Source organism: Colossoma macropomum, unplaced genomic scaffold (genome assembly GCF_904425465.1).
Source record: "Colossoma macropomum unplaced genomic scaffold, Colossoma_macropomum, whole genome shotgun sequence".
Taxonomy (NCBI): Eukaryota; Metazoa; Chordata; class Actinopteri; order Characiformes; family Serrasalmidae; genus Colossoma; species Colossoma macropomum.
Window position 1 is genome coordinate 385,582 of NW_023494796.1, and position 144,179 is coordinate 529,760.

Here is a 144,179-nt window from a genome sequence, read left to right on the forward strand (position 1 = left end):
TGAGCTGTCTTAACTGTCATATAAAACTGAGGCTGACCAATATGAAACCCAAGAGAGAGAGGAGAAAGAGACACTGAGGAGAGAGAGAGAGAGAGAGAGAGAGAGGATCCTAAAGTGAACTCTGCAGAGTGATGCTCTAACCCACATTTTAATCTGATGTGTGATCAGAGGGATGTGAGAGTTTAGAGCTTAAAGGAGAAACAGCAGGAACATCTCAGACACGTGACCCACACACTGACCGTCACACTGACCCCAAATAGAGCGCAGACGGGACGAAATACCAACAATCTGACATTATGTTCAGAGATGTAAACGTTTTCTGAAAAAATATGTTGCGAAAAATGAATAATAAAATATGGAGATGAATAACCTGCACTTATTGACTGTTTTGACTGGAAAACAAAGACATTACGGGGGTCCCTGACTTTTGCACAGTTCTATATTTAGAGACTGTAGAATCACACGGACGTGCTGCTCCACATGAGAAAGAAAAAATTCAGCAAGCCTTGCACATGGTGCCCCCCGGCAAGGGACTCACACACACACACACACACACACACACACACACACACACACACACACACACACACAAATACACACACTCACAAATGCACGCAGCTGTTTGTATTAAACAATAGTGAAGCGTCTGCCTGACTCTTTCACACACACACTGAGTGGCAGTGAGTAAGGAGGATGAAAAGAAGAGGGAAAAGAATGGAGGGGTGAAGAGGGGCCCACAGGGAGGGAGGGAGAGAGAGAGAGAGAGAGAGAGAGAGAGAGAGAGAGAGAGAGAGAGAGAGATTGCTATGATGATTAAATTCAATTTCATTATATTGTTTCAGTTCAGTTTATTATGATTTGATTCTTGTGCTATAATTCTGTTCAAATTGACTCTTTTGGTACAGTTCAATTCAATTTGATTCTTTTAGTATAGTTCAGTTTGATTTGATTCTTTTTGTACAGTTCAGTTGGATTTGATTCTCTTAATACAGTTCAGTACAATTTGATTCTGTTGGTACAAGTAAATTCAATTAGATTTTATTGTACAGTTCATTTCATATGAGTCTTTTAGTACAGCTTGTTTCATTTCGATTCTTTTGGTAGAGTTCAATTTGATTTGATTCTTTTGGCACAGATCAGTTCTATTTGATTCATTTGGTACAGATCAGTTTGATTTGATTCTTTTAGTACAGTTCAGTTCAATTTGAGTCTTTTGGTACAGTTCAGTTCAATTTGAGTCTTTTGGTACAGTTCAGTTCAATTTGAGTCTTTTGGTACAGTTCAGTTCAATTTGAGTCTTTTGGCACAGTTCAGTTCAATTTGATTCATTTGGTACAGATCAGTTTGATTAGATTCTTTTAGTACAATTGATTTCTATTTGATTCATTTGGTACAGTTCAGTTTGATTAGATTCTTTTAGTGCAGTTCATTTCTATTTGATTCATTTGGTACAGTTCAGTTTGATTAGATTCTTTTAGTGCAGTTCATTTCTATTTGATTCATTTGGTCCAGTTGAATCCAGTCTTATTCTTTTATTTATTTCGAGATGCATACTTTACTGAATATAACTGAATATTACTACCATCATAATTTTAAAAAATGATTCAAATGATTAAAATTGCAAAAATGCAGTTGAACCATCAACAGATCAATGTGTCAAAATACTAATACTGCATTATATGTTGTGATACGCCTCCTGAGACATCACTCTGCAGGCCAGTATCGCAATAACTGTCAACAAACGATATATTGTGCAGCCCTGACCACGACTAAATATGGTGATGCCAATAAAGCAGACTGAACTGAATTAAAATTGAGAGAGAGACTGGAACTGAGAAGAGAGAAAGAGAGAAGAGAGAGAGAGAGAGAGAGAGAGAGAGAGAGAGAGGGTCTCCAACCTGAATGAAAAACCACAGTGGTCTTCTTGCAGGCTGCCGGCAGCTGTAGGTTCCGAAAAAGCCCCTTAGCCGTGAGCTTAACATGGAAGTTGGACAGCGAGAGCCGAGGAGACCACAGCATGGTCCAAAACAACACACACACACACACACTCAGAGACGACCGGCGGAACAGAGCACAATCCAGCTAGAGCTGCTCCTCCATCAGAGCTCACAGCTCCATTCGTCTCAAAGAGCCGTCAGATCCGCGTTTACAATCAAGTCTGTGACGGATGAGAGAGAAAAACAGCACGGCATTCGGTCGAGGAGGAAAAAAAAGAGGGGGAAACAAGCCGGATAAGCCCCTCCCCCCCGCCTCAGACGTCAGGTGGATGGAGACGGAATCGCCACGGCAACCACAGGAGCTGTCCAGGGAGCAGAAGTGTTGAATGGAAATACTACTATGTACTGAATCACTCTGTAATATATGCAATGTACTGCTTACATACTAAATACTGTATACTAAATACTGTATACTAAATACTAAAGCCCACACGCTCGTCCGCGACTAAACATTCTGTCAGCATCCCTCTGAAGCTGAAACATACACATACACACACGGGGGGAGGGGAGCAGTGTGTGCAGGAATGGGTGGGGCGATGAATAATTATAATCTCTCGCCCTCTCTCTCTCTCTCTATCTCTATCTCTCTCTCTCTCTCCATTTCGAGATAACAGTGAAAGCCGGCGCATGTGAAGGTTACAGAAGGTGAAGTACAACATAAACAAAATCAAATGAAAGCAGTCCAGGGTTCAATATTAGTTCAATATGAATTGAATTCCACAAACCAAAGGAATTGCAAAAAGCAAAATAAAAAGAATCCCAAAAAGCAAAAGAATGGAATCCCAAAGGCAAAAAAATGGAATTCCAAAAAGGGAAAGGAACAGAATTCCAAAAAAGCAAAAGGAGTGGGATATCAAAAAGCAAAAGGAATTGAATTCCAAAAAGGAAAAGCAACGGAATTCCAAAAAAGGGAAAGGAACACAATTCCAAAAAGCAAAAGGAGTGGGATTTCAAAAGGCAAAAGGAATTGAATTCCAAAAAGGAAAAGCAATGGAATTCCAAAAAGGGAAAGAAATGGAATTCTAAAAAGCAAAAGAAGCAGAATTCCAAAAGGCAAAAAGAATGGAATTCCAAAAGCAAAAACAAATGGAATTCCAAAAAGCAAAATGAACAGAATTCCAAGAAGGGAAAAGAACAAAATTCCAAAAAGCAAATAACAGAAAGGGATGGTTTTTAACAAAAAGCAGAAAATGATCAACCAACTTCTAAGACTGAACTTTGGAGGTGTGTCTGCAGATTTACTTAAGGAGCTGAAAGTGAGTCTCCTGAGAAGAATGGAAGCTGGAATAAAGATAAAGAGTGAAACACTGAAAACTCAAACATCTGATATTAGATTTAGTTACTGAGTCTAAATACGGTAGAGAGGGAGAGAGAGAGAGAGAGAGAGAGAGAGAGGGACAGGGAGAGAGAGAGAGCGAGAGAGGAGAGAGAGAGAGAGAGAGTGAGAGAGAGAGAGAGAGAGAGAGGAGAGAGAGAGAGAGATGGAGAGGGAGAGAGAGAGAGAGAGGGAGAGAGAGAGGGAGTGAGATAAATAGAGAGAGGGACAGGGAGGGAGAGAGAGCGAAAGAGAGAGAGAGGAGAGAGAGTGAGAGAGAGAGAGAGAGAGAGAGAGAGAGAGGAGAGAGAGAGAGAGAGAGATGGAGAGGGAGAGAGAGAGAGAGGGAGAGAGAGAGGGAGTGAGATAAAGAGAGAGAGGGACAGGGAGGGAGAGAGAGAGAGAGAGAGGTAGAGAGAGAGAGAGCGAAAGAGAGAGAGCGAGAGAGGGAGAGGAATACTGATGAGACTCTTTTGTGGATACAGGCTCTGAGCAGTGAGTGTGAAAGCTGTGCTTTTATGCCATTGTGTTTCTCAGACAGACAGACAGACAGAGCAGCTGCTTTACTCTGAATGCAGCCAATCAGACGTGTTCGGTTTGCTTCTTTAGTTTTGCACTGGAGCTACGAGGCTAATGCAGCACGTAATGGAGGCGAATAATCCACCAATTAGCACAGAGCTGCAGGACTAAATCAGCACATGCTCATGTAGCTTCTGAAACTGTTTGATACACTAAAAATGAATTTTTGTCGATGTTTCTAGCAGCAGCTGCTGTTTCTGGGGAATAAAGCTACATTTTCCTTTATGTTGGATTCAAGCTCAAAAAATGATCCAAAGAATTCAGCCCGAGGCTGCAAATGAAGATACATCATAAAAGTATCAGCTTAAATTTCTGGGAAAATTTCTAATATTCCTAATTCCAAAAATTAATGAAAATCCCCAAAATAAAATGCCTGTAATTCCAAAAAGACAAAAGGAATGGAATTCCATAAAGGGAAAGGAACAGAATTCTGAAAAGCAAAAGGACTGTAATTGCCCAAAATGAAAGGAACAGAATTCCAAAAGCAAAATGGAATGGAATTCCAAAAATGGAAAAGAACAGAATTCCAAAAAGGAATTTCTTGACAAATCAAATGTTTTAACTAGCAGCATCAGATACATCACAATTAAACACAGTCAGTTTTTTAAACCCCACCCTGCACACTTTCCAAACCAGAGCTCAGACCTGAGGACAGACGCTCTACAGACAGACACAGTAAAGCTCTCTCTCTCTCTCTCTCTCTCTCTCTCTCTCTCTCTCTGTCTCTCTCTCTTTCCCTCTCTCTCTCTCTGACTCTCTCTCCCTCTCTGACTCTGCCTCTCTCTTTCGTAAACACGCTCTCTGACACGTATCTCTGACTATGTGAGCGTTTTGCCTCAAATGCCTTCAGTTTGACTCAGCAAGACCCATGTGTGTTGTGTGTGTGTGTGTGTGTGTGTGTGAAGGAGAGATGTTCTTAATTAAAATACTACTCTAAAATGTCAGAGAACACACCCACACACCCACACACACACACACACACACACACATACACACACTCACACACACACACACACTCACAGACCACAGCTGCTTTGAACCCTGTGGAGTCACACACTGTGGTTTGAAGTGAGTGTTTGAATGTTGTGTCAGAGTCATTCTAGTAGACACAGAGCTTCCTTTCTCTGTCTTACCCCCACACACACCCATACACACACACACACACACACACACACACACACACACACAAAGCTCTATACTCCAGCAGCACTGCTGCATCTGATCCACTCGCACCAGCACAACACACACTAACACAGCACCACCACGTCAGTGTCACTGCAGTAAGGACAATGATCCACCGCCCAAATAATACCTGCTCTGTGAGGGTCCTGTGGGGGTCCTGACCACTGAAGAACAGGGTAACAAAGTATGCAGATAAACAGATCAGCTACAGTCTGTAACTGTAGAACTACAAAGTGCCCCCATGTGGTCAGTGGTAAAATGTACGTAATGCATGTTAATGTCAATCATTTCCAAACCTGGAAGAGTCTAACCAATCTTTATGGCCTGGTAGCCTATTGCGTAACACCAATGCTGGGATTCAACAATCAAACACGCCATACCTGTAGTTCCAGTGGGCCGGTTGGGTCTTGCAGATCCACTGCGCTGCAGGGCATTCTGGGTCGGCTTCGCTGCGGCGTTATTGAGCAGAGCTGGAGCCTTCTGGCCTAAAAACACCGTGCAGAAAAAATCAAACTTCATTTTAGCAGAAAAGCTCCAGAGCAGCAGCTACACGACTGCTCCTCAGAAAGGCTCAGAGGGTTTGAGTGGTGAACGGGGGAAGAACCCATTTTAATCTTAAGGTCTCTGGGTGGGGCTCCTACGTGTTGATTGGTAAATAAATTGGTGGGTTGGGGGTTAAGTCTTTGATCCATGCTACGGTGACCCAACCGATCTGTCAATCATTTCATCAACACTTTGATGGTCCAATGTAGATGACCCGTAAATGCCTGCCTTATCTTACATTCAACCACATATCTATTGTAATTCTACCTAACTGTTCCCTAAACCTAAACCCAATGCTCTGTCTATGACCACTCGACTCATCTAAACCCTAATCCTAGTCTTAAACCCAACACTGTTCATAATCAACTGAGGTTCAAAGAGTCAATCTTTTTAATAATATAATCATCTTTGGATGTATAAATGTATAAAATATGATGTATAAAATGTATAAAATTGTAGTTTTGCTCCTGCACAACTTTAAAGGTTTAATAATCTTTGAGAATATTTTTAAAAATTAAGAAATGAGAAGGTTTTATCCCAGCTAGACATTTTATTGTGCTATAAACATTTTGCGAACACCACACAGATGTTCTATTAAAGTTTTGTCAAAGTTTTTCTTTTTGGTTCCCAGAATATTCTTTGGGAACGTTCTCTATAAACATCATCGTGTAACATAAACTGTGGCTCTGACAACATCCTCAAAACATCCTCTGAACGCTGCAGTTAAAACGTTATGACAAAGTTAACATGTAACCTCAGAGGAATAGTATTTGAAATGCTAAACATCTTTAAAACATTCTTTGAACATTCGATTAAAAGTTTATTTTTTTAAATATTTTTAGAACACGTTGGTAGGAACATTCCCTGCTAGCTGGGATAACATTCAGAATAAAGTTCTGAAAAATGAATGTCCAAAAAGAACATTTAAAATGAAACATTTTAACGCAGAATTAAGTTCTAACTAAATCAATATTCAGAATGAAGTTCTGAATAATTAATATCCAGAATGGAATGTTGGCAAAATTAATGTCCATAATGGATTCTAATAATATTGATATCAAGAAAGAAGTTCTAATGAACTCAATATCCAGAACTGAGTCCTAATAAAAACAATATCCAGAATGAGGCTCCAATAAAATCAAAATCCGAAATTAAATTCTAAAAGAAAATGATATATGAGCTCTAAAAAATCAACATCCAGATTTGAATTTAAGTAAAATGAATGTCCATAATGGAGCTCTAATAAAACTGATAATAAAACTGATTGTTCTGATACAATTAATATCCACTAAAAAGTTCTAATAAATTAATTTCCAGAAAAACACTACTACAAATGTAATATTTAGAGTGCCTCAGATTTCAAAATCATGAGACATTTTTTTTTATAATCACAGTAAATTATTTGTCCATTAATAATATCTTCCCCAAATCTCAAAATAATTATTGTAATATCTGATCTTTGGTGTGTATTTTAGTATAATTGAAGCTACATTGTATAATATAGTTTATACAAAAGTTAGTTCCAGCCCGCAAGCCGATTGGATGAGAAGTGTTCTAACTGTGCTGTTATTTCGCCATAACATCACGTTTTTTTCACAAACACTGTATCACTCCGCTGAGATGCGTTGCTAAGCAACAACTTTGACAGCTGTAGGAGACGCTCAAGCCATTTGAACGTTTTTACTTCTTACTTTGCTGCAAACGGAAAATGTGACAGAAGAACAGCTGAACAACCTGGAATCAGCCAGAAATGAACCCAACACCATTCGCCAAACTAAATGGGCTGTAAGATGCTTTACAGACTGGCTGGAACAAAACAACATTAATACTGATCTGGCAAAAAGTGACAAAACTGAGCTGAACCTGATATTGTGGCAGTTTTATGGCTCAGTCCGATTTGGTCAGACTCTGAAGATCAGACTACATTTTTGGCGAATGATATTGGGTTCATTTCTGGCTGATTCCAGGTTGTTTAGCTGTTCTTCTGTCACAGCTGCCGACTGAAAAGCTGCTCAGTGGTGATGACAGTTTGGGAATTTAGTGTAAGGAACTGGAGAACGAACTGCCAGCTGTGCAGCGAGTGGGCGGAGTTCGCAACAAGCTGCTTGTTAAGGAACTATAATTTGGTGAAGGAACTGCGAACATTAAAACATATTAAACGCCGCGTTCACGGCCCAGTTTATTAATTTCTTACTTCATTTATTTAACTGATGTATAAAAGTGATAGAACACTCGAGGAGTGTGTTATCGCGAATAACATCATGGCTGTGATGATCTACGGCGACCAAATCACAGCCATGATGTTATTTCTTAATAACACACTTCCTCTCATGTTCTATTGCTTAAATATAACGTAAATTATCACCCTAGTAAAATAGCAGGATCATGAAAACAATTTATAATACTGAAAATGATTCATTCCTGTTCTTATTTCATCTAGTTATCAATAAATTTTTCATATTATAAACATTTCACTCAACGCAGCTCCTTCAAAAAAAGCTTGAGACAGTTTAGATCATGTGCTCTCCTGGAAAAAAGGGATCAATCAATGATTCAAGTCATCAACCTTTGAAGAACAAAAGCTAAGTTACGTAAAAATCCTTTAATGGTGAGTTTGTTTGGTTGTGGTCAGGTTTGGTCCGCGCACTACAAACACAGCAATCATCAAAAACCGCTGCTTAGCGCCTCATTAGCTTGATCGATCAGCGAGGCACCAAGCGCAATTAAGCTGATTAATGACCTGGAACCTGTTGATTAATTGGTTTGAGTTTTAAACAGAACGAGGAACAGCTGTGTCGCCTGAACGTGCCTCAATTCTGGGGAGTAATGTGGTAAAATGTAACATAGTTTTCCTTTAGTTTAAATTTTGTTATATAACAGATTCAAATACATCATTCAGTTCAATTAAAGGTTCTATTGAAGGTTCAAGACTCTGACTCGCACCTCAGAGACTCAAGACTGGACTTGCTTTCCAGAGACTGGACACTCAACTGGACACCCAACTCACAACCCAGCGACTCGAGACTCGACTCGGACTCACGCTTGCACTCCAGAGACTTGAGACTCGACTTGGACCTCAGCGACGCATTACTTGACTTGGATTCGATACCCAGAGACAAGAGATTCGACTCAGACTCAAACCCCAGTGACTTAAGACTCAACTTGGACCTGGACCCCAGAGACTCAATACTTGACTCAGAGTCGAACCCCAGTGACTTGGGACTCGGCTTGGACTCGAACCCCAGTAACTCAGACTTGAACTCCAGTGACTCGGGACTCGACTCGAACTTGAACCCCAGTGAGTTGAGACCCAATTCAGACTTAAACCCCAGTGACTTGAGACTCGACTAGACTAGAGCTTCGACATGGACGCAAACCCCAATTACTCAAGACTTGACTCGGATTCGAACCCCAGTGACTCAAGACTCAATCTGGCCTTAAAACCCAGAAACTCAAGACTCAATTTGGACTCACATCCCAGAGACTCAATACTTGACGCCGAGTCAAACCTCAGTGATTCAATACTCAACTCTGGCTCAAACCCCAGTGACTCAAGACTTGACTCGGACTCGAACCCTGGTGATTCAAGACTCGACTCGGACTCAAACCTCAGTGACTTGAGACTGGACCCTGATTCAAATCCCAGTGATTCAATACTCAACTCTGGCTCACACCCCAGTGATTTGAGACTTGACTCGGACTCGAACCCCGGTGATTCAAGACTCAACTCAGACTCGAACCCGAGTGACTGAAGACCAACTTGGACTTACATTCCAAAGACTCAAGACATGACTCGCACTTGAAACTTAGAGACTCAACTTGGACTTGCATCCCAGTCACTCAGTACTCGACTTGGACTCGCATCCTAGAGATTCAACACTTGATTGGGACTCAAACCCCAGTGACTTAAGACTTGACTCAGACTCGAACCACTGTGATACAAGACTCAACTTAGACTCAAACCCCAGTGACTTGAGACTCGACTTGGACATGAACCCCAGAAACTCAAAACTTAATTTGGACTCACATCTTAGAGACTCAAGACTCGACTCTGACTCAAACCTCATTGAATCAAGACTTGACCCCGACTCAAACCTCCGTGATTCAATACTCAATTCAGACTCAAACCCCAGTGACTTGAGACTTGAATGGGACTCGAACCCCAGTGATTCAAAACTTAACTCGAACTCGAACTCTAGTGACTGAAGACTCAACTTGGACTTGCATCCCATTGACTCAAGACTCAAATTGAACTCGCGTCCCAGAGACTCAAGACCCGACTTAGCCTCGAAACCCAATGACTGAAGACTCGGCTTGGCCTTGTATCCCATGCACTCAAGACTCAACTTGAACTCGCGTCCCGGAGACTCAAGATTCGACTCAGCATCAAACCCCATGACTCGGTACTCAACTCAGACTTGCATCCAAAAGCCTCAAGGCTCAACTCACACCACAGTGCCTCAAGAATTGACTCAGACTCGCACCCCAATGACAAGAGACTCACATGACACGTCTCGCGAGATTGTTTTAAGAAAGTGATAACATAACAGTAGACTGCTAACAGAAGCTGCCAGCAGGGGGAGTTTTTACATGGTATCTGTGTGTGTTCTTACCTGCAGTGGTGGGTTTCGCAGGTGTAGAGTTGGCTCTGTTGCGGAGACCCACTGCTGGTTTGTTATTAGCAGGTTTTCCCTGCGATGTCGAGGAGGATCTAACAGCTTTCTCTTCGCTCCTCACCACCTGGGCAACACCTGAGAGTAGAGAAGTCACCATCATTACCATCTTCACCAGAATCAGAAAAAACATTATATGATCATAACATGTAAAGTGCACATCTTGGTGCTTTGATTGGTTTTGGAGTAGCCTCGGACGGCGTGATGTGGACAAAAGTGTAGTAATGTGAATATATAGCGATTTCAGATTTCATTCAAATAAAAACCTTCATCACTTTTAAAAGTAGTTCATATGAAAATATATTATTACAAGTAATTTTAGACAATAGCTGTGTCCCAATTCAGGTGCTGCATCCACGCCTTCATAGGCCGCGTCCTTCGAAGGCTGTGTAGACCCACTAAGTCTGAATCAAAATAAGGCCGTCTGCTCCACGGCAGATTTCCTGTCAGCATCACAGCACCACTGATCCCGTTGGATCCTTCATTGCCATGGAAAAGAAGCACACATTTCGAAGGAGCCTTCGAAATGGAACAGCCTAGTCGCACCGCTGTGGCGCAATCGGCCTTCAAATGCAGCCTCAGAAGGACACAGCCCTTGAATTGGACGCAGCTCATATCTGGCAGGGACCGGTTTGGTGGCCTACCAGGTCTTGCATGGTTGCCTTTTAATCATTTTTTGACCTCCAGTTTTGGAAACATCTATTGTTTTTTTTAAAACCTCACACACTTGTAAAATATTAATGCTCAGCATTTTAATCAAATCAATCTGTTTATAGAATTAATGGTCCAAATTAGCGAAGCACCAAAGCTGATTACAGCACAGTGAATGATGATGCTGCTGAACATCCTGAGTGATTGCGGTTGTCGTGGAAACCCTGATTAGTCCTAAAGTAAATATAAAATAAGTGCGTTCCTATAGAAACCGCATCTCTGTGCTCTGAGTCGCCATGACAACCTGCATTTTGAGAGGAACGCTGATCATGGCTGGGACTGATGGGCTGATATGCAGTGTGAGAAATCTGTCAATATTAGAAAATATAAACATGCAAATGTAAATAAAGGACGCATCAGATAAAATATGTTGCATTTTTCAATTCTATTTTGTTGTGTTGATATGATTTTGCTTGATAAAGTAAATATTAATATGGTTCTACCCCAATTATTGAGTTTTACCGTTCCATGTAAAAAACATTAAAATAATAAATATGTTATTATTATACTACAGTGACGGCACAATCTGATTGGTTCTACTGTTTTTTTCACAACAGCTGTATCATTCAGCTGAGCACCGGTTGCTAAGTAACGGCTCGCTTTAAGCAACATCATGGTTCTGATGATCTACAGCAACTGAATCATGTTTTATTGCTAAATTATAAATTTATATCTAGAATATGAATCTTCTTTGCTTCAGACATTAGCTTATAAATATTTAAATAAAACTCATTAGTTATGTAAGAAAGATGAAATGATGAAAGTAAAAGATAAGATTTAAATTTAAAATTTTATAGCCCAAAAAAGTCATTGCCTGCTATTGTGTAATAATTATAATACTTATTAATGAATAATTATTTAAATGATTAATGATTACAAAATGATTATTTTTATAGTTATATTGAATTAAATACTAATTATTGACACTTTCATTGCTGTTACTATTGTTGTTGTTACTGTTGTACTAATGGCAGTCTATCTTAGATAAAGTTGTATGCAAAAGTTTGTGCACCCCTGGTCAAATTCTATGTTTTGTTGATTTTGCAAGCGAAAATAAAACACGTAAATATGGCACTTTTCAAGTTTTAGTGCACAAACTTGCACTAAATTTGAATTTAACATACTGGAAAAAAAAATGTAAAATAGTAAATTTTGCATTCAAATATAAAATGCAACGTGCCATGACTTTTGCACAGGCCACGTTTGACATTTTATTGTTTCAATATGTTGACCAATTCAGTAAACGAAAAGTAATCGTGCATTAAAATGTGCAGAAGGGGTGCCAAAACCTCTGCACATGACTGTAGATATTGTTTTGGTTTATCCATAAATATTGACAGTGTTGTGTGGTCAACACCTGTGCTCGTTGTGATGATAGAGAGAGATGTATATATAGAGAGAGAGGTAGAGAGAGATGTATATATAGAGAGAGATGTATATATAGAGAGAGAGGTAGAGAGAGATGTATATATAGAGAGAGATGTATATATAGAGAGAGAGGTAGAGAGAGATGTAAATATAGAGAGAGATGTATATATAGAGAGAGATGTATATATATATAGAGAGAGAGGCAGAGAGAGATGTATATATAGAGAGAGAGGTAGAGAGAGATGTATATATAGAGAGAGATGTATATATAGAGAGAGATGTATATATAGAGAGAGAGGTAGAGAGAGATGTATATATCGAGAGAGATGTATATATAGAGAGAGAGGTAGAGAGAGATGTATATATAGAGAGAGATGTATATATAGAGAGAGAGGTAGAGAGAGATGTATATATAGAGAGAGAGGTAGAGAGAGATGTATATATAGAGAGAGATGTACATATAGAGAGAGAGGTAGAGAGAGATGTATATATAGAGAGAGATGTATATATAGAGAGAGATGTATATATAGAGAGAGAGGTAGAGAGAGATGTAAATATAGAGAGAGATGTATATATAGAGAGAGAGGTAGAGAGACATGTATATATAGAGAGAGATGTATATATAGAGAGAGAGGTAGAGAGAGATGTATATATAGAGAGAGATGTATATATATAGAGAGAGAGAGGCAGAGAGAGATGTATATATAGAGAGAGAGGTAGAGAGAGATGTATATATAGAGAGAGATGTATATATAGAGAGAGAGGTAGAGAGAGATGTATATATAGAGAGATGTATATATAGAGAGAGGTAGAGAGAGATGTATATATAGAGAGAGATGTATATATCTAGAGAGAGAGGTAGAGAGAGAGGTAGAGAGAGATGTATATATAGAGAGAGAGGTAGAGAGAGATGTATATATAGAGAGAGATGTATATATAGAGAGAGAGGTAGAGAGAGATGTATATATAGAGAGAGATGTATATATAGAGAGAGAGGTAGAGAGAGATGTATATATAGAGAGAGATGTATATATATAGAGAGAGGTAGAGAGAGATGTATATATAGAGAGAGATGTATATATAGAGAGAGAGGTAGAGAGAGATGTAAATATAGAGAGAGATGTATATATAGAGAGAGAGGTAGAGAGAGATGTATATATAGAGAGAGATGTATATATAGAGAGAGAGGTAGAGAGAGATGTATATATAGAGAGAGATGTATATATATAGAGAGAGAGAGGCAGAGAGAGATGTATATATAGAGAGAGAGGTAGAGAGAGATGTATATATAGAGAGAGAGGTAGAGAGAGATGTAAATATAGAGAGAGATGTATATATAGGGACAGATGTATATAGAGAGAGATGTATATATAGTAAATATAGAGAGAGATGTATATATAGAGAGAGATGTATATACAGAGAGAGGTAGAGAGAGATGTAAATATAGAGTAAATATAGTAAATATATAGATGTATATATAGTAAATATAGAGAGAGATGTATATATAGAGAGAGATGTATATATAGAGAGAGGTAGAGAGAGATGTAAATATAGAGAGAGATGTATATATAGAGAGAGATGTATATATATAGAGAGAGGTAGAGAGAGATGTATATATAGAGAGAGATGTATATATAGAGAGAGAGGTAGAGAGAGAAGTATATATAGAGAGATATGTATATATAGAGAGAGATGTATATATATAGAGAGAGAGAGGTAGAGAGAGATGTATATATAGAGAGAGATGTATGTATATAGAGAGAGAGGTAGAGAGAGATGTATGTATAGAGAGAGAGGTAGAGAGAGATGTATATATAGAGAGAGATGTATATATATAGAGAGAGAGGTAGAGAGAGATGTATATATAGAGAGAGATGTATATATAGAGAGAGGTGTATATATATAGAGAGATGTATATATAGAGAGAGATGTATATATATATAGAGAGAGGTAGAGAGAGATGTATATATAGAGAGAGATGTATATATAGAGAGAGGTAGAGAGAGATGTATATATAGAGAGAGATGTATATATAGAGAGAGAGGTAGAGAGAGATGTAAATATAGAGAGATATGTATATATAGAAAGAGAGGTAGAGAGAGATGTATATATAGAGAGATGTATATATAGAGAGATGTATATATAGAGAGAGAGGTAGCGAGAGATGTATATATAGAGAGAGATGTATATATATAGAGAGAGATGTATATATAGAGAGATGTATATATAGAGAGAGAGGTAGAGAGAGATGTATATATAGAGAGAGATGTATATATATAGAGAGAGATGTATATATAGAGAGAGAGGTAGAGAGAGATGTATATATATAGAGAGAGATGTATATATAGAGAGATGTATATATAGAGAGAGAGGTAGAGAGAGATGTATATATAGAGAGAGATGTATATATAGAGAGAGAGGTAGAGAGAGATGTATATATAGAGAGAGATGTATATATATAGAGAGATGTATATATATAGAGAGAGGTAGAGAGAGATGTATATATAGAGAGAGATGTATGTATATAGAGAGAGAGGTAGAGAGAGATGTATGTATAGAGAGAGAGGTAGAGAGAGATGTATATATAGAGAGAGATATATATATAGAGAGAGAGAGGTAGAGAGAGATGTATATATAGAGAGAGATGTATGTATATAGAGAGAGAGGTAGAGAGAGATGTAAATATAGAGAGAGAGAGGTAGAGAGAGATGTATATATAGAGAGAGATGTATGTATAGAGAGAGATGTATATATAGAGAGAGATGTATATATAGAGAGAGAGAGGTAGAGAGAGATGTATATATAGAGAGAGATGTATGTATAGAGAGAGAGAGGTAGAGAGAGATGTATATATAGAGAGAGATGCATGTATAGAGAGAGAGAGGTAGAGAGAGATGTATATATGGAGAGAGATGTATGTATAGAGAGAGAGAGGTAGAGAGAGATGTATATATAGAGAGAGATGTATGTATAGAGAGAGAGAGGTAGAGAGAGATGTATATATGGAGAGAGATGTATGTATAGAGAGAGAGAGGTAGAGAGAGATGTATATATGGAGAGAGATGTATGTATAGAGAGAGAGAGGTAGAGAGAGATGTATATATAGAGAGAGATGTATGTATAGAGAGAGAGAGGTAGAGAGAGATGTATATATATAGAGAGAGAGGTAGAGAGATGTATATATATATATAGAGAGAGCGGTAGAGAGAGATGTATATATAGAGAGAGATGTATATATAGAGAGAGAGGTAGAGAGATGTATATATAGAGAGAGATGTATATATCGAGAGAGATGTATATATAGAGAGAGAGGTAGAGAGAGATGTATATATATAGAGAGAGATGTATATATAGAGAGAGATGTATGTACAGAGAGAGAGAGGCAGAGAGAGATGTATGTACAGAGAGAGATGTATATATAGAGAGAGATGTATGTATATAGAGAGAGAGGAAGAGAGAGGTGTATATATAGAGAGAGATGTATGTATAGAGAGAGAGAGGTAGAGAGAGATGTATATATAGAGAGAGATGTATGTATAGAGAGAGAGAGGTAGAGAGAGATGTATATACAGAGAGAGAGAGGTAGAGAGAGATGTAGCAGAAACAGTAGCTGATTGGGTTTGTGTTATCAGTGCTGCAGTTACTGGGTTTTCAGTTCTCTTCAGTGCAGAGAGACGTATTAAAACTACAGTCTATGATAATCGAGTGTACAGACTCAGCAGATACAGATGAGGCTGATGAACGATAAGTGCTCTTTAATGTTCCTCTGAACGTTCCCTCTTTTATTTCTTACAGGTATTAAATGTGTTTAAGTGGTATTAAAGTGTTCGTACTCTGGTCAGAGCTGCTGTTGAGTCCTTGTGTTTAAACACACTCACCTCTGCCGGCCGACGTGTTGCTCTCGCTGGCCGCGCTGCCCAGTGAGGAGGAGCTCAGGCTCGCGGTGAGGCCTCCGCTTTTGATTGGCAGTTTGGAGGAGGCGGGTTTCTGGGGAGCTCTACAGGAGGAGGCGGGGCTACACGTCTTAGGTACACCTGCATCACCAGAAACACAGACATCACACCAACGTCATCATCATCCTCACTGTCGCTGTTGTTGTTGCCGTGGTCACTAATCACCACCTGTCTGCACCGTGAGGTCATACAGGCCGTTCTAACGACACAGTCAGAGCAGTTAGACTGGACAGGAGCTGACCAACACCGCAACACCACCACACCACCGCATCACAACATCACCGCACCACTGCATCACAACATCACCGCACCACTGCATCACTGTATCACAACACCACCACATCACAACACTCACACAACACCTCTCACACACCAACAGACCATTAGACACATACAGAGATGAGGACTGACGACTGACCAACTCAGGTGTACAGCAGATTATCTCTTTCTCTCTCTCTCTCTCTTGCTCTTCTTCTTTCTACCTCTCTTTTTCTTTTCTTTCTTTCTCTCTCTTGCCCCTCCCCCCTCTTCTCTTCTCTCTCTGTCCCTGTCTCTCTCCCCTTCTCTTTCTCTCCCCTTTTCTTTCTCTCTTTCCCCTTATTTTTTCTTTCTTTCTTTCTTCATTTCTTTCTTTCTTTCTTTCTTTCTTTCTGACTTTTATTTTTTCTTTCTTTATCCCTTTATGACTGTCTGTCTATCTCTCTCTATTCATCTCTCTTTTTCATTCCCTCTCCATCTTTCTTTTTTTCTTTCTTTCTTTCTTTCATTGTTTCTTTCTCTCTCATTAGTCCACTTCCTGTTCTCTGCACGGTTTCCTGCCTGGATACACACACACACACACACCACACACACACACACACACATTTTTACACATACCAGTCTATTCAGCCACCAGCAGTTCAGCTCCGCCCATTCACACTGAACGAGGCACACCACAGGACAGCCAATCAGAACAGGGCTCATTTACATATTGTAAATTATACCTCATATCTCCAAAAATGTAACAACTGAAGAAAAAAAACATGCTTAACTTTAAATACAAATTAATGTAAAACTATTTTATTCCAAGCCATTTTCGACCATTTCTATTGGTCCATTCTTCATGAAGTTTTGACACAGTGTACAGCAGCTAGCTTTTTAAAATTATGCAACAAAAAAAAATTCAAAAATGGTTTGTTCCGACTGTAACGAGGTATCAGTCTTACAGACACAGTAAAAAAGATGGACTGTTGTTGGTACAAATGTTATAAGTGGAAAAAAATAAAATACGACGAATATGAGCTCTTTAATAACTGATCTAGGATCAGTTCCTAAACCTTTTTCTGTATTCCTACCATTACAGGCCAAATGCTGCAACTGTATCAGAATCAGCTGGGAATGAATAGTGTAGAAAGCTGCCACCTGCTGGCAAGAGCTGTTACTGCAGCTCATTTTAAAGGGCCCATATTCTCAAGTCAAGTCAGCTTTATTGTCAATACTACAATATGTACAGGACATACAGAGTATTGAAACTGCGTTACTCTCAGACCCCATGGTGTAGATTGGGTGAACATTAAATAGACAGTAAACAGGAAATGTGTGAATTAAATAGACACTAAATAAACACTAAACACTAATTGTAAAATAAACACTAATTGTAGAAAAATAGAATAATAAAAAATAATATAAATATAAGAAGGTCCCTGAATTTAACAATAAAGTGACATGACATAATTCTACATTTCTTATGCACCCTCCCCCCGTTTTCCCTTCCACTTTGAGTGGTTTTATGCGCCCAGAACACTGATTATTTTTACATGATCATTTTCCAACCTCTCTTTATCTCTTATAAATAAATAAGCTGTTTTTTGCTTCTGTGCCTTTAAGACTGATTTATATAAATAAGCTCAAGCTGAAACACTCCTTATAATTTAAGTGTGAGGGGCGGAGCTAAACTGCCGTAGGCTGAATACACAGCCTATATCAGGGGTTGGCCACCCAAATGTTAAGAAGAGCCATTTTGTCCTTTCAATAAAGTCAAACCACCTTGGGAGCCACAACAATTTATGTCCATTTTACCGTCTTGGCTGTAAATATGTCTCAGTATGTGCTGATGTGCTAGTATAGTCTAAAAATATATAATATAAACGAAAAAACACCGATGTACTTTGCTCTGTTTTAAGCTTTAGCTAAACTATAGCCACTTTTCTCACATCTCCAGCAGGAAACTTTTCTGCAAGAGTAGAACAGTTTCTTGTAAAATGTCTCTCAACGTTCTATTTTTTACAAGGCATTCACCTTGTATATATATATATATATATATATATATATATATATATAATATATATATATATATATATATATATATATATATATATATATAATTCTGCATATATTTCAAATCAAATTAAACTAAATATTTTACAAAGTTCATTTACTACGTTAGTGCTTTAATTTGATCCAGTTGTCTATGATGGAGGCCCTTAACAACTGACAAGTAACTCTCTTAAACTTCATATCTGTCAGTATTAAAAAATTAGCCTTTAATAAAGAGAGAAAAAGAGACTTAGTAGAACTTCAGCTTTGACTGGAGACTACAAACGTTTAGGAAATGAATCACTGTGAATCACACACACAAAGGCTTGGCTGTTGTCCGGTTTCGGGGTCAAAGTGGAGACTCCAGGGCCTGGACATATGGAACAAACCAGCAATTGTCCAGAAGGAATCTGACCTTTCCACAAAATTCAATTCAGCTTTTTTCAATGAAAGATGACAAATGCTAATAAATTTGACCCTGTATGCACACATATATCTATATCATGGTGTGCAAAAGTCAGAGACCACCCTTCATTTCTTTAATTTCCAGCCTAAATAGCCATTAAGCACACATTATTCATTTATCCGCATCAGGAAAAACTCAGAAAACAAAGATTTAACAGAAAATGAACACATTCTTCAGTACTTAGTGTGTCCTTTTACCTTTATTACAGGTTCCATTCTTTTCAGGAGACTCACTTTCAGTTTCTCAAAGAAATCTGCAGACACACCTCCAAAGCTGTGTTACAAACTCAATTTCAAAAAGTTGGGACCGTGTGTAAAACGTAAATAAATCCAGAAAGCAGTAATTTGTAAATCCATTTTTACGTCTTTAAACAAAAGCAGTACAAAGACAAAATATGTAATGTTTTATCTCATCAACTTCATTGTTTTTTGTAAATTCTATTCTAAATCATCCTAAATTTGATGCCAACATTACAAAAAAGTTTAAGATTAGAAACATTGTTAAATGTTCAGTAAACATTTTGAAAGAGGTGATGTTATCATGTTTGGGTATGAAAGGAGCAGTCAGGAAAGGCTGGAGAGTCCTTTATGAGTGAGGATGGGTCAAGACTCGCCACTAAAATGCAGCAGCAGATAGTCCAACTGTTTAGGAGCAAAGTTTTGCTAGGACTTTATGAATTTCACCATCTACAGTGCATGATAGTATAGAAAACTATTCTGGGAATCTGGAAAAATCTCTGCAAGGCCAAAAACCACAATGGAATGCCAATAGCTTTCGACCTTTCAGACAACACTGCGCTAAAAATCAGCATGCCTCTGTGATGGTATCACCACATGGGCTCGGGAATACTTTGACAAACTATTGTCAATAAACCCTGTTAATCACTGCATCCACAAATGCAAGTTAAGACTGTACATACATCAACAACACACTGAAACACCGCCGACTTCTCTGGGCTCTAGCTCATCTGAAAGGCACTGATGCACAGTGGAAATATGTATTGTGGTCTGATGATTCAAACTTTCAGATTGTTTATGATAATAGATGTTGTGTTCTCTGTGCCAAAGAAGGAAAGAATCATCCAGATTGTCACCAGCGTAAAGTTTAAAAGCCTGGATCTGTTGTGGTATTTTAAGTGACATATGCTGCCTTTGAGATGCCCTGTTTTTCAGGAACATCCATGCGTATTTCAACATGACAACAACAAGCCACATTCTGCACATGTTACGACAGCATGGCTGCATAATTAGAGTGTGCAGGTGTTAGACTGGCCTACTTGTCCCCTTGTGGAAACATGTGCCGCATTATGAAGTGCGAAATACAACAATGAAGGCCCCAGACAGTTACACAGCTAAAGACTTTTACAAGAGAAGAATGGCAAAATGTTGTGCTTTCAAAACTGGATCAGTTTGTGTCTGAACAATCATTAAGTCCTGTTAAAAGGAAAGATGACACACACACAGTGATAAACATGCACCTAACTGTTTTGGAAAACACTGAAGGCATCATTTTTGGAATGAGCTTTCTGTTTTATTGGTATTGTCTATAATGTCCCAACTGGGTTTGAAGAATTGGGTTTGTAGAAGTTGGTTGCATTTCTCGTTTCTCATAAACCACATTCAGTGGTGTTGAGGTCTGGACTCTGGGGTGGCCAGTCCATTGTTCAGCTTCTTTGTTTGATGTGTCCGTCTCCTTTTCTCAGTGAGGTTCTTCTTGACAGCTACACATCCTTTCATATATATATGCTGCATGGCCAAAAGTATGTGGACACCTCTCCTATTTAGTGAGTTCAGGCGTTTTTGACACATCCATTGCTATATAAAACCAAGCACCCTGACTATATATATATATATATATAAAGATATATATATATATAAAGAGAGAGAGATTCTTAACTTTAATTGCACCTTAAAGTTACCACTGGAGATACAAGATTTTCTCTTTACAGTGAGAATACGTTTTCCTTCTTCTCTGTCATTTTTTTTTGTCCTTCTGTCTGTGTTCTTCTCTGTCAGGTGTTTCTGTCCATCTCAAAGCATAGCCATCAATGAAAAGAGGAAGAAAGAAAGAGAGAGAGAGAGAGAGAGAGAGAGAGAGAGAGAGAGAGAGAGGAAAGACACTTCCTCACACAAGTCAGTCCTTTGTGTGGGCAGATAATGGGGGGGGTTCTCAAGCAAGAAACAAAGAAAAAGAAAGAGAGAGAGTAAGAAAGAAAGAAAGAAAGAAAGAAAGGAGTATTACATAACACAGACGTGTGTAGTGCTGTTAACACCAGCTGCTTATCCAGTTACAGAAGAGGAAACTCTATCAGCTTGATTTTAACACAGTGTGGTGTGTGTGTGTGTGTGTGTGTGTGTGTGTGTGTGTGTGTGTGTGGCGTGAGTGATTTCAGAGGTATTTTAAAATCACAGCCCTGAAGACGCCAAACCCTCCACACATAACTGACATACTTGTCACAAAACACATACACACACGTCTGTGTAGAACACTATACAAAAGTATACAAGTATCTATATGTAACATAATATGTCCCCTTATCTATTATGTCTACATGCACTATTACATACAGTTTATGTAATGTTTAACAATGTTTAACTATCCGGTGTCGACCAGAGGAGGATGGGTCCCCCTTCTGAGTCTTGGTTCCTCTCAAGGTTTCTTCCTGTTTCTCTTAGGGAGTTTTTCCTTGCCACTGTCGCCTCTGGCGACGCTCATGGGGCCTCGGACCCGGACTTCTTTCTGTAATGCTGATTTCCTTGTAAAGCTGCTTTGTGACAACACCTGTTGTAAAAAGCGCTGTATAAACAAACTTTACTTACTTACTTACTTACTACTAATGTTTTATATATATATATTGCTGCTGTCAGAACAAAACCTTGTATCTCCAACATGGTAACTTTACAGGAGAAGGAAAAAACACACTTTACTTTTAATGTAAATCAATGGAACCAGACATTTTTGCAAGTAGTTTAGGGCTGTTTCTTTTGGTCCATTCACCATGAAATTTACACACAATGTAAATCACAAAAGGTATTTTCAAATTATGTCAAAAACTGAAAAACGACAAAAACACACATTATATATATATATATATATATATATATATATATATATATTATATATATATATATATATATATATATATATATATTATATATATATAAAAAGAGTATAAAAGAGGCATCAAGTTCTTCATTTCTCAATGATCCACAGTTTCCAAAACTAGAGCTCACAAACTGACAGAGAAAATGTGCCTCCTAACAACCACCTGGAAGACCTGGTGGACACCAAAACTGTCCCCATCAGATAAACAGCACTTAAAGCTTTCATCTTTGAGAGAGAGGAGAAAATCAAGCTGCTTCAGATCTGAAAACATCCACAGGTGTTTCTGTCCATCCTTCCACTGTGAGAAGACGACTCAGCGCTGTGGGTCTGAAAGGATGTGTAGCTGATCAAGAAGAACCTCACTGAGAAAAGGAGACGGACACATCAAACAAAGAAGCTGAACAATGGACTGACCACCCCAGAGTCCAGACCTCAACACCACTGAATGTGTTTGATTACTTCAGAAAATGATCAACCAGCTTCTGAGACTGAACTTTGGAGGTGTGTTAAAACATCCCTGCAGAGTCTTTTTCAAAACTGAGATGTTGTATTGAGCTGTTGAGGCTCCTGTGTCGTTTTCTGTGCTGTTTTTTTTTTTCTGACACTGTAAATACACACGTTCCTCAGCAGCCATAAATCACAGCAGACTCACACCCTCATGTCTGAGAGTGTAAACGAGTGTGTGGAGAGTGTGTACACGTGGAACACAGCGTGTGTGTGTGTGTGAGAGAGTGTGAGAGTGTGTGAGAGAGAGCGAGAGACTCACCGGTTGACGCAGGAGCTTGTACCCCGGTGGGCACGGACACAGCTTTGGGGGTCTTCAGTTTGGACCCCGTCTGCAGAAAAACGGGCGGATTAGAGAGAGAGTTCCAGGAGAGAGAGGAAAAATCACGACCACACAGAGTCAGCATGGTGTTAGCCATAACAGAGCAGAGGGGAAATGAGAGGGAAAGAGAAGAGAGAGAGAGAGAGAGAGAGAGAGAGGGAGAGGGAGGAGCAGAAAAGGAGGAGGGGAAAAGGATGGCAAAAAAGGAAAAAAAAAGCTGTGAGGAGAAGTTGTTGAGAGCTGTTTCCCCTGAAGTTCTACTACATTCTAACAAACAAAAGCAGAGCCTAGAGACAGAGAGAGAGAGAGAGAGACAGAGAGAGAGAGAGAGAGAGAGAGAGAGAGAGAGAGGAAAGAGAAATAGAGAGACAGAGAGAAAAGAGAGAAAGAGAATAAGAGAGAGAGAAAGAACTAGAGAGAATGAAAAAGAGAAAAAAGAGGTAGAGAACTAGAACGGAAGAAAAAGAGAGAACATGGAAAAGGGACTGAGATAGAGAGAGAGAGAGAGAGAAAAGAGTGTGAGAGAGAGAGACAGAGAGACAGAAAGAGAGAGAAAAAGAGAGAAATAGAGAGAGAGAGAAAGGGAGAAAGTAAGAGAGAGAGAGAAAATGACGGAGTGAGTAAAAGAAAGAAAGAATAAATAAACACTCTCTGGCATGTGCAGCTGTTTTGAAGCCTGCAGTAGAACCTGAGTGAAAACAGCAGCATGTGAAAACACTTATGTAGAACTGCCCAATCACTGACTCCACTAATGAGGCTCTAGGAAATTTACAGAAACAGGAAAAACAAACTCTGTGTTGACAAAAGGCCGTTTGTGCCGTTTGTGCCTGTCGGCATCACCTGGAACGTACGCACTCGGCGCTTTGATGCTGCGCTTTCTTCAGGCTCATTATAACAACACTGGGAAATGAGGTTTAATGGCAACTCATGGAAGCAGTTCTCAACTCACAGTGAGAGCTACCCAGCCTAAAGTACGGCCTCCCCACGGCGGGGTTAGCTTTAGCACATTGTTATGACTTCCCAAGTAAACAATGAGTGTCTTTAGACATACTTAATAATCCGATAACTGCAGAAAATCAGATTTTGTCCGTAATCTGATCAACGTGTTAACATGCGCTTGAGTAATTAGACAATGGGAAACTCTGGGTCTACATGAGTCAGACAGTAATCAGATTTCTGCTTTGCAACCAGCCAATAAACTCACAGAAGAAGACGTGACGTAAATGTAATATAAAATGAAAGAATATTTAAACCCCTCATTTCATCAAGCATGTAGTTGGTTTCGTCGTCGCCCCAAAAGCGTTTTGCTGCGTCTCACGGCGATGCTTATTTCTGGTCTGTTTTCGCACATGCGCAGACTGAGAAATCCGAAAGAAATCAGAGTAAGAGTTTACGTGCACTGAGAAATCTGATTACTGAGCTAAAATCCAGCTCCCTTTATCAGATTTCTTAAGCAGATTTCTAGACCTTACTCCATTCTAAGAAATCAGAGTATGCAGTTTACATGACCATTTGAATAATCATATAACTGCAGAAATCTGATTATGATCAGATTACTGAGTGCATGTAAACTCACTGAGAGTCCATGTGCCCTCATAAAAACTCAAGAAAGTTTTCAACACAGTTTATTCAGCTACTTAAAAGGTGCACCCATTGCACCCATAGAACAGCACTGACACTCCAGAGCAGCTACACATGAGCCTAAGGTTACCATGTTCAATGCTAATCATCAGCTAGAGGGGTATAAAACCCCCCAGCATTGGACTGCAGAGCAGTGGAACTGCGTTCTCTGTAGTGATGGAGCTCCATCCAGTACCTTTGGGATGAGTTGGAGTGCCAGAACTGATCATCCAACATCAGTACCTGACCTCACTAATGCTCTTGCACTGTAACAAATGAGAAGTCTGCTCAACTTAAAATGATATAGCAACCGATGGCTTTTCTGGAGTTGACTCAACTGTCTAATAATTCATCCCAATATCAGGAGATTGTGAATTTGAATCCTTGCAATACCACAGCTGTCCATATCCATAAGTGTGTACCCAAAAGGGAAGTACCCTTTCCTCTTGGGTACCCTAGCAGGACTGTGTGACGGAAAGAGTCCTGGCTAGTGGGGAAGTTGAGTATAAACAAACAGGTTCATTTTATTTACCTAACTGAGATGTAGAACTAAAAAATTGAGAGAACTTTTGACTCAACTAAGAAGTTTGAGTTGGGTGTCCTCAAGTCGAGTCAACTCAAAAAGCCCTGAAATCGGTTACTATATCATTTTGAGTTGAGCTGATCTTTCATTGTTAACAGTGTGTTAAACAGCAATCATGTTCTCACAGCAATGTTCCAAGATCTACTGTAAAGCAATCCCAGAAGAACAGAAGCTGTTAATGCAGCAAAGTGGGGGACAAACTCTCTTTACCCTTGATTTACAAAGGTACATTGTACCAAGAGCTTGCTGTTGTCTACAAACTCTTGGACACACGGGGTGCATTTAAAATTTGCTAAATTAAGTATTTCAACAAAAATATGGATGTTTACTATTGTTTCTCGATAAGTTTAAATGATTTTTGGCAGCGTTCTGTAAAGTCAGTCCAACTTAGCAACATCAGCTACTAAAGAACACTTTGATGGGCAAGCATGGATAGAGGAATCGAGACCTGGAAAAGTGGAGAGTCAATCAAATCACAGATGTACCAATGACATCAGAGTTTAGAAGTCAATAAAGTGATTCTTGAATGGACAGGTGAGGCAGGCCAAGTTTGAAGAAAAGGTAACTCACCTGGTCTAAATCTTCAGGAATCTCCTTGGCTGACTGTGTCTCTAGTGGGACCTCCTCTTTGTCACATTCCCTCTCCTCATTTACTACGTCCATGACCTCTGCACCTTCGTTCTGCTCCTGGTCGCCATTGACAACAATCTCTGGCCTCACGTTTGCATCACTGACACACAGGGGCGTTTTCTCTATTTGCAGGTGTACGGCTTTAGGTTTGGGGTCTGTAATTGGTGCTGGCATCGTCACTCTTGCCTGGTTGGAGGACGACCTCCTCTTCTTGATGACACCATCAGCATCTTGGTCTTTGCTGTTGGCTGTTCGCCCCCTAGAAGGTGGAGGCTTCTTCTCTGTGCCGGCTGCTGATTGGCTGGGATTAGCTGGTCTTGGTGCAGAGGCAGCCCTAGAATTGACCTTTGGTTTGACGTTCTTTAAGTCAGGCCTGGGAAACCGTTTCATTTCTGTTTTGGTGGATTTGGTCATGGAAGGCTTTGTGGTAGGTCTGGTGTGACCTTGACCTGGACGATCTTTGGTGTTTTGCAAGGTCAGTTTTGTTTTTTCATTTTTGTTGCGGGTGGTGGAGGAGACAGTCTTTTTGGGCTCCTGGCTGGGTGCAGATGGCGGAGAAACCACAAAATTATCCTCAGAAACTGGAGGCAGCACTGTATCACTAAGAGTGACTTCTGAGGGTAGATGAGATGGACTTATCTCAAGATGAGGCCCAACAAAGTCCTGATGGACCTCACTATCAGGACCCATATCAGGCCCTTTAGATGAGCTCTGCATCTGGCCCTCCTCAGTGTGAAGTTGTGTTGATTCCTGAAGGGCCTCTTGATGGAGCTCATTCACAGGGCCCACATCAGGCCTCCTGGATGAGCTCAGCATCTGACCCTCCTCTGTATGAAACTGCGTTGATTCCTGAAGAGCCTCCTGATGGAGCTCATTCACATGACCCATGTCAGGCATCCTAGTTGAGCTATGCATTTGGAATTCCTCAGTGTGAATCTCCATTGATTCCTGAAGATCCGTCTTATCGAGCTCACTCACATGGCCCATGTGGGGCCTCCTGGTTGAGTGATGCACTTCACACTCCACAGTGTCAACCTCCATTGATTCATGAAGAGTCTTCTGATGAAGCTCACTCACAAGGCCTACATCTGGTCTCCTGGATGAGTTCTGCATCTGGCTTTCCCCAGTGTGAGGCTCCATCGACTCCTGAAGGCCTTCTTGATGAAACTCACTCAGAGGGTCCACATTAGACCTCCTGGATAAGCTCTGCATCTGGTCCTGCTCCACTGATTCCTGAAGGGCCTCCTTATGCAGCTCACTCACAGGGCCTACATTAGGCCCCATAGAAGAGATCTGTATCTGGCCTTCCTCATTCTGGCACCTCATCACCACATCAGCAGAACTCAGAGATAGAAAAGAGTCCTCCTCTTCATCCTCCTCCTCCTCATATCCTGAACAGCATAGCACCGCTTCTGTTGCTGAAGAGTCATCTGAGCTCCGCCTCCCGTGGTCACCATTGCTATGACCATCAATGCAGTCATCGCGTTGGCCTTGTTTCAGGGTCAAAACCAAAGTGACATTATCTTGGTCATCATGGATTTCACACCAGCCTTCTTCATTGGCATCTAAGTAGACAGACACCGAGTTGTCGTTGTCATTTTCAGCTCCACAGTCTGGGCTTTGAATCCCAGAGTCATCCTCACCCGTGGTCACTTTCCTTCTCATTATCCCCTCTGGCATTTCCACGTCCAGTGGGCTGTCCGTTCGGGTGCCACTCAGACTGCTCAGACTGCGCATGGAGTCTGGAGATGCTGATGACGATGATGAAGATTCTGCAAAGGCACTGGCATCTACAGCACCGCTGTGTAATGGTAGACACATGCCATGGTGGACCCCTTCCGAGGGTTTCATGGTTAGCGCAGATGGCTGAAGTTCACTCATATCTCTACTCATACGCTGAACACAGTGATTCCAGCCAGAGATTAGCCAGCTAGCACTGCTTCATGGCCCATAGCTGCCACTGTATGCTTGGATAAAAGTAGAGGATTAATGGATGTATTACCCAGTTGAAGGAAGGTCATGGTATTTGGGCACCAAGGTGAAGTCCACAATGTCCTAGCAAGAGAAAAAACATGTTAACACCAGACAGACAATATTCAATCTCATAATAAACTTAACTAAAACACTGATTCATAACTAGGATCAACATTTTAGTGAGGTCAATTTTGCAGAAAACTGACCTACATCACATACATCATGTTTGTCCCAAATCATTGCTCCTTTTTTCCTGTTGCTATGTGCCTTTTTCTTTCATTTGTTCTGTTGCTTTCAGGATTTGATGGACCGAATGAGGTCAGTATTAATGATATTCATAAAATAAGGAGATTAATAAGTAAATCAAATACCTATATGACAATGTTGCTCAAGATTTAGATATTTTACCTCTTGTTTCAACAGCTTCTCTGAGCTAGCGGCTAAAGTCCGAGCAGTCTAGACTGTTTGGCCTAAAACTATATATTCAAACTAATTATAATGTTTTAGAAAACCAATGCTAGTTCTATATTTATGAATCAATCCATACAAACTATCACTTGCTGACATGGCTAAACCTTACAGGCATGCTCACTGTTCATCAGGGCAAATACTGTTGCGCATGAGTCCACAAACCCATTTCTACGCTATTCAACAGAGTTTGAAAGGAGAAACATGGACGCTACATGAAGTTAGAGATTATATGTGTTGTTAGACAGAACAAGAGAGACAGAGAGAGAGCACTGCTGCCCTCTGCTGGTCATAGGCTACAGAGTCCAACCATGCTGAAGCATGAAACTGGTTAACCACTGACAGGAACAAAGTGTTCATGATCTGAAGTGCATCAGAGTTTTGGCCTCATAATCACACAAAATGAGTCATTCCCTCCTCAGATTTGCTACCCATAAATACTTTCTCCTCAGGCTCTGAATAAAGTCTCTGTTGGGGAAGTGTTTCTTTACGAAACTGACTGGAAGTGCAAATATATTTCCTGCAAAGCCATGTTTACAACATCCACCCTCAACGCACAAGCAGTCTGCTAATTGTCTCAGCATGAGCGGGTTAACCTTCATACCAAGCGAGGCCAGCATGCTCCATCACAGCTGCCCATCAAACTGCTCCTGCTAATGTGGGTCAGAGAGAAGCTATTAAAAGGTGCAATGGTTTTATTTTAATATTCAGGACACAGTTTCTCTGGCAACGTGGGAAGACGATGAAGACAATGAAGCCTTGTGTCTTCACACAAAAAAGCGCAGGGTGACAGGTTTCACCAAATGGCTCGACTGTTCTGACTTCCCAAATCGGCCTTTCGAACAAAGAACCACTCCCTGCTAAAGGTCACTTGCACAGTTTTGCCCCTTATCCCAAATGTAGTCGATCAGCCAAAACACGTTTTCTTCCAAAACACGTTTCAGTTCCTTCTGAAGTTTTTTCTTATTTAGCTCTTTCTGAAGTTTTCATCTTTGTACTGGAGCTATGAGGCTAATTTAGCTAAATAATGGAAGCTTATGCCTCCCCTGCTAGAAGAACAGAATAGACCAGCATGTTGTGTTTTGGATGCTGGTCTGACCATGCTGGGTGACCAGCTAAACCAGCATCAGACCAGCATAGACCAGCTCAGAATGTTATGCTGCTTCTTTCAGCAGGGTCATCATTTAGCACCCTGCTAACTACAAGCCTAAATCATCAAACACCTGTCACAAACCATGCCGAGATGTCCAGTGGAGACCGAATTACACACTGTTATCTGTAAACATACATAAAAGCACAGGCACTATTCAGGTTTCAGGATGACCGCTACTGTTTTTAGCTTAGCTTTGGCACTTTAGTCAATGTTTTTAGATAACAGTGTGTCAAACAGGGTCAGAAACCACATAATAAAGTCTGTTATAGATCACTGAACATCTCCACATGGTTTGAGGCAAGCGCTGATGATTTAGTCATGCAGTTAGCAACATGCTAATTAGCTTCCATTGCTTGATAGCTGTATTAGCTTTGTAGCTGCAGTGCAAAACTAAAGAACCAAAACTTCAGATATCAAACATGTTTTGGTTTATCGACTATATTTGTGGTAACTATATACATTTTTTTTCACAGAGGAATCAATGTTACCGCTGGTGGTACGTTAGCTAGGGCCTGGCAATGCTATACAGATATGCATATACAGATATGGGACAGCTCAGTTAAACAAGATGGAAAAAAAAACAAGAAAAAAATTTGTTGCTGCAATTTTAAAGCTGAAATTTTTACTTTTTCTGCTAAATGTTGTTAAAAAACAGTCTGAATAGATTAGACACAATTCCATTGTGCCATACTAATCACAAATACACTCACTGTTCAGGTTATTATTGCACTCTATGACCACTTCATGAGCTCCACCTACCCACCAGCAAGGTGGAGCTACAAAGGAGGAGATTCTCATAATTGTTAACATTTTAAGGCACATAAAAATTTGTCTGTCCACAAATACTAACCTGGACCTTTCTCTAAAGGTCACGCCATCTAAACACAACATCTCACAGTAGTAAACAAAAGCACTGAGCCATGTTGTGCTTCAGAGAAGAGCTAAGAGACAATGACAAATAAGGGCAAAAAGGCAGCTAGACAGGCAGGCAGTAAGACACCGAGGCTGTGATACTCAGAGTCAGCAAAGCAGTCATACAGTGAGACACTAAAATGATAAGATCCTAATTCATCAAGGCAGCGAGTCAATGCTAAGCTAAAGCTAAAGAGACAGAGAGACAGCATGTATATCTTCAAACGGTAATTTGATGAAAAACCTAATTTAGACACTTTCTCTCTCACACCAACTGTGGTCAGTCAGCCAAGACACGTTTGGTGTGTGAACTTTGCTTCTTTCGTTTTTCCACTAGAGCTACGAGGCTAATGAAGCTAACAAGCAATGAAAGTGGAAACATACCTATATTCCCAAGGCCCTGTGTTCCCAGGGTCCTGTATTCCTTCGGCCTGTTATATGATACCTCAGTATGATAGATTAAGGAAACCGATAAGAGGGTTCCTAAGGTCACAGTTGAGGTCTTGGGGTCAAAAACGTGATACAGGGAACAACAAAGAGGCCATTTTACAACAGGAATAAGCTTGTCCTTTGCTAGGCTAGCCCAAATGAGCTAATTGGCTGGCTAAGCAAACCATTTTTTCAGAAGTGTCGAGTTTAAGTGTGTTACATTACCTTTTTGTTATTGCTAGTTTAGTAGCACTTAGCTGGCTAGCTAGCAAGTTAGCAGAGTGAAGTCACTTACATAAAATAATAGACTAAATCAATGATGAGGAACTGGGAGCTGGAGTCCAGCACAGTTTGGTATTTTCCCTGCTCTAGCACACCAATTAAACCTGGTAATCAGCTGCTGAGTTAAATCAGGTGTGTTTGAATGGAAAATAACCAAACTGTGCAGGAATCTGGCCCCCCAGGACTGGAGGTCCCCACCCCTGACTGAATGAATGTTCCTTTAGATCACAGTCATATTTGGGCAGGTTTTGGAGAACCAGAGAAAACATGATCGGACTGAAACATGGAGCAATGGGAACAAAAAGTGTGCTTCACATAAAATGGGAATATAGAAGCCTGGGAATGTAGGACTAATTCTGCAATGGAAACTTGTAACTCACCAATTAGCATTATGCTAACTGTTGTCTCAATAAACATGCTCGTCTCAGACCATGAGAAGGTGCACTGTAAGACATATTTTATAAAAATGGGCAAAAGTACAATCCAGGCTTAACATGCTACTTCCCAGACGGCGAACATATATCAGTCCGCTGGCTTTATAACGTCAGCACCCCGCTAACTGCTGGTCCACCCTCGGACCACCCAGATTGCTGCCCTGCATACATGCTCTAACTATAGTTTTTTATCTCCCCAAACAAATTTTTAACGCACACAGTCTTCTATTTTAGAGAATAAACTTGATTCAATTAAGACTAAATTTACTAACTAAACTACTATTTTACAAAGTATAAAGTAAATTGGACTTTAAGTGGAAAATGAGTGATGATAAGCGGAATTTTGTCTAATACTCTGCTTAACCACTAGTGGACCGCCCAGAAAACACTGAGCAAAACGCCATTGGACCGCCAGCTTTGCCATCAGTGGGCCGACTGTGGTCCACTATCCTCTTGCTATCAGGGTTCTTTTTAGCTAGGTGACATACTTTTGTACATGTTTTCTAGATAACAGTATGTCGTATTGTGTCAGTCAGTCTATTTGAGGTATCTTATCAACTTGACACACTTTGAGGTGAGCATGTGATGATTTCGCTATGTGGTTATCACAATACTAATAGATGTTGTTTGAGCTTCCATGGAATCAGCCCAATTCCCAGGGCCCTGTGTTCCCCTATAGAAATGTTCTAGGAAGCTTCTGAGTTGCCTCAGTAATGTCTCCACAAGTTCTTCAGAAGTTGCCCAGATATCACTGAGTGCCTTTACATGCACTTAATAATCTGATAACTGCAGAAAATCAGATTTTGTCAGTAATCTGATCAACACGTTTAAGTGCACTTGAGTAATCAGATAATGGGGAAACTCTAGGTCTACATGACGTAAACATAATGTAAAACTCAAACTTTATGCTGCAGCTTTTTTTTAAACATCACACCACTTTACCTGAAAATATGAACATACATCATCTAGAAGATGAAGAATGTTTAAATCCTTTATTTCGTCAAGCATTTTCGCACATGCACAGACTGAGAAATCCGAAAGAAATCAGAGTAAGAGTTCACATGCACTGAGAAATCTGATTACTGAGCTAAAATCCAGCCTCTTTATCGAATTTCTTAATCAGATCTCTAGACTTTACTCCAATCTAAGAAATCAGAGTTTACACGACCATTTGAATGATCAGATAACTGCAGAAATCTAATTATGCTTGGATTACTGAGTGCACGTCAATGTACTTATTGTGATTTAACACAACATTTGTCTATTACTCAATATTTCAAGACTATGACAATTAATTTGCCACTTTAAACTGGGCTGTATGTAGTAAACTACTATTCTACTATACATTCCTGCTAACATGCTATTTATACAACTAAAGGTTTCTCAGCTAGCAACAACAAAATAGAAGAGCAATGCACCACATTTCAAATAGACTTATCTTAGCTAATTAGCTCACTGAGACTAGCCTAGCCAATAGCAAGTGCTTTCCTATTGAAAAAAACAGCGCCATGTTGATCCCCGTATCTTGTTTTTGACCCCAAGACCCCAACCTTGCCCTTAGGACATCTTATAGGTTTCCTTGATGCTGCAATATATAAAGTTTTTTGTTGTTAAAATTAAAAGAAGTAGCTTTACTTTACACCATACTAACAAATGGTGTGTGTGCGCAGCTGCTGTACAGCCTGAAATACAAATTTAAAAGTCAGAGCTGTCAGATTGGGAGTTTTTCGGACCACATTCTACATATATATGTGTTAACATCACACACATGGACTCAAAAAGAAGGTCCAGCTCGATGTTTAGGTCTCAAATGCAAAAACAATATTATACTGATGAAGATATGATGACAATAGTAGACTATATGATTCCCTCACGTCCACTGAAGACACATCCTTCACCAAGTGTTGACTAAGTTCTCTTTGAATTCCCTTTCAGTCATCACATTCATCTGCTCGGGGAAGGGGATTGGACCATAACCCACACTATTATACACATTGCATGCAATGACACATTTCCACCAAAGAGGTCCCCTAATCCCCAAAAGTTACATAGTGTAGCTTTAGTGTATCAACTGAGGTACGATATATCATATACAGAGCTGAGGGAACATTGACTAGGGAACATTAGCACCTTAGCTATGTTAGCCTCACCTCACACAGCTAAAAACAGTAGTAGCTGCTATGTTAAAGGCTGGATGATGTCCATTTTGTCAGTTTTTTGAGATAACAGTATGTTACAGTGTAACATTGTGTAAAATATCTTTTTTTTTTTTTTGCTGGATTATACCTCAGTGTGTGACTCTGTAACACAAACCATGTCGCAGGTCAAAGTTTAATCTGGGGAAGATTGATCACTGTGTTCAAGTGACGTCTCTGCTGCAGATTATCTTCTACTGGGTGGTACAAAGCTATAGAGGGAGTTAGTCAGTGAGAGTAAGTGGGATCAATTCCTATAATCTCACATAGTTACACTGTATGTGTAGAGAGCAGGGGGGTTAAGGGACACGCATAGCGCACCCTACGTCGCTCCACTGCACACGTGTCACTCCGGATAATCTCTGATCCGCACCCACACACGGACAGAAAGCTCTATAGTGATGGCCAGCCATGAGCGTTTACTATCAATCCCTATTTAACATATCAGTGGATATTTATATAATAAATGGATCTACTTTTTATTTACTAATATAGCTAGCAACTAACAGCAAATGCAGGTAACACAGCAAGTAACATTTTGGTCGTTTTTCAGTTTTTGACATAATCTGTTACCCTTTATATTGTGTTTAAATTTCATGATGAATGGACCGAAAGAAATGGCCCAAAATGACTTGGAAAATGTCTGGTTCCATTGACTTACATTTAAAGTAAAGTAGGTTTTTTTCCTTCTCCTGTAAAGTTATTATTTTGGAGATATGAGGTTTTCTTCCGACAACAGCGATATGCATATTCTATTAACATGGGTAATTTTTAGACAATTTGAAATCTGACGCCTTAAAATTGTACTTATGTTGCAAATATAATGAGATTTACATATATTGAGATTGTTTAGAGAAGTTGCACTCACAATAAGAATATTGTAAGAAAGCTTAGCTTCTCACTTTTCAAGGCAATTTTCAAAAGAATTCTTCATGATGGGTGATTTCCCGTCGCATTTTTCCTGAGTGAATAAATTTTACACGTGAAACTTCACATCAAGTTCAACTTTAGTAAATGTTGGCAAAAATTGCATCCTCTAAAAATAGCACAACTGCTTTGCCTGCACTGAGCTATTAAGGGGTGGGGCTTCCTTCCTGAATGTCCAAAAGAAGGGAAATGCTAATTTTAGCAGTGTCTAAGCACAAATCTTTTTACATTTCATCCCCTCTGGGCTATAAATATACATAAAAGAAAGACTGCATGGTATAAATTCAGACAGGAGACTGTATTAGATAGTAGAACTACCTTTACTTTTGTATTTTTACTGTTTATAGTAGGCAAGTTAGCCAACTTGTTAGCTGCTATGTTAGCTTCTTGGCTAAATGCTCCTGCACTCACTAATCATGCCACTGCTGTCAGCCACGCCAGACATCTACACTTTTTTTTGCTTTGTGTGCAGCAGTTGACGAGTATATCGCTAACTGCTATAATTATGTTTACTTTTGCATTTGTACTGTTTATGGTTAGCGAGTTAGCTAGCTTGCTAACAACACCAATTTTTTTTTGCTGTCAAACTTCCAGCCCAGGCTTAGTTACACCCATTTCGCCATGAACTGCAAAATTCTGCTTTGGCTATGGCTTAATGCGGAATGGGTGGTCCTATGTAAATGTGTTCATGGTTGTGACATCATAACCATGATGAATTCAGAAATTTCATATAATTTTCATATATGAACTGTATGTACTGGGGAGTGAATGGTATGTTTAGAAACTATGCTTACATACTACATCAAAAACTCTTTTATTTCTATTTGGTTTTTCTATTATATCATTCAGCCCAAATGTGGGCATCTACACAAGGAATAACCTGAAGGAAAACATAGTAGCTCTTTTATGATGATGATGCTAACGGTGTGCGCTGCAGTTGCTTTAATGGCAGAGAAAGAGATAGACAGAGGGATGGAGGGAGGGAGAGAACATTCTGGAACTAAAGAGAGTGCAGTTCTAGAACACTCCTCGGTTGCCGGGGGCAGAAGGCGGCCAGCGAGCCGAAAGTGATCAAGGAGTCACGTGAGGTCACAGTAGCTCAGACAGACTCAAGCACACAACAGCATTGACTTCTCATAGAACAAACAGTGTTTGTGTTTCAGTGAATGACCTTCTAGATACAAACCTACTGCTCAGGCGGATCAATGAGTTTCCAGCAAAAGTAATGTGATACATGTCAATGAGCCCTACAAAGAAAGCTCTATAAGGAGACAGTTAGCAATAAACACTCACTGGACACTTTCTTAGAAACCCCTCCCTTATAGCTCTATCTTGCTGGTGTAAAGTTGATCCATGTTTTGGGCTGCCATCCTCCAGCCCACAGGTGTTCAACTCTGGTGTTCAAGTTTTTAAAGGTGTTTGGTGGTGCTTCTTCACTCCAACTCATCCCAAAAAAGCTCAACCAGCCTTCATCACTTAAACTCATCCCAAAGAGGTTCAGTAGAGCTTCAACATGCCAACTCATCCCAAAGGCATTCAGTAGAGCTTCATCACTCCAACTCATCCCAAAGGAGCTCAACTGGTCTTCATCACTTCAACTCGTCTCAAAGGAGCTCAACCGGCCTTCATCACTTCAACTCATCCCAAATGAGCTCAGCTGGCCTTCATCACTCCAACTCATCTCAAAGGAGCTCAACTGGCCTTCATCACTTCAATTCATCCCAAAGGGGTTCAGTAGAGCTTCATCACTCTGACTTTTCTCAAAGAAGTTCAACTGGCCTCCATCACTCCAACTCATCCCAAAGGCATTCAGTAGAGCTTCATCACTCCAACTCATCCCAAAAGAGGTCAACTCACATTCATTACTCAAACTCACCCCAAAGTGGTTCAGTAGAGTTTCATCATGGTAACTCATCCCAAAGGGCCGCAACTGGCCTTCATAACTCCAACTCATCCCAAATGAGCTCAACTGGCCTTCATCACTCCAGCTTATCCCAAAGGGGTTCAGTAGAGCTTCTTCACCCCACCTTATACCAAAGGAGCTCAACTGGCCTTCACTGCTCCAACTCATTCCAAAGGTGTTGAGTGAAGTTTCATCACTTCCACTCATTCCACAGGAGTTCAGTGGAGCTTCATCACTCCAACTCATCCCAAAAAAGTTCAATGGACCGTTATCACTCAGACCCATCCCAAAGGTTTTCTGTGGAACTTCATCATTTATATTCATCCCACATTTGGTTGATGGAGCTTCATCACTTCAACTCATCCCAAAGGAGTTTGATGGAGCTTCATCTCAACTCATCCCAGAGGCGTTCACTGAAGCTTCCTCACTCCAAGTCGTCTCAAAGGTGCTCAGTAAAGCCTTATCACTCCAGCTTTTCACAAATACAGTCAATAATGGACCTTCATTCCTTTAGATGATCCCAAAGGTGTTCAGTGAAGTTTCATCACTCCAGCTTATCCCAATGGCATTTAATGAAGTTTCACCAGTTCAATAAATTCCAAAGGTGTTCAGTAGAGCTCCATCACTCTAACTCATTCCAAAGGTGTTTAATGGAACCTAATTACTTCAGAGAACATATTTCAACTGATTTGCACTATTGGTAAAGATTTACTATGTAGACTACATGGCTGTACACACACATTCCAACACTATCAGCAATGGGTGTGACTTAAAGTAGATGCTAAATATGCTCCAAACACTCCAAACATGCTCCAAACATCTGGAAGGGCAGTTTGGGGGAGATCCAGTATATCAGAGCCAGGTTTGGTCCCTTTTTGGAAAACTCAGTAATTTGCTTCTGAAATATGATACGTACACCAATCAGGCATAACATGATGACCACCTCCTTGTTTCTTCACTCACTGTCCATTTTATCAGCTCCACTTACTATATAGGTGCACTTTGTAGTTCTACAGTTACAGACTGTAGTCCATCTGTTTCTCTGATACTTTGTTAGCCCCCTTTTACCCTGTTCTTCAGTGGTCAGGACCCCCATGGACCCTCACAGAGCAGGTACTATTTGGGTGGGGGATCATTCTCAGCACTGCAGTAACACTGACGTGGTGGTGGTGTGTTAGTGTGTGTTGCGCTGGTCTGAGTGGATCAGACACAGCAGTGCTGCTGGAGTTTTTAAACACTGTGTCCACTCACTGTCCACTCTATTAGACACTCCTATCTTGTCAGTCCACCTTGTAGATGTAAAGTCAGAGACGATAGCTCATCTGCTGCTGCACAGTTTGTGTTGGTCATCCTCTAGTCCTTCATCAGTGGTCACAGGACGCTGCCCACAGGACGCTGTTGGCTGGATATTTTTGGTTGGTGGACTATTCTCAGTCCAGCAGCGACACTGAGGTGTTTAAAAACTCCAGCAGCACTGCTGTGTCTGATCCACTCAGACCAGCACAACACACACCTACACACCACCACATAGTACCTGCTCTGTGAGGGTCCATGGGGGTCCTGAGCACTGAAGAACAGGGTAAAAGGGGGCTAACAAAGTATCAGAGAAACAGATGGACTACAGTCTGTAACTGTAGAACTACAAAGTGCACCTATATAGTAAGTGGAGCTGATAAAATGGACAATGAGTGTAGAAATGAAGAGGTGGTCATAACGTTATGGTGTGTAACAAAAACATACATAGAAAAGCAACATGAAAGATTTTGCAATGTCTAGTTTACTATCAGACCTGGCTCTATCTCTCTCAGCCTGTTCTCTCTCTCTCTCGCTCTCTATTTCTCTCTCCCTCCCACCTACCTCCTGTCTCCTTAGAGACAGCTCCTCTTGCGTAACACAGTGTCATTGTAAAACGGAAAAAGGGACAATAATTCCATTCACAAACTGACAAAGCGAATGCAGATTTGGGGGAATTTTTTAAAGGCAACCCCAGCTGACCACAACTTCTCTTTTGCTCCACTTTTCAAGACTCTTTTCCCTCCAAATTCTCTCCACATTAACCTAAAAGCAGCCGTCCCTCGGGGACAGAAGTGCACTTTGTGTCCCGGTTGCAGGCGTGTTTGTAAACACACCTGTTCCAGCACTCAGACAGAAACCTCTGGAGTTTGAACATGGCTTGATTATGGTTGCTGAAAACTATGTAGGCCAACTGCAGTATCACATCATTAGGTTCGTACTGGAGCTCTAAGATTAATGTTGCTAACAAGTAATGGAAGGTGATACCCAAATTAACATAGTAGGCCTGAAAGTGGAATAGGTGTTTTATTTTTTATGATATTTCTTGAAATATTCTTTATATCCCGATAGCATTTAGTAAATCAAATGCTTTGACGATAGAATCGTTGTCTGTGGAGGCCACACGACTGTAAAAACGACTGCTCCTTCAGACCTGTCCAGTCATTTCAGTAGGTCCGAGTGAAATGACTGGACAGGTCTGAAGGAGCAGTCTCTACCACTCAGAGCCTCCTCAACATGCGGTGTTAGCATCCAGCGGCTAAAAGATTTCTGTTTATTTAATGTTAGCATTTTTTCCACACTTTTTTGCTTTGAACTGCCTTCAAACTGGCTTATGTTCATATTTTCCCATTGTCAGATAAATATCAGAACTGAAAATTGTGTAAATCCAGTTTAATTTTGACAAAAAATTACATTGTTTTGCCGTGTGCTCCTCTTCGTGCTACTTTCTGTTAGCACAACTGCTATGGATGCTACGGTTTCCATTCTCTCCCACACATTTCACATATTTTAATACCCAAAAACCCAAACTTAACACCCAAACTTGACCACCAGCCGCCACTGGTCAGCTAGAAAAATTGGAGAAAAAAGAACGAAGCAGCCGCAACATCTCTGAGGTGAAGTGAAACGCTTTAGCTTGTTGACACACATTAGCCTAAAGGTTGGCTAGCTAACAAGTGTAACCTTCAAATTTAACCTGAAGTCCTTCTGGATTGTACTAATTGATTCTGTTTTAAGGTTTTTTGTCAACATTTGTTGAGCTACACCACCAACAGAGCAGTAAGACAAGCATAGCATGACCAGTGAAATGGCTGCTGGAATCAGGCTAACTAGCCCAACTTTCTCTCTACCCCAAGTCCCCTGGTTGGGTTCCATGTGCTCTACCGTAAAGCGCCAGAGCTTTTTAGCCCAGTGGCGTGTAAAGGAATTCAAAAATCCCACTTAATGCTCTTGTTTTATGCTTGAAGTTAACTGAAAAAATGCAGTTCAGCTCAGTAATCCTATCACTTTTTTACAATAGCAGGCTAACAGTAATTATCTTAATCGCACGGGATCTACAGCTTAGCTGCCTTTTGGCTCAGTCGAAGTGAGAGTGTGAATTGACTTTGAGTTCTTCGCTGCTAAGCAGGGAGTGGAACGGCTGAAGAATGGGTGGCCCGAGGGCACAGTCCACGAAACTGAACATACTCACATTCCTGTGCCAGCAATTCAATCCATTGCCAACTTGAAGACAAATAATTTCATATGACAAGACAAAAACTCCACTTAACATGATATATTAACACAGATTTGTCCGCCTAGTTACTCTTTCCAGGGTGACAAGCTTCAATTTGTATTCAATTCGTTTATGGCACATTCAGTAAAAACTGAGGTGAACAGGCTAAATGATGTTATATGGGTGTTATATATACAGTTAAAAGACATTCCAGGCTGTAAACCCATGCACAAATCTGATATATGGCCATATATGCACTTATAACATAAAGAGTCAGGCCTGTATTTCAATGTATATGTATTTCAATGTAAGTATTAAATATTGCAATATATATGCATAAAATGTACATAATACATAGATTTGGCATTTTTCGGTTTTTGACATAATTTGAAAACATTTGTTATATTGTGTGTAAATTTCATGATGAATGGACTAAAAGAAATGAACTAAAATGACTTGGAAAAAAGTCTGGTTCCACTGACTGCCATTAAAAGTAAAGTAGGTTTTTTCCTTCTCCTGTAAAGTTACCATTTTGGAGGTATGAAGTTGTCTTCTGACAACAGCGATATATATATATATATATATATATATATATATATATATATGTGTCTGATACAAACACCAAAGACAAACATACAAAGACTTTTTCAAATCAAGAAAATCTAAATGAGAAGCACCAGCAAGACACATGCAATAAAAAATATTGTATTATATAACATAAATCTAGCATACATGAGTAATATATGCCATCCATATATGTTTAATGCTTACTATCATGTATTGTTAAATATATGTCCAAACCAGCAAAGACCAGCCTTGGTCACCAGCAATGCAAGTTATTATGTTGATCACCAGCAAAACCAGTATATGTTGTGTTTTGGATGTATGACCATAATGGGTGACCAGCCAAACCAGGACTGGATCAGCACTAGACCAGCACAAACCAGTATAAACCAGCTTAGACCATGTAATCGACAGGGTGTTGCACATATATGTTTATATATCGCTGCTGTCGGAAGAAAACCTTGTATCTCCATGTGTCCAGTTTTTGACATAATTTGAAAGTACCTGTTACTCTTTACATTGTCTTTAAATTTCTTGAATAATGGACCAAAAGAAAAGGCCAAAAATTACTTGGAAACAAATCTGGTTCCATTGACTTACATTAAAAGTAAAGTAGGTTTTTTCCTTCTCCTGTAAAGTTACCATTTTGGAGATATAAGGTTTTCTTCCGACAACAGCGATATGTTGATGCATTACTGAATGTTGAAATATGTCCCACATATTTCAAATAAGTTGTCATATATATGTCTATATGTGACTGATAGAAGTTGGATATAAGTGAAATCCATGTATGCTAATATATGTCCTATATTTGAAATCCATACACTGCCATATATCTGATACCCACACGGAAACCACAGTCAACAAATGAATCAGTGCTGTTAGCACAAAGCTAATAGCTGTGAATTTAAGGGGGCAGAGTTCACACTGACTCTACAGCTGTCAGTCATGCTCCCTGTGGTTCAAGTAGTGCTGCAAAGGCCAACTCATTACATATTAACCCTCGAAAGCCACTAGATAACAAAAACCTGTTATTGGATTTAGGAATTTTATTGGAATTATTTCTGTCTTGTTGCTCTTTGAAATAAAAACGTTTTGGAAAGTGCAGATTCTAAATATCCACATCACGTTTGTGTTTGTAAGCAGACGAGACATTTTATTATGATTTGAACTAGGTGGAAATGTATTGTGGGAAAAAGCAATCTTTTACATTTTTACCATGTTTTTATCATTTCATTTATCATAAGAAAGTCAGAAGATCTGTCCTTGCAGAATGTAAAAGTACGTAACGGTTACATAACTTGATGTTTTCACACATGCGGGCACTTTTAGCTCCCAGCTGTGGATTTTTGGATACACATTTTTTGGCGCCAAGCATAAAAAATAGTTTATTAGTACCATAACACAACATTTCTGCCAACTGTAATGAACTAAGTGATTTATGAAGCATATGGTTTCGTAAAAATGTTCCACACCCATAATTTTAATCTTCCAACTCATGAAAAGTTACGGAATTACAAAATTGCATTGTATAAATGTCAAAACATATTGAAATAAAAGCTTCTTTCATGTTTTTTTTTTTCTTTTCTGTAAATATATCTGTCCCACGTTTATGTGTCCTTACCGCAACACTGACCAAATGACTGAAAATAAAGCTAAACAAACCTACTTTTGATGGAAACATCAGGCAAGGATGTGTTGCAATGACACGGTAACTTATTTTCACTCAGAAAATCAACAAAACGTTATTTGACCTGGGGATGTTCAAACATCTGCATGCGACTGTATTAGAAGTTGTTTACCAAAGCTATAATACACCATGTCATTTGGTTTATACTCAAAAAACAGTACCAGTGTCATTACTGTAACACTGTGTTGTGGAAAGGACAAGACATTTTTACTGCGTTTATGAAAGTCTGGACAGTCAAAACAGCCCATAGTTGCAGAAACACTCAACACCCTGCAGCCACAGCTCTGGGCGTCTAAGGGTTAAATGTATTGGTATAAGTTTTGTCTGTTTCACACGTCGTGTTTCAGGGAGCTCACGCCACTCCTGCTATTTTTCTCCCGGATCCGAGCGGTTGCCATAGAGATGGACGATCTGCTTAGTCATTATCTGCCTGGGTGATGCCACAGCACAGCAAAAAGAGCCTCAGAAATCAAATCCTAGAAATGCGTTTCTGCGCCAAATCATTCTAATCCCACCACACACAGTCCACCAGATCACCAGCAGCCCTGCCTAACCACGAAGCTCTGTTATATCTCTTAAAGCTACAGGAGGGAATGATGGATGCTTCCATTTTCACAGCATTGCTAAAAATATGCCTCGAGCCTTTTGAAAAGCCACTTTTTCAACAAGCAGTGGCCACTAAGTGACCGTGACTGACTTTGTAGAGTTATTTAAAAAAAAATCTAATAACTCTGATTACAGAAGCAAAAATAAATGAATAAATATGGACAGATGCTGCCAGAGATGGACAGTGGTCTGTGTATGACCACAATGGTCATATATCGTAATGACATAGTGTCATAATGGTCAGATACTTAATAATTTGGCAGGGGTTGATATACATGCAGTGACTTACATGTATATAGGACCATGACTGTTCACATTCGCAATACAAATGACAGTAAATATGACGCTTATATTCAGTTTAATTATAGATTCAATGATTGAGGTTCATGCCTGAGTACATGTACGTTTGATACAAATGACCGTATGTTGTTTGATCGTAATCGTTTATTGATTTGAGCTTAGAATTCTACAGAGGCCTTCTGTGGTAATATACAAACACTTATTATATTTTTAATTTTACTAAAAGAAAAAAACATTTTCTGGAAGAAAAATACTTTATAATATATACACTGATAAATATGTATACAACCCTGATTCCCAAAAATCTGGGACATTGTGTGAAATGCTAATAAAAACAGAAAACACTGATTAGTCAATTCTGTTTGGCCTGTATTCAATTTAACACAGTACAAAAAATAAATAAATAATATTGTATGTTTTACCTTATTGAGCTTCATTGTTCTTTACAGGAGAAGGAAAAAATGTATGTTACTTTTAATGTAAGTGAATGGAACCAGACTTTTTTCCAAGTAATTTTGGGCCATATCTCTTGGTCCATTCACCATGAAATATACATAAAATGTAAAGTACAACAGGTATTTTCAAATTATGTAATAAAACGAAAAACAAAACGGAGATACAAGGTTTTGTTCTGACAGCAGTGATATGTTCATTCCAAATTTGACGTCTGCAACATGTTTCCTACTGTGTTACATTGCTATCCCTTCCTGCCTTGCTGCTGTAACTCATGCAGAATATTTCTTGGTGTTTTGTTGAAATAAGCATGGACGTCCCTGAAAAAGACGGCGCCTAGAAGGCAGCACATGTTGCTCCATAATGTGTTCAGTGTTTATGCTGCAAATGTGCAGGTTAACCAATAAAACCCCCTCATACCATGACAGACCCTGGATTTTGAACTTTACACTGGTAACAGTCTGGATGGTCCTTTTTTTTCTTTGCTTGGAAAACACATTTTTTTCCATAAACAATCTGAAATGACATATGACTTCTGCTGTGTATAGTACAGTCTTAACCTGTATTTGTGGATGCAGTGAAGGACAGTGTTTACTGACGACAATTTGTCAAAATATTCCTGAGCCCGTGCAGTGATCCAGTGCCTTTTTTGGTAATCCTCGTTCCATCCTTGCTCAAAAAGGACTCAGCCTTGTCTGGATGTTCCTTTCATATACAATCATAATTGCATCACCTGTTTATGTATTTACAGTGTTCCTAGTTTTAAATCACCCCTGTCTCAACTTTTTTAGAACGTGATACAGGCTTCAAATTAGGAATGAGTGTATATTTTATTAAAAAAGCAATAAAGCTTAAGTAAAATGTGACATATCTTGTCTTTGTACCCATTTTTAAATGTTACCCTGCCATTTATATCCCAATGTCTATACCATCCAAGCCAGGCAGCATGTAAGATAGGCTGAGCAGGCCATCTGGCTATTTAGTGGTAGATTTTTAAATAAAATAACCTATTATTGTAATATACACTTAAAACAGAAGCCAGTTGGAAAGTGTTTCAGTATGTGCACATTGAATTCATGCATGTTTTTAAGTCATTGATTTCCATTTTTTTTACTGATTACATGAGAACTTGCCAAAATAACTGCCCATGGTATCCGATTATATGCTTTGGAAGCACCAGGTAAAGACTAGGTTAAGCAACAGTGGGGTATTCCTTTAAGATAATTCCCATTAACGCACTTATTTAGCATATAAGGAGGACTAATATATTCTTACATATCACTTTTTCTTATCAGTAACATTCTGTACTGGCAATGTACCAACATATGAGCCAGCAGTTGTAACTGTCCTTGTGAAAAGACACATCAGCATGGGGGGGGTATGGCGCACACATACACACATGCCATCTATCGCTGCTATGGTGACGTGCGAGAGTGTGTAAACTCACACAGAATGTTCAATAGATTCCTCCGGTAACGTCACGGAAGCCCTGGCATGCGGCCAACCGCAGGACGTGCTCCGTGCAGTTGATATATGGATCCCTCCTTGTTACACAACTTACTGGTGGTCAGTGAATCTGACCGTAGTATGCATGGCACAAATTCAAAGCCTAAAACACCTACACAGCCTAATTATGAACCCATAAACAGCATGTTTTTACTTGTCTAGTTATACAGTGTGTATATAATAGTACAGACACTAATTATGTACACATGAAGTGCAAAGTATAAGGTCAGCACTAAGATTTATGTTGTAATATTGATACCCATAATACTCAATACTGACACAAAACCATAAGGAGGTTTAGTAGTGCGCCCGCATGGATGCTATTATACTCACTCAATTAGCCCTCATAATACTAATAAGCAGAATAATCCTAACAAAAAACAACAGGATGCATTGGTGCATTTGGTGCTTGGACCCCTAATATTGCCGACACATTTTCCTTAAGCATCAGTGATATTAAGCACAGTGTAGAGGGCAGAACTGAAACACATACAGCCATATGAGGTGCCAGTAAGTCAACACAAAAGATATGCGCATATGAAAGACCCATTTTCATCAGGTTCATTTGCATACTGTATATGGAAAAGTTTGCTAGCATGCAGCCCACACTGAGTTAGCAACAGCTACTCACCTAATGGTCCAAACGCTGGAAAATGGGAAAGTGAGAAGTCCGCAATTGGCAAGGAGATGAGAGGAGACACGTCACACGAGCGCATGCACGCTCAGGACAGCCCTGGACGAGCCTGTCTCATACGATCCTGTCAGCATTCTAACAGCTAACGAGGAGGCAGAGCAGTCCAGCCTGAGAGAGAGAGAGGCTGAGACTGAGAGAGAGACAGAGAGAGAGAGAGAGAGAGAGAGAGAGAGCCCTCCCCCCTGGACTTTAGCTGCAGCCAAATCGTGCCGCAGTAACACCGACCGACCGGTGTGTGTGTGTGTGTGAGTGACTTCTCTGAGGCAGCCCTGGAATGTGTTTTTCCCCCCATTACCAAGAACACTTCATGCCAGCACACCCACACGTACAGTACTGTGCAAAAGTCAGAGACCACCCCTCATTCAATTTCCAGTCAAAACAGCCACTGAATACAACAAGTTATTCATTTTCTCAGTGTCTGGAAAAAAAACATATTTAACAGAAAAGTCCACAGAAGCCTCAACAACTAAATATTAGACCAGGTTGTTCAGTGTTCAGTGAGTCGCTCTTCGCCTTTATTCCAGCTTCCGTTCTTTTCAGGAGACTCACTTTCAGTCCCTCAAAGAATCTGCAGACACACCTCCAAAGTTCAGTCTCAGAAGCTGGTTGATCATTTTCTGAAGTAATCAAACACATTCAGTGGTGTTGAGGTCTGGACTCTGGGGTGGTCAGTCCATTGTTCAGCTTCTTTGTTTGATGTGTCCGTCTCCTTTTCTCAGTGAGGTTCTTCTTGAACAGCTACACATCCTTTCAGACCCACAGCGCTGAGTCGTCTTCTCACAGTGGAAGGATGGACAGAAACACCTGTGGATGTTTTCAGATCTGAAGCAGCTTGATTTTCTCCTCTCTCTCAGAGACGAAAGCTTTAAGTGCTGTTTATCTGACGGTGGTAGTTTTGGTGCTTTTTTGAACTCCAGGTTTGGAAGATCTATGTGTGCCCAGCGGTTCTTTACATCACGTACATGCAACGTGCACAAATATGCACAAAGTTCAAGGTCTGAAAGCTAACGAGCTTGAAAGTACCGACGGGCAGTAGTGCTAAGTTCACGGAGCACAGACAAGTGTGTGTGTGTGTGTGTGTGTGTGCAGGGAGATCTGGTTAGCTCCCCTGGGCCAAAACCCCTGAAGCAATAAGGGGCCTGCCTCGTTTCGTCGCTAAGCAGCCAAGGCACCTCACTATAAGATAATAGGAGGCTATGCTAACTCTATGCTAAACCCAATGAGGAAGAGGAGGTAACCTTGTGTGGTGTGTGTAGTTTGTGTGTCCCAAATAAGGCATAGAAAGACAAAAAAAAGGTAAAAAATATTAAATTTGACTGAAGCCAATAGCAGAAGCAGCTAGTAGCGAAATGCTAGCAGTGGACTAAAAATCCAGATCTATCTGATTAGATTCTGAGTAAATCATACATTTCCTCCTGTACCCAAATCCAATCACCCAAGGCATGTCTGGCATCTAAATTTGCTTATTTAGCTTTGCACTGGAGCTACGAGGCTAATGTAGCTAACAAATAACATCAATTAGCTGTGACTATTGGAGCCAGGCCTTAAAGGTTTAGGCCATTATATTTACAGTGACTCTTTCAGTGACGAGTTCTGGCTTAGAGCTGCCGCCGCTGTTTTCCCTTCCTAACAACTACCTGAAACCTGCTGTGCATATTCACAGTCAGCGTAGTATCTAGGTAGACACAGCCAAGCGAGCTCTCCCATTGGTTAGGACTTCAGGAGCTGAACTGAAGGCCTTACACTTTAGATTAGCTACTAACATAATTAGAAAGTGGAGAGCAGTTAGCAAAAATAACTGAGAACCGCCGATGTTGCCACATTTTTAGGTTGTTTTGCTGTCCCTTGATGTGACGCTAAGACAAACTGACACAGTTTTCCACTTACCACAAATATAGTCAGTTGGCAAAGGCATTTTAAAGTCTACTGCTTGGACAGAAGTACAGACAAACTCAAGATGGCTGCTATGGTTTTCAGCTACTCGTCCAACTTCTTCTGGAAGTTCTAGATACATCATTGACTGTGAATACCCGCCGCTGTTTGCCGTTCACAACAACTACCTGAAACCTGTTTAGACTACAACTCACAGTCAGTAACGTATCTAGAACTTCCAGAAGAAGTTTTGTCACAAAATTGGTCCGTCAGATTGTAAACCAAAACGTGATTGGTTGATTCCACTGTCACTTTCTAATCATGTTGGTAGCTAATCTAAAGTGTAAGGCCTTCAGTTCGGCTCCTGAAGTCCTAACCACTGGGAGAGCTCGCTTGGTTATGTTTACCTAGATAACAGTCCTGATTGGACATTGGCAAACAATGACATAAGAGAATGAGTACAACACTTGTCGTTAGGCCTTCTCTGAAGACCTAGAAGGTCCTGAGGTTTTCCCGTTGCAAATTAGCATTGTGCTAACTGCATGGCTTAATATTCACACCCTTTCCTTCCGTGCTGAGCTGTTCAAATAAGCAAATGTCAAGAAGTGAACTTCAAAAATGCCTTTGCTAACTGTCTATATTTGTGGTAAGTGGAAAACTGTGTCAGTTCGTCTTAGTGTCACATCAAGGAACAGCAAAACAACCTAAAAATGTGGCAACATCAACAGTTCTGACCTATTTTTGCTAACTGCTCAGGCACTCTGGGCTTGATATGACACAATGGCGATATGGGCTGAAGGTTAGGTTTAATAGATAAGACAAAAAGGCCATCAATATTCATTCAGCCTAATGAGAAACTGTAGAACAGACTCAGTTTATATCACAATACCTACATTTAGAGTCGGTTATTCATTCAACCTAATGAGAAACTGTAGAACAGACTCAGTTTATATCACAATACCTACATTTAGAGTGAGTTATTCATTCAACCTAATGAGAAACTGTAGAACAGACTCGGTTTATATCACAATACCTACATTTAGAGTCAGTTATTCATTCAACCTAATGAGAAACTGTAGAACAGACTCAGTTTATATCACAATACCTACATTTAGAGTCAGTTATTCATTCAACCTAATGAGAAACTGTAGAACAGACTCAGTTTATATCACAATACCTACATTTAGAGTCAGTTATTCATTCAACCTAATGAGAAACTGTAGAACAGACTCAGTTTATATCACAATACCTACATTTAGAGTCGGTTATTCATTCAGTCTGGATCCATTAAATATCATTGTGTTTATATATTGTCTAACATAATTAAGTTTGCTGTTGTAATAGTAATTAACTGTTATTCGTTAAATACCTTCGTTAAATAACAGCTAGTGCTCCTGAAATATGCAATAGATAAAAAATATAGCAGACAGCTGACAAAAAGACAATAACAGTGTCACAAGCAAAAGAGGCTCTATCTGCGTTTTAATTATAGACTCTCATATCAGTAGAAAATGCAGCTGCTTTACTCTGATAGAAAAACCAAACAACAGCTTCATACGGAAGCTTATCACACTCAGATGCCGATGCAAAGTGGCCTGTTATGCATCCAGACAGGATGTGGCAGTTAAAGGGACTGTTAGCTTTACTGACAGGTCTAACTACTGCCCACATGACCAGTTATTACATAAACACGCACACAAATACACACAGGCATCTTCACTCTGGTGCAAAATGTGAAGAAAAGATCAGTGTTTCATTTACTAAAATCAGGACATGCAAGAATTATTTTTACATATTAATTTGTACATGTATTTAATACTTATGAAGCACATTATACTCATATATGTGTACTTACATATTATGATGTACATATTATTATTATTACAAAGACACACATACATATGGGACATATTGTTCTTACACAGACATTTAAATGTGTATAACACACACGAGACATATTATTACATATAGCTTCTTACACATGTATAATACATATTGAACTTATTACATATAGGAACATATATAGATATATGTAAGGGACACACTGATTGCATGTGTGTGTATATGTATGTATATATACTATTATTATAGCCCAGTATATTACAATATATTACTAATATCCTACACTAAAAGGCCTTTGTCCACTAGCTTGGTGACCACTCACAGTAGTTCATAGTTTCACGGTCACCCTATTTAGAAATGACACAAGAGGCAGTCATGGAAAGCTAAGAAGTACCTTACGTAATATTGTTTAAAAGAATGCTACTGAAGCACATCTCTCTGTGTCTCTCTGTCTCTCTCTCTCTCTCCCTCTCTCTCTCTCTCTCTCTCTCTCTCAATAAAGTCAGCTGTAAATATTGGTTGCACATTAATAAAATGTATTATACAGTTATAACATCATATATTACATATATATTAGATCAACAGTTATTATACATTTATTACATACATATATCATGTCAACACCGTTATTACATTAAATATTACACACATCACATCAACACCGTTATTACATAATATATTACACACATCACATCAACACCGTTATTACATTAAATATTACACACATCAACACCATTATTACATCATGTATTACATACATTTCACATTAACACCATTATTACATCATACATTACACACATATATCACAGTAACACCGTTAGTACATCATATATTATGCAAATATATCACATCAACACTGTTATTGCATCATATATTGCACACATTTCACATCAACACCATTATTACATAATATATTAGGCAAATATATCACATCAACAGTTACACTGAATCACATATTCCATAGATGTAGATTTATGCCACTACTCTACAACTGTCCACTCACACTCACTCAGACACACAAACACATCACACTAACAGTGAGCTACTGATAAAGCAGAGTTAGCGTCACTCATCACTGCCCAAGGTCAAACGGTCAACAGATCAAAGTCTGTTCGCGTAGCAAAGCAAGTGTGTAAGCTAATCTCAGATCAGCTCCTGAACAGTCATACACAGCAGAGTATGGCAGGTAAAAGGGGATGCTAGTTCAGCAGTTAGAGTAAAACAGAAGAGGGTTGAGGGTGAATTCCACTGACTTCACATTTCTGTACAAGATCACGTTATTCTGACTGGTGTGACATGAAATGCTCTGTTTCAACTCAGATCACAGTGTGTTCACAGTGGCAGTAACGGAACCAGACGTCTGAAGAGTTGAACACCCCTAAAACCTCTCTCACAGAAAGTAACTACATACGGTATTTTCATACGGTACTTTCTCAAATGGTTATGAATACAGAGCGCGATGCCTGAGACACGGTTTTACAATAGCTTTGAAAGGGCATTGGCCTAAAATTCATTCATAGTGGAGGGATACATGCAAGACGTTCAAAATAGTCCCCAAGAAAACGAGGTTTTCCAGATTTTCCTCTATTTTACTATCATCGAAATTACATACAAACTCAGAAGACTCGTGTAGGTTCACTGGTGGTTTTGGATAGTAAATAAAATGTCTATATTTGTGTTGTAGTCATGGCGACCCCTGGTTCCTATCACCACCACTTTTAAGGAATCTGAGGGCCTGATGTACTAAGCCTTTCGTGCCAGTTTCAGACACAATACGGACACATTCTGCCCACGTGTTACATACGGAACTGGTGCACAAACCTAAATGTGCAGTTTGCACATGAAAAACTGCAGGATGCGTTCGAGGGGATCCTCATGCGAAATGTGGGAGGATCGCTCAATAAGATCAGTTACATATAAAAGAAAGAAAGAAAGAAAAGCACTGGACTCATGACTGGTCAATACAGGAGGCTTAAGGAGTACATAGCCTATTGAAAACTCAAACTCTTACTAGACTCTTACTAATTAGTTTACATTTTAAGCAACAGGCCCATTGTGTGATTTTGATTATTTTCGACTTACGGCTTGTAGTCGAATCAACACATACTTTCAACAAGCCATGTTGGAGACAGGTGAGATCAGTTCAGGTGGAGCTTTACAAGAAAAACGCATTTGGTTTGGTACAGTTCTTATATTTCTCTAATATGTGTATGAGAACGTTTCTGCCTTTGGAGGCTTTAATGTTTTAAGAGTGGACAGAGAGAGAGAGAGAGAGAGAGAGAGAGAGAGAGAGAGAGAGAGCTACATAGGTTTTCTTTTCGGTCTTTTATCTGTTTCAAGCTCTTTACATCCAAAAAAATGTCATTGTCTAAACTTAAAGGGCCTATATCCTACATTCTTCTTGTATTCTGTTATTTTCCATAGGACATACTGCACCTTTAAGACTGATATATGTAAATGAGCTCTGTTCAGACTGGCTACCCCGTATCGCACCCTATTAAAAAAGCAGTCCAGTCCAAAAACTGCTTATTACTCCAGAGTAGGTGGGTGGGGCTGAACTGCTGTTGGCTGAATACGTACAAGTGTGTTGGGTGTTTGTGACATCACAAAAACCAGTAATTTAAAGCAGGCTGTTTCTGCAGCTCAGCTTTCATACATTGACTGGGGATGTTATGTTTTGAAACTTAAGGTTTATAAACTGAAACCTCAAAAAAAGTTGGGACAGTGTGTGAAAATAGTAATAAAACTGAAATATTTGAGGATTTGAGGTTTTATCGTATTTACTTTTTTTTTGTAAAGCATGGATTCAAAACTTGGTGCCTGCAACGCATTCCAAAAAAGTAGGGGCACGAGCATGTTCACTACTGTGTTACATCATTTTTCCCTTTAACAGCACTCAAATGTTTTTTAGTGAATGAAGACACCAATTGATCCATATATTTTGCCAAACATTTTCAATAACAGACAGGCAGGTCAGTCCAGCACATGCAGAATGTTTCTTGGTGCCGTCATGTTAAAACAATCGTGGACGTCCCTGAAAAAGGCAGTGCATGTTGCTCCAAAATGTGTTTAGCGTTAATGGTGCTTTGATTTGCAAGATACCCGCTAATACCCCCCCAAACTACAACAGACCCTGGATTTTAAACTTTACGCCGGTAACAATCTGGATGGTAATTTTTTTCTTTGGCCACAAGAATACCATGTCCATTATTTACATAAACAATTTGTTTATGGAAATAGAAAGTGGACTCGTCACACCACAATTCATGTGTCCACTGAGCATCAGTCCATTTCAGAGGAGCTTGAGCCCAGAGAAGTCGGCGGCGTTTCTGTACATTGTTGATATTTGACTTCCGCTGTGCATAGTACCGTCTGAACCTGCATTTGTGGATGCAGTGGCGAAAGGTGTTTAATGACAACGGGTTGTCAGAGTATTCTCGAGCTCGTGGTGATCTCCATCACAGAGGTGCGCTGGTTTTTAATGCAGTGCTGCCCGGGGGGGTTGAAGGTCACGGGCATTCAGTTGAGGGTTTTTTTTCAGCCTTGCCCTTTATGCACATAGATTTCTACAGTGTCTCTGAAACTTTTGATGATATTATGCACGGTAAAGGGTGAAACACCTAGATCCTTCTGGTTGTTAAGAAATATTGTTTTTTAACTGTTGTATTTTTTTAAACCGTTGGATTATTAATTTTTCGGGCCTTTCCAGAGATGCTCCTTTTATACCTAATTGTGATTGCATCACCTGTTTATGATGGTAATGCCTAGTCTTAAATTACCCCGGTCAAACCTGGGGTTTATTTTTATTTATTAATGCCACACATTCCAATTGAATTAAATAGTAGAAGTAGAAATGAAGTAAAGCAGAACCAGTATAAATTGATATATATATATATATATATATATATAATTGCAATTGATGTTGATATATTTTCAGTTTGGAAGTCAAACAATCCCCCTATTTCTAAGGTGCACATACACACACATACATACACACAATGTCTGTGGCTTCCTTTGTGTGTGTGTGTGTGTGTGTGTGTGTGTGTGTGGTATAAATAACTTGTTGGATAGTGAAAGGCCATACAAGGACAGACCTCTCTCAGAGCTGACCCTGTCTGTGTAGTGTGTAGGGGTTTAAACACAGTGTATGGTCTGACAGGAACGCAGAAGTACGAACACCCCTGTGTTCGGACCACCCATTGGCAGGTTTTAGAGCCCTGTAGGGTGGTGTAAGACCCAGGCACTGAAACAGTGTGTGTGTGTTAGAGAAACTTTAAGACCGTAGGGTCACCATACATCCCCCTTTTTCCTGGATTTGTCTTCTTTTTGGGGCCTAAAACTGACTCCTGAATTGCCGAAAAATCGCTTCTGCCGGAACAAAACCTCGTATCTCCATTTTTTGACGTTTTTCAGTTTTTGTCATAATTTGAAAATGCCTGTTCCTCTTAACATTGTGTGTAAATTTCGTGATGATTGGACCAAAAGAGATGAGCCAAAATTACTTGGAAAAAACTCTGGTTCCATTGATTTACATTAAAAGTAAAGCAAGTTTTTTGCTTCTCCTGTAAAGTTACCATTTCAGAGATACGAGGTTTTGTTCCGACAGCAGCGATATGTAGTTTGATGTTCGTATGAATTTTAACTATATAACACATAAACGCACTTAAACGAATCTTAGTCTATGCTCGTTAGCAGTTCTTCTGTCACCACAAACCACAAAAACCATTAATTCTACTGCTAGTACTACTAATACTATCACTACTATAACTACTACTAATAATACTAATACTACTAATAATATGAGAAGTATACAAAGAATTCATCCATAATTGATTCGGAATCGACATTGATTCATATTTTAGCGTTCAATGAAATTATGTAAACTTAATAGGACGTAACAATGCAATAACACGGTTACTGTAGTAGCTTTGATGTTCCTGCTGAACATGAGTGAAGTTACTGTGAGTGAAGTTGGCAAAACAGGACAGATAATCTAGATTGTTTTTACAATGGATTTGTTTGATTTGTTTGACATGGTAATAATGAGGCAGGCTGCATGAAGTCAGTGGTTTGAGACCCCTGGTCCTGACATGTATCATGTTCCAATAAACCTATAAACCTTTCCATAAACAGTGTCAGTGTTTGTTTTTTGTTTTTTTGTTTTTGTTTTTTGTTTGTTTGTTTGTTTTTTGAGCCTGTGTGCTTTACTGAGTTCAGCCCAGCTCAGTTCAGCTAACTTTGCTAGCTAATATCTCTGAAGAACACACAAAATCCAACTTATCAGATTCACACCTCATTTTGAGGTGGTTTGAAATGCGATTCCAATCGGATTTTTACAGACGGGTCTCAGTCTGGCTGCTCAAATCGGATTTCAAAGTATCTCACAACATGACAAACAACAACAACGTGCTGGGATTCAAGAGGAGCACCAAAGATTTGTGTTTATGCCAGAGAATCATGAAGGGTTTGGAGGGCAAGACGATGCTCCTCCATCTCTCCTGCATCCGTGTTTGAAGTCCATGCCACCAGCATAGCTACGTAGTTACTGACGCCTATGTCATTACCACGGCAACCCATGCAGTTAGGCTGGTGGTGTCTGGACACACAGCTCCAATCTGATCACTTGCAAATAACAGTGTGTACAGTCGCCTAAACAACGGCTGCTGAGTTGGAAGGTCTATAGGTCAGTGGTCTGTGCAATTTGAAAAGAGAAGAGGTTTTTTTGGTCAGTGTAAGTGTCCTGAGCTCAATCAAAAAGTGGTGGGGCATTGCCCCAATAATTCAAACAGTGGTGGGTCAAATGCCCGGACTGCACACACTATATTACACAGTAGTCTGTGTGTGTGTTAACAGTCCTCAGGGACATTCAGGTTGCCAGAAGCATTACCATGTCTTTCAGCAAACGACTCTTTGCTTGGACTCAACAAATACACAAACAATCACTCTGCAGACCATTAAGGACATTAATGTTAGGGACCTGGCCAGCTGCACCCGTCCTAACGGCTAGCTGAACATAACGTTTTTAGACCAGGTCAGGAGCTTCTCGATGATTTAACCCCATCTTCATCTTAAATATGGGCCTAAACTGCACTGCTAGATACATCTAATGTCAGATGCTTTGTCACTCGAAGGGCGAGATCAGCATTCATACAGTATTACACGGTACATACTGCTCAAGCTGTGCTTAGCTTTTTTTTCTATATATAGCAGAAATCAGACACTGTAGATCTTCACGAGTCTATAATTTTATGTTTTATTTAACTGTTTTTTAATTTTATGTTACACATGCAAACCCTTCAAAAGTTTGGAATTGCTGGTCAAAAGCTTTAAAGATAAGTTTTCACTGAAAAAAATGTACTTTTTACTAGAGGTTTGGCTGGTCAGTGTCCAGATTTACACCCTATAGAGAAGATTTCGTCTCACATTAAACTCGAATTCGCTCGGCAGTGTTTTCCAGCTGTTTGAAGCCGTCAGTGCTGAGTGGAACAACATTGACTCTTCTTGCTGTAAAAGGCTGCCTGCAGGTTTATCCACATTTCAAGAAATAGAAGGGAAAAGCTACTCTGTACTCTCCAATACTATGTGAACTGTTTATATAGTGACAAGCTATTGTTTTACATCTTTTATCTTTTAGGTATTTTTCATTTTTTATTTTATTATTTTTTCTTTATTTTATTAATCATATTTTTATTTTTCCTTATTTTATCTTATTAAGTCACTATATTGTTGTAATTTTCAATGGTTTATTTTTTTTATTTTTTTTATTTACTACTATGATTATTATTGCTTTTTAGCATTTATGTTTATTATTATTATTATGTACTAAACTTCATACAAATAAGCATCCTAACAGCCATGAACAGCACAGTATTTAAACTTTTTTCCCACATCTTAAGATTTAATTACTCGGCTACAGACTGTCTGCAGGAACAACACTCCGCATCACTTTAACGGTAATGGGCGGGGCTAAACCCGTTGGCTGAACAGACAGTTGTATGGAAACAGGCTCACGGCTGTGACAGTAATATGATGGTTTCCGAACAGGTAGCTTAATTTCCATATATGAACTGTTTGGTCTGGATATGTTTTGAAAATGTAACAATGTTTACATCTTACATGAAACTCTTACACCAAAGAAAACCTGTTCATAATATGGACCTTTTAGGTTATGATGATGAGGGTTGTTGTCAACTCTCTATGTTTTCCAAGTTACTGATTCCATCAACGGTAAACATTTGGAGAGTAGCTCAGTCTTAGAACTTGGCTGCATTTTCTGCTCCTCAAATTCCGAGTAATCTCCCCAAGATGGAAGCATTGAGTGCTGTTCATTTGATGGTGGTAGTTTTAGTGTCTGCCAGGTCTTCCAGGTGGTTGTTAGGAGTCTCATTTTCTCTGTATCTTTTAATCGGTTTTTGAACTCCAGTTTTGGAAACTCATGTTTTTTCACTCATTTTCCTTTGACTATCTTCTTCCTTATACAAGTGGATTTAAATTAAATCTAATCTCCTCAGAAAAATCTCCTGAAAATCAAAGTACTCAGTGTCCGCTCTGACTAGAAACTAAGCAAAAGAAAAATGGAACAAAGGGTGACTTTTGCACAGTACTGTACATCATATACTGTAACATCCTAACTGGAATCGAGTGTAACAAGACCTCCACGTTCCTCTCATTCCTGTAAATTTGCCGTATTGCCTTTCCTCCTGTGTGCTTAGGTGTAAAATAAAACCCTACCTAGCTATGAAAGGTGATATCATCCAGTGTCCGATGGCAGCCTAACAGGCTGGAGCTCTTATGTAATCAAAGAGCAGAAAGTGCACAGGAGAGAAAATGTGGCGTTCAAAATTGTCCTGAAAGCTAAGAGAGCTGAGTTTTGTGTAACATGAGATGCACACTGAGCAAGCTAACTTGTCAACATTTGCTACAATCAATCTGATCAAGCAAGTTCTCGTTCATACAGTCACGGTAAAAGGCCTGTCTACACACTGGGCCTCCATCCAGACCATAATTGCTGATCTAGATGCACACAGGCCTCATTCAACAGGACTTTACTGCATGTAGCATTCAAATCGAGCTACAGACTTCAGATGCAAGTATTACTCATTTTATTAATGGAACAGTCTGGCAAAAAAATGAAGCTTAAACCTAAATTAACCCTTTTTATTCTCACTTTAAATGTAGTTAATCAGCCAAAGCAGTAGCTAACAAGTAGTGGAAGCTTATTAGTATTGGCATCAGAGTTGTTAAAGAGGCATTCTGACCAGAAAGGCCTGAAAAAGCCAGTTAGAACCATTCATTTTCACTTCTTAATGGGGATTGGCCCAATAGTTACTATTACAGACCACCAGTTTCCTGTAGGACACCTTTAGATCCCAGTAAGAAACCATCAAATGCATCTGGAATCAGTCCCAGAACTCCTGCGAAACCACTATCGGGAAAGCACTACATAGCATTACTGAGTATTGTGCACCATTAGGAAACAGACACATTTAAGAATTTGTATGAAATTTTTAACAGGGTAACATCAAATATCTGTCTCACTACAATACCCAGCATCGACCAATCCTGACTGCTAGTCGTTGAGCTAGAGGCTGAAAAACGCAACCAAGCTAGCATTAGCATGACTCTTACCTCTGTCGTCAAACATCGCTGTGAAGAAAACAATGATTCTGTCTTTATTAAACAGAAAATGGACGCCAGAAATGAGTCTCTTCAGGCAGAGAAAAGAGGCCAAACTGAGGAAAGGGATCTAGATAGCCAGATTGCTGCCATGGTAACTTTAGCATTTAGCTTGTTGTGTTCCTCATCTGATGATGCATTTTTGTTAAATCTGTTCTTTCCACTGTAACGATGATTTGAAGACGGTTACTACAGTCGTACGATGGCTATCTGGCTTCCTTCTGCATTCACCAGCTAACCAAATAAACAAACAAATAAGGGTCATTCTACAGAAATGTCCATTTTTGTGTCCCTAGCGTTTACAGATATATTACACTTTGAAAACATGTCAGGGTTACAATTTATTTATATTTTAAAATAAAACAGTTATTTTAACAATTACACCTTCTTGAGCCTCAATTTGGCAATATTGGTTTAAATCAATTATCTAGAATTCCAAGCACCACAGAAGAGCTCGTCCTCACAGTCATGTGTGAAGGCTGAGGCCATATTTTGCAAAAAAAAAAAACGTTTTTCTGCAATTTTAACTACAATAATCTATACATGACTATGGAATATATGATTTAAATGACATAAAGAAAATAAATGCCAAATAAATATTATAAAATATATAATGAAAGTTGTCGCCAGGAGTCGTGTCACTGGTGTTACTGCATAACAAACAATCTCCTATTTTGAAATAAAGTCACACTGATGACATCACTCGACTTCCTTTTACCTGTTTTCTGAGGATCTATGAAGAAAAGCACATAGTGAGTCCACTGTGTCTTTCAGTTATCAGAGAATTTCTCGTTTCTGTAGAATGACCCACAAACATTTCAAACAGCCCCCACAACAAATCCACCCCAACACAGCTGCAGTTTTTAAAAGTTCCTCACAAATTACAGATCCAATTTTTACTTTACTTGAAGTTTTCGACACTCTATGATAGTGTGATCTATAAACATGGATGAAAGTCACAACAGTAGTGGCCAACTTGAGCCCTGAAATTGGTCACTACTCCATTCTGTTGCAGTTGTATGCCAAAAATGTGGCCACCTCTGGTCAAATGACAAGCTCTGACGATTTTCTAGGTAAAATAAGCGAACACATCCACTACAGAAGCTCAGTAATAATACGTTTGTTCTCTGTAGAGAATGTGTTTCTAACTTTCACTTAGAAAATCAACAACACGTCATTTGACAGGGGACATTCAAACTTTTGCATTCCACTGTAAACGTCTGTCTGTTCGTGCCAGGCCGTATCTCCCTGCTGAGCCTTGGTGGCATTATGAGATTATGGCTTCTGCTCAGCTCTCACGCTTAGCTGCTGACATCTCTGACACTCGGAGTGTTTATCAGGGGGATAGCTGAAGGCTACAGTGCCAAGGCCGGTCCCAGCGGCGTTTGAAGAGTTTTAAAAACAAGACATCATCACTCGCTCATGTCAAAGTGACAACTTAACTAGCAGTTAAGAAAAGCCAGGAGCATTTGCATTTGAAATTGTGCACTCCGAGTCATGCAAAGGGCTTGACTGCACATGACCGCAATGTACTTTTGTCCATTTTTATAGATTACAGTATGACTGAGAGCAATAAGGATTGGGATTTTGTTGCGGTTAGTTGACCTAGACTATAAATTACTGACAGTTTTCTTGAAGACTTCCTAGAATGTAAGTTAACGCTAGCTAGTCAACAGATGTTAGCTAAAAACAACAGCGCATTAACTACCCTGCTAGAAAAACCAGCATAGACTAGCATAGCTGGTCACCATATGCTGGTATGCTGGTCAACGAGCATGAACGTGCTTCTGAGTGGCGCAACCATCTAAACGTTGGTCCTGTCATCAGGAGATCGCACGTACGATCCCTGGTGATGCTACAGACGTCTGTGGCCGGGAGTCCAAGAGAGCACAAATGGCCTCGCTCTCTCTGGGTGGGGGAGGAACATGCCTGAAACCCCTCCTCCTTCCAATCTAACACCCTATATATTCCCATCCTTACCTTCCATTCCTTATGATGAAGATTTCACCACCCCATCTCCTCCCTGTTGCTCATTCCCTACATCAGTCCTACCACAGTTATGGGGGGCTTGGCCCTCTAGCTACAAGCAGAAGCCGCCCAGAACTCCAGCCCAGGTACTCTGAGTTCTCTCCCCTCATCATATGTTGGTCAAAACTCACAAACCTGTTGTAATCACTTACCCATCATCTTTAGAGTGAACTCAGGAGTCGAGTCTCCTTAATGACCTCAATTCAGATGATCCAGTTGTATGTACACAAGACAAAATTGGGTTTGGAGCATTTTTGTTCACCACAGGACGGGACAGCGGATATTAATTTTTGCCACAGAGAAAATCTGGACCTGAAGCTCCTATGACTTCACAGGTCAGTGTAGCTTGAGGCAGAGAAATACCATTTATCTTTCTCTGTGTCGGAGGGCGCTGTTGCCAAAGCAGCTGCCAAACAAACACACTCACTTTGCAGAGGGAGAAATCTCTCCTTGGCTCTAAGGACTCAAACTTGGCGTACTGACTGTTTAAAGTGGGTGGATGTGTGGAAGACCCTCATAATCCTCCCAGCTGTGATGAGTTACATCATCCTGGGTGAAAAGCAGCAGAGATTGGAGCTTTACTCTTGTAGCATTTTAGCAGAGAAAAAGAATAATGAGGAGAAGAAGACCAAGACCTTTGGTGCTTGGACCCCTAATCAATAAGTAAACATATACATCTGAATGTAAAAGTCAGTTAAGGCTGAATAACATGGTGGATGCTACACTTGTATGCACTGACAGAATAATCACTGATGTAAGCACTTCTGAGTCTGAAAGGTCGCTTAATGTCCCCAGAACCGGCCTGGCAAGTCATGACCACAGCGTGACGGCTTAACGCCTTATCAAAACAAACAGAGATTAAACTAATCTGAACATTTTGCTCACTAGAATGTAAATGACAGCTGCACACTTGTCTGTACAGATTACTGTATAGATAACTTCACATTACAGGTTGAGGCCTGGATGTAAACAGCCCATCAAAAATTTAGGGACACCCTCCCTTCCTCTGTGACTTTCTGAATAATGTTTGATTTTTCACTGTTACCGTTCAATTAAAGGGGCATACTGGCCTAAAACCAGCATTTAAAATGGTGTTTCTCGTGTTATTTCATATTCCATAGTGCAGCAATGCATTTCGATAGAGCTCATGACTGAAAATGATGTACATACAGCTATTGGGAATCCCCCCACTGCGCTAAAGAAATCCCCTGACGTACCACTGATGTGAAGGCTAATAAGTACAGATATGTGGCTTCCTAGCAGCAACTTACTGTAATTAACTCAGACCAACCCCCAAAATCCAGCCCAAAGCAGTTTTCAAAACGTCCTCCCACCTTCAAGATACATCATCAGAAGGGGGTTTTCCCAGCCTTTAAACTCTAAAATCACACTGTACTACTGTGGCACCATTTTACAATGCAAGTAGGCATGTTTACAGCAGATGTAGGAGATGGTTAGATTATTCATTGTGGCCAGAGTTAAGTAAAAACAAAACAAAAACAAATAAAAAAAAACATTTAAATAATTATTAGACAAGCACATATTGAACTTCTTTTAGTGCAAAGGTGGTTGAAACACCTGAAAGATTAAGAGACCCTTATTAGTCCCACAATGGGGAAATTTCACCTCTGCATTTAACCCATCCATGCAGCGAAACACCACATACACACTAGTGAACACACACACTAGGGGGCAGTGTGCACACTTGCCCGAGGCGGTGGGCAGCCCTATCCAGGAGCAGTTGGGGGTTAGGTGTCTTGCTCAAGGGCACTTCAGTCAGGTACTGTAGGCTCAGGGGATCGAGCCGGCGACCTTCCGGTCGCAGGGCTGGTTCCCCCACCTCCAGCCCATGACTGCCCCCCCAGGCAACAAGGGGATTAAATGCTTGGCTTTTGTTTTTATTCTACTGGCTAATAATTTCACAACTACCAAATACAGACCTGTAAACTTGCAAGCAGTGAAAAATGGGACAAGTTCAGAAACCAACCCCTTGCACGGAGCCAGAGGCTTGGAACATTTGGCTTAGATAATTTAGCGATTTCAAACGAAAATGAAGCATTACGGTGCATTCATATAGTGAAACAGGTGTAGACCAATTGCTGTAGACCAATCCTGGTCCTGGAGATCCACCATCCTGGAGAGCTCAGATCCAGCACCCCTGTCCTCTGAAGGCATCTATTAATTGGATCAGGTGTGTTTTATAAGGGCTTAGAAAATCTTTCTACAATCCAGATCTAGATCTAGAGCTCCAGGACCAGGATTGGGTACTGAAAGATGAAGAGTGTAGAAAGATTCAGTTTGTTGAGTTCAACAGCTATGGCAATTCAAGTCATGTCAAAAATGTATGCTGCTTTCCAGATATTTTCAAATATTTGTTAAAAATAACCTATTGCTTACCATACCAATGTCAGTGTTTACCAAATTTGGCTAATATCTCTTTTTAAGAACCCCTGTCAAAAGTTACTATAAATAGAGGCCATTCTAAAATCTCACTGTCATTGTGTTATCTCTGAAAGTGCTTGGACCCCTATGATCACCACTTACAATGTAATTTTTTACAAGCAATGTAATTATGTTTTGGTTGTATTGGCTAAAATATCTCAACAGCTTCAATTAGGATTGAATTTAGGACAGAAACTGTTATGGAACATGAAAAATGAGAAGACTGAATTGAACATGTGTCTGTTTATTAGGAGGAATAACATTAGCACAGTCAGCTAATATTCAATATTCATAAGCTCCAGTTTATTGTACTTAATTTTGTTTTGACATCAGTAACATTAGCTGTCCAGCTAATTGCCTTACATTTTAACATTATTTTGATTACATGTTTACGTTTCACCTGTGCGCGTATCATCGGTTCCTTGGAAACAGGCATAACAGTCGATATCATCCTCAATCGAGCAGTTTAGGATTTTCCAATTTAAAATAAGATTCTGTAATATGAATTTGTGGAGACACAAATTCACAACTAAAGACAGGAAATGTCTGTACTTCAGCCCCGGGTTCTGTTGTTTGTGGACATTTTCATGACATATTCAAGAAAAACCCAACACAGATTATTGTAAAAAAATGACTAGTTACTATCAACACATTAGCAATGCGATGTCTTTAAACCTAAGGCAATGGAAGCCAATTAACCACTAAACACAAGCTTTGCACTTGAGCTACAAGATTAATGTAGCTAACATGTAGCAATAGCATCATGCTAATTGCATGGCTAACACGCTTCAAAAAAGTGGGAACAGTAATTTGAAGTAGGCTTGTTGAAGTGGACACTGTTACCTATAAACATGGACAAAATTACAGATACATTTCAAGATTCAAGATGTATGCTGGTGTTTTTTAGCTACGCTATGTACTTTAGTCAATGCTTATAGATAACAATGTGGGTAACACTTTCTATGAATGTCGCCTTTGTAAGCATCTATAAACACATTCATAACATGTTATAATGCATTCATAAGGCATTATAAACATGGCTATAAATATTTATAAAAATGCATTACAAGTTATAGCCATGCTTATTATGCATTATGAATGGTTAACATAATACATTATAAGTACTGTTAATAACAAATTATAAGAGGTCATAAGTCGTATTTGTCCGCTCTAAGTAAAGTGAAGCGTACTGTACTAAAGCCTCCTCCAGTGTTCAGAGTGAGGCCTCAAGTTGAAGTATTTACTGAAGGATTTACTGAAACACTAAAACATTCACAATAAAGCTCATTACAGGCTTCAAATGTCAGAGTTTAAACTAGAGCTGCCATCAGTGTTTTATCCAATGTGGGAAAGGTAATGTTCACCACCGTTAGCTTGGTATTTGTCTTTACTTTGCAGTCTCCAAGCTGGGACTGACTTCTTTGGCACTGACATTATAACATGTTATCAACACTACTTATAATGCATTATATTAACAATTCATAATGTATAATAAACATGGCAATAAAGGGGAATTCATTTTTATAAATGTTTATAATCATGTTTATAATGCTGTATGAAGGCATTATAACATGTTATAAATGTGTTTATAGATGCTTACAAACGTGACATTCATAGAAAGTGTTACCACAATGTGTTCTACAATGTCAGGAACCAGAAAATCAAGTCTATTAGAGTTACTGAACAGCCTCGAGGCAAGTGTGTGATTTGGACGTGCAGTTTGCACAATTCTTGGTGCGGTAAAAGCCAGAGATTGTGTCTTGAGCCAGCATTTGACTCATGATTCAACTCAGACTGGAGACCTAAGACTCATGAAATTTCATAAGTTTCAAGTTTCAAGTTTATTCGTCATTTGCACAACATGTCAGGACATTCATGCATTGAAATGCTTGTGGTGAGGCTCAGATAATCATTCTACAGAAAGTAAACAAGTAAAACTAAAAACACAAAGAAGATACTGAATAATAAAAATATGATTTTAGTTTAAGTATCTCGGGGTCTTGTTCATGAGTGATGGGAAGAGGGATGGTGAGATCGGCCGCAGGCTGGGACAGGCGACAGTAGTAATGTGGTCACTGTACCAGACTGTAGTGGTGAAGAGGGAGCTGAGCCATAAGGCGAAGCTCTCTGTTTACCAGTCAGTCAACATCCCGACCCTCACCTGTGGTCATGAGCTTTGGGTAATGACCAAAAGAATGAGATCACGAATACAAGCAGCAGAAATGAGCTTTCTTCACAGGGTGGTTGCTACACTCTCCTTAATAAGGTGAGGAGGTCGGTCATCTGGGAGGAGCTCAGAGTCGAGCCGCTACTCCTCCACTCTGAGAGGAGCCAGTTGAGGTGGTTCGGGCATCTGATCAGGATGTCCCCTGGACAATTCCCTGGGGGTTTATCAGGCACGGCCTATCCTGGAGGGATTATATCTCCAAGTTGTGCCGGTACGAATGGATCAGACACAGCAGTGCTGCTGGAGTTTTTAAACACTGTGTCCACTCACTGTCCACTCTATTAGACACTCCTACCTTGTCAGTCCACCTTGTAGATGTAAAGTCAGAGACGATAGCTCATCTGCTGCTGCACAGTTTGCGTTGGTCATCCTCTAGTCCTTCATCAGTGGTCACAGGACGCTGCCCACAGGACGCTGTTGGCTGGATGTTTTTGGTTGGTGGACTATTCTCAGTCCAGCAGCGACACTGAGGTGTTTAAAAACTCCAGCAGCTCTGCTGTGTCTGATCCACTCAGACCAGCGCAACACACACTAACACACCACCACCACGTCAGTGTTACTGCAGTGCTGAGAATGATCCACCACCCAAATAGTACCTGCTCTGTGAGGGTCCATGGGGGTCCTGAGCACTGAAGAACAGGGTAAAAGGGGGCTAACAAAGTATGCAGAGAAACAGATGGACTACAGTCTGTAACTGTAGAACTACAAAGTGCCCCTATATAGTAAGTGGAGCTGATAAAATGGACAATGAGTGTAGAAACAAGGAGATGGTCATCATGTTATGCCTGATCTGGGTATATATAGGACCTTTGTGTCGGAGCCGAAGTGCATTTTTGCCCTTCATCATGCAAGATTCTCTTTTTCATCCAAACCAGATTTTCCAGTTTAAGGCCTTTTCATGCCACCATGGTGGTTCTGCAGAACTACTGCCCTGCAGGTCTTAGAGTTCCTCCGGCTCCAGTTGGTTTATTTTCAGTATCACAGAAACTTCCTATGTTTTTGTCTTAAGTTAAGATCTGACAGGTCAAGATAAGATCTTTCACAAATTCGTAGAAGCAAATCTGATCTTAAATTAGAACTTTATCTTATCTCACAGCCTCTTATCTCAAGTTAGGAAACCCTAAACCACTCAATCAACTGTGATGTCTGTAACTGGCCATTCACCCGAAACGTAAACACAATCAAATGTTAAAAAATGTTAAAAATGTATGCTAGTTAGCTAGAAAGCTACTGCTGACAATGTAAAAAAGGTCAAAACAAAACTTTGTCTGATAAACTGGGAGTTACAAATACTGTGAGAGTGCCCCCTGCTGTTTATCAGAGCGTCGGCGCTCCCCAGTTTCAGTTTCCATTTCCCAAACGCTTTAGCTGAGAGCGCTAACGTTATTCCTGCTAATTAACAGCCACACATTCAGGTCTGTCTCCTTATTATTCACCACCATCAGTGTAATATTTTATCTGACGAGTTTTTATCAAACATTAACAGAAGAAGTTAATAAGAGGGGATGGTGAGAATCGTGTCTGCAGTGTCTGAGATTTTTTGCAATATAAATAAATGTAGCATCATTATGCTAGTAGTGAACTATGCTGCCTGTCGCTGCCTAAAAACGATAGAAACGGACAGTTTAAACAGAAGTTAGGACTCTATTGAGGTTTATCCTAAAGTTAGAACAGTACTTAGGAGATTCGGTCTAGTTAGGATGTTTGTGTAACACTGTTTTCTTATCTGAGGTTAATAAGATCATGAAGTTAAGACCTGTTGTTCTGTAGCTTCTTTCCTAAATTCAGTCCAAACTGAAGTTGTCATGGTGACTAAACAGATAAAATTAGAGTTAGGATGTTTCTGTAAGGAGTTTTGAGAGAAGAGAAACTGAGTGGTGCAGCAAGTCCAGGACTGAGAACCACAAGACGATGCTGCCCTCTGCAGGTCACCACCTGCTAGTTACACTGTGTTGTATTGCTCATTTAGAAACAGGTGTGTTTGTGGTTTTCACAAAGCCTCTCAGAGTGCTGATCTAGGATCTGTTCCTTTTCATGAAGTCATAGTAAACAACAGAGGAATCTGGTCCCAGATCTACTCTGAGAAGCTCATATGCAAAAGTCTGGACGTTTTGCTTATTTGAGAGTGAAAATAAATGAACACACCCTCTACAGAGAGCACACTTCTGCTATTTTAATGCACAATTGCTGTTTATTTGCTGAATTTAACATATTGGGAAATAATAAAGAATAAAATGTGGCCTGTGCAAAAGTCACATTTCATATTTTATGTTTTATTATTACTTTTTAAATGTTAAACTCAGTAAATAAATAGAAATTGTGCATTAAAAGGAGACACCCGTAGAGGACATGTTCACCTATTTTTACTTAGAAAACTAACAAAACATGTTAATAGTTACAGAAGAGGGCAGAAACATTACTTCCAATGTAAGTTAATGTAATGAGATTTTATTCCAAGCAATTTTAGAGCATTTCTATTTGTCAACATCTCTGAAAGTAACTTCAGTCATGCTGCAATAGCTAACATTGCCAAATCCCTTAGAGTAGGAGCTAACAGTAAAGGCCATAGATATACTAGATGCCGTGTTGGGTCCAGCCAGGCATGTCAATGGCGCCGCCATTTTAGGGCGGTCAACGTCGCTGCTGGACTGCATTCAGTACCATTACAGAGCGGCAGTTTAAGAAAGATTCTGTCCAAAATTACACTATTTCAGGAATATTACTCTCAGAAAGTGTGATAGGATTATATAACGGAGGGAACACAGCGATCCACACTCATGTCTGTGTGATGTGTATTGTCTGTGTGATATTTATGTAGATACGGTCGTGTGGTTGGTGAAGCACAGAGACCCTGTTGATGTGATCGTTTTTCCTCTGGTTTTATATGAAGCTTATTTCATTTAATAGTCTATTCAGGATCTTAACTTGATGTAGTAGTTATTTATTTACAGTGATGGTTAAAGCTTTGTAGTGGTAAATTATAGCATTCCTTAATCTGTGTAGATATTCATAATAGATTATCGTTGGCACCTTCTTACACGAACATGAAGTCAGCTTCTTATTCACCAACTTCTTGTTCGAGTTTTCCCATTCCACCTTAAATGGTGCAGCTTCCGGCACCAGAAAGTGACGGCTGCACCATTTAAAGTGGAATAGGAAAACTCGAACAAGAAGCTGGCGAATAGGAAGGCAACTTTAGCTTCATCCTTCTTACTGTGTTTTGTGGGTTTATTTTATTGTTGTGTGTATTAAGATTAGAAGTGATTCACTCATTGATGGATTTGCTGATGTGTGTGAGATTGTGTTTTTAACGTCGGGTGCAGACTGAATACTTTCCTGCTGGTCTGGATGGCTAATTATCACGATCAGTTATTAAAGTAATAAAAGCTACCGAGAGCAGATCCGTGCAGGCTAGATTCATCTGATTCGTCTGAGGATGGTAACAAAACAAATCTGGTGAAAATCAGTTGAGAAATAAGGAAGTTGTGGCCGATTTAATCCTCAGACTCATCGCCTCTCAATACAAGTGAATTTGTTCACAAGCGGATCTTGACCTCTGCAACATGCCGGACGTGCAGACGTATCGCCTCACATAGAGAACAACAGACAAAGAGGCATCTAGGTATGTATATCTAAGGTAAAGGCTATGATATTATCTTTGCTAGCTAGCAACATTAGCAAATTCCTTAGAGTACTCCCCAGTAGCGAGCATACCTCGGTCCGCTGGCTTGATAAGGTCAGCACCCCGCTGACTGTTTGCCACTGCTGGTCCACCCTCGGACAACCCAGATTACTGTCCTGCATACAAACTTTAACTAGTTTTTAATCTCCTCAAAAAGATTTTAAATGAACAGAGACTTTTATTTTAGAAAATAAACTTAGACAAACATTACAAACAACTGAGACCAGAAAAAATAATGAGTAGAAATTTGTCTAATACTCCGCTTAACCGCCGGTGGGCCGCCTGGAAAACGCTGAGCAAAACGCCATCGGACCGCCAGCTTTGCCATCAGCGGGCCGACAGTGGTCCACTATCCTCTTGCTATCAGGGATGTTAACCATTTAAGTTTTGGTCAGATTTACCAGTGATTTTGAATCTGTGTTAGAAACAGTAATTTGACCCTCAGTTTCAAGTATTTTTGTCTCTCTTCATTCGGAGAGAGGGGAGTCTAGTCTACAATGACTGGAAATAACTGCCCGGTGGCGTTGCAAAGATGGGGACAGACTTTCCTATAAGGGCTTTGGCGGAAACCTTCAGCAGTTAAAGAGAGGAAAAACGAAAATACGAAAAAACAATGAAAATATTCTAAAATACAAGAAAAAATGTAGGACGGGCTGTTTAAATGAACTAAATACATTTCAGATTTTGTATTTCATTGAATTCTTTTTCCTGTTTTTTCCCCTTGTTTTATTGTTTATCTTTGTTTATTATTGTCTTATAAATCTATTTCTTCATCTCTTATCAGTTTTGTTGTTTTTTTGTTCTCCTTACACTCAGCTGTACTGTAAATGTGGATTAACCTCAAAGTAAACCGGAGCTCAAATTATGAATATGATGATATAATAAAATGTCAGTGTGTCCAGTTAAACGTGGTCTATCATTAATACCTCACAGTGAGTCATATGGTAACATTTCCCTTTATGTTTAGATCTACTGTCAGTCAGTGGTCTGACTACATCAGTGCACATCAGTATAATCCACTTTAACAGGCCGATGAGCTCGCGCGCATGCGCACAGAGACGCAACTACGCATACGATCCTGAGTGCGCTGCTGTTTTGTTTCCCACCCGCATTACGTCAAGCCCCGCCCTCCCTCGCTCGGATTGGCCAGAACTCCACACTCGCAGGTATGACTGTGCGGTCCTCGTGAGTGCGAGTTACAAGCCCACGGTAAGGCAGGAGGGCGGGGCTTCTACTAGCCAATAGTAGCGGTGGAGGGCGGGGCTGGTCGGAATAAAGGTGGGAAACAAAAAAGCCCAACACGCTCCGCAGCTCACAGCGGCTCGAGGTACACAAACGAAGAGCCATGGCGCGAGCTCTGCGCGAGCCAACCGGGTATCGAAGTGCACGCGTTTAGTGGTGGTCGGCGGGGTGTAGAGGGGGGCGTTCAGGGTCCGTCCGCCCACGGAACAGCGAACAAACGGACGGACAGACAGACCGGAGGATGGAGCACATCAGGACCCCGAAGGTAACACACACACACACACACACACACGGCCTGTCCGGGCTCGAGCCGTCCGTCCGCCATGCTATTTCTCAAAGAAACGATGCTCGTGTCTCATCATCACCCGCAGCGCGAGCTCTGGGCCTCGTGAGACGCGGAGACCGGCTGGATAACATTAGCGTTGTAAGACAATGGAGGGGGCGCGCGGCCCCCCGTCACGGTCACAGTGAGAGCCGGAGAGCGGCTGATGAGTTCAGACCGTGTTCGTGCTGGTGTGTGTGTGTGTGTGTGCGCGCGTGCGTGTGTGTCTTTGTCACGGTTGTGTTTGGCTGAAGGCCTTCTGGCCCAGCTGATAGGGGAGGGGGAGGGGGGGGAGAAAGGGGGGGGGGTAGATAATGGGGGGGGGGCACTGATGACATACAGGCTGCTTTAGGAAGGGTTAACCGTGTCTCAGGCAGCAGCGTCAGAATGAGGATCACGGCATCATAATGTGGGTTTATAGAAAAAAGAGATGCATGATTTTTACATTTTATTAAAAAGATGATGTATTTTTGTTGATTTACTCAATAATTTAGATTAAAACAACTCTATGTGCCATTGTCTTTATATGTGTGTGTGTGTATATATATATATATGTAATGTATATGTGTGTGTTGCTATTGTTGGAACAAAACCTCGTATCTCCAAAATGTTTACTGGAGAAGGAAAAAAAACTACTTTACTTTTAATGTAAGTCAATGGACAGCATGCATTTTCAAATTTATGTCAAAAACTGAAAGATACACTTTTTCAGCCCTTGCTGTCCTTGTGAGGACTACTTGTCCTCACAATGATAGGACAGCATGACATTTTTGCTCAAGTGAGGACATTTTGCTGGTCATCGTTTTCAGCATTTTCACCACATATGATATTTTTCTGAAAAAAAAGAGGTTGAAATTGCTTTTGGGATACTGGGGCTAGAGTTGGGGTGGGGTTAAGTGCAAGATGATTTGGCTATAAGAATGCAGTAATCAATAGAAACTAATGGAAGTCCTCACAAGCAATGCAAAACAAGTGTGTGTTTTTATATATATATATATATATATATATATATATATATATATATATATATATATATATATATATATTACAATTTATGTATTACATTATATACATTTAATATTATATCAGATATAGGAAACTAATTATTTAACATTTTTATTTTTACTATACCTTTTTTTATCATTTTAATGTAAGATATTTATTTATTATATAAAATCATAAAATAGCATTTTACAGAGTTTTTGTTATTTACAAGCTAATAAGTTAAGATCAGTTAACATAATTGAATGTTTATATTAGCATTTTTGTATCATTTCAACATAAGATGTTTATACTTTAAACTAAAAATATCAAAAACATATCTTTTTTTTTAAGAAAACAGCCAAATAATTAGAGTTAAAAAGCTGCTCATTCATGCTGAACGATGATTAACTTAAACGCTCTTTTTATTGGATATTGATTCGTATTGTATCATTGTGTTGTGGTTAGCATGTTAGCCTGTGCTCACTGCGTTAGCTCAGGGCTAACGTTAGCTCTTGGCTAGTTCAGTAGCTCTGTAAGCACTGCGAAGCGCCGCTGTGCTCAGTGTTTATGTTCTGCCGGGAAACCAGTCTGAGTGGATCAGGCTGAACTGAACTGTCACTCTACAGCATTGAACACTGGACCTTTATGAAGATGTAAGTCTGTTTACGTCTTTCTGTTCTCGCAGGTGGAAAACGTGCGTTTGATTGACCGACTGACGCCCAGGAAGTGTTTTGTTGGGACGCTGTATCTCTCGTCTACCCACACCATCTTTGTGGAGAACTCGGACGCACGCAGGGAAACATGGGTAGGAACTGAAACCTGTGTGACGTTGTGTCGGTCATGTGTGTCTTTCAGAAAGAGCCGCGTTACACAGCTGACATTGTAAAGGACTCAGGATTCGCTTTCATTACTTTGCTTTGGCTTTATTTTTGTACAGTGTAATGCAGGGGTGTCAAACTCAGCCACCAAAAGGGCCACATTTAAATAATCTCAACAACTCTGTTGGCCTGATGTTTTCATTTTATTTAATTTTTTTTGCTTAACATTATGTGGTGAGCAGGGGTGGGAGTCTCTAGGAACCTCATGGCACTATTCGATTGCGATTTAGGGGGCTGCGATGCGATTATAAAACAATTATCGATGCATTTTTTTCTATACAGGATTTCTTTTTCTTTTCTCACTGTGTGACGACTTTGTACTTCTAAAGCAGAGGTCACTAATAGGCGGACCGCGGTCTGAGTCCGGACCCAGATGCTGTCCTATGCGGACCTGGACCTATAACCTATAAACTATGGAGAATTCTTTCATTTCGATGGAGTGGTCCTATTTTAATCGGCGTAGCTTTTCTAGCCTTTACGGTAGCTTTAGAGTCCCAGGAGACTCACAGACCAATCGCATGCGTTGTAAATATCACGTGTGATGCTACTCAGCCAATCAGATCTGTGCATTACGATGAGCACTGAGACTCGAGTGAGTGACGCACACACAGGGGAGGGACGAGGCGAGAAACAGCAGTCGGAGAAGAAAGTGAGTCAGAGGGAGGTTATTTCACATGCCGCGCTCTAAAAAGAGAAAACTGACAATAAATGTTGAAATATGACTGAATTGTACTTTATTTGATTTGACATTCAGTTGTTGACTGTATAAGATGTTGATATACCTACTAGGCTACTTCAGTAAACAGTATATGGCACTGAATCATGATGCAAGTTAGACATTATGATGTTCTGGACCTTTGCTTGAGGACATTTTCTCTAACTGGACCTTATTGAGTTTTAATTAAAGACCCCTGTTCTAAAGCAAAGTATTTGTAATGATCCATGATGAATTTACTTCCGGCGGCTTTTCCTAGTAAAACAAACGCAAGCGATGTGTCGAATCTGGAAGGCTCTCATTCACTGCTCTTGTTTGGAGCACAGGAGATGCCAGCTGACACTCATCTGTGATAAAATGCGCCGCTACGGTGAAATAAGATGCTGTGGCGATGGATGTCCACGCAGCACGTTATCCTCCCTGTTTTCTTCAGTGATTCCAAAGTGTCCAACGTAGCGCGAAAGCCCTGGTTCTCAACGACTGAGTTCGGACGCAAATCCTTGGCAATAGAAGTTAGAAGTATAGAATAGAAGTCCTCTGGTTGGTACAACCGTTAGGAAAACGGGTGGAAACGGGCAAACTCATGTTTGTCGTTTCCATAATATTTTAGTTTAGTGTGACACAACTTGCGTATAGTATGGCTCTTATTCAGGTCCCTTTTCCCCCTTCAACTCCATAGAGGCCAAAGTGCTTCCATACGCCAGCTCAGGGGTCGGCAACAAACGGCTCTTTTACTCTTTTAAAATGGACTCAGTGTTGTTGCTCACAGGGTGGTTTGATTTTGGTTAAAAGGACAAATTGACTCTTATTAACATTTGGGTTGCCAACCCCTGCACTAGCTTTTAAAGCAGTGCGCACACCACAGACTGTCCGGGCGATGCACTTCCGCACTTCCAAGTTCCACCTTTTGCGTTCCGTCAGCATTACGTTATAAATTGAATATTTAGAAAATTTTTTTACATTTGTGAATCGATTCAGCATCGTCCACGTCCGCATCGTGATGCATCTAAGAATCTATATTGAAAATAATTAAAAATGTATCTTATTTAAGGGCAACAACCCAATCATTAGAAACAAAAAAATCCTGAATTATTTTTATCATTTTTAAACATTATTTTTTACACACATGTACTATTCCATCTGCCAAATTAATAAACTAATAAATGTAAATGTAGTAGTGGGCAGATGTATGGCCAAAAATGTATATTATAATTTAAATTCCTGATGGTGTCAAGAATTTACCACATATTGTTTACATAAAATCATTGTAGATGCTTCAACCTTTTTTTAACAGTGGCTTATTATTCTAGGATGTCCCTTCAATTTTTATTAACAACCATGTATAACAACCAAAGTAAGTCTGAAATATATTTATTGTGCACAACAGTAAAAACAAAACTGAAAAATATACAAAAAAACCTATAACCATATTCCAACACTAGCCCTGCAGGCCCAGCAGAACTGGGTACTAAGTGGCTGAAGTTGGCTCCTCATCCAGCATTTTTTTTGTTTGAACTTTCCATTCCACCTTAAATGGTGCAACATTCTGGCAACTGTACAGGAGCCTGACTGTCCCTGCTGCACCATTTAAGGTGGAACAGGAAATTCAAATAAGAAGCCAAATACAGCTTGCAGTGTCTTGTCTTATGTCATTTGTCTCAAACTCACATCCCTGACCGTCGGACGCTGCTGGAAGTTGGGAAATATTATGGTCATTCATGCTGTCAGTACCAGCTGCTCCACTGTGGCTTTGTCTGATGCAGCTGGTCGAGTCAGGTGGCTCCTTTTAGGCGGTACGAGAGGAAGAGCTCTGGTGTCCATCACACCAACCAGTGGGTTGTGTCCACATAGTGGACTCCTTCAGATGAAATGGACCAGACAGCGGGAGGTGATCGAGGCTCAGCTGTGCTCTCAGTTTCATTGGAAACGTGACGGAAACATCCCTGACTCGGACGCTTAGCTAAAAGGGATGACACTAAAGCGGTTTGGCATATTTGAATATCCCGTTATCTGCACTTATTTGTGGTTTTGACAAAACTACTTGAAGAATTTCGACCCTCGTACTGCCCACTACTACCAGCCGATACTGACCGTAAGGATCGTGTTTCTCCAGAATGTCTTCTGTTTGGGTTTTCAGGCGTCTTAATTGCTGGTTCGTGATTTCTCTGATTGTATCCATCCATCTTGTCGCTGGTTGTCTTCCTCTGTTACCTTCATCTGTTCCAAGCAGATTGGTCTTCTCCAATGAACTGATTCACCATGAAGGTCACCATGTCCAGTGCCAAGCATAGCCTAGAGGGGTATGAAGCCCCCCAGCATTGGTCTGTGGAGCAGTGGAGCTGTGTTCTCTGGAGTGATAGAGCTCCAACCAATACCTTTGGGATGAGTTAGAGTTGCGTTTATAATCCAAAACTGATCACCCAACAATAACACTTGACCTTACTAGTGCTCCTGCTGCTGAATGCAATCAAATCCTCACAGCAGTGTTCTCCAACATTTCGTGTAAAGCCTTCCCTGAAGAGTCGAGACAGTTACTGCAGCAGAGGAGGACAAAATCCTTTTAATACTCTCGATTTTGCAAGAAACCTTGGGTGTCCACAAACTTTTGGCCGTATTGTGCATGTCCAAAATAGGACTTTGGGTTTATCTGGCCTTCGACTGAGAGGTGTTTGTTTGTTATCTTTGCTGTCCAAGGTTCTCTCAAAAGTCTTCAGCAGCAAAGGTCAAAGGCATCAGTAGTTTTCTTGTCTTGCTTTTTTCCTGTTCAGCCTTCACGTCTAGAAAGAACCACAGAGAGAAGACCACAGCCTGGACAGTTCTGACCTTTATTTGTAGAGACAATTCATTCCATTTGAAGCTCCTTGATATTTGTTACAAGCCCACTATAACAGTAGTTTTATGTGGTATGGAAAACAGTGCCACAGTTTCAAGATGTACCATGCAATATATATTTATTTACTGAGTTTATCATATTGAAAAAAATTGTGCATTAAAATATGTAGAAGTGTTATTTTGTAGAGGACGTGTTCACTTATTTTCACAAAACATGGAATTTGACCAGGGGTGCACAAACTTTTGCACATGACTGCAAATGTGCCTATTCAGCCTAAAGCAGTTTAGCGCCACCAATTGAGGCTATATGAAGTTATAAGGAGCGTTTCAGCAGAGCTTGCCTTTTAAATGAGGCAAAGCCAATCAGAACAGGCCTCATTTGCATATCAATCCTATTCATTCAACCTAATGAGAAACTGTAGAACAGACTCGGTTTATATCACAATACCTACATTTAGAGTCAGTTATTCATTCAGCCTAATGAGAAACTGTAGAACAGACTCAGTTTATATCACAATACCTACATTTAGAGTCAGTTATTCATTCAGCCTAATGAGAAACTGTAGAACAGACTCAGTTTATATCACAATACCTACATTTAGAGTCAGTTATTCATTCAACCTAATGAGGAACTGTAGAACAGACTCAGTTTATATCACAATACCTACATTTAGAGTCAGTTATTCATTCAGCCTAATGAGAAACTGTAGAACAGACTCAGTTTATATCACAATACCTACATTTAGAGTCAGTTATTCATTCAGCCTAATGAGAAACTGTAGAACAGACTCAGTTTATATCACAATACCTACATTTAGAGTCAGTTATTCATTCAGCCTAATGAGAAACTGTAGAACAGACTCAGTTTATGTCACATTTAGGGCGAGTACTCGTGAGGCTGAATGGGGATTTTTACCAACCTTCCGTAAAGCTTGTCCAGCCAAGCAACAGTTCCTATGAAAGAATGCATTTGTGGGCGGAGCCTGGACAGGCCAGTTGCTGATCGTATCTTGTGGTCTCATATTTAGGTCCTACACAGCCTGGTGGGCAGTATTGAGCGACCCCCCACCACCCCCTCGGGCAGTCCGCTCATCATCCGCTGCAAGAACTTCCAGGTGTACCAGCTGCTGCTCCCACAGGAGAAGGACTGTGCGGACATTCAGGCTTCACTCATACGCCTCTCACGACCAGGTGGACAACACCAGAGTGGCAGTCCAATGAGATACATCTATATGTGCCTCTGCTCCATTATGAAAATTGGGGGGAAAAAAAAGGGAAAATCAATACATGAAAAACATGTAAAGGGGAATTCCACCCAAATTTCAAAATTTCTGCATAATTCAGTCTTTAGTATACAACTTTTTTTTTTTTTCCAAAAAGTTGGGACGCTGTGCAAAATGTAAATAAAAACTAAATGCAATGATGTGCAAATCATTTAAACCCTATATTTCATTGAAAATAGTACAAAGACAACAAATCAAATGTTGAAACTGAGAAATTGTGTTGTTTTTTGAAAAATATTTGCCCATTTTGAATTTGATGCCAACAACATGTTGTTGGGACGGGGGCAACAAAAGGCTGGTGACGTTGTGTAATGCTAAAAAAACTCCTGGTGGTTGATTGACAACAGGTCAGTAACATGATTGGGTATAAAAAGAGAATCTCAGAGAGTCTTTCAGAAGTAAAGATGAGGAGGAGTTCACCACTCTGTGAAAGACTGCATGAGCAAATAGTGCAACAATTCAAGAAAAACATTTCTCAATGTAAAATAACAAAGAACTTTTGCTTTTCATCATCTACGGTACATAATATCATTAAAAGATTCAGAGAATCTGGAGAAATCTCTGCATGTAGGGGCCTTCAGGCAGCACTGCATTAAAAACAGACATGATTCTGAAGTGGAAATTACTGCACGGGCTCAGAAACACTTCTCATAACCACTGTCTGTGAAAACAGTTCGGCGCTGCATCCACAAATGCAAGTAAAATCTCTAAAACGTAAAGAAGAAACTGTACCTAAACAGGATCCAGAAACACTGCCACCTTCTCTGGGCCTGAGCTCATTTAAAATGGACTGAGGGGAAGTGGAAAAGTGTCCTGTGGTCCAACAAATCAACATTTGAAATTCTTTTTGGAAATCATGGACACTGTGTCCTCCGGGCTAAAGACCACTCAGCTTGTTATCAGTGCACAGTTCAAAAGCCAGTATTCATGATGGTATAGCGGTGCATTAGTGCACATGGCATGGGTGATGTGCACATCTGTGAAGGCACCATTAATGCTGAATGATATATACAGGTTTTGGCAACATATGCTGCCATCTAGGCAACGTCTTTTTCAGCAAGACAGTGTCAAACCACATTCTACATGTATTACAACAGCATTGCTCCGTATTAAGAGTCTGGCCTGCCTCCAGGCCAGACCGGTTACATATTGAAAACATTTGGCACATCATGAAATGGAAAATACAACAAAGGAGACCCTGAACTGTTGAGCAACTGAAATCCTATGTTAAGCAAGAATGGGATAAACATTTCACTTTCAAAACTACAGCAGTGTCTCCTCAGTTCCCAAACACTTACAGAGTGTTGTTAAAAGAAGAGGTGATGAAACACAGTGGTAAACAGGCCCCCGTCCCAACTTTTTTGGAATGTGTTGTTGGCATCAAATTCAAAATGAGCATATATTTTTCAAAAAACAATAAAATTTCTCAGTTTCAACATTTGACATGTTGTCTTTGTAGTATTTTCCTTTAAAAATATGGTTTACTTGATTTGCACATCATTGCATTCTATTTTTATTTACATTCTGCACAGCCTCCCAACTTTTTTGGAAATGGGGTTGTATTAACAAAACGATTTAGATGTGAAATGCTCCGTTTTAGAGAAACCAAGTCGGAACTGTTCACAGTGGTGGTGAACTTCTGCTTTTAGTCAGCTATTGTTGTCTGTGTTTGTACACTTTCAGTTTTCTTTCCTTCTTTCTCATGTTCCCTCTCTTCCCCCAGACCGCTATGGAGAGCTCTTCTGCTTCTCCTTCCAACCCAACGTGGATAAGGAGGAGCGGGAGAAGGCCTGGGGTTTTCTGGACCTGCGTGCCGAATTCAGCCGCATGGGCATTCCTAGCAACCTCTGGCACGTCACCCCCGCCAATCACGAGTACAGGGTCAGTGCTGTACCTTTATGTCTTTTACAGTCACTTCAGTGTGAAATGAAGCAGTGGTTCGGTCAGAATGACATCACATAGCTAGAAACAGAACCAGCAGCCAAACTGAAGCCTTCATTTTGTGTGTCTTCGTCCTTTTTTATAAACAATAGTATGTAATACAGAAAACACATGAGCAGGTCTAATAACTCTAATAGCTCAACATGGGTTGATGTGATGATTCAGACATGCAGTTAGCATGTTTGTAATTGGTGGGGTATTAGCTTCCATTACTTGTTAGCTACATTAGACTCGTAGTGCAAAAACTAAAGAAGGAAACTTGAGACACTGAACGTCTTCAGTTACTTTTGGACTGAGGGGGTAAAACATGTACGTAAAACTAGGACTGTTGCTGTAATGTGTCAGTCTTCCTGTCAGTGTCAGGGTTGGTTGGTTTGTTTATTTGTTTGTTTGTGCTGAAGGTGTGTGACACGTACCCGTCTGAACTGTTTGTGCCGAAGTCAGCGTCCCCCGCCGTCATTGTCGGCAGCGCGAAGTTCAGGAGCCGTGGACGCCTCCCGGTTCTGTCCTACTTCCACAGAGACACCAGCGTATGTACTGTTACCTTACTACCTACTCCCTACTACCTACTCTCAACTTCCATTTTTGCTTCTTCCTAGTCCCTACTCTCTACTCCCTAATTGCTAATCCCTACACTGTACTCCCAACTCTACTCCCTAATCGCTGATCCCTACTCTCCCTACTCCCTTTGCCCTTCTTTCAACTCCCAACTCTCTACTCTTTTTTCCCGACTCTCCACTCTCTACTCTGTACACCCTGCTCCTTTTTGCTACTCCCTACTCCTTTTTCCAGACTCTCTACTCCCAACTCCCTTTCCCCGTACTCTCTGTACTCTACTGCCTACTCCCTTTTCCTTACTTTCTACTCCCTACTCTCTACTCCCAATTCCCTTTTCCCTACTCCCTAGTCTCTTTTCCCTACTCCTTACTCCCTTTTCCCTCCTCCCTACTCGTTAGTTCCTACTCTCTTTTCTCTACTCTCTACTCCCTACTTTCTATTCCCTACTCCCTACTCTCTACTCTCTAGTCGCTTTTCCTTATTCCTTACTCCCTTTTCCCTACTCTCTACTTCCTACTTCCTACTCCTTACTCTACTCTTTACTCCCCACTCCCTACTCCCATTTCCCCAATCTCTATTCCCTACTCCCTTTTCCCTACTCCCTATTCTTTTCCCTGACTCTACTCCATACCCCCTTTTTTCTCCCTCCTCCCTCATGTCAAATGTCTACTGCTCACTCACTACCTAAATCAATAGATGCATTTGGGACTGCTCCCCATTAGAGAATTCTTCTTTCTTTCTTTTCTTTCTTTCTTTCTTTCATTTCCTGTCTTCTTTCTCTCCTCATCCCCTTTCATCCTTTTGGAATCATTCTCTGTCCTTGTTTCTTTCTCTTGTCTATCATTCATCACCTCTCTCTCTCTCTCTCTCTCTCTCTCTCTCTCTCTCTCTCTCTCTCTCTCTCTCTCTCTCTCTCTCTCTCTCTAGGCCGCAGTGTGTCGCAGCAGTCAGCCGCTCTCAGGGTTCAGCGCTCGTTCTTTGGAGGATGAACAGATGCTGCAGGCTATCATGAAGTCCAACCCGGCCAGCGAGTACATGTACGTGGTGGACACCCGGCCAAAGGTGAGGAGCGGCGTAAACATCAATAGAAGGTCAAAAGATAAAGTTGTCGTATGATAATCACAGACAGCGGCTTTTGGGGTAGCACTGGGGTCAACCGCATTCCTTTTAGACTGTAATGTAGCTCTGTTACCTCCGCACTGTAAGACATGAGCTACTCGCTGCTGCTCACTGTATGGAACAGCAGGTAGTGATGCTGCATGAGCGGCAGTTTGAAAAGATGCGGTGGCGATTCACAGGTCTCAGAGGAAGCCTGTACTAACCTTCACCCTCCTAGGGCTGGTGGTATCGTGCGATTGGGGGAGTCCTAACTAGTGGGTGGAATTGAATACGACTGAATTGAGGAGAAATTGGAAAGAAAAACTCTTCTGGAAAGAAAATGTTGGTTATAGAGATCTAAATTGATATTACACGTATCTAAAGAGGGAGGATGGTTGTTTTACAAGGGGGGTGGTTTTTGTTTATGACCGGGGGGAATGGCATCCCATCGCGCCCCCCCTTAAATGGATCCTGGATTGTAATGCATGTGCTGGTCTGAAGTTCTCGTCCGCTGTGCTGGTGTTCGCAGCTGAACGCCATGGCGAACCGCGCGGCAGGGAAAGGCTACGAGAACGAAGATCACTACACCAACATCAGGCTGCACTTCATCGGCATCGAGAACATCCACGTGATGAGGAACAGCCAGCAGAAGCTCACAGACGGTGCGTGATTACATCATCTCTCGAGCTGGTGGGGTGTGTGTGTGTGTGTGTGTGTGTGTGTGTGTGTGTGTGTGTGTGTGTACGTACGTGTCGCTGCCATGCTGATGTGGACGTTATTATTGATGTGTTGTGTGTGTGTGTGTGTGTGTGTGTGCGCGCATGTGAGAGACTGTGTGTGTGTGTGTGTGTGTGTGTGTGTGTGTGTGTGTGTGTGTGTGTGCTATTAATTTTAATACAATTCCATTCTGGATATTCATTTTATTATAACTCCATTCTGGATATTATTAATATTTTATATAAATATAAATTATAAAAAATATATATTTATTATAATTTCATTCTCAATATAACTTTTATTGCAACTTTAATCAGGATGGTCTGTGGGGCTTAGAATTCTATTCTGTATATTATTTTTATGAGTACTTAATTCTGATATTTATTTTAATATAACTCCTTTCTGGATATTCATTTTAGTAGAACTTCATTCTGAATATTAATTTCTCTACAGATTTCTACAAATTCAAAAACCAGTTTATATATTTAAATAGAACCAGATTGGTTTATATTGTATAATATTATCAATCTTGAAAACTGTGATTCCAAAGTTTTGAATGGTAGTAGATGAAGTTGTGGTCAGTGGTCAGGTGGTCACCACTGTGGTTCCTTTGTCTGCATTCAGTAGTTGTGAATGTCATTGCTTCCTATACTATTCAGTTTGTGGTTGTTCTACAGTAGGAGGCCTCAATGGGCGATTTCCTTTATTATTATTATTATTATTATTATTATTATTATCATTATTATTATTATTATTATCATATGTTTGTGTTCTACAGTGGGGGACCTGAGGTCTCCATCTATGGGGGACTTCCTGTGGGGGCTGGAGAACTCCGGCTGGCTCAAACACATCAAAGCAGTGCTGGACGCGGGCGTCTTCATCGCTAAGGTGCGCAATGCTTAGCGTGTCTTTTGAATCGAGGTCCAAATGACCATCAAATGACCATCAGTGATGGTCCAGCAGGTGGAGCCATTGAGTATGGAGACTAAGAGCCAATCAGCTTGCGTATTCTGATCAAGGTGAAATCTCACCAATGATTATCCAGTACATACACAGTCGTGTGCAAAAGTTTGGGCGCCCCTGGTCAAATGATGTGTTTTGTTGATTTTCTAAGTGAAAATAACAAATTTCTGCACATTTTAATGCACAGTTACTGTTTATTTGCTGAAATTAACATATGGGAGAAAAATAAAACATGAATGTGGTCTGTGCAAAAGTTATGGCACGCTTTATATGTTGTACAGCAGTGACATCATAACTTATTTTCACTTAGAAACTCAGCAAAGCATGTCATTTGATTGGGGTGTTCAAACCTTGGCATATGACTGTAAATGCACGGTTGAAGATTTCACTGACAGAGATGAAGATGCAGGATACCGAAGCACGAACCACGGAATGGTGCGAGGGGGCACCCAATCTGAGGCCTGCCCCTTTTTTCAGCTTTCAGTAGCCTGTTATTGTTTAAGATCCATATCTATTCTACACATACAGTACTGTGCTGAAGTCAGAGACCCTTCATTTAGTTAATCTCCAGCCAAAACAGAGATCAGGTGCTGTTTATTCATTTTTCAGTGTCAGGAAAATAATTACATATATTTACACTAAATATAATTTTTCGGTATTTAGTGTTTGCACTCTTTACTTTTATTCCAGCCTCCATTCTTTTCAGGAGACTCACTTTCAGTTTCTCAAAGAATCTGCAGACACACCTCCAAAGTTCAGTCTTAGAAGCTGGTTGATCATTTTCTGAAGTAATCAAACACATTCAGTGGTGTTGAGGTCTGGACTCTGGGGTGGTCAGTCCATCGTTCAGCTTCTTTGTTTGATGTGTCCGTCTCCTTTTCTCAGTGAGGTTCTTCTTGACAGCTACACATCCTTTCAGACCCACAGCGCTGAGTCGTCTTCTCACAGTGGAAGGATGGACAGAAACACCTGTGGATGTTTTCAGATCTGAAGCAGCTTGATTTTCTCCTCTCTCTCAGAGATGAAAGCTTTAAGTGCTGTTTATCTGATGAGGGCAGTTTGGGTGTCGACCAGGTCTTCCAGGTGGTTGTTAGGAGCCCATCTTTTTAATCATTTTTTTGAACATCAGGTTTGGAAACTCCAGTTTTTTCCACTTATGTTCTTTGACACTCCCTTTTTAGTTATGCAAGTGGATTATCTTCTAATATCATAAAGATCATCTAAAATGAATGGCTGTTTTGACGAAGTGAAATACATGAAAGGTGGTCTCTGACTTTTGCACAGCAGTGTGTATTAGTGAATTTGTTATATTATCCATTGTGTTGAAAGTAGGGATGCTTTAAGGTCCGATGCTGTTTTTTGAAGTCATTTTTGTATATTGTTTCTATTGGCACTCTAAAGCGGATGTGTTTGTGTTTAGGCCGTGGCGGAGGAGGGCGTGAGCGTCCTGGTGCACTGCTCGGATGGCTGGGATCGTACAGCTCAGGCTTGCTCTGTGGCCAGTGTGCTTTTAGACCCGTTCTACAGAACCATCAAAGGACTCATGGTAATACAGCACGACATGTGATGATTATGATAATCGTTGGCTGAATGATTTGGGAAAGCATCTACAGTCGTATGTAAAAGTTTGGACCCCCCCAGTCAGGCTGATTTGTGGATTTTCTACGTGAAAATAAGTCAATTCTCTACCGAGACCAAAGTTTAGAGCATAATTTCTATGTATTAATATATCATGAAAAATTTAAATATAAAATGTGCCATAACTTTTGCACAGGCCACTTTATTATGCTACATTATACAGATTTTTGCATGTGACTATAAATGTGAATTTTCTGACCAATATGGCTCAAAACTTGCACACAGACTGTAGCGTGCCAAAAGGCCAGTTTTCGTTATTAGGTTAAATTTACCCAATTAAAACTTAAGACAGTGTTGAATGATGTATGATGGAACTTTTCTGGCACATTTCTATAGAAAAAATATTAACAAAGAAAGAACCATGACATGACTTGGGTAGTGATACTAAGAAGTCCACCAGTGTGTCCCAATTTAGGGGCCGCATCCTTCAAAGGCTGCATTTGGGGTCCGATTGCGTCACAGCGGCGCGACTAGGCTGTCCCATTTCAAAGCCTCCTTCATACACAGCTGAGAAATGTGTCCTTCTTTTCTATGGCAACGAAGGATCCAACAGGTGGATCCTTCACCAGCCAACATAGCCTGTGGTTCACTGCGTGCCGGCAAGGATTCGAGAACATGGCGTAGTCAGCAGAGGAGCGAACGGCGGCTAAAGAGACACTTTTAAATATAAGTTAAATATATATAAATATACGTCTTGGGTTTAAACTGAGGCTAGTAGCCTCAGGAAATCCGCCGTAGGGCAGGCCGTCTCATTTCGGTTGAGCCTTCGCAGGTCTAAGAAGCCTTCGAAGGACACGCCTTTGAAGGATGCAGCCCCTGAATTGGGACACACTGCACGTATGTTTTTGTGGTTTTATTTGCTTAATTCTTTCTTTACATTTTTACATGACCATTTTCTAACCTCTCTTTACTTATGACTTTTATTCTGTTTTTTTGCCAAAATTTTACAAAAATATGAAAAACTTTCTGCAAGACAGCAGTAACTTTTCATCAAATCTAAACCAGAATAAAATATCTCCTCTTCTGCTTACAAACACAAATGTGGAATGGGTTGAAAGTTTATGTTTCAATGAAGAGTGAATCAGAAATAGTTCCGATAAAATTACATTTTTTAAATAACTGCAGCCTCCAAGAGTTAATAATGCATTAATGAAACACATCTCGCTCTCTTTTTAGGTGCTGATAGAGAAAGACTGGGTATCGTTTGGACACAAGTTCTCACACAGGTCTGTTCTTTGAAACAATCGGTTGTTTTTCTCCCAGAAACTGGCGCAGTACTGTAATCAAACATCCACACCTTTCAACATTTACATACGATGCTGTGATGTTTTATAGAATTAATTATTCTCTTAATTAGTTTAGTTAATTGACAGTATTACCATGTCCTTTGGTGTAACCCACACTTCTCCACTAGCATAATTGAGCAATACGGATCAGCTCTAACAGTGAAGTTGTTCCCTGGTGTTACCGTGTCCTTTGGTGTAACCCACTCTTCTCCACTGAAATAATTTAGCAATACAAATCAGCTCCACCTAATTAGAACAGTGATGGTTTTCCCTGGTGTTACCATGTCCTTTGGTGTAACCCACTCTTCTCCACTGAAATGATTTAGCAATACAAATCAGCTCTACATAATTAGAACAGTGATGTTTTTCCCCTCATGTTACTATGTCCTTTGTGTAACCCAGTCTTCTTCACTGAGATAATTTAGCAATACATATCAGCTGTAACAGTGATGTTGTTCCCTGGTGTTACCATGTCTTTTGGTGTAACCCACTCTTCTCCTCAATTCAGCAATATGGATCAGCTCTACCTAATTAGAACATTACTGTAACTCCCCCCACCCCCTCACTTGGTGTTACTGGGTCCTTTGTTGTAACCCGCTCTTCTCCACTGACAAAATTCAATTATACATGATTAGAACAGTGATCATCCCTTTGGTGTTGCCGTGTCCTTTGGTGTAACCCACACTGGTCCACCTTTGGCCCCCAGGTATTCTCACCTAGACGGAGATCCCAAGGAGGTTTCACCTGTGATTGATCAGTTCCTGGAGTGTGTGTGGCAGCTGATGGAGCAGTTTCCCTGCGCCTTCGAGTTCAACGAGCGATTCCTCTTACAGCTGCACACACACATCCACTCCTGCCAGTATGGCAACTTCATCGGCAACAGCCAGAAAGAGAGAAGGGATCTAAGGTGAGATGGAAACAAAGTTTTTATCTGTATTTATATTTATTTATCTATTAAAAAAACTACAAACAAATGACACATTCTAATTCCACTTGTTTAATCAGTTGCTTTCAGTCTTCGGACACTTGGTTAGTTATATCAGGTGCTCCAGCTTGGTTGGAATGAAAACCTGCAGACTCACCGGCCCTTTGAGGATGAGGATCGGTGACCTCTGCGTTAGAGATTTTATTAAAGCACAGTCGGTGAGTCAGCAGCAGGCACTTTTGAGGCTTTTCTGATGTTCCTATATGTGTGTTTTTAGGATCCATGAGCGAACTCACTCTGTCTGGCCTCAACTGTGGGAGAACAGGGTAGAATACATCAACCCCCTGTACAGGGCTGACCACAGCCAGAGCAAAGGCGTCCTGAGACCCGTCACCACTCCGTACTGCTTCAAGTGAGTATTTACTACAACATAGCAACTCATACCAACGCGACACTCACATAGAATGTATTCTAAATGGATGCGACCCTCAAAACTACATTTAACTATGGATATCATTGCTGTCTGAACAAAACCTCGTATCTCCAAAACGGTAACTTTACAGGAGAAGGAAAAAACATGCTTTACTTTTAATGTAAGTCAATGGAACCAGACTTTTTACCAAGTAATTTTGGGCTGTTTCTTTTGGTCCATTCATCATGAAATTTACACACAATGTAAAGGGCGAAAGGCATTTTCAAATCATGCCAAAAGCTGAAAAACGACAAAAAAGTGAGTCTCCTGAAAGGAATGGAAGCTGGAATAAAGGCAGAGTGTGGACACACTGAATACTGAAAAATGAGATATTAAGTCGATGAGGTTTCTGTTTGGTTTTGAAAAGTCTGAAAAGCTCTTCTCTGGATATCATGATAAGATCTGCAAGTTCTCCAGCTGCACCTTTTCACGATATTGCATGAAATATTTCTACCTTATTTGCACAATGAAAAACATACACCTGGTATTGCGACTCATACAAAATAAATTTTAAATTATGAACTCGCTCCAACTTTATTAGACTTACATTAGGTTGAAGTCATCACATTTTTGCCAACATTCTGTAAAGCCTGTCCATCCTAGCAACAGTAGGTACAACAGCACACAATAGTGGGTGGAGCATGGACAGGTCAGTTGTGTTGTAATGGACCTCAAACTGGTATGGAATGTAATGAAATGAAACTTCTCCCTGACTCCAGGTTCTGGAAGGGCATGTACAGTCCAGCAGAAAGGGGCGTGTCCTTGCGCCAGTCACCGTCTGACTGCCTGAACGCCGTGAGGGAGGAGTCACAGCAGCTGGAGGAGGAGCTTAGCGCTCACCAGGAGGTACCGCGGGAGACGGACGCTGGACAAGGCATACACGCTCACACAAGACACACGCCCACTTAGTTAGACATGAAAACCTGCCCTCCCACCTGCACACATTGGGAAGCCCCTAAGTGACCCCCAGCCCCTTCTCAAGTGTACTGTCACTGTCAGAACAAAGCCTCTTTTACATCATTTGAAAATGCCAACGCTTCATGATGAACGGACCAATAGAAATGGTCCAAAATTTACTGCAGGGGGTCGCAACTCAATTGTTAAAAACAGCGATTTTGTCCTTTCAACAAAAATCAACGTTTTGAGTCTATTTTACCATCTTGGCTGTAAATACATCTCAGTATGTGCTGATGTCTTAGTATAGGCTAAAAAATCTAATTGCTGTAATCACTTTTCTCGCATCTCCGGCAGGAAACTTTTCAGCAAAAGTGGAATATTTTCTCGTAAAATGTGTCTCAACGTTCGTTTTTTTTTTATGAGGTTTTTTTAAAGTCGCTTCTCATTTGCCAGCTTCTCATTTGAATTTTCCCGTTCCACCATAAATGGTGCCTGAGGCACCAGAATGTAACTGCTGCACCATTTAAGGTGGAACAGGAAAATCTGAACACGAAGCTGACTTCATCTTTGCAACATTTTAGTGTTTGGCAGTTTCTCATTGCAGACTAAATGTGTCAGGAAACCAGCTGGAGTGATTATAATCGCAAATAAGTCCATTCGTCTCCAGATTATCGATGTTCCTCTTAAATTTTTCTCTTTGCCTTTTTGTTAGGTACTAGCTAGATGAGATTGTTATGTGCGTTGCTATGTGACCAGCAGTCTGCACGCCAATCTTCAGGGTTACAAGGTGAATTAGCTGATACAGGCTACATTAACTCCAGCGTTACAGGAACTGTGTAAAACTGTGTTAGAACGATCAGCAGATCTTGATTTTTTTGTAAAAGCAGGATTATTGTATTTTTACCTAAAACTCGAATTCTGCTGTTGAGCCACAACAGGGCAATAAAAGAGCCGCGTATTGCCGATTCCGTGTATTGAATCCAACCATTCTTACTTCACAAAAAAACTGAATCGGATTGAAAACTAGTTCATCATGAATTAATTCGCTGTCAGCTCAAAGATTTACACCTCTGATTAGAAGCTAAAACCTTTGCCCCTATTCTGGAAAGTTACCATTTTAGAGATGCGATGTTTTGTACAGACAGTGATGATGTATCAGCAATCTTCTCTAGAGTCCCCGAACTTCACACTCGTCTGGCTGAGAATGTGTTACTCATTAGAGCTTGTGTGCTCTAATGAACTTTTCCGAAGAGTAAAGAACATATTTGCCTTTACAAATAGAGATTATAAGTTGATTAATACATGTATAAAAAGTAGATGCATAAAGGCAAGAGCAAGTCCTTACCTGAGGTCAGTCGCCAAAGAAGGCCTAGGACTAGTTTGACAAAATGATGGAAACCGTTTCCCCTTTACCCTAAATATAATCAGGAGATGTTTGATATCTGAACTTTACCCCTTTAGTTTGTAGCCATGTTTATAGATCAGTGTGTTACACGGTGTCAGAAAACATGTAAGCAAGCAAATTCAAGATTTACTTAAAAGGGAGTCAGAGGTTATTCAGAATTGTTAAAAGTGGTGGTGATAGGAACCAGACGTCCACCTCTAACAGCTCCCTCACAGAAACTTATTACATGAAATGGTTATGAATTCACTGCCTGATGAGTCAGACACTGTTTTATGATAGTTTTGAGAAGATTTTGGTCTGAAACATCTTTTTAAAACCCATTCATGTTGGAGGGATACATGCAGGATGTTGTGAGGCAAAAATAGTCCCCAAAAAGACTTGTGTAGGTTTACTGGTGGTTACTGGTGGTTTAGGATAGTAAATAAAATGGCTATATTTGTGTTGTAGTCATGGCAACACCTGTTAGCACCACTGTAAAGAAATCTGAGTCTCTACAATCAACCATTTCACACCAATCCACTCTGAATGACCTTCGTTACATTTCGACCACTGAATTACACAAATATTTTGAAAAATCAGGAGAACAGCTCGACACGGTTTGAGGGGAGTGCTTGCACACGTTAGCATCCACTACTAGTTAGCTACTTTAGCATCAAATCTCCAATGCAAAAGTATATTCTCATTCTTAGGCGCAGTACTAGCTACCTAAAAAAATAAAAACCAACAGTCTGAACATAAAGAAATGACCTTAATCTTAACCTTCAATAAAGTATGAAATATTCCTTCACTTCTCCTCCGTCGCTGCAGAGACTCGCTCAGCTGGTGGGGAGGAAGACGAGCGGGGAAACAAGGAAGAGGAACGGAGTGACTGAGCGCTCACACCGACTGATTCCGAAAGACAGCGAGGTCAGCAGCCCTCAGGATTACTTCACCGGCATAAGCCACGCCCCCTCCTTCACACTACCCCTGAAGTCGCCAACGACACCCAAGAGCAGCGACCCCGATGACCTTTCGGCCTGCAGCGACCTCGAGTCGGGCGTGGCCGACCTCAGCAGCCACGCCTCCAGCGCCTGCGACGACGCAAAGGACCCAGATTCCGATGAGGCGGCTTACGCGAATGCGTAGACGTGCCCATAAGGAATCGTGGGCAGCTGGTGGTATTTTGACTGTCTACACTGGAAACCACTGTTTTTATTTTTATTTATATCATTTTAAAGACTGGTTTTAATGTGTGATGTAAATATTTATGAGCACAAAAACACTCACAAAGCAGGATTTTTCTGCAAAGCTGGATAACAAGCACAAATAGAGGGCTGCCTAATAGGAACATTCCTTACCTCTTTTTCTATAGACCTCTGCATTCTGTAGTCCGTCATGCCCATATTAGGTAGTCTGGATCTAAGCTGCTTTGCTCTATGGGGAAAAATGAAAGGCGTTTGGGTAAACAAACGTGATGTGTTTTGTCCTGTGTGCGGTTTTCCTCTGAACGCCACTGGATTCTCTGATTTAGGAGGTTGTTTCGCAGTCAAAACATGAGTATTGCTCCAAACATGCTACAAGCAAGCTAACAGCGAGCGCTGAAATTACGTCGACCATTAGACTTTAACACTCATTTACCATCACCACACTGAAACTACCAAAGCAACTACCATATTTAACAGAGCTTGGTGTTTAGCCTAGGGCTGAACGATTTGGGGAAAATATCTAATTGCAATTTTTCCAACTAATATTGCGACTGTGATTTAAATTGCAATTCTTCTTCTATAAACTGAGGTTCAGGCCTGATTCCTTTGGGCCAATGAGACCAGAATATCCACCTTTTCTAGTTTGAGGCTTGACCCCTGAATGCAGTGAGCCAAACTGCCAGTAAGTCGTGGTTGTGATGTCACAACGCATGGAGGTTTGGTTGCCTCTGATTGGTCTAAATCATCTACACGCCCACTTAAAACTTAGAGACGTTAATGTAAACTTAAAAAAAAGATGGTTCTTCAAGGGTTCTTTAGTAAAGACAGTAGTTCAATATAGAACAATGAACAATCAAAGACCCAAAGGGTTCTTTGTGTGAAGAAATGGTTCTTGCAGCTCTTGCGATTTGAAAATTGCACTCACCTAAATTGCGATTTCGATATAAAGACGATTAATCTTTTAGCCCTAGTTTAGCATAAGGTGTTTTGGTGAGGTTGGAAATCTTGCGATGTCAGTTCAGTGCACTACAATGTTAGCTTGCATGTAGCAGTAGTTCCTTAACGACCTCATAATTCAGAGGATCTGCTGACCTTCAAAGGAAACGTGTCCGTATTGGCCTCGGAACGTTGTTGTCTACCATAGGGTGCCACAGCAGTGAATTTAGAAAGTCCCCTAGAGAAAAACAGCTTAAATACAGAGTTCCTTATATGGCCTTGACCCCGACTACAGAGGTCTTTTGGACAGGCTTTACTTCTGGCTCAAGTTATCTAGGTAACCTTAGAAATCCTACTTTGTGTACTACCATTTTTAAACCAGGCTTATCGCCCGTTCCAATACTATTTTTAACATGTTCTCATCCACTCAATCTCGCCATTTCCCTTCAGCAGCATCCTGAGTGGCGTTCCATTACTATACTAGCACAAGTGGGGCTTTAGATAAGCCCTCGAAGGGGCGAGGGACCAAGTGAACATAAGTTGGCTGTAGCAGCAGAACTTGCCCGGAGATAATTGAGATCAGACATGTTTTCCTTATGTAAAATCCCCAAACGTGGGCAGACACGGCTGCAGTATCAATGAAATACTTTAAAATACTTTAATTATAAAAAACTGTAACATCAAATTTGTTCAGACTGAGTTTTATCTGCTATACGCAACTGCTGATACAGCGTACTCTGCTAGCTGGCTAGCAAGCTAGAAGCTACACAGCTAGCAACAACAAAGCTTACAGCCAGACAAAGCAGCTATTCATATATATCAGTCCTATGGCTTGATGAGGTTGGCACACCACTGACTGGATGCCACTGCTGGTTAACCCACGGACCACCCAGATGCACATAATAGAAGAATGAAAGAGGGAAATGAAGGAAAAAGAAGAAAATTGGACTGCGAGTAAAAAATGAGCGCTGAAAAGTAGCATTTTGTCCCAAACTCTACTTAGTGAGCCTCAGAAAACGCTGAGCAAAAAGCCAGTGGGCTGCCAGCTTTGCCATCAGCGGGCCAACAGTGGCCAGCTACACTCTTACTATCTGGGTGGCTAATTAGCTCACTAAGGCTAACCTAGCCAAAGACTAGCTCCAATTAAAAATCCACTCCCCTCCTCCCCTTTCACTGCCGTCTCAGTGGCAGCTTGTGGAACATAAGATTTAGCGCAAAAATCAGAAACCACCATTCAGTTACTTCATTTCTAGTGAAAACAGCCATTAAACACAAGTTATTTGTTTTTCAGGGTCACCTTTAAAGTTCAGTCATAGAAGTTGGTTTCATTTTTCGTCTGTTCACGATACACACAACCCCAAATCGACAAGTTTAGACCCATCAGTCGGAAAACCTCCACATCTTAGATGTTTTCTTCCTTTTCTCAGTGAGGTTCTTCTTGAACAGCTACACATCCTTTTAGACCCATAGCGCTGAGTCATCTTCTCACAGTGGAAGGATGGACAGAAACACCTGTGGATGTTTTCAGATCTGAAGCAGCTTGATTTTCTCCTCTCTCTCAGAGATGAAAGCTTTAAGTGCTGTTTATCTGACGGTGGTAGTTTTGGTGTCTACCAGGTCTTCCAGGTAGTTGTTAGGAGTCCCACTTTCTCTGTAGCTTTGAAACAGTTTTTGAACTCCAGTTTTGGAAACTGTGGATTATCGTGTATCTGCTCTCCTCAGGAAGATCTCATGAGAAATGATGACCTGTTGTACCACTGCAGTCCTGTTTTCTCATAATGGCTGTTTTGACTGGAAATGATGGGTGGTCTCCTATTTTTGCACAGTACTGTAGGTGTAACTCACTTCGAAGTGGTGAGTCACAGTTGATGAGGGCATGTTTTTAAAAAAAAATAGTATTGAGACAGGGCCTTATGATTTGAGCTAATGATCAAGAACCAACGGCTAGGCTAGAGCAACAAAAATAATGGCCGCAAGGGGAGAAGTTCAAGCAGATTAGTCAAGCTATGTCTACTTCGAACTGACCAGCCTGAGTAAGTGGAGCAAATAAGACTCTACTTTTAGTGAAACCGTGCAATATTTTCAGGTTGCAACCTACTGTGTGTAGAAGGTGTTTCATTTCTAGTCTATAGGTATTACTGATTCATCTTCAGGCATATTTTAAACTTGAAACTGTGTGTTTGTGAGATGAAGTCTGTTTTCCCTGCAGTTCTTTCTGAAAGAAGTGCAGCTGCCAGTTGCATTCCAAAACTAGTAAAAGGACTGTGTCAGTTATAATCATGTTCTGGGGCTGCATTTATAAAACACCACAGAGCTGCTTCAACATCCGTTTTGAATGGTGTCCAAGGCCCAATCCCATTTCTTCTTCTTACTCCTACCCCTTGTTTTCGAGTGTCACCCTAACCCCTTGGAACTGAGTTAGAAGGGGTGGTGGTTGAAATCTTGCCCTACGAAATGGGACAACAAAACATTGCTTCATTAACAGCTACTAGCACTGCTCTGTAGGCGACCCTGCCAGTCTGCAGTGACAGCAGAGGAGGGTAAAGTTCAGCTCCTCACTGCTGGGCTTTAGTTACATTTAGGGCATCATATGCCTTCAAAGAGGGGGGCAATTATTTATTATCACCCACCACTAATTCTTCAGTGATATGAAGCTGAAGTCAGATATTCACCAGCTACCGAGACATTAGCATGCTATTAGTGATTTTTGTATGCTTGTTATGAAGAAAACGACCATAATACATGGAAACAACATTAAACTAAGATAATAAAGATAAAAAAAATCGTAATTTTTTAACAGAGAAAATTCTCACATTTGTGGGTTTCTTTGGTCTCTTGTTCAGCCATCTTGCCGGTTTTTCTTTTTTTCTCATATAACTCTGTTAGAGTGTCTGAAAAACCTCAGTTTGGAGGGTCATGTAGCCCCTAACACTTCACCCTACCCCTCTATCTCAACAAGAATCGGGACACCCTACCCCTAGATGTGAACACACAAAACAGAGGGCTAAGGGCTCAGTGGTAGGGGCGAGGGGTGAGATGGGATTGGGCCTTACCGTGTAGGATGGGGGATTGATAAGGGAACTGCTGATCGCAGGTCAGACCAGACGCTACTCTGGGATCTCTGTGGAAACTGGTTTCACATGATCTCTTAATCAAAAATAAAACAGTGTGGTGTACATTCTGGAAAACTGGAAGTCAGGGTTGTACTCAGTAAATATTTGGGAAAATGCTGATCTGGGATCATCTTTCACATTTCAAGTGGTTTTTATTTATTTATTTATTTTTTTTACGCAATGTTTGCAAATGTATGGATGTATGGAAGCATTTTTTTTCCTGCCACTTAAAAAAATCCAGCACCTAATTATCAAATAATTTTTCATTATTAAGTGAAATGCTATACCATTATTTTGTGATGCTAAGACATCATTTTGAGTTGTCATGATTCTGAAAGGTTCACCAACCATTCAAGAAATTAATTCTTAAACCTCAGGCAGTTTTCATGAAGATTCTGACACTCACAGGTGTTCTCTTATTTGGGATCTGTTCTTATGTAAGAACAAAATCTACACACACTCAAGAGCACAAAGGTGTGAATAATTCTGCGGCTTAAAAACACGTCATGAATCTGACGTAGACTTTTTAGGACCTTTCTCACAAAGACATTTAAGAAAAAACTTGGAGAATGAGGCCGAATGTTTCTCAAATAGTAAAGCATCAAAATAATGATGTAGTATCTCAAAATAATTAGATAATGTCTCAAAATAATGACTTATTATCCCAAAACAATGATGTAGCATCTTAATGACTTAGTGTCCCAAAATAATGACTTAGCATCTCAAATGAATGACATCCTAAAATAATGATTTAGCATCTCAAATTATGGAAATAATGACTTAGCATCTCAAATGGCTTAATATCCCAATATAATGACTTGATATCTCAAATTAATGACTTAGCATCTCAAATTAATGACTTAGTATTCCAAAATAATGACTTAGCATCTCAAATTAATGACTTAGTATCCCAAATCATTGACTCAGTATGTTAATGCCACTGTATTTCAAAATAATGACTTAGCAATTCACTTAATAATGACAAAATAATGATGTACTGGATTTTTGTTTTATGTGGCGGGAATGGGCTTCCATACAAATGCCAGCTGCGCTTTACACCATGTTAAAATTTCATGATAAAGGGAGCAGTAGAAACGGTTCAGAATGGTCCAAAAGAAGTTAACAAACATTGTGCCGTCTCCTGTAGAGTTACCAGTTCTGGAGATATGAGGTTTTCTCAAATCAGCTACTATATACTCCAGAGAGCTGATTCCAGATTAACAGCTGATGTAAAGTAGCTTCTACTGATAAATTATTTCACCATATGAAATGTAGATGTGACTTGTGTGGCAGTCAGATATTGTTCTCAGCTGTTGACCACTGGACAAACATTTAGCACCTCTTCAGAGGAAACACTGCAGCAGGTTTCAGCTTTCACAGCGTAAAGTTGATCACAGACTTACAAAACAACAGAAAACCTGTAATAGACCAGAACACTTGTAATAGAAGCCAGTGGGCAGTTTCTGAATTGCATCAGCAAGATTCACGTGAAGCACGTCGTTCTGTAGAAGACTTTCAGGAATGTCAGTCAAAGGTATTTGTAAATGAATCTGTAAATCAGTACAATGGGACCATTCAGAGATGAGACTAGGTTTGGAAAGGGTAAAATGTATGTTAATAAGGGTTTTCACAGGCTCCACCTCATCGTCATGGATACTAGAAAACCACGCTTTTTTTTTACTGTGTTGCTCCAGTGTTTGAAAACTGGATAAAATTCAATAAGAACATATTTAGTCAGACCTTCTCCGGGTCTGTTTGGTCTTAAGTCGAGTGTTGTGAGGCTGTGATGGTTGTTGACAAACTCATATTCGTGAATTTTACCAACTGCCCTGTGGCTTTTATTACAAGTGAGTTTTGACAACAGGTTTTGAAGTTATTTTCCAAGTACTGGAAAACACTGAAATCATATAATGTACAGCAATCAGCCGTAACACTAGAACTGCCTCATTTCTACACTCATTCATTTTATCAGCTCCACTGACCACATAGGAGCACTTTGTAGTTCTACAATTACAGACTGTAGCTGATCTGTTTCTCTGCATACTTCGTTACCCTGTTCTTCAGTGGTCAGGACCCCCACAGAGCAGGTTTAATTTGGGTGGTGGATCATTCTCAGCACTGCAGTGACACTGAAGTAGTGGTGGTGTGTTAGTGTGGGTTGTGCTGGTGAGAGTGGATCAGACATAGCAGTCCCAACCCCCCCCCCGCCACTTCAAAAAAGATGGGACACTTATCCAAACGCACACGTCCAAACCCGAGATCTTCAACGCTTCTCCCGGAAAGCCACCGTCAAACACACCTGAATTCATTTCATTAACTTTCTTAAACATACTGAGTTAGAAAACTTGAATATTGAGCTCCAAATTCCTGAATCTGTCAGAAAAGTCTCTTGGTCTGTGAAAAGGAGTGCAGATACACTGTAAATTCCAAGATCAGATGTACTGAAGTGGTGGAAAGAGGATGTGTTCAAAACCTGCCTCACTCTGTCCATACAAAGGAAAACGTCTAGCAAGCCTGGCTGAACTTTGGCTGGGCAGCCTCATGCACTCTGAGCCTAGAAGACTTCACACTGTCAACCAAGAAGAGACAACAAATTACTGACCTAAATAATAGAAAGACACTTTTCTATTGCATTATTTACGTTCTCAGTTGATCGCTGGGATCGGTTTGAGTTTGTTAGTAAACGTGGTCGTTTTGCTGGCTGTTATAACTTTTCCGATGGATCCAAAAGAATAAATGGTAACTTTAGCTTGGGAAATAATTAATAAACAAGGCTAACTGTATTTAGAGTGTCCTAAATCTATTGTATATGCAGAAAATGGGTCGAAAAACATTTAAGATCACTCACATTGAGATGCTGTGTGAATACAGGCCCCGAGTTCTGCTTATCTGCCCTAGAACCATTCAAGAATTCCCAACTGTTAGAGAACTGTGAAATGTACTAATGTCAGTGTCTTGGTCGCTTCAGTAAGCTGTGATGTGTTTAGTAGACTCACCTCCAGAGTTCATACCTCTCCTTTAGATGATCTTCAGTACACGTTCCTTGTTGCCCCAATAAAAACTCAATCATCAGTAAATTCATATGTTGCTTCTTCATATTGGCTCAGAAGAAAGCTTCCCACTTACTCCCACACAAGATCCGACAACCCAACAGACTGATTATTCTAAATGTTTTTATTAATCTATCAAATTAAATAAACATATAATACAATGTCTGATTATAATAAAGCCTATTATCAACATTATTAAATACAGTATTCTTTTTTCGTTTTTGGGAAGTATCTGGCAGCATCTTCGTATTCAAATTCGTCTTCAAGTGCGTAGAAGGCCCACCCTAAAAGAAACCCACCCTCAATAGATACTGCGTACTAACAGGAGCTTGAAAGGCTGTCTAGTTCAGAGAACGCATCTCCCCTCTGTTGACTACTGTCACACAGGGCAAATCTACAGTCTAGAACGTCACAGGAGTTAGAGAACGAAAGCCAACGTGAACTTCGGTCCTGGAAGTCCTGGCGTCAGCTTACATGAGCGATTTCTTCACTGTCATGCGGCCTGAAGGTTCTAGGACTCCAGATCGAGAGTTCCTAGGCTTTGCTCTGTCTGGCAGTAGGGCTTGGGGTGCTTGTGCAGCAGACCGTTCTGCTGGAGGACCATCCCCAAACCTGGAAGCAAAACAATTAGCATTATGCACCAGTACAAAGACCAAAACAAGCACCAGTTTAGCACTAAAGAATGAAGTTCCTTCTTGCTTGAGCAGTAATCTAAATTTTTTTGCAAACAAGTAGAATTCAAATTTTTCATAAGTGACCAAAATCACACACTAAGAGCACTAATCGAATAATATTTCCTGCTAAAAGTAATATTTTGGCAATAAATCAAATCTACACAGTTTTCCTCTTTCCCCAAATGTAACTGATCATCTATAAACAGAAAATGGATTTAATAGCTTAAAGAATCCATATCTTACAATTTTCTTTTCATTTTTTTTTCCATCCGAGGTCCACTTTTGACATTTGTGTGAGTTTATGTAGCAAAAACAGTCACAATTCTTTTCTACTTGATCATTTCCCAAACTCTCTTTATCTCTTACAATTAAACAGGCTGTTTTTGTTACTGTCCCTTTAAGACCGATTATGTAAATGACCTTGATTCTGATTGGTTGTCCTGCACTGTGCTTTATTCAGAAAGCAGTCTGAGCTCAAACACCCTTTATAATGGAGTGAGTGGGCAGGGGCGGATACGTGTAAATGTGTTAGCTTTCATGATCTCACAAAAACAAACTGAATTTAAAATAGACGTAAAGCCGGAATTTTTACCGTTTTTATAGATTTTGGAGACGTATAGATCTCCACAAAAGCAGATCTTACTAATAGTTTGAGGTATGTGATGATTTATGCATGCAGTTAACACTGATATGCTAATTGGTGGAGTAGTCATGGGCAGTCGTGGGCTGGAGGTTAGGGAAACAGCCCTGTGACCGGAAGGTCGCCGATTCGATCCCCTGCGCCGACAGTATGTGACTGATGTGCCCTTGAGCAAGGCACCTAACCCCCAACTGCTCCCCGGGTTTTACGGATAGGGCTTCCCACCGCACTGGGCAAGTGTGCTCACTGCCCCCTAGTGTGTGTGCATTCACTAGTGTGTATGTGGTGTTTCACTGCACGGATGGGTCAAACGCGGAGGTGAAATCTCATTGGGGGACTAATAAGGGTCACTTAATAACAATAAGTGTCCACTACTTTTTAGTAGCGTTCAGATGGTGGAGCGCATTCCACAAAGAATTCCTGAACCACGAGGAATCTGCCTGTGACAAGTTTTGCGAAGCGGAGAAGAAGCAGAGTGGATCTTTATGGACAGTGTTTCTGGCAGGACACGTTACATTAAATACTCAGAAGAAACAGGCACTTACTGCGCTTCTTTTTGGGGGGAGAAAGACGAGGCCAGTGTAATGCCAGTGAAATAATATTTACTTTCGCGCTGAATCCTGAAAGCGAATAAAAATTTCCAACTGCCTTGCGTTTGCTCTGGTTCAGTTTTACTCTTTTTTGATTGGTTACCTCATGAAAAGTGACACATAATGAGCGAAGGTGTTCTGAAAAACACTTTCCACATTGGAATGACTGTGGTCACGTCCTGCCGTAGAATAAAATGGGCTTTTGGTTGGAATGCACTCCGCCGCCTGTACGCAGTCTTAGCCACATTAGCTTCGTAGCTCCAGTGTAAAACTAAAGAAGCAAACTTCAGACACCACGCATGTATTTGCTAATGGACTACATTTGGGGTAAGAGGGGTGGGAGAAATTGTGTAACTTTTATGCCAAACTATTACTTTAATAAGCCTTTTCAATGAGGAATTATGAATATAGACCCAAAAAAAGGAGTAAAATAATCCTCACCAGTTGCAGGCCAGCTCTAGTGTGTGCTGGGGAACTGTCCATGAGTGTTGATGGCCTGCTGAAGCTTTTCTTCTTTAGCTCTTCTGCTGTGGCAGAGCTATGATAGCAGAGGAAACACAGGCTGAATTCAGTTCAACATGCCAACAGACGTATATAACGCACAAACACAATGAAAACTGCCATGATGTATTTTGCTGTGATTTATAAAAGAGATCCTGAAATCTGATTGGCTGAACCGCATTTGAAGCCATTGTAAAATACACACTCCAACCGCCTCAGAGCAACTGAACTGAACTGAAGTGAACCCGGTTTTGTTTAAACTGAGGGGCTCACAGCTTATTCTCTTAACTAGAACTAGGCTGACCAGCTAGCTAACAGGCTAAAAGAGCTAACAACTCCATCATTAATATCACAGTCTTGAATTAAACTTACAGTACTTACAGTATGATTTAAAACTGCAATATAAAAGACTAAATAATGTCACTTGAATGGTTTACACACTTCAAATGTTTGTGTTTCAGTCAGAAGTAGCGTCAAACCCAGGCTGAATCCCAAACAGCTCCGTACTCCCTGAATAGTGTGCTAGCTAAGGAGCTTGTTAAATTCTGGCTTCTACAGCCAAACAGTGCACTTTATGAGGAGCATGGATGCCCCAAATGATTTTTATGACTTTTTTTTTTGGATTTTTACCCAATTTTCTCCCCAGTTTAGTCATTTCCAATTCCACCCGCTAGTTAGGACTCCCTCAATCACACGATACTACCAACGCCCGGAGGGTGAAGGCTAGTACAGGCTTCCTCCGTGACCTGTGAAGCGCCACCGCATCTTTTCAAACTGCCACTCGTGTAACGTCATTGGACAGCCGAACGTGCTTGGAGGAAGCCAACGCTTAGACGGTTGCGTCACTCGGGAGCCCCTTTATGACTATTTTCAATGACTATTTCTATATTCTGCACTGTCGAGGTGCAGGATCCAGTATTTAAATTCCTATGTAGCACACTATGTAGGGAGCAAGGAGCCATTTGGGATTCAGCCCCAGCGTGAGAAGAGGGGCGCAACTGGACTGGTGCTATACAAGACTTGCGGTGGTAATTTTATGATTTAAAGTAGTTCTAAAAGCGAAGGTTTTTGCATTAAACAGTGCTGTGTTATCATATGTTCACTGTTATAGGACAAAAAGTTAAGAAGTTCATGAAATGACCGCAATATACACTGATGGGCGACCAAACGTTCTCCTCATTCAAAAGTCCATGGCTGCTTGGCAATGATAACACTCTCTAAAGAAACAACTTCTCTTGGTGGATTACTTATGTTCATTATTATTAATATTGACTTAAAATACATATATTTCGCATCGCGCCATGCCTAAGAACACCCTTCCCCGTGATACAATTACAGTAACGCACGGCCACGTGCGGCTTATTGCTTTGATATCCACGATATGTCCAAAAGTTTGTAGACACCACCATTTTCTTCTGAAACTGAGGGTAATGATATGGGGTTTGTCCCCCTTTGCTGCAGTAACAACCTCTACTCTTCTAGACAGGCTTTGCACTAGATGTTGGAACATTGCTATGAGGATTTGACTGCATTCAGAGAAGAGAGCTTTAGTGAGGTCAGGTACTGATGTTGGATGGTCAGTTCTGGGTCCCTCCAACTCATCCCAAAGGTACTGGATGGAGCTCCATCACTCCAGAGAAAGCAGCTGGGCTGCTCCACAGCCCAATGCTGGGGGGCTTTATACCCCTCTAGCTTCTAGTGTGGCTGCTTTTCTATGGGGATTATACAAACCGTGCGCACTGATTAACACCTGTATCAGCAATTATTGCATCTTAAAGTAGCTGCATTCACTCGTTAGAACTGCTGTCTGGATACTTTTGGACATACAGTGCATGTGCAGTTCTCACTGCAGTACCGTTCTCTTCTCCATGAAGCTGGTGAGAAAGTCATCGATGTCGGTCTTTCCTTCCAGAAAGCTCTCGGCCGTCTCCTCCGACTCCTCTTCAGCCTGATGGGCTGCGACCTTTAACCTGGCCTGGAGGGCGCTCAGGCTGCAGCTCTGATGGAGGAAAGGGAGACGAGTAAACCGTTTATTCTGCTTAATTAAGGGCTGCAACTACGTTAGTGTCGGTCAGCTCAGCTGCCTTTCTGCCTCATAGGCTTCAGCTGTGAAACAGCGCTTTGTGAAGAGTCAGTCAGCTGATACTGAACGAGGTGAACTGATAAAGGAAACTGGGAATCGTCTCTCTCTCCTCGATCAATCCCTTTCTCTCTACTTCTCTCTTCTCGTTTGATTCTTTTTTCTTTCCATTTCTTCTCTCTCATCCTCCTTGATCCTTCTCTCGCTTTCTCTCCTCTCCGTTTCCAACCTCCTCTCTCTTTCTCACTAGATCCCCTTTTCTCTCTCCCTCTCTCCTTGCTAGATCTCTCTCTCTCCTTCTTACTGTTCTCTCTCCTTTCCGCCCTCTATCTCGTTCTCTCTCCTCTCTCTCCTCTCCCATCCTTCTTTTTCTATTTTTCTCTCTCTCCCCTCTCACTACCTTTCTGTCTCTATGACTCTCTCTCCCTATTTTTGTCTCTTTATTTTCTCTTTCCCTACAGGCCTCTCCCTCATTCTCTCCTCTCTCTCTCTCTGTCTTTTTCTCTATTTTCTTTTTCTCTCTCCTTCCCTCTCCCTCCTCTATCTCTCTCTCTGTCTTTTTCTCTATTTTTTATTCTCCCTCTCCCTACTCCTCTCTCTCTCTCTCTCTCTGTCTTTTTCTCTCTCCTTCCCTCTCCCTCCTCTTTCTATCTTTCTCTCTCCATCTTTTTCTCTATTCTCTTTTTCTCCCTCCTCCTCCCTCCTCGTTCTATCTCTTGGTCTCTCTATCTCTCTCCCCCTCTCTTTTTCTCTATTTTCTTTTTCTCTCTCTCCCTCCTCTTTCTATCTCTCTATCTCTCTCTCTCCCTCCATCTTTCTCTCTATCTTTTTCTCCCTCTCCCTCTTTCTATCTCTTGGTCTCAGGGTTGATGGAGGGCTCGCTCTTGACTGGAGGAGGAGTGGTTATGGGGTCATTAGCGTATGCTAATTAGCGTTAATTTTCAGGGAGTGATCTGCAGTGCAGTTCATAAGTAACTGGACAGTGACAGTTTCTGTTTTTTGAATTACAGCGACCTGGACAATAAACCGATCCTGATCAGTTAACTTCAGCCCATCCTGTTTCTCTCCGTGTCTTGATTTGTTTCAGTTTCTTACTTTTCTTACTCTTTAATGTTCTTTCTATTCTCCATTATTGTGATTATTATTCTATAGACAGACGGAGCTCTATCTGTACTCTACACAGACTGTTTTGGTTCAGATAAAATGACTTAATAGCGACTTCAGAACAAAAGCCAGTCAAATTCAGAGGAGACGCAGCCTTAGGAGAAGCCCCACCCACTTTACTCTGATACGACCCATCCAGGTGTTATTACTAATCAGTGACTGTGGTTTCCATGAAAGACTGCAAATGAGAGAAGCTCAGAAGGTGTTTTTAGGATACTGACACAGTCACACCCTCAGCTAAGGAGCTGAATCACACTTATTACAGTGGAGACTGGGAAGACAATGTTTTAGGCAGGACTATTTCACAGGAACCTGGGGCCGTATTCCAGAAACCTCCTGTCTGTCTGTCTTAACTTAAGATCCGACAGGTCAAGATAGGATTTTACACAAATTCATATTACAGAAGCAAATCTGATCTTAATTTAGGAATCTTATCTTACAGCATCTTTTCTTATCTCAAGTTAGGAAATCTCAACTTACTCGATTGAAACTGACAATCATCTATCATGTCTGTTACCTAGCAACCGACCATACGTGCACAGCTGAAACGTAAACACAATCAAGTTAGTTAGCCGGACAGCTAACGTTAGCTACCGTTACTGGTGTAAAAAAATAGGTCAAACAAAACTAAAGCGCAACAAACTGAAAGTTTATAATATTGTGTCAGCGCTTTGTGCTGTTTATCAGAGCGTCGCCGCCCCACAGTTTCAGTTTCAGTTTCCTAAACGCTTTAGCCGAGCGCGCTAACGTCACTCCTCCTAATAAACAGACACACGTTCAGCTCTGTCTCCTCATTATTCACCACCTTCACTGTAATATTTTATCTGACAAGTTTTCATCAACAGTAACACACAAAGGTAATAAGGGGGCACGGTGGAGATCGAGTCTGCAGTGTCTGGGGCTTTTAAACGCTGTTAGAAAAAAAAAAACAAGTCACAGCACAGTTTTCAGTGTAGAAATATGTAACGTCTTTATGCTACTTATGCCGCCTGTCACTGCATAAAACAATAGTAACAGACAGTTAAAACAGAAGTTGAGACGCTCTGGGGTTTATCTTAAAGGTAAGAAAATATTTAGGATATTTTGGCAGCTTAGAATGTCTGTAATACTGTTTTCTGTTATCTGGAAATAAGATAAGATTACAGATTTAGGAACAGTTGTTCTGTAATGACTTATGTTCTAAGTTCAGTCATAACTGAAGCTGCCATGACAACAAAGCAGGTAAGACATGATCTTAAGAATTTTCTGTAACATGGCCCCTGTAAAACAAGACCAGCCAAGCTTCTACTTTCAGTGTCTGTTCCTGGTCAAGCTTAGTTCTCACTTCCTCGTCCAAAGAATGATAGCTTGTAAAAGAGAAAGTGTGCTGCTGTGTGAAGTTCTGTGAAAAAGAAAGTACATCTGTCCACGAGTGAGTGGAGCGATACAGGAACAAAAAGTCTGCATGTGACCACGGCAGCACGTTGGGAGTATCGTACCTCACTGAGCTCGTGCTGTCTCTGCATCTTCGTCTGGAACGCCAACTTCATTTGGGTCAGCTGCTCATACTGCACAGAAACACGACACGAAATAACAGACGCAGTAAGACCACCTTTATAAAGGGGCAGTGAATGGTTTAAAATGAGTTTATAAATGAATTAGGTCATAAATGCTTTACAAACCATGGTTTATTATAACACATAAATAAAGGGCAACAGTGACCTGTCAACTGCCAAATAACGAGCCAAGATTACTACCCATTATTACTTAAACCAGGGGTCGGAGGCTTTTCTCAAACTTACGGGTGGGGGTGGTCTTCTGCAAGGGGAAAATGTCCCCCATATCTTTTTCAACATACACCGATCAGGCATAACATCATGACCACCTCCTTGTTTCTACGCTCATTGTCCATTTTATCAGCTCCACTTACTATATAGGTGCACTTTGTAGTTCTACAGTTACAGACTGTAGTCCATCTGTTTCTCTGATACTTTGTTAGCCCCCTTTTACCCTGTTCTTCAGTGGTCAGGACCCCCATGGACCCTCACAGAGCAGGTACTATTTGGGTGGTGGATCATTCTCAGCACTGCAGTAACACTGACGTGGTGGTGGTGTGTTAGTGTGTGTTGCGCTGGTCTGAGTGGATCAGACACAGCAGTGCTGCTGGAGTTTTTACACACCTCAGTGTCACTGCTGGACTGAGAATAGTCCACCAACCAAAAATATCCAGCCAACAGCGTCCTGTGGGCAGCGTCCTGTGACCGCTGATGAAGGACTAGAGGATGACCAACACAAACTGTGCAGCAGCAGATGAGCTATCGTCTCTGACTTTACATCTACAAGGTGGACTGACAAGGTAGGAGTGTCTAATAGAGTGGACAGTGAGTGGACACAGTGTTTAAAAACTCCATTAGCCTGATTGGAGGAGGAATGGTTATGGGTTCATTAGCATATGCTAATTAGCTTTAATTTTCAGGGAGATATAATAGGCCACTGCTGTCCTTTTCTTTATGTGCTACACCTGCCTATTCATGACATTTACGGTGTTTATGACCCATTTAACACTCATTACGAAACTCATTTTATTAACATTATTCATGAATACTTAATAACTTTATAACACTCAAAAAATAAGCACTGTATTTTACTGCAGGAATGACAGACAAATTCCATTATTATTATAAGAAAGGCGTGTTTCTGTAAGTCTGGACTCACTTTGAACAGGATTTCTTGTCTTTTACCCTCCAGCTGAGGCTCGAGCTGCAGGTTTTTTTCTGCACAAACACAAAGATCAGATTTAAAACTGAGTTAACAGCAGTGGTGTATAGTAACAAAGTACAGGTACTTCATCATGTATTTTTAAGCACTTCTTCAAGTATCTGTCCTTTATTAAGTTGGCTTGACAAGGGATGCAGTATTATTCGATTCAGTATTATTTCAATGCAGGATGAGGGAGGAATTCTAAACAATGCCTCAAGAAAATGAATGAAACGTTACACCACTAATGCTAACGTCATCAGAAATACATGGAAAAGTCATTAAATTTAAATGGAAGATTACAGAAAAACAAGAACTGTCTTTTAAATTATGTGATAATTGTCTAATATGGTCAGGGACACAAAATAACAAGGTTAAAAAGTCACTTCGGTTTCAGGCTGACTTTAGATTTTGACTTTAGATCAACTTTTGTGTCTCCTATACACTCAGAAAAGATGGCTCTCCAAGGATTCTGTAGTAATGAAAACGGTTCCATAAAGAAGCAGAAACACTCAAAGATCAATTTGCAAGACAGATGTTCTTTGCATCGTGAAAAGGTCTTTCAGACTGATGGAGAATGTGTTCCGGTCCTGAAATCTGATTGGCTGAGCCGTGTTCGAAGCCGTTGTAAAATCCACAATACACCACGGCTGTTACGCCTCACCGCAACTGAACTCTGCACCACTGAAAAACCCTTCTGCTGTTAATGAATAATCTTTGACTCTAATGCTGCTCGCACGGAGCACCGAGTGCACTGATGAAGTAAGAACCCATTTTTTGTTTAAACTGAGGGGCTGGCGACTTATGTTCTTATCTAGAACTCAGCTGGTCAGCTAGCTAACAGGCTAAAAGATAGCAAACATGCTAAACAACTCCAACATTAATATCACAGGCTTGAATTAAAGCACTCACAATGTGATTCACTGAAAAGCGGCAATATAAAAGACTAAAGAATGTCACCTGAATGTCTCACACACTTCAAATATCCGTGCGTGTCAGAAATCGCATCAAACCCAGGCTGAGTCCCAAACGGCTCCGTACTCCCTAGATAAATAGTCAGCTGTGTAACATTAAGTTTAGAAATTCTGGCTTCTGCTGTCAGATTCTGCACTGTCTGTCGAGTCTGAATGTGGATGAATCCCAAATGAACACTTTTAGCGATATTTTGCATTGTTTGCATTGTTGGGCTGCAGGTCAGTATTGAGATTCAGCCCCAGCGTGAGAAAAGTGGCGTCGTCAGACTGACAGAAGACTCACGGTGGTGATTTGGTGACCAGAAAGTGCTTATAAACTGAAAGCGTTTGTATTAAACAGAAAAAAGTTTTAAAAATCATGAAACGTCTGCAGTTTAATTTACAGTGACTGGCGACTGAACGTTCTTCTCCTCATTCAGTGGTCAATGGTTGATTAGCAAATGATACCGTACTCTAAAGGAACTACATTTCTTGGCGGAATACTTGTTTATGTTGGTTATTATTAATAATAAGTTAACTAATTATCTAAAACATTGTGTATTTTAATGTATTTTATGTTGGCTGCCGTTTTATAAAAGCAATAAGCCACTCGAGGCCGTGGGTTACTGTGATTTTATCATGGGGAAGGGAGTTTTACTCCGCTTCGTGTCATGCCTAACAACACCCTTCCCTGTGATAAAATTGCAGTAATCCACGGCCTCGAGTGGCTTACTGCTTTAATATAGCACATTTTTGAAAAGGGTTCAGTAAAGCACCGAAAAGGGTTTTCTACTGCTACAATATCAAGCTTGTAACAACAGTAGATCCCTTTTCAGTGCTTTATAGAACACTTTCCAAAAATGTTCTGTATAGAACCATGTAAAGAGCTCTTTGAGGGTTCATGGTTCTGTTCAGAACCACTGTCTTTACTAAAGGACCCTGGAAGAACTCTTTTTTAAGAGTGCAGTAAACTCCAGAATGATACAAACTATCTTCACTTACTGGCCAAAGCAACGATACTGTTGACCAAATCTTCTTTATCGGAGGAGATCTGCTTGAGTTGGGGCAGAGAGGCGAAGAACTCTAGCAGAACATCATCATTTTCATTCATATCCTTCAGCTGAGACACGCTGCAGGGAGACAGGGGCGCAAACATAAACAGGCCAGATTAGCACAGTGTTTATTTAACAAAGCAGAACCCATCACTAAAACATCAGCACGACTTGGGTTGGCTTTACACAGTGAACCCTTCATGTAACATCAATTGCTTGAAACTTACATGAAACTAAATTGCACTTGAGTTGCATAACGTTCAGCTTCCTGCAACTCATTTGAAACAGTTGCAAGTGTCTCAACCTCATGAAACAGCACACAAACAGCACACTTTAAAACGTCTACTGAATCAACAGACAAGAAAATAAAACGTGTTTATCGTCTTGTTGATAAGGCGATGCTGTGTGTGTAGCTGTTAATGTGCAGACAAATTATGTTGCAGGCAACTCACAACATGCAATTAGTTGCAAGGAAGTTTTACCATGTTCAAAAGCCTGGAACCACTGTCTTCAGTACTAAAAAAAAAAAATTGTTGCAGATGCACGAGTAAAATAATTCTAAAACTACTGCTCTATAACTTAACAGGTTTCAACAAACTTATAGAAGCTATAAAAGTGTAGAAAAAATGTAGAAATGTTAGATGTGTTGTGAACCATGAACAGGGCTCTGTTTGAAAAGTGGTGATCAAAGCTCTAACTTCTCAAGACATCACAATCACTATTACTACTGATCATTTAATAAGCTTTAGACTGAATTACTGAATAAAACATCTTAAATTTGCACTGTGTACGTTTTGGGGATTTGGAGACCTCTCTGGTGGAAATGCGTTACTGCATGGAGGGTGTGGAAGAACATTTTGTAGTGTGGGTTGTGCTTCAGACTCACTTCCCCGAATGGATGAATCAGATTGTGAGAGCACTGAAAGATTATTGGCAGAGAACTCAGCCAAAACTGGTCCTCTGAGGACGTGAGTGAACTATCTACTGTTGTCAATAATTCATCAGTATAATGTTGACTTTAAGATCAGTTAAGACCTAAACATCCAGCTGGACCTTCTTTCTAAGGCTATGCGGTGACGTTAATACATGTGAACGCATCGATACCAACACTGGTATCGGGTATCGATCCGATAACATGCTCACTTGTACTAGAAGCATGCATATAGACAAATCCTGCAAATTAATGAATAGCCTAAATGAAGTAGAACGATCACTAAAATATACATGTAAACAGTATAAAGTGATAACAGTAAAACAGTTAAAACGAATAAAGTCATTCTTGACCTGGGGCCGATTTTTTCCACGTGCCTCACGCATCACGCAGCTAAATATACTGAAATAAGCCATGAAAATAAATAAAAATTAATCAGAAGACCGTATAAAAAGGTTAAAAGACAACTTTTATGTCATTCAGGCTTGAAACTTTTTCCTAATCAGAAGTCAGGATGCTGTCCAGGATAAAAAATATACCGTGTATTTTTATAAATTATATTTTTATTAAGCAGAGTGACTGAAGTGACCATCTATCCGTCTGAAAACAAGAAAGTCTGTATAACTTTCTCGCTGCTCCGCAGCTCAAACGCTGTACGTATGGAAGGCCAGTGCGTTCAAGCTGTAGAGCTTGCGCTGCCGCTTCACTCACGCCACGCAGAGGCAGAATGTGTTAGAGAGGCCTTAGAGAGACAGCGCAGCCTTCATCTGACGGCCACAACTGCCCAGCAAAACACCAAAAAAACGCTCTGTGGTTTAATTCCTGCTTTGTGTTTACTGGGAATAAATGGCGTTTGGTGAAGTTACTTCACAGTGAGCCTGATGACCACGACTGCCGTGTTATTTCAGCAGAGGATAATGGACTTGTGATTAGACTGTGTCAGATATCGGATGTGTGCGGGACTGCGCGGGCGGGCAGCGAGAGAAATGATTCAGATTTTCTGCGGGAGTGGAATGAAATCGGGCGGGAGCAGGGCTGAAAAAACAGTCCCACGCAGAGCTCTACTTTACTGGGCAACTCGCAGCAGCGCACACTCCCTATATTTTAGCGTAATACTACTTCTTTACATTGTAACAAATAAATCTTACATGGTGAGGCTTTTAAACACCTTCTGGTGTTCAGCTTATAGTATCTCAACCTACACTGTAAAAGTTATTACTAAACAAAATCAAATAATATGACAAGTGATTCATTCTGAACCTGTGTTAAAAACAGAAATAAATAAATGACACAAGCCACAATTTTCCTTACCTCATCTCAGACAGTTCAGGAAACGATTCTGGGATTTCGGGCATCTTGTACATGTGCCCGTTTAGCCCCGTCTGAAAAGAACAGAAAGATCTGGAGTAAGTGTTGACTCAGCAGATGAATGAGAACTGTACTACTACTACTAATGAGACCGTACCATGTTTTTTGGTCAATTTTTTAGAGATAACGGTACATAATACAGTGTCAACATAAACACGTAATTAAGTCTATTAAAGATCACTGACCAAAACTATCATAAAACAATGTCTCAGACATCTCAGGCAGTGTATTCATGATCAATTCATGTAATCATTTCCTGTGAAGGACCTTTTAGAGATATCAAACTCTTCAGACGTCTAGTTCCCATCACCACCACTTGTTCATTATAACAAATAGTATAAAAACAAAGTCTATAATACTTTACAATACCCTGCTGACACCTCTCCACAACTTCTGTCCTCAGTATTGTAATTTATTATCCTTTTTTGCACATTGAATTATATTTTTGCTGAATTTCTCCTGAAATTACTACTTCAGAGATGCAAGGTTTTGTTCTGACAGCGACAACATGTTAAAAGAGTACAATTAAGATTTTCTCAAAACTATCGTAAAACAGCGTCTCAGACATCAGGCAACGTATTCATCACCATTTCATATAACTTTCTGTGAAGGAGCTTTTAAAGGTGGACGTCTGGTTCCTATCACCCCCACTGTGAACAGTTCTGACTCGGTAACTTTCTCCACAGTGGAGAACTTCACGTTAAACAAGTCCGAATGACTGTTTGCATTTAATTACGGAGACATTTTGAAAAATCTCTGGAATTAACCATATTATGTACGTTCAGGATTAAGAGACCCCTGTGCAGGTCTGTACCTGTGAGTCAGAGGTGGGCACAGGTAGCGGAAGGTCCGTGATGAGCCCGTAAGCTGGTACGGGTGGGCGTGGCTGGGGCGGCTGAAGCTCCACCCCCTGGGAGGGCGGCACAGGGGCGGGAACCATGGGCCGCTGGCTGTCCTGCGCCGGGAAGGCAGGGACGAAATGGAAGTTCTGGGTGGGGTAGGGGGGCATCGCAGACGGCTTGTACATGCTAGAATAAAGCATCGTGAAAGAGAAACGCAGCAAAAAATACTATAAACATTGAGAAAACTCACATAAATGTCCACACATTAAGGTCTGTACACTTCAGTTCACGGCTACTCACAAGGGGAACGAGGGCGCGCCGGGCATTAGAACTGGTGGACTCTTCCAGAACTCATCCAGCAAGCTCTGGATTACTTTTCCGAGATCGGAGTGCATTCCAAACTGAAGAAACAACACAGATAATACAGCATTAAGAAATCCCTCCATTCATTTCATACAGCATCATGCAATTCATGTGACAAATCATCCCAGAGGAGTAAAAGACATACGTTAGTAATGAGGGGGCTGGTGACCATGGTACCATTGTTACTGTCCACTAAATGATGACCCACAGGCGGATACACTGTGACCACAGGCTTTTCTTGAGGGAACTGTGGTGGAAGCAAACTACACAGAGAGGAAGAAAGGCACAAGTTACAACAGAACATAAATACTTCTACATGCTTATTTATATACTTACATACATTTACATACTTTATTTCAGTACCATTATATCGCTGTTATTATATCGCTGGTAACTTTACAGGAGAAGGACAAAACACACTTGACTCTTAATGTAAGTCAATGGAACCAGACCTCTTTCCAAGTCATTTTAGGTCATTTCTTTTAGTCCATCCCTCATGAAATTTACACATAAAGATAACAGATATTTTCAAATTATGTCAAAAACTGAAAAATCTATCTCAGGATAGATCTTACTGCATATTTTTGTATATCCCTAGTTGTATATATGCCTATAGACAGGTTTTTTTGTATATATTCTTCTTTTAATATTGTATCACCCTTGTTAATATAACTGTCTGGTGTAGTTGCTACTGGCTGGTAACTTTCCTTTGGGATCAATAAAGTATCTATCTATCTGTCAGTCTGTCTCTCTGTCTGTCTCTCTGTCTATCTATCTATATCTACATATATATCTGTCTATCTATCTATCTATCTATATCTATATATATATATATATATATATACACACACACACACACACACACATATATATATGTATATATATACATATATATACGTTGTCTGTACCTATCTATCTCTATTCATGCAGACGTAAACATCATTAAGTATTAGTGCTGTCGAAGCTAATATTCAGTTACTAACACCACACTTTTTAATGCTTTTTCCTTGTTTGACCCTTTGAATCAGTCACAGTCATGCAGGTTGAAGCCCGGCTGCAGTGCGCTGTGTGTTGCTGATATAATCTAGAGTTGTTTCCAGCTGCTGCTGTGGTGAATTTGTTTATCACTGGACTACATCAAGTCCAGTTTACTACGTACGTTTATGTTTTAGCTTTTACTGTATCCTCAAACTGATTCGGTTGATAAAATATTTGATTATTTTGAAATATTTCACATGTACTCACATGTTGACGCTGATGGTCGAATTGTTGACCGTGAAAGGAATTCTGTACTCCACATCTTTCTGGATCTCTGCAATACTGGAGCAAACATTTCATATGTCAGTCATCACATATACAGACAGACACAAACTACTAGAGGACTGCCATCACTTCTCACAGTCTTACCATTTATAATTACATTATTTTTTAATCCCAATGATTCAAAAAAGTCTACATAATTAAACAATTCGTATTTCAGATGTTCAAACTAAACGACTCAGCTGTAAAGTCACTCAGAGGCGTTTAAATTGTTCACAGTCTGAATACAGTGGCGGTGATAGGAACCAGATGTCTGAAGAGGTTAACGCCTCTAAAAGCTCCCTCACAGAAAGTTATTACATGAAACGGTTATGAATTCACTGCCTGATGTCTGAGACACTGTTTTATGAGACATTTTACAAAATCTCTTTGGCTTAAAATCTATTTTTCAAAAAATCCAGTCTTGGTGGATGGGTTGTGAGGCCAAGACTTGTGTAGGTTTACTGGTGGTTTTGGATAGTAAATAAAATGTCTATATTTGTGTTGCAGTCGTGGCGACCCCCGGTTCCTATCAACCATTTCACACCAAACCACTCTGAATGACTCTGTTTATACAAATAGTGGTTAAATTATTCTTAAGTATTGAAAAGTTGGTGGAATTTCCCTTTAAGCCTGCAATGCTTTTGGGAAAGTGAGTGACAAATGCTCACCAGTTCCAGGCTGTTTCAGGGTTTTCCTAGATTTAAGCAACACTCAACTTATGAACGTATGACCAGTATGTCCAAAGCTGAGGCCCTTCAGGAGTCTGGACTCCTCTGATGACAAAACACAGTCCTAATCTAAATAACTGCATGCGCACTGTCCTAAAACACTAACACGTTAGTTAGCAAGCTGAACTTTTAAGGGGGAATTCCACTGTTTTATTTTTTTAAACTTCTGCATAATTCAGTTTGAGATGCCTTAAATTTACCGATACACAGAATTCAGTGGCACCTTAAATTTACTACCTTAAACCCACTGCCACCTTAAATTTACTCATACCTTAAATTCACTGCCACTTTAAATTCAGTGCTGCCTTGAATCCACCTCTGCATAATTTGAGATCATTATTATGAGATACTAAGTCAATATTATGAGACACTAAATCACGGATATATTAAGTCATAGTTATGATACTGAATCTCATGGGATACTAAGTCATAATATGAGATAATGAATCATTATTATGAGATACTAAGTCAATATTATGAGACACTAAATCCCTGATATATTAAGTCATAGTTATGATATTAGTATCTCATAATCATGACATCTAAGTCATAATATGAGGTAGTAAATCATTATTATGAGATACTAAGTCAATATTATGAGACACTAAATCACTATGATATATTAAGTCATAGTTTTAATATTAAATCTCATAATTATGAGACACTAAGTCATAATTTGAGATAGTAAATCATTATTATGAGATACTAAGTCAATATTATACTAAATCAGTGGAACAGTACTGCCTTAAATCCACTTCTGCTTTAAATTTACTGCCACCTTAAATTCAATGCTACCTTAAATTTACTGAAGCCTTAAATTTACTGCCACCTTAAACTTACTGATACCTTAAATTCACTTTCATTTGTGTAAGTTAGTGGCTGGGATGTAAACAGAGTCATTCAGAGTGGTTTGGTGTGAAATGGTTGATTGTAGCGACTCAGGTTTCTTTACAGTGGTGGTGATAGGAACCAGGGGTCCCGATGTCTACAATGCAAATATAATAATACATTGGCATAATACATTCTGACTCTGTAAGTTTCTCTAGTACAAAGTATTTTACGCCAAAGCACTCAGAATGATTTTGTAGAAACACTAAACATTTAATTATCCAGAAATTAAAAAAAGATAACAGATAACAGATAACAATCAAGCCTAATAATCTCTGCAGCTAAACTCCTAAATTAAAACTTGTCTTTAGGTCTGACATATAAAAGCCCATTTCAGCCACTGGAAAAAAATATATACCCATTTAGTAAGTCATAATAATGAGATGGTTTTCCACAATAATGACACAGCATCTCATAACAATGATTTGTTTTCTCAAATTATGACATAGTATCTCATAATAATGAAATTCAATCTCATAATAATGACTTAATTTATCACAGTGATTTAATGCCTCATAACAACTTACTGTCTCATAATTATGACTTAGCATCTCATAATAACAAGATTTAATCTCATAATTATGGCTTACCATGTCACACTTATCTCACAATAATAAAGATTCAATCTTATAATTATGACTATATATATTATAATAATGACTTTGCCCCTCATTATTCTGTCACTATTATGACTTGGTATCTCAAAATTATGACTTACTTTCTCTTAACAATGGGATTGAATCACATAACTATGACTTAATATATCATAGTGATTTAGTGTTTCATAGTAGTGACTTAGTATCTCATAATAATGACTTACTATCTCAAATTATGACTGAATATCATAATTATGATTTAACATATCAGTGATTTTGTCTAACATTGACTTAGTATCTCATAATAATGATTTACTATCTCGAATTATGACTTAGTATCTCAAAATTTATGTATACACACACACACATTATATATATATATATATATATATATACACATACACACATTATATCATATACATCATATATATGTATATACATACACACACAAGATACATTTATAGTATAACATCAACATAATAAAATGTATATAACACCATAGTGTGTCATAATGATGACTTACTTTCTCATAATGACTTAATATCTCATAATTGTGAGGAAATGTTCTCGTTATTAAGGGACATTCAGTCATTACTTGTCGTTCCTACGTAAACTTTCTCTTTATCCTGCATTACTAAAAGGCTATATATTTTTTCCAGTGGCGGAAAAAAGACTCCCGCAGGTCTGACCCGCCTCAGGCAGCTGGTTTAAGAAGGGATTGTGAGCTTTTACTCGGCATCTCGGTACAAACAGTGCAGAACTAATACTTTAATCTGAGGAACACGGTTGGTAACGCGGCATTCTGAGACAGCCAGCAGGGTTAGCCGGCTGCTAGTTAGTCAGCACTTTCTACAACGCTCCTCTCCTGTTTTCACCAGCGCCGTCTCGGTACGAAATCGATGTCAACACTGCTGTTATAACAAATCAGACACGGCTGAGCAAAGGAGGCGAAGTAACGCTGCCGAAAACGGCGTTTCCCCCCGGTGTTTACTTACTTAGCCAGCGAGCTAACGCTAGCTGAGGCTAACCAAAACAACCCCCGAGCCTCACCTGGAGTGAGCGGCTCTGAGGGACTCGACCTGCCGCTGCCTCTGTTTCTGTAAGCTGTTCAGAGGAGGGGGGATCGCTCCAGAGCCCTTGGAGGGGGGAAAAATCCAGTTCATCCTGAAATGAGAGAGAGAAATGAAGTTAAAACGCCAGAAATCGTCCTTAGAGGCGCTGAGCAGCTAAGCTAAGCTAGCAGTCCGTGGTTTAGTTACCTCGCATCTGACGACTGATTATTAGCAGCGCTCCCTGACCGACATGATCACATCACACAAGAGGAGAAAATACGGCGCTTATAACAGCTCAAAGGCGAGTAATGACGCCGAGGAGAAAGTCGGTGGCCCTCAGAGTTGAGCTACAGCGCCTGGAGCTGAAGTAAACACGCAGAAGATCCAGAAAAGCCGAGACGGAGGAGGTGAACTCGTCACCGCGTGCTGCGTAGAGAGCGTGTGGAGAGGAGAGCGGCCACTCAGCAACGTGTTCCGGGTTTCTCCGACGCTAGAGGGCGCTCCCGAGCGAGGGTTAAGAGGGAGCGTGTGAAAAACATCATATTTAAACAATTTTTTAAAAGGATAATTCATTCATTGTCACTGCTGTTACAGCTTTAAGCGCTTTTGAGCTCCATTTATAGGACTTTATAACGGCACCTCATGTAAGTTTGTGACATCAGTGAGCGCAAAAGAATTCGGACAGCACTGAGAAGCAGTAATGCTAACCAATCAGCACTCAGTAGCAGTAATGCTAACCAATCAGCACTCAGTAGCAGTAATGCCAACCAATCATCACTCAGTAGCAGTAATGCTAATTAATCAGCACTCAGTAGCAGTAATGCTAACCAATCAGCGCTCAGTAGCAGTAATGCCAAACAATCAGCACTCAGTAGCAATAATGCCAACCAATCAGCGCTCAGTAGCAGTAATGCCAACCAATCAGCCCTCAGTAGCAGTAATGCTAACCAGTCAACCCTCAGTAGCAGTAATGCTAACCAATCAGCGCTCAGTAGTAGTAATGCTAACCAATCAGCACTCAGTAGCAGTAATGCCAACCAATCAGCGCTCAGTAGCAGTAATGCTAACCAATCAGCCCTCAGTAGCAGTAATGCTAACCAATCAGCGCTCAGTAGCAGTAATGCTAACCAATCAGTCCTCAGTAGCAGTAATGCTAACCAATCAGTGCTCAGTAGCAGTAATGCTAACCAATCAGCGCTCAGTAGCAGTAATGCTAACCAATCAGTGCTCAGTAGCAGTAATGCTAACCAATCAGTGCTCAGTAGCAGTAATGCTATCCAGTCAGTGCTCAGTAGCAGTAATGCTAACCAATGTTTTCTGTGCTTTTTTAAGTGAAGTACATCCTTCAACTTTCTAAAATAAAGAAAGATCATGTTCAAGTGGTTAGAAACAATTTAAGCTTTTTATTTTTAGCTTTTTAGCTCCATTCACCCCCATTCATTCAGGACTCGCTCACAGGCGCCCTCTGGCGTTTCATAGTGATGATGCTGAGATGACAGGAGAAACAGCAAGTGGCCAGGCTCCCCTTAAAGCAGCTCTGTGTTGAGTTTGCATCATCTCTGCAATGTGTTTTACGTCGCTGTGTGTTGTGTTCACGTGGTTCAGGGGTGGGAGGAGCTCCTGACAGCTTCTGAAAGTAGGTAAGTTTTTTTGTGTAGTGGTTTTCCAGACAAAAAGCCAGAAACAGTTTCCCAACATAAAATAAAAAAATATTAAAAAGTAAAGAGTATTAGGTAATAGGAAAAACATGCACATAAAACAAAACATAAGATTCACACATCATATATTGCTGTCTATTTTTGTCAATTTTCAGTTTTTGACATGATTTGAAAATGTCCGTTGCCCTTTACATTGTGTGTAAATTTCATAATGAATGGACTAAAAGAAATGACCCCAAATTACTTGGAAAAAAGTCTGGTTCCATTGACTTACAATAAAAGTAAATTTACCATTTTGTAGATTTTGTTCTGGTTTTGTTCTGACAGCAACCGTATATATATATATATATATATATATATACACAAGAACGCCAGATGACAATCACAATAAATAAAGAAGTGGATGATAAAGGTTACTGAAATTCATCTGGTAATGTTGTATAGTGTTCATACAGTACTCATCAATCCCACTGATTGACCACTTTTATGTTATATATGGACATATAGACATTTTCTTAAAGCACTAATCTGAATTTCTATTGATCTGTGATGTGGAATTACTGCTAAAAAGTGAAAAAAGTATGTGGCAAATGTTGAACAGGTACTACTTTTCTTTCCACCCCTCTGTTTCTGGAGAATGTGTGCACACCGCCACACCAGACAGCAGACCTCTAAGTGTTTCTGTTGGTTCATGACGGTTTTGTAATGTGTTGTGGCTTTTTTAATGGGTTGATTTCACAAAGTATTGGATCCTAATAGTTTAACAAGTGACTAATGGCTGATTCTAAATACATTCGATGGTTTCCTAATGGGATCTAAAGGTGTGCTACAGGAAATTAGTGGTCTCTATTGGAAACTCTATTGGATGACTTGCGTAGGTTCACTGGTTGTTTTGCATAGTACATAAAATGTCTATGTTTGGGTTGTAGTCATGGCGACCCTGGTTCCTATCACCACCACTGTAAAGAAATCTGAACCATTTCAAACCAAACCCCTCTGAATGACTAACTAACACTAACTTACACAAACACCTGTAAAATTATTAAGCCAACTTACTGTTCTTTGTAATCTTCTTATCATTATTTAAAATAAAAATAAAATGTTTCTCTTCCCACTAGAACAATTAAAGGATCATAGAACCCATACCTGAAGAGTGTGCTTGTGCTTTTCTAAGCAATCCAACATAGTTTTCATAAAATGATTGTTCAAACACAATATTTTTTTCACATAGGAAATAATTGGGTGGAATGTTCAGGACATTCAAGTCTATCTGCTACAAGTGATGTCACAATGCACATCTCCCACACAGACACTCACACAAAGTACACACAGACTCACACTTACATCCTTATGCACAGCAATATCAGCACAAATAATGGATTTAAGGTGACACTGCATTTAAGGTAGCACTGAATTCAAGGTGGCAGTGAATTTAAGGTATCAGTAAATTTAAGGTGGCAGTAAATTTAAGGTAACACTGAATTTAAAGTGGCAGTAGATTTAAGGTAGCAGTGAATTTAAGGTGTCAATGAATTTAAACCGGTAGCGATTTAAGGTATCAGTAAATTAAAGGTGGCAGTAGATTTAATGTGCGAGTACGTTTAAGATAGAAGTGGATTTCACGTGGCAGTAGATTTAACTTACTAGTAAATTTAAGGTGGCAGTGAATTTAAGGTGGGAGTGGATTTTAAAGTATCAGTGAATTTAAGGTGGCAGTGAATTTAAGCTTGCAGCGATTTAAGGTATCAGTAAATTTAAGGTGGCAGTAGATTTAATGTGTGAGTAGATTTGAGAAGACAGTAAATTTAAGGTGGCAGTGCATTTAAGATGGCAGTAAATTTAAGGTGGCGATGAGTTTTAAGCGGCATCGATTTAAGGTATCAGTAAATTTAAGGTGACAGTGGACATAAGGGAGCACTCCATTTAAAGAAGCAGTGTATTCATTCGCATAGCAATAATTTAGAAATAACCTGGAGCTCCATTACAAACAATTAACATTTTATCGAACACCTTGAATACCAATAGAACTACTTGGTACTGAATTTAAGTTGGGAGTGGATTTCAGATTATCAGTGAATTTAAAAGGCAGTGAATTAAAGTACCAGTAAATTTCTGATGGTAGTGAATTTAATACAATATTTAACTTATGAGAACGGCGTGTTTATTAATACATTAACAGCCTATGAATAATCTAGAACTTGATTTTAATTAACACTGATATAAACGACTGAACTGTTAATTGAGCTCCCCATTAATGTGTGGGATGTCTATAGCATATCACCAAACACACGAGATACTCACTGTACTCGTTCTTTTTGTTTATGAATTTTCATTGCTTTATCTGACGTTTTACATGTATTTAATAAACTAACCACTCTGATCATACCTCCTTCCTCCTGACTGTGAAACACAGCAGGAACGTTCATCAATGATGGAGAACGGATGATTTTACTCATTATTCTCCATCCGATTCACGCTCAGAAAGAAGTATCGCAGCTCATCATCGCGGTTAGAGAGACGTAACACTTTCGAACCAAATTTCCAAGTCAGAAACTATAGAAATGATCCCTGAAAGTATAGTCTTAACCTTTCACCGCTGAAGTCAGGACTCTTCCATCCACACACAGCGGTTCACCCGGATGGTGAGCGGTTGATCCTCAGCGCTGAGAGCGCGTGTGTTCAGATGAGATAAACTACACCACTGTAAACGCCACATCGGTAGTTTTCCTCCAGGGCGGTAAACGCGTTTGTACCCCCGAGCACCGTTTATATCGCAGTCCGCTCTCTGTTTCCTCTCGATCGCGGCGTTTTATACGTTACTTTCGCCGCGCGGTGAGAAAAACAACGGCGCGCGCGGACATGTGGAAGTGCAGTTTGTAGCTCGGCTTGACTCGGTTTTCTATAGTAAACCTGGAAACATTAAAGATTTGTGTTTTCACGGCTTATTTATCATTAAAAACCAGTTGATTTTGTTGTAAACACTGTTTTACCCACAATCCCTCAGCTGCATAATTAACCCGTTACCACAACAACCGCTCCTCTTCAGAGCCGTTAGACTCGAAGTGCTGCGTTTGAGACATTTTCACCTTTATTTCACTCCCAGGTGACCGTGAATCTACCGACATTTACATTTTCATGAAAATCACCTTTTATTTCTCTTAGAAAGACAGTTTTGTGATGCAGCTACGAGCGGCTCGTACCGGTTCCATCAGCCACAGCTGCTCGGTGTGAAACACGTCCTCTCTCTCCTAGAGTTCCGGAGGACGGTCCGCTCGCTGTATAACAGGCACCAGGCTGTGTAGGGCGTAGCTGGAGCTTTTAGAATGGGGCGGCCAGGTAAGACCCAGGGATTTTACAGGGGGGGGACTGTTAAGAAAAAAAAAAACAAAAAAACAGTGTCACTGTATCATAGGATGGTGTTTTAGGGCCACTGTTGATAAAAATAAAAATAGTAGGCTTCGATAAAAAAAAGTTGCACTATTTCGAGGTAAAAGTCGTAATATTTAGAGAAAAAAGTTGTACTTAAAAATAAAGTCGTTTTATTATGAGAATCAAGTCGTAATATTTGGAGGATAAAGTGGGCTAACTGTAGGGGGGCTAACTGTAGGGGGGCTGCCATAACGCGTTGGGGTCTCGGTTGCTGTACTGGCGCCGGAGCTCCACTCACTCCTGTCTCTCTGTGGATCATTTTGATCATCATTCTCATTGTCTGTGAAACTCCATTCCCTCTTTGAATGGGGGGGGATGTAGCCCCCAATAGCCCTGTAGACGACCCTGCCTGCGATTCTCCTTCAACAACACAGACAGACAGTTTCCTCCGAGTCCGTCTGGCTCTTTATTCTAGATAAACACGGTTTCCTGCTCAGCCGTTTCAGCCGGTTCTTGTACTAATAACAGGCTGGTGCTGATGTGCAGGAGAGACAGGGAGACTGAGTGTTTCTTTAGGGGTGAATCGATATGAAAGTAGAACACCCCCAACTAACCGCCCCTCATTTAACACGAGGAGGCGCTGCCTTCCCTTCGCAAAGCCTTTGGCCTCAATATTGAGACCTTTCCTGGTATTTAATGTCACTTTAATGTCGTAATTCTACGACTTTTTTTCGAAATAGTACGACTTTTTTCTCAAAATATTATGACTAAACATTTCAAACAGACAGGCCTTAGTAGTAGACAGCACTGTATAAAGCAACCTAGAACCCAGCACACATTCACTCGTTCACTGAGTAAATCAGCCAGCCATAGGAAGACATGCCAACTGTTAAACACAACTGATCGATAACTACCCTGTTAGCAGATTTTCACTACAAAGCATAATTGCTGCTTTATGATGGCTGACTGTCTCACTTTCAATAACTGGGGTGGCCAGAAGGGCAGGCATTTATTCCAGGGTGGCACTGGCCACCTCAGCCAGCCCTTGGCTACGACTCTGACACTATGTAGGTCCTGAAGTAACAGCTTTTAACCACAAATAGTGCATTATATGTCGAACAGAAAGCTATCAGCTGTAAGCTGAATGACTCACTATATAACATCTAGTTTCCTGTTTGGTGTAGAAGACATAGTTTCATGATGAATACAGTGCACTACGTAGGAAGGAGGAAGCCATTTGAGATTGAGTCTGAGTTAACCAGAGGATGCCAGTGTTCTTAGGTTTCAACGTACTTATTTGGCCGCAAAATGGTCTTACGATTGCTTATAAATCCAATTTCTGAATGATTCATTTTTCGAATTTCAATGTAATTAAACATGTTCCAATGGCCAAATGAATGAAGACTCAAAATGTATTGATTAAGATGTTAACAAAGTCATTCAGAGTGGTTTGGTGTGAAATGCTTGTCTGAATTAGATCTTTTGCTGTTCATGGTAAGTGAGATAGCCAGCTTGCTAGCTGCTATGTTAGCTCCCTGGCTCGGTGCAGCTGCACACAAGTCAGTAAACCACACCAGCTGTCCAAGTTCTTTTTGTTACAGCTCAGTGTGCAGCATTAAACTATTGTGAGTGTATCATTTTGTTTGCTTTATGCTGCTGCTGTTCATGGTTAGGTAACTGCATGAATTTATCTCATATCAAATTTGGCTTCCACCAAACAAAACTTTAATTTCTGGATACAATAATATTAATTGTAGACATTTTATTTCTGTATAACCAACAAAAACATTACTTTAAAACACATGAAACCTAACACACCCATTTAATGGAACACATGATTTGGTGAAGCTAAAAATAAAAGAGTTTAAAACCTTTTGTACACAAACACACAACATTTATTCCTTATTTATGTAAAATACACAATATTTTCTCATCAAATTCAGAAACTATAGAAATGATGCCTGAAAGTATAGTCTTAACCTCTAAGCTCTAAAGTCAGGAATCTTCATCTACAAGCTACACGCTTATGGTTCTTCAAGGGTTCTTTTGCATGATTCTTTTAGCATTTGCATGATTAAGGGGTTCTTTGCATGGTAAAAGGGTTCTTCAGATTGATGGAAAATATGCTGTAGATGGTTCTATATAGAACCTTTTTGAAAAGGGTTCTTCTATTGTTACAGACTAAAAATCATAAAAATAGAAGAACCCTTTTTGGTGCTATATAGAACCTGTTTCAAAAAGGTTCTACATAGAACCATCTACAGTATATTATCCATCAATCTGAAGAATGCTAAGGCCATGCAAAGAACCCTATAATCAAGGGATCTTTGTGTTCATTGTTCTACATAGTGTTCATGGTTCTACATGGTTCTACATAGAATCATTTTCTTTACTAAAAAACCCTTGAAGAGCCATCATTTTTAAGAATGTAAAATTCTCCAGTCCACAGCCGAGTCTGGTCTGTTTAGGTGAGCTTCTTTTCTTCAACATGCAGATCTTTATCCATCCGTTTCATTTTAGCGTGATCAGATGTTTCCTCAGATTGGGTTTCTGCTCTCATACTGCTCTGCTGATATTCACAATCACAGTCATGCAGCCAGTCAGTGAACGTTCCTTGATGCTAATGAACGTTCCTGCTGTGCCTCACAGTTAAGAACAAAGCTTTTAGTTCATTTGTGAAAAGTAGCATCTGTAATCAGTAAGACTTCAATCCCAGATTTAAGACCTAACTCAGACTCTGGGGTTGACGTCCTTGATGACAGGAGAACTTGACCCAGTGATGGACTGACTGGTCAGTCTTCTCCGCTCTTTGCAGTGCTTTCCAGTCTGAGAGAGAGCAGTTTCTGCTCCAGACTGTGATGCTGCAGGTCAGGATGCTCCATATGAAGTTCCTGTAGAAGCAGCTAAACACAGGGCACCTCTTCAGTCTTTTTAGGAAGTAGAGGTGCTGCTGAGTCTTCATTAAGGTGGAGATGTTCATGGACCAGAAGAGCTCATCAGTGATGTCACTTCTAGGAGCTTGAAGCTGTGCACTGTCTACACTGTAGCAACTCTGATGTTCAGACGAGTGAGAGGCACCTTCGTCCTGCCGAAGGCCACAGTAAATGAACTCAACAGTAAACTCATTATTACAGTTACACAAAAAAAGATTCAGCTCTAACACGTCGATCACAGATTCACTCTGAATGAGAAACTGACCATAAAAGATAGAAATACTGGTTATACAAGGGATTCATCAAATGGACTACAACATTCGGCCTGAACTGTGGGCTTTGTAGTTTAATTTTAATCCTATAGATGCTACAAAACATGCTGCTGTTATAATCAAGTAGCATTAATGCTAACCAATCAGCCCTCAGTACCAGTAATGCTAACCAATCAGCGCTCAGCAGCTGTAATGCTGACCAATCAGCCCTCAGCAGCAGTAATGCTGACCAATCAGCGCTCAGCAGCTGTAATGCTGACCAATCAGCCCTCAGCAGCAGTAATGCTGACCAATCAGCCCTCAGCAGCAGTGATGCTGACCAATGAGCGCTCAGCAGCTGTAATGCTGACCAATCAGCCCTCAGCAGTAGTAATGCTGACCAATCAGCCCTCAGCAGCTGTGATGCTGACCAATCAGCCCTCAGCAGCAGTAATGCTAATCAATCAGCTCTCAGTAGCTGTAATGCTAACCAATCAGCCCTCAGCAGCAGTAATGCTAATCAATGAGTGCTCGGTATCAGTGCCGTGTTTCTGCACGTGACCACGCTGACCATCACAGTTACCTTCATACTAAATAAAGCATGTTGTTCACACTTTACACACAACAGTTAATCATCTGCGGAGCTCTGCTGGTGACGTCAAATGACGAGTAGCCACGCTGTATTAACATGTGGGTACAATATCGCAATCCGTGGCCACTACTTAGTAAGGCGTAGGAACAAGATCATGCCTTATTAAGCTGTGGTCAAGCCTTAATTATCTCATTCCTACACCTTACTAAATCATTGCCACAGTATAACTTTCTTGTTTCTGTAACTCATGTCATGCCCACATGTTATTTCGATCACAGAATGACACCAGCGCAGATCTATGATCAATAAAGCAGATCTACAACGTCTATAAATTACACTACCAAGAGTTTATCCACATTGATATACACTGTAAACATTATATTAACCAAATGAGAACCTCTAACAACCACAAAAATCGCTGGAATTAAAGCACACATCGTAGTATTTCAATACCCTTTTCAATCCTGTGGGTATAAAGCAATCATGAATTAAGTTATTCTGTTTTTAACTTATATGTATCTAACCGCTCTGAACATGCTTTCTTCCTTCTAACTGTGAAACACAGCAGAAACGGTCATCAATGATAAAAAACAGATGGTTTTATTCATCGTTTTTCATCCGATTCACGCTCAGAAAAAAGCACTTCAACTCGTCATCGTGGTTAGAGAGACGTAACACTTTCGAACCAAATTTCCAAGTCAGAAACTATAGAAATGATCCCTGAAAGTATAGTCTTAACCTTTCACCCCTGAAGTCAGGACTCTTCCATCCACACACAGCGATTCACCCCGATGGTGAGCGGTTGATCCTCAGCGCTGAGAGCGCGTGTGTTCAGATGAGATAAACTACACCACTGTAAACGCCACATCGGTAGTTTTCCTCCAGCGCGGTAAACGCGTTTGTACCCCCGAGCACCGTTTATATCACAGTCCGCTCTCTGTTTCCTCTCGATCGCGGCGTTTCATACGTTACTTTCGCCGCGTGGTGAGAAAAACAACGGCGCGCGCGGACATGTGGAAGTGCAGTTTGTAGCTCGGCTTGACTAGGTTTTCTATAGTAAACCTGGAAACATTAAAGATTTGTGTTTTCACGGCTTATTTATCATTAAAAACCAGTTTATTTTGTTGTAAACACTGTTTTACCCACAATCCCTCAGCTGCATAATTAACCCGTTGCCACAACAACCGCTCCTCTTCAGAGCCGTTAGACTCGAAGTGCTGCGTTTGAGACATTTTCACCTTTATTTCACTCCCAGGTGACCGTGAATCTACCGACATTTACATTTTCATGAAAATCACCTTTTATTTCTGTTAGAAAGACATTTTTGTGATGCAGCTACGAGCGGCTCGTACCGGTTCCGTCAGCCACGGCTGCTCGGTGTGAAACACGTCCTCTCCTCAGGGGGGACACCAGGCTGTGTCTCAAATGGATCCCTACTCACTATAAAGTGTGCACTGTGTAAGTTGAAAAGCAGCGGTTTCTACACCCAAATAGTGCACTCTACGTCGAATAGAGAGCGATTAATATTCAGATATGAGTAGCACGATTCCCTATCTAAAACTCAGAGCACTATCAAGTTTAGAAAACATGAAGTGTCATGATGTATATAGGGCACTACGTAGGGAGTAGATGGCCGTTTGAGATTCAGCCCCAGTTTAAGGGGAGCCAGCTCAGTTCTGATTCGCTCCATTTCAGCGGAAACTTCGCAGAGGGCGCCAGTAACCCTCAATGAATGTGGTGAAACCAGCGTTGCCAGATTACTTAATAGTAATAATAATAATAATAACCCTGATAGCAGAGGATCGTGGCCCACTGTCAGCCCACCGATGGCAAAGTTGGTGGTCCACTCAGCGTTTACCAGGCGGCCCACTGGTGGTTTAGCAGAGTCATAGACAAAATTCCACTTACCATCACTTATTTTCCATTTACAGTCCGGTTTACTTATTTTTCCTTCCTTCCTACCTTTATTTATACTTTGTAAATTAGTTTAGTAAATATTTTTTTAATAATTTTAACGATTATAAATAAAAGTTAATAAATTTATATCAGGCCTAGTCATTATGTTTTTTCCTTCAGTTGTTTGTAATGTTTGTCTAAGTTTATTTTCCAAAATAAAAGTCGCTGTGCATTTAAAATCTGTGTAAGAAGATTAAAAACTAGTTAGAGCTTGTTTGCAGGACAGTAATCTGGGTGGTCCGAGGGTGGACCAGCAGTGGCAAAAAGTCAGTGGGGTGCCGACCTTATTAAGCTAGTGGACCGATATATGCTCGCTTTCTGGGTAACAATACTAATAATGCTAATAATAATAATGCTAATAATAATAACTCAATAGGCCTGACTTTTTCCAACATCCATTCAGGTATTAAAACTTTGACTGACATAGCAATGTTAATAATATTATCGCTATTCATGTGTCTTTGTGGCTGCATGGTATCATGGGTCCTTTCATATACAACACTTGAAAAAAAGGGGAAAAAAAGTAAATTAAAGGCACTGAGGAATTTATGTGAGCTCTGCAAGTTATGGACAAAAGATACTCAAACATATTAAATAACAATTGATTGATTAAATATTTACTTGTAAAGAAATATTTACTTTTAAAATTACTTGTAGTTTCTTCGACCGTTGGTACGTTTTACATAAATGACAGAAATTACAGGGATTCTGAAATAAGCATAAAATAAATAGCACATTTAAAAGCCTGACCGTGCTGTCGGGCAACACTATAAATATTTATCTGCTGTATGTTGTTGTTACCGTACCCAGAACAATGTCTTGTTGCCTGTATTATTTCCTATCATTGTTGAAATGACCATGGACGCTTTTTTTGTTGTGTACTTTTTAGGCATTTTATCACGCATTTTGGCAGGAATTGGCTCAAAACTATAGAATAAACCTGGCAACCCTGGGCGAAATGTCTAAAAACGAATTGGGCTTTTTTCTCTCAAAAACTCAAAGCCTTCCTGCTTTACGTACAGCAAGAATAATAAAAAGCCAACTGGCCCAAAACAAACAACCAAACTCTCCATTAGTTTCTTCTTTCAGATTTATAAACAAGCAAAAGCTTCAAAAGTACTTTCACTATTAATAGTGCAAAATTAGCCCCATAATCAAACTGTACTTCACAAACAGCAGACGACTGTGCACCTTCAGCACTGAGGTCACCAAATGACCGAATGTGAATGTAAACTGCCTCATAAAGCAGCTGTTCAGTGCAGTAAAATAGCTCCATATGATCTGATATTAGAGAGCAGATCAGCTTTATCTCCTCCTGCTCTGCTGTTTCTTCAGCGCTCAGCAAAACCAGTTACAAACACAATAAACACAACAATAATCACAAAAAACACTGTTTGTAATATAAATCACCCTTCATCATATCTCAATTAAGTGTTAGAGGAAAACAAACTATACACTGTAGTGTTCACCACTATTAAAGAAGACCAGGTTACGCCCAAGTCATTGGGCCTTATTAAAGGCTGTATTTGGCCACAGCTACACTGTACAAAATCAAGAGTTTTTGTCTAAGAACTCGCTCTAGGCCGAACTACGTCTCGCTTCCTCAGCCACATCGTTAGACTGCCTGAGCTCTTACTGAACTACGAATAAACACAGCGAAAGAGGTTTACGCTGTAAACAATGCCTCTGAAATTTACAGAGAAATACTGTTAAATAGCAGCAGTAAAAAACTGTAATCAGAAAAATGCACTGTAAGCCTGGATGAATTGAATTTACTTAAAAGATTTGGGAAAACCCATTGCCTTTAAAAAAAATTAAGTGATGTGTAATGAAAACTTCAGCTAGAAAAATTATAATTTTTGAGTTAGACTAACATAAACTTGTAAGTTCAAGTTACTTTAATTTAATATCTTGAAAATGCAGTTAAACAGTAGGTTGCCATAATCAACTGTTCTCTATGTAAGTGCTATTGACCACTGTGCCGAACACCTCAAAGTTAATCCTTACTGCAAACGTGGGCAATGACCAACACAAATGACCACCCATCAGCAAAGAGAAAGAAAACCTTCACTCTTGATCAACAACACAATGTCAAGCAGTTGAATAAGGCACACACTGAAAAACATTCGCCTGAGGAAAGGCAGCCTGGGTGGAACGAAAGCACACTGACAGTGAGTAAAACAAAGGGAAAGAAACACTCACTATGCAAATAGATGGAGCCAGGAGCCAATGGGAAAGAAATATACGTTTTATCTAATAAAATCGTGTCTACAAAACAAACATGTAATTGTATTTCACAGCTTACTTAGCTTCACTCAGTTTTACACATTTGTTCAGCAACTTTCATGAGAAAGAAACAAATAAAACCGTTGCCATAACAACAGACTAAACTAAATAGCAAAAAGTTATTTCAACTCAAAAATGTCATTTGGGTGTACAAAATCATCAAAAACGTTCCCTTAACTTAAAATTGTTGAGCGATGTGTGGGATACACTGAGTTTTATGTACAACTGACTTAATTTATTTGAGTTAAAAGAAAATGCGGGTTTGCAGTGTGGGAACATACCATTTTTACTGTAACGATTGGAGAATCTACCCAAATTTTGCTCTATTAAAAACTGCTGACCTTCAAAAGTGATGTTGAAACACTGTCATTTTAAACAAACATTTGCTGTCATTCTTACGAACCCCAACTGGTGGATACGTGGATTTCACTTGTAGGTCAGAAAACCTTTCATAGTGTGTGTTGTGCTGGTACGAGTGGATCAGACACAGAAATGCTGCTGGAGTTTTTAAACACTGTGTCCACTCACTGTCCACTCTATTAGACACTCCTACCTTGTCAGTCCACCTTGTAGATGTAAAGTCAGAGATGATAGCTCATCTCCTGCTGCACAGTTTGTGTTGGTCATCCTCTAGTCCTACATCAGTGGTCACAGGATGCTGCCCACAGGACGCTGTTGGCTGGATATTTTTGGTTGGTGGACTATTCTCAGTCCAGCAGGGACACTGAGGTGTTTAAAAGCTCCAACAGCACTGCTGTGTCTGATCCACTCATACCAGCACAACACACACTAACACACTACCACCACGTCAGTGTTACTGCAGTGCTGAGAATGATCCACCACCCAAATAGTACCTGCTCTGTGAGGGTCCATGGGGGTCCTGAGCACTGAAGAACAGGGTAAAAGGGGGCTAACAAAGTATGCAGAGAAACAGATGGACTACAGTCTGTAACTGTAGAACTACAAAGTGCCCCTATATAGTAAGTGGAGCTGATAAAATGGACAATGAGCGTAGAAACAAGGAGGTGGTCATCATGTTGTGCCTGATCAGTGTATAAACAGTGTAATAAGCCCCATCCAATCAGGTGGCTTGTCAGTGCTGAAGGTGGACTGTCCACCATTTGGGTGAATGGTAGCTGGCGCCAGTTAATAAGATGTCCAAGCAGAAACTCCCATCGCTGTGGGTGGGGCTAAATTGCTCTAGGCTGAATACAATAGGGAACTGTTTTTTTTGGTTTAAAAAAAAGTTCCAAGTTTGGTTTTCCATGATATGAGCCCTTTAAACATGTGTGTTATCACGTACTGTGAATTATTGTGGATGGCGGTGTTAGATGGTGGAAGGTCACTGCTCCAAAGTTTTGCCATTAAATAAAAATTGTACCTTCAAGGACAAACCTTGAAATGACCACATGTGCCTTTTAGTAAAAGGATGTGTTCAAGCTGATGAAAAATGTATTTTTCAGTAATTGTATAATTAGTAATTGGGGATGAAAGCCTTCTTTTCATCTCCATTAGCAGCATTAACAACACACATCATTAATGTAATTATTTCATTACAAATTCTTTCAAACTTCTGTTGTTTTTTTTGTTGTTTTTACAACTGAAGTTTGGTCACACCACCAGCTCCCTGTTCCAGGGACAAAGGTCCGTCTAGAAAAACAGGCCCTCTGTCTGCTGACAACTGGCTAACAACTGCCTGTCAATGCTCTAGCAACCAGATGAGACACTATAGCAACTGTATAACGGCATCTTAGCAACCACTTAGGAACTAACAACTGTATATCCTAGTAACACTCTAGCAGCCTCTGTGGGTACCTTAATAAATGCTTAATATCATAGGAACCACCAATATACCTACCACACAGCAGTACCCTAGCAACCATCTAACAGCTACCTTGCAACACCTTAGTAGCCACTTGGAATACCCTGTTGACTGCTTAGCAACACCCATGTGCCAAAACAATTTTGCTACCTGTAAGGAGTTTGGTAATGATCTGTTTCAGATACAGCCCACAGTTTATGGTCAAGTTCTGGTCTGGATTAGGCCCAGTTGCTTCACTTTTGGCTGATGTGTGGTCCTAATCTGGGGCATACATGGCCCACATCTAGCAACCGGAAGCGGTCTGCCCAAGTGCCGTCCATGTGGCAAGCGGGCCAGATCTGGGCCAGAATAACTTTGCTATCCAAGTAGTAACCCCTGCAATGACCTCACTTTCTCTAGGTATCAACAGCGACTTTTTGTTTCTAGCAGTATCTGAGCTCAAGACCAGCTTTCTCTCTAACCTATTGGTAACTAGCAAAGATACTTTCTCTAGATAGACAAAGCACTTCTTGTAAGTCGCTCTGGATAAGAGCGTCTGCGAATTGCTGTAATTGTAAATGTAACAACTGCAACTGCCTAGCAATCCCCCAGAATACTATGTCAGCTGCTTAGCAACACCCTAGGAACCCCTGCAATGACATAGCAACTTCCAAGGAACCACCAAAAATACGATACCTACCACATAGCAATACCCTAGCAACCACCTAACAACTGCTTTGCAACACATTAGCAACCACTTGGAGAACGCTGTCACCTGCTTAGCTACACCCTAATAACCCCTGCAATGAACTCGCAACTGTCTAGCAACCCCACAGAATACCATAAAAACTTAACAGAAAATAAAACACTATAGTTACCAAGGACACCATAGCAACTGCACTCTTTTTAACAAAAACACTTATTATTAAAGTATCAGTTTCATGTTGTTTTTTCACCACACACACAAAACCAGTGACAAAAACATTTCAAAACCAAAGAATCATGACAAAGTAATCTGAAAAGAAAGAAAGAAATCTGAATGTGGCGTTCTTTGGAGATCCAGTGTTTGGGTTAGAGAATAAAAACTGTGAAAAGGTCATTTTTAACCTTGTTATCTTAAGATGTTGGTTTAAAGGCATTATGTGGTTCCTGTGCTAAAAAGGGTTGACCAGGATTGGTAAAGACAGAGATCAGGAGTGCCTGAGACCAAGACAACACAGAGACAAGATAAGACCAAGGCCGGGAGCGGTGAGACCACATCAAGACCGAAACAAGTCCCCACAAATCCTTTTTTTTTTTCACTGCACGATGAGAAAAACGTGTGTGTGTGTGTGTGTGTGTGTGTGTGTGTGTGTGCAGTTCACCGTACAGCATTTTAGCTCCACCCCTTCACACTTAAGTTATGAAGAGTGTTTCAGCCTGATTTCAATGAGGCTCCATACAGGTCAGACCATCACAACACAGCTCACTTACATAAAGCAGTCTACGAGGCATATTAACAAAAACACCCTGTTCAATTCTAATGTATAAAGACAGGTTGGAAAACACTCATATAAAGCTACACAATCATAAATAAACAACATAAAACAAAACACAACAGACACAGATTTACCTTTTTAGACACAGTTATTCTGAAAAAAAAACAACAAAAGCTTTAAAACTCGTCTTTTATTTAAGCAGTTTGATAATTAGTTATAGGGGTTGATCCAGTATTTTAAAGGTACACAGTGCACACTTTAAAGTGAGTAGGGATCCATTTGAGACACAGCCCGCTCCAGCTTATACGGCGAGCGGACAGTCATCCGGAACTCTAGGACAGAGAACGTGTTTCACACCGAGCAGCTGTGGCTGACGGAACCGGTACGAGCCGCTCGTAGCTGCATCACAAAAATGTCTTTCTAACAGAAATAAAAGGTGATTTTCATGAAAATGTAAATGTCGGTAGATTCACGGTCACCTGGGAGTGAAATAAAGGTGAAAATGTCTCAGACGCAGCACTTCGAGTCTAACGGCTCTGAAGAGGAGCGGTTGTTGTGGCAACGGGTTAATTATGCAGCTGAGGGATTGTGGGTAAAACAGTGTTTACAACAAAATAAACTGGTTTTTAATGATAAATAAGCCGTGAAAACACAAATCTTTAACGTTTCCAGGTTTAATATAGAAAACCGAGTCAAGCCGAGCTACAAACTGCACTTCCACATGTCCGCGCGCGCCGTTGTTTTTCTCACCGCGCGGCGAAAGTAACGTATAAAACGCCGCGATCGAGAGGAAACAGAGAGCGGACTGCGATATAAACGGTGCTCGGGGGTACAAACGCGTTTACCGCGCTGGAGGAAAACTACCGATGTGGCATTTACAGCGGTGTAGTTGAACTCATCTGAACACACGCGCTCTCAGCGCTGAGGATCAACCGCTCACCATCGGGGTGAACCGCTGTGTGTGGATGGAAGAGTCCTGACTTCAGGGGTGAAAGGTTAAGACTATACTTTCAGGGATCATTTCTATAGTTTCTGACTTGGAAATTTGGTTCGAAAGTGTTACGTCTCTCTAACCACGATGATGAGCTAAAGTGCTTTCTTCTGAGCGTGAATCGGATGGAGAATAATGAGTAAAACCATTTGTTCTTTGTCATTGATGAACGTTCCTGCTGTGTTTCACAGTTAGGAGGAAGAAAGCACAATCAGAGCGGTTAGATACATGTAAGTTAAAAACAGATCTATGATAATCGGTGTTCAATGTTAAATTTAAAAGTAGATTAAAAGGTGTTAATGGGTGGTTGTATTGATGGTAAGATTTCACCTAGAGCGTTAGAGAAAACTACGGTGTGTGCCTATAGATTATACATTGACGTAGTATGAATTATTTGTCGCAGCGTTGTTGTGATTGTTTCTCGGCTAGTGGTAATCTGCGATTAAATTATTGTGTGGTCATGATTTAGCGAGTTATGGAAACAAGTGCCGTGTTTCACAGTCTGGAGAAAGGATAATCAGAGCGGTTGAATACTTACCAGTGAAAGAGAGAACTGCATCATTAATGGGAGTGTTTTTAACCTCTCAAGCAGTTTGTTTAAGTACTGCGTGGCAGCTGTGATTTATCAATACTAATGATGTTTAATTCTGGATGTTGATTATGTTTGAAGGTACTGTAGTTTTGTATCTCTAGCTTAGACATATCTACGATGTATATGCTGTTTTCATGATTTGGTGTAGGTCTGCTCTGATGATCCACTTAGTAAACTGTGAGAATGCGATAATTAAGGCTTGACCACAGCTTAATAAGGCATGATTTTGTTCCCACGCCTTACTAAGTCGTGGCCATGTATTATGATCTTGTACCCACGTGTTAATACAGCGTGGTCACTCGTTATTTGATATCACCAGCAGAGCTCCGCAAATGACTGACTGTTGTGTGTAAAGTGTGAACAACATGCTTTATTTAGTATGAAGGTAACTGTGATGGTCAGCATGGGCACGTGCACAAACAAGGCACGAGGAAAAGTGGCCTCCTGCTTTCGTTTACGTCGTATTTATGATATATTTTTCAGTCGCACACGTTAAACACTGTCCCACTTCAAAAGAACGTGGGGGGATTCTTGAAATGCGGCTGGGAAAGGTGTCCAGAGCCGGTTTCAGGGGAGCCTGACCACTTTTTATTTCTCCTGTTGTACCAAAACATTACTGTAAAACACCAGAGCGAGCGAGTCCTGAATGAATGAGGCTAAAAATGAAAAGTTACGCTTGTGTCTGACCACTCGTGAATGGACTTCCTTTAATTTTGGAAAATAAAAAATGTATTTCACTGAAAAAAAATTCATAAACTTACCTGGATGTTTCCTTTCCCAGATAGCAGGAACATTTGGGCCTGATCTGGGCCACTTTCGGCACTACCGGCTCAGTTATGGCAATGGCAAGTAGGCCGAATGTCACGAACCGGGCTAGACTTGAGTTACGGCACATGTTGTGCGGGCCAGACGTGGGCCAAATGATCCACTTGCCTCACACTGCCTACCATCCCCACATCCATGATGAAAATTAAAGTTGATCGTACTTTTATTGTCAAAGTACCATTAAACACAGAGGAAATTAGATCATCCTCTCTGTCAGCTTTGAAGTTCCATTTCAAAAATCATTTTCATGCAACGTTTCCTCTGAGCAGACAGATTGTAGGCCAAATATGGTCCAGTTAAGGATGACATTATTTTAGATGTGCATATTGATTTTATCTTAAAATTAAGCTTAGTAAATTGAAATATATGGCAAAAGCAGTATTTGTCTATTACTATGTAAAACAGCTCTATCATTAGGTTTTAGGTGGTTTGAGGCAGAATGAGGATCGGGGTGGTCAGTTTCAATGTTGAAAAAAAAAGCTGAAACAACATTCAATGATAAATGATTCTGAAAAGTTTAACAAAATATTTATAAATCAACATTAAATTTTAACATCAACTAACAATCCACATTATAAATCAGAATCAGAATGAAGCTTTATTGGCCAGGTATGTTTACACATACAAGGAGTTTGGTTTTGGTTACAGGAGCTCACAGTGCACAGTATCTGAGAAACATTTACATGTAGTGAATAAAATATATAAATATAAAACATGCATTTTTACCATCAGTCACTCATACACACACATACACATACACAGTCATACCTGTAAACCTTACATTGTGAGTCATACCTGTAAACCTTACATATGACCATAACTATTAATTTATTAGCATTTTATTTTTTTTATCATAAAAGTACTTCAGAAATCTAAATTCATACATTAAAAATGGAAAACAGGAACAACAATAATAATATCTAGAAAGTACAGTTTGTGAAGAACAACTGAGTTGGCTCAAAGCTCTTATAACAGCATGAAAATTGATAGTCAGAATAACTATCATTATAAAGTGCTGGAAAGTCATTTGTATTACAAACTGAACATTTATATCAAGTTAAAAACGATAAATGATGAACATGCGTTAAAATTGAAGAGCCCACCCGTATTTAGGCGGCTAGACCCCACCTGTATTGAGACGTTCAACCGGGCGAAACCGGCGCTTAGCGCTGCTTCTGGAAACTTCGGGAGGCGTCCAAACGCGTTTGGTGAGAAACGCTCGGTTTATTTGACGTACCAACAGTTTTCAGCCAGACATGTACTCGAACGTAGTCCTGTAGATAATCTGTTAATGTCGGACTGTTTATACGTTAAAACGAAAATAAGCGTCAGTTGCTAAGAGTTAGCTAGTTAGCTAGCCGGTGTCTGCTATGCTAAGCTAGCGAGTCACTGTTTTTATTGTCTGCTCTCGCAAAATAACAACAATTTAACAACAATAAAACAGCACTTTTTAAATAATCATTTTAAAATTGGAGCGAAGTGTCAAACTGTAAATGTAATATAACAGTTACTGCGAGTTGCTATTTAAGTGAGCTCAGGTTTAGCTAATGTTAGCTGGCAGGCTGGCTAACAGTTACTTATCCTAACTAGACTAAGGCATGATTTGGTGCTGCGTTTGGTTTTACATGCTTAAATTCGTACATCTAAAACAATTAAAGTTAGGTCAATGTTCACATTTTTGGAATTGAGCATTTGTTGTATAAACTGGAGTTTGAGCATCCACTTTATGAAAATATATATAATTATTAAAATAATATTAATTTATATATGATAAGGAGAATAAGAATATTTAATGTGGCACAAGAAAACAGGGTATCACTGACTAGAGGTCAGTCAGACTAACGTTTCTGAGCTCTCCTTCTTTCATCCTCCCTCTGACTCGTTTCTACTTTAATAATAATTAATGATAATGTCTTCTATAATAACTTACAGTACTGTTAATTCTAACACAAATTCTAGTACAAATATTGATGGAATACTTTCAATGTTAATAGATCATTTTCACACTTCCTTGTTCATTAATGCAGAAGAGTAAATAGTAGCATTAAACAGTTTGCGGTCGCACTGTAGACAATGGCTGATACTGCCCAAAATCATTGCTGCGTTCCTAATGCACCAATAATTCAAGTCAACAGCCTCACCTAAGTTTCCACTCGATTAAGTCTAAAAATGTTCAACTTCAGCTGAAAAGCTTCGCTCGTCATGTGTCACATTTAACGAGGTAGCTGATCAAAAAAAGAGAGTAAAACTGAGCTGAAGAATGAATATGGGCTGTACAGCAGGACAGATTTACTCACATTTGTCATTAAAAATGCTTAAAATCCTGGAATATTGTCATCACAGAGGTTTGATGAAGAGGTTAACTGCAGCTCGGTGATCAGTAACTGTAATGTAGAAATATGCTGTGTCTCTGTGCTGGTTATGGTGTTCAGGGCACTTTCTAATGTTGCTCATGTTTACATGGACTGAGTAAGAAAAACTAAACCTGGTTGACCTTTTCTCCTCCAAAATAAAGCTAGTCCAAACATTTTTAAGTTTTGCGTGACATGCTTTAGCCTTGTCAGACTAGCCTTTCTGCTCATGTTAGAGGAACTACCAGACATGCAAACCGCTCTTCTATTAACCCAGCTGAGGCCGAAGAAAGATTTTTTGAGGGATGCTGAAAACCGGAGACCCTCCATTGCCACTCTATTAAACGGTGCAGGCGAAAGTTCGATAATGCTACTATTTACAGCCGGATGTGACAAAAGGTCCATTAAGTAATATTTTACTAAGAGCATTTCTACTTTTATAGTAGAGAAGTTGTGTGTTTTGTCCACCCAGCTGTTCCTGGCCTACCAGGAGAGGTTAGGATAAAATCCTGTCTGCGTAAACCAGTATTTCCCAGGTTTGGAAGCAATGTCTACTGGATTTGAGAGGCTTATGTGCTTATGCAAATGCAGTTAATCCACATCAGTATGCTTGTATCTGCTTCAATTGTTTAAATTAGTATTTTAAACCTTTACTAAATGTGTTGTCTTCCTACAGCCATCCATCTGCTGCTTCTGGTTCTTGCCTGATAAGGACTTACAGCTTGTCCCAGGTACTTTTATTCATAGTAACATTTGTAGTGTACTCTTTGGATTGTTAGTACATATTTCTTTGCATATATAACTACATCTTTAGTGCAAGATATTGCTAATATTATGTATTTGAATCAACGGCTAATCTGCTTTGCTTTTTTTCACTGGCTGCTGTTCTTTTAGGATGCAGCCGTGAAGAATCCACAATCACAAGCTGCAGGTGACAATAAAATTGACCAGAGACCTCCGCATCTGTTAAGTGCCGAGTATATTTAACATTGAAGGGTAGGGATCAGATGTTCATTCTCTGTCTACACTTTTTATACACCTAAATCAGTTTAACTAGTTAAGTCTGTTTGCATATGTCATCACGTCTCTGCGTTGCTGTGGCACAAACTGCAATCGGAGGTCAGGAAGTGATTTTCTACATACACCATTTAAGGTGGAACGGGTAAACTGGCGAAAAAGAGGCTGCTTTGGGCGTTTGCTAGGAGTAGAGGGTTGTATGCTTTGCAGTTCGTCTGTGGGTGTGCACTGGTGATAAATTTAAAACGGTTTAATTAACAGTTAAACAAACGACAGACCAGCATAAATAGCAACCCGCCATGCAATTGCAATGAGCTGCAGTAACTTCTTTGTCTTGCTCCGCGATGATCCACGTCTTCACTGGCGTCAAGTCGAGTCAAGTTAGGCTTTATTGTCATTTCAGCTATATACAAGTACACAGTGAAACAAAACAACATTCCTCCAGGACCAACACAGGAACACAAGTGCGTGACAATGCAATAAACACAGTGCTGGAGTTGTGGACCCAACCACTAACAAAAAGGTTGTATGCCTCAAGAGTTTTGTATGCTTTCATTTGCTTTCTTAAGTAGAAGGATGTTTGAAGGAGGTAGTTGCTTATCTACTGCCTTGATAGCAGGCAAGGTTTTCAGTTCAGTTTAAAAATGGCTCCATTTCATAACAAAAGGATCATGTTTAACATATTTTCTCTTGTAATATTGTATAAACTATCACAGTATGGGCTGACCTGCATCTTATCCATTCTGCTTTTCATCTCCTGCCCTCCTGGATTTTACACGTCATTAGAATCACATGTCTGCAGACAAAATATTAGAGATTGTGGTCCATCTGTTTCTCAACATAATTTGTTTACTCCTTCATCAGTGATCAGGACCACAGAATGGGTATCATTTGGGAAGTGGTTTCCTTCTCAGCACTGCAGTTATGTTGACATGGTAGTGGTGTGTTATTGAGGGTTGTGTTGGTACAACTGGATCAAACACAGCAGTGCTGGCAGAGTTTTAAAACACTGTGTCCACTCCACTGTGTCCAATTACATACCTACCTTGTTAGTCCTTTTAGAGGTAAAGTTAGAGATGTAAGGTCATCTGTTGCTGCCCAGTTTATTAGTTATCCTCTAGTCCAGGAACATCCAGCACAATTTGGTAATTCACCTGCTCAAACACACATGATTCAACTCACCTGGTGGTAATTGCCAGGTTTTGTGGGTGTGTTTGAGTACAACCAAACTGTGCTGGTCACTGGCCCTCCAGGACCGGAGTTGTGCATCCCTGCTTCAGTCCTTCATCAGTGCCTACGGGAGGCTGTTGGCTGGAAATTTATTCTCAGTCCAGCAAATGCACATGTTTAAACACTCAAGCAACACTACGGTGTGACTCTGTGCAACACCACACATATTACCATGTTGGCGTCACTGCAGTGCTGAGAGTGATCCACTACCCAATAATACCTGCTCCGTGGGGGTCCTGAACATTGAAGAACAGAGTAAAAGGGGGCTAACAAAGTATGCTGAGAAACAGAAGCACTACAATTGTACACAAAGTGTTTCTAAATGGTAAGTGGAGCTGATAAAATGGACAATGAGTTTAAATACAGGGTAGCTGTACACGAAGTGGCTAATGAGTCAATATATATATAAAAAATCAAGCACAATGGTGTACTGCACACTCAACTAGTAGTTTCTGTTTTTCTTTAACACCTGTTTATTTGTATATGGTAACTGTTACCTATGAACTTGCTATTCCACCAATTTTGTCTAAGTTCTGTATATTTTTGTAAGACCATTAAAGCTGTTGTTTCCAAATGATTTCTAGTGTTGTCCTTGAAATTCATGTATGCATACAGGTGAGTTTTAAGAATCGGTAACTTTTACAGAGTAATACAGTACATACTGGCTTAATACATGGTAATGCACATAATGTTCTTAAAACTGCAGCAGACTATTGATTGTTCAGTTATGTCCACATTTGTTGATTCGGTTTTGAAAAATGACAACATTGACTCAGCCATAAATAAACTTTGAAATGCCGGCTGAGGTGCCTGACGTACAGCCCAATTAAGGAGAACTAGTGGTAATTTCGTATGGCATACAACATGGCTGATGTAGGGGAAGTGTATGATATAGTCCTGATCTGGCACGCATCTGGCCCGTTATAGGTGAAGCTGAGGTTAAGTTCTTTGGCCCTGATGTGGCCCATATATAGTGGACCTGTGGCTGAGTTGGGGCAGCCAGACTTACCCTGAATAAAGGCCGTAAATCAAGACCAAATGTGGGCCACATTCGGGCCAAAAATTCCTTGCTTTCTGGGTATGTTCAGAATGTTTAGATACTTGATGGTGAAAAGTAGATAAAAACACTTAAAACAGCTGACAATGATTTTTTGTTTTCCGTTCTTAAGTCCTTACACTGGCTGCCAATTTGTTACAGGATAGAGTTCAAGGTGGTATTACTGGTGTATAGGGTCTCCTTTCCACGGTCCAAATTTTTTTCCACTGAGCCGAACGGTTCTCAGGGCCGTACTGGGCCGTTCCGCGCTAGTCCGGACTGCTGAGACCGGTTACGGTTTCTTTTTCCGTCTGTTGTGCTGCTACATCAGAACCGGGAAATACTGCAGAAAACAACACAAACGAGTGTCTAACAGCTAAGAGGCTAATAGCTACATACACACCACCCACCACGAAAGGTTTGCTCTGGTCCGTCACTCCAACTCCAGACTCTTGACGTGCTCTCAGATTCTTTATCCTCTAAACGGGTGTGATTTGAGCATCTGTTACTGGAGCAGCCTGTACTGGGGGTGGGTTTCACCTGTAGGCGGTTATTTACACTAGCATTAGTGTATTAGTGTCGCCGGGCAGGTTACAGCTCAAAGCACCATGGAACAACTGTATTTTTGCTATTTCTGTCGCTCCAACACCAGTCATTTGAATCTGTAATCTCAGATACGTGTCTTTATCCTATAAATGGATGTTTTTAATCATCGATTTGCTAGAACTGAGCCTGTACTGCAGTGGGAGGCACCGTGCGCTGGCTTTAGCTTAGGCTTGCAGGCTACAGCTTGAAGCACTACAGAACAGGTTCGGTTTGGGCTTTCTGTCACTCCAACACCGATGGGTCGGCTTTGCTCTTGCTGCTTTAAGTTTTTATCATCTATACTTGTAATAGCAGAGCACCAGTTAGTCAAATCGAACCTGCACTGGGGTGTCTGGATCTTTTTAGCTAAGCTATGTTAGCTAGGAGAGAGGAGCTGGCTAGCATTAGCGTAGCCAGGAGACTCCATTTCCAGACGCCAGAGAATTTCAACTTTCCGTCCCTCTAACATCAGCCACGCGACTTTGCTTCCTTGCTCACCATCGGGGTGAATCGCTGTGTGTGGATGGAAGATTCCTGACTTTAGAGGTTGCAGGTTAAGACTATACTTTCAGGGATCATTTCTATAGTTTCTGACTTGGAAGTTTGATTTGAAAGTGTTATGTCTCTCTAACCACGATGACGAGTTAAGATGCTTTCTTCTGAGCGTGAATCAGGTGGCGAGTAACGAGTGAGATCGTCTGCTCTCCGTCGTTGATGAACGTTCCTGCTGTGTTTCACAGTCTGGAAGAAGAAAGCATGTTCAGAGTGGTTTGTTACTGAAGGATACAAAAAAAAACAGATTAAAAAACATTTAAAACAGCTGACAATGATTTTTTGTTGATATATTTGTGAATTTGTTCAGTGTTTCAACAACTGTTTTAAAAGAGTTTAGATTGATGTCCAATTGAAAGCAAGCCTCACAAGAAAGTTCTAGTAATCTGTGGCGTCCTGCCGAGTTTCATTCTTGGGCCGCTCTCGTTTGATCGATACAAGCTTCCTTTTGACGAAGGACTACAAGACTACGAGACGTCTTATCAAAACTAAATCGATGACACTCAGATCTGCTTGATCCTCTTCTAAAAGAACGGTGATGCCCTTGACTCACTTTCTCATTTCCTTGAGTACATCACACTAACCGGATGGGGCCAAACTTTCTTCAGTTGAGTAAAGATAAATCAGAGATTATTGTATTTGGGAATAGAAAGATAGGCACAGACTAGCTGCCTATCTGGATTCGAGAGCCCTAAAATCTAAAGAACTGGTACATAACCTTGGTGTACTAATGGACTCTGATCTTAGATTTAGCAGGCATGTGGAAGCAGTTAGTAAATCAGCTTGATATCACCTTAAGAACATCAAGATCAGAGATTTGGTGGCTAAATCATCTCACACTTTTATTTCTAGCAGGACGGATTAGTGTACCCGTCTCCTAGCTTGACCGAAAAAGACAATCCAACAGCTTCAGATGGTTCAAAATGCAGCTGGCAGAGTTCTCACTAGGAGTGAAAGAGGGCTACCCCCGTTCTTAAGTCCTTACACTGGCTGCCAATTTGTTACAGGATAGAGTTCAAGGTGGTATTACTGGTGTATAGGGTCTCCTTTCCACGGTCCAAATTTTTTTCCACTGAGCCGAACGGTTCTCAGGGCCGTACTGGGCCGTTCCGCGCTAGTCCGGACTGCTGAGACCGGTTACGGTTTCTTTTTCCGTCTGTTGTGCTGCTACATCAGAACCGGGAAATACTGCAGAAAACAACACAAACGAGTGTCTAACAGCTAAGAGGCTAATAGCTACATACACACCACCCACCACGAAAGGTTTGCTCTGGTCCGTCACTCCAACTCCAGACTCTTGACGTGCTCTCAGATTCTTTATCCTCTAAACGGGTGTGATTTGAGCATCTGTTACTGGAGCAGCCTGTACTGGGGGTGGGTTTCACCTGTAGGCGGTTATTTACACTAGCATTAGTGTATTAGTGTCGCCGGGCAGGTTACAGCTCAAAGCACCATGGAACAACTGTATTTTTGCTATTTCTGTCGCTCCAACACCAGTCATTTGAATCTGTAATCTCAGATACGTGTCTTTATCCTATAAATGGATGTTTTTAATCATCGATTTGCTAGAACTGAGCCTGTACTGCAGTGGGAGGCACCGTGCGCTGGCTTTAGCTTAGGCTTGCAGGCTACAGCTTGAAGCACTACAGAACAGGTTCGGTTTGGGCTTTCTGTCACTCCAACACCGATGGGTCGGCTTTGCTCTTGCTGCTTTAAGTTTTTATCATCTATACTTGTAATAGCAGAGCACCAGTTAGTCAAATCGAACCTGCACTGGGGTGTCTGGATCTTTTTAGCTAAGCTATGTTAGCTAGGAGAGAGGAGCTGGCTAGCATTAGCGTAGCCAGGAGACTCCATTTCCAGACGCCAGAGAATTTCAACTTTCCGTCCCTCTAACATCAGCCACGCGACTTTGCTTCCTTGCTCACCATCGGGGTGAATCGCTGTGTGTGGATGGAAGATTCCTGACTTTAGAGGTTGCAGGTTAAGACTATACTTTCAGGGATCATTTCTATAGTTTCTGACTTGGAAGTTTGATTTGAAAGTGTTATGTCTCTCTAACCACGATGACGAGTTAAGATGCTTTCTTCTGAGCGTGAATCAGGTGGCGAGTAACGAGTGAGATCGTCTGCTCTCCGTCGTTGATGAACGTTCCTGCTGTGTTTCACAGTCTGGAAGAAGAAAGCATGTTCAGAGTGGTTTGTTACTGAAGGATGCAAAAAAAAACAGATTAAAAAACATTTAAAACAGCTGACAATGATTTTTTGTTGATATATTTGTGAATTTGTTCAGTGTTTCAACAACTGTTTTAAAAGAGTTTAGATTGATGTCCAATTGAAAGCAAGCCTCACAAGAAAGTTCTAGTAATCTGTGGCGTCCTGCCGAGTTTCATTCTTGGGCCGCTCTCGTTTGATCGATACAAGCTTCCTTTTGACGAAGGACTACAAGACTACGAGACGTCTTATCAAAACTAAATCGATGACACTCAGATCTGCTTGATCCTCTTCTAAAAGAACGGTGATGCCCTTGACTCACTTTCTCATTTCCTTGAGTACATCACACTAACCGGATGGGGCCAAACTTTCTTCAGTTGAGTAAAGATAAATCAGAGATTATTGTATTTGGGAATAGAAAGATAGGCACAGACTAGCTGCCTATCTGGATTCGAGAGCCCTAAAATCTAAAGAACTGGTACATAACCTTGGTGTACTAATGGACTCTGATCTTAGATTTAGCAGGCATGTGGAAGCAGTTAGTAAATCAGCTTGATATCACCTTAAGAACATCAAGATCAGAGATTTGGTGGCTAAATCATCTCACACTTTTATTTCTAGCAGGACGGATTAGTGTACCCGTCTCCTAGCTTGACCGAAAAAGACAATCCAACAGCTTCAGATGGTTCAAAATGCAGCTGGCAGAGTTCTCACTAGGAGTGAAAGAGGGCTACCCCCGTTCTTAAGTCCTTACACTGGCTGCCAATTTGTTACAGGATAGAGTTCAAGGTGGTATTACTGGTGTATAGGGTCTCCTTTCCACGGTCCAAATTTTTTTCCACTGAGCCGAACGGTTCTCAGGGCCGTACTGGGCCGTTCCGCGCTAGTCCGGACTGCTGAGACCGGTTACGGTTTCTTTTTCCGTCTGTTGTGCTGCTACATCAGAACCGG

At 40.3% G+C, this 144,179-nt stretch overlaps 3 protein-coding genes and 5 non-coding genes across 9 annotated transcripts in view; 4 read left to right on the forward strand and 4 right to left on the reverse strand.

Moving 5' to 3' along the window:
* The window catches only part of mtus1b (microtubule associated tumor suppressor 1b), a 79,662-nt gene extending 33,699 nt beyond the window's left edge, over positions 1–45,963 (reverse strand). Inside the window, exons 1-6 of the mRNA XM_036583558.1 lie at positions 45,782–45,963; positions 25,787–27,901; positions 22,954–23,023; positions 16,247–16,402; positions 10,230–10,367; positions 5,454–5,558 (exon numbers count right to left, since the gene is read on the reverse strand). Coding sequence (XP_036439451.1) covers positions 5,454–5,558; positions 10,230–10,367; positions 16,247–16,402; positions 22,954–23,023; positions 25,787–27,739 — 2,422 coding nt within the window. The 5' untranslated portion in view covers positions 27,740–27,901; positions 45,782–45,963. The remainder of the gene's footprint in view (positions 1–5,453; positions 5,559–10,229; positions 10,368–16,246; positions 16,403–22,953; positions 23,024–25,786; positions 27,902–45,781) is intronic.
* A 24,029-nt stretch (positions 45,964–69,992) lies between these two features.
* mtmr7b (myotubularin related protein 7b) lies at positions 69,993–92,494 on the forward strand. Of its 2 annotated transcripts, none has more exons than XM_036583559.1 (14): positions 69,993–70,120; positions 71,847–71,966; positions 76,615–76,777; positions 78,593–78,750; positions 79,212–79,340; positions 80,296–80,430; positions 80,996–81,128; positions 81,962–82,071; positions 83,567–83,692; positions 84,961–85,010; positions 85,777–85,977; positions 86,273–86,407; positions 87,187–87,313; positions 89,577–92,494. In XM_036583559.1, exons 1-14 carry the CDS (start codon positions 70,097–70,099, stop codon positions 89,892–89,894), a joined length of 1,929 nt encoding a protein of 642 aa, XP_036439452.1. In that variant the 5' UTR covers positions 69,993–70,096; the 3' UTR covers positions 89,895–92,494. The 2 variants fall into 2 exon arrangements, with proteins under 2 accessions (XP_036439452.1, XP_036439453.1); XM_036583560.1 differs by having other exon boundaries at positions 87,187–87,341; positions 89,577–89,779.
* Positions 92,495–97,158: 4,664 nt separating this feature from the next.
* Positions 97,159–115,978, reverse strand: vps37a (VPS37A subunit of ESCRT-I). Its single transcript, XM_036583561.1, has 13 exons — positions 115,720–115,978; positions 115,511–115,624; positions 112,192–112,266; positions 111,092–111,209; positions 110,884–110,984; positions 110,556–110,769; positions 109,685–109,755; positions 107,393–107,520; positions 105,396–105,454; positions 104,180–104,248; positions 101,313–101,456; positions 99,398–99,494; positions 97,159–97,664 (listed from the first exon to the last, which is right to left on the reverse strand). Exons 2-12 carry the CDS (start codon positions 115,621–115,623, stop codon positions 99,414–99,416), a joined length of 1,173 nt encoding a protein of 390 aa, XP_036439454.1. The 5' UTR covers position 115,624; positions 115,720–115,978; the 3' UTR covers positions 97,159–97,664; positions 99,398–99,413.
* Positions 115,979–119,540: 3,562 nt separating this feature from the next.
* LOC118817199 lies at positions 119,541–119,754 on the reverse strand. The gene has a single exon (XR_005007996.1). It is a non-coding gene; the product is annotated as a small nucleolar RNA U3 (small nucleolar RNA).
* A 5,083-nt stretch (positions 119,755–124,837) lies between these two features.
* LOC118817190 lies at positions 124,838–125,051 on the reverse strand. Its single transcript, XR_005007988.1, has one exon. It is a non-coding gene; the product is annotated as a small nucleolar RNA U3 (small nucleolar RNA).
* A 7,783-nt stretch (positions 125,052–132,834) lies between these two features.
* On the forward strand, positions 132,835–133,048 carry LOC118817179. The gene has a single exon (XR_005007977.1). It is a non-coding gene; the product is annotated as a small nucleolar RNA U3 (small nucleolar RNA).
* Positions 133,049–141,019: 7,971 nt separating this feature from the next.
* Positions 141,020–141,233, forward strand: LOC118817181. Its single transcript, XR_005007979.1, has one exon. It is a non-coding gene; the product is annotated as a small nucleolar RNA U3 (small nucleolar RNA).
* Positions 141,234–143,001: 1,768 nt separating this feature from the next.
* On the forward strand, positions 143,002–143,215 carry LOC118817182. The gene has a single exon (XR_005007980.1). It is a non-coding gene; the product is annotated as a small nucleolar RNA U3 (small nucleolar RNA).
* The last annotated feature ends 964 nt before the right edge of the window (positions 143,216–144,179 follow it).

Coding starts and splice junctions, on each gene's coding strand:
- vps37a (XM_036583561.1), bottom strand. CDS start 115,623: ATGAACTGGATTTTTCCCCCCTCCAAGGGCTCTGGAGCGATCCCCCCT. Junction 109,756..110,555: donor TGCCCACCTCTGACTCACAG/GTACAGACCTGC, acceptor TGTTCTTTTCAG/ACGGGGCTAAACGGGCACAT. Junction 101,457..104,179: donor GACAGCACGAGCTCAGTGAG/GTACGATACTCC, acceptor TTCCTCCATCAG/AGCTGCAGCCTGAGCGCCCT.
- mtmr7b (XM_036583559.1), top strand. CDS start 70,097: ATGGAGCACATCAGGACCCCGAAG. Junction 78,751..79,211: donor CCGCCAATCACGAGTACAGG/GTCAGTGCTGTA, acceptor TTTGTGCTGAAG/GTGTGTGACACGTACCCGTC. Junction 85,978..86,272: donor AAAGAGAGAAGGGATCTAAG/GTGAGATGGAAA, acceptor GTGTGTTTTTAG/GATCCATGAGCGAACTCACT.